Below are 124,542 nucleotides of genomic sequence, written 5' to 3'. Positions count from 1 at the left end.
CTAGCTCTTTCCACAGCCTTACCTTAGATTTGACGATGCTCCTTCTCTCTCCTCTAAGTTGTACCCATATCTGCTGGTGTCCCGTAGATTGCAGGGGTAAGGGATCCTGCATCAGCACTCCGATTACGTTCACGGTGACGCCAAACAGTCTTTCGATGCTCGCTTGCTGCCTTCGCAGTGCTTTCTCCGATTCCTGCGGCACGGCAAACTCGTCCACGCTCTCATCATCTTGCCCAGTCTCATATTCGCCCACTTCCATCAGCATTTTTAGGTAGGATAGCTAGTCCTTGATAGGAAAGACTTTGTAATGGGGGGATATAGAGGTATTGTCCTCTGAAATGTCAGTGGATTGCTAGCTCTTCGGCCCAGGCTGTTTTGCTCGCGGCGTCGCTCAGCTCACCTGTCTCCGCATACTCGCCCACCCCCCCCTTCTTAGATAATAGTTAGAAACGTGCTGCTCCTGTTTGTGTTTTCTGAAGTGAAGCAATATTGCGAGCCTCCTTTCATCTTCTTCCTCATTCTGTAAGAGTTCAGGCCTTACGTTTACCCCCGCCCCATGAGTATGTTTGTGTCTGTGTTACCTTACTAATACCTGAACACGTCTGCGGGGCTGCATGTGACACATAGGATACTCAGGGTCACGAGGCTGCCCTTTAGAGGTGTGCTGGGTGCTCAGTTTCTTTCTTGGCTCTATGTAAATAGCACCAACCTAGCCTGCTCTCCCTTTAACAGGCTGCAGTTAGGACTAGCTCTTCTGTGGCTGCAGCATGTCTGCCTTCGGAACTAGGAATAACCAATTCTTACTAAAGATAGCTTTAAAAAAAAAAAAAAAATGTGTATCTGTAAATAGACCCTCTCTCACCCTTCCTGGTGACTGATGGGAAGTTCCTGTGTGTGTCAGATTGCGGGGAATTCCACATTTTGCTCACACAGGGGGAGGAGTAGTGGAAAGCTCTCTTTTTTTTTTTTGCTCTTGTGTTAACAGAGGTGAAATACATGTTTGCTCCTATGTCTCATAGCAAGTGTGACGCCATCTTTGCTGGGACCAAAACTGATTGCTGTTGCTCAGCGCTTTCAGGATTTTTGCTTTTTTTTTTTTTTTTTAACTGTGTGACTGTCTCAATTGAAAGTAAAAAATAATGCAGCTGCATTCAGATTAGTAAATTTAAAAGCGCTTGTAAATGCACTTTTTTTTTTTTTTTGTGAATGTCTTAATTGAAAATAATACAGATGCATTCAGATAAGTAAAAAAAAAAAAAAACGCTTGTACATGCACTTTTTTATAGATTTATTTTTACTTTTTTTTTATAACTGTGCAAATGTCTCAATTGAAAATAATGCAGCTGCATTCAAATCAGTAAACTAAAAGCGCATGCTTTTTTTTTTTTTTTTTTACTTTTTTTATGACTGTGAATTTCTTAATTGAACATAATGCAGCTGCATTATTTTCAATTGAGGCATTCACACAGTTATTAAAAAAAATGCACTTGTGCAAGCGTTTTTTTTTTTTACCAATCTGAATGCAGCGGAATTATTTTCAATTAAGACATTCACACAGTGGTACAATCGCTTTTTTTATTTATATAAGCTTTTTTTCTGTTTGTTTTTTTTACCAATCTGAACGCAGCTGCATTATGTTCAATTAAGACATTCAACACAGTCATAAAAAAAAGTAAAAAAAATAAAAAATTATTAAAAAAAGAAAAATGCATGTACAAGCGCTTCTATTTTTTTTTACTTTTTTTTTATGACTGTGTGAATGTCTTAATTGAACATAATGCAGCTGCGTTCAGATTGGTAAAAAAATAAATAAAATAAAAAAACGATAAAAAAAAAACTGTATCACTGTGTGAATGTCTTAATTGAAAATAATGCTGCTGCATTCAGATCGGTGCTTTTTTTTAAATAATTTTTTTTTTAAAAACTGTATCACTGTGTGAATGCCGCAGTTGAAAATAATGCAGCTGTATTCAGATCAGTAAATTAAAAGTGCTTGTACATCAGTGTCATAAATGTTACTGCTCTTATTACGCATGTTTTTTTTTCTAGCACAAAAGCTTCCGTGTAATGATCAGTAAATACACAGTTTTTCCTGCAATCTGGCATACTGTACGCAGCTGTGTGAATGTCTCCCTTGAAAATAATGCAGCTGCGTTCAGATTGGTAAATTAAAAGAGTTTGTACATGCGCTTTTTTTTCTTCTTATTTTTAATAACTGTGTGAATGTCTTAATTGAAAATACAGCTGTGTTCAGATCAGTAAAAAAAAATAAAAAAAAAATAAACGCTTGTACATGCGCTTTTTTTTATTTTTTTTATAACTGTACGAATGTCTCAATTGAAAATAATGCAGCTGTGTTCAGATCAGTAAACATAAAAAAAAAATAAGCTCTTGTACAAGGTTTTTTCTTTTTTTTTTACTGATCTGAACGCAGCTACATTATTTTCAATTGAGACATTCACAGTGTTATAAAAAAAATAAAGCTTTTGTGAATGTCTTAATTGAAAATAATGCAGCTGCATTCAGATCAGTAAAAACAAAAACCACTTATATGTTTTTTTTTTCTTTTTTTTACTGATCTGAACGCAGCTGCATTATTTTCAATTGAGATATTCACACAGTCATAAAAATAAAATAAAACAAAGCGCATGTACAAGCGCTTTTAATTTACCGATCTGAATGGAGCTGCATTATCTTCAGTTGAGACATTCACAAAAAAAATAAATAAAAAAAACACACGTACAACTGTGTGAATGTCTCAATTGAAAATAATGCAGCTGCATTCAGATCAGTAAATTAAAAGCGCTTGTACATGCGCTTTTTTTTATTTTTTTATGACTGTGTGAATGTCTTAATTGAAAATAATGCAGCTGCATACAGATCGGTAAAAAAAAAAAAACTGGTTAAAAAAACAAAACAAAAAAAAAGTTGTTTTTTTTACCGATCTGTATGCAGCTGCAATATTTCCAATTAAGACATTCACACAGTCATAAAAACAAAAAAAAAAAATCCTTTTCTTTTGAGGTACATCACAGGACACAGAGACTTAGTAATTACTGATGGGTTATAGGGTATGACTAGGTGATTGGACACTGGCACACCCTAGACAGGAAGTTTAATCCCCCATATAACCCCTCCTCCTAGTGGAGGTACCTCATTTTTGTAGCAAAGCAATATAAGTGTATTAGAAGGGGGGAGGGACCTCTGTGTCCCGTGATGTACCTTAAAAGAAAAGGATTTTACAGGTAAGCTGTTATAAAAATCCAATTTTCTTTCTCGTGCATCACGGGACACAAAGGCTCAGTAATTCCTGGTGGGATGTCCCAGAGCAATGCTATCTGAGAGGAGGGGAAGCACACAACATAGGGTGTACTCAGATCTGAGGACCCTGTACCGCTGCCTGCAGCACACTACGCCCAAAGGCGAAGTCCTCATGCCTTCTCACATCCACCTGATAAAATTTGGTGAATGTATGGACTGATGACCAGGTTGCAGCCTTGCAGATTTGAGCCATGGAGGCCTGGTGATGCACCGCCCACGAAGCACTAATAGCCCTAGTGGAGTGCGCCTTGATCTGAAAATGCGGAATCTTTTGCTTCAAACCATAAGCTTGAGCAATTACTTGTCGAATCCATTTAGCAATGGTAGATTTTGATGCTGCCTCTCTTAGGACCCTCTGGCAACACGAACAAAACATTAGTTTTGCGAACCTGAGCCGTCGCTTCCAGCTAGGCTTTGACATCCAAAGAAAGTAGTGACTTCTCTTCCGTAGAACAGGGATTTGGAAAAAAGGAAGGTAGAACAATATCTTGGTTTAGATGAAAACCTGAGACCACCTTCGGTAGAAAACTACGATGAGGGCGTAACACCACTCTATCCTTGTGCATTATCAGATACGGTTCTTTACAAGAGAGGGCCGCTAATTCTGATACTCTTCTGGCAGAAGAAATGGCCACCAGAAAAATTAATTTCCTTGACAACTGAACTAAGGGAATCTGATGTATCGGTTCAAAAGGCTGCTTCTGTAAAGCTGACAGAACCAAATTCAAATCCCAGGGGTTCAGAGGCACCCTAACTGGAGGATTAAGGCATGTTACCCCTTGTATAAAGCTTCGGACCAAAGAACGTGAAGCAAGTGGACGTTGAAACAGAACCGATAAGGCAGAGACTTGGCCCTTGATGGTACTCGAGGCCAGTTTAAGCTCTAAGCCATTTTGCAGAAATTCGAGGATTCTGCCTATGACATATTTTCTGGGGTGCCAACCCCTGGATTCACACCAGAAGACATATGCTTTCCAGACTCTATGATAAATCATTCTGGAAGCTGGCTTTCTTGCATTAATAAAGGTAGATATCACCGGGCCCGGAAGCCCACGATTCTTCAGAATGTGGGTTTCAATAGCCAAACCGTTAAATTTAGCATTTGTAAGGTAGGATGGAATACTGGTCCCTGAGATAGCAGGTCTGGACGGGACGGTACGGTCCAAGGAGAGCCTACCGCCATTTTCACTATTTATGCATACCAAGCTCTTCTGGGCCACGCTGGGGCCACCAGAAGCACCGACTTCTTTTCCTGCCTGATCCTGCAAAGCAGTCTTGGCAGTAGCAGAATAGGAGGGAACGCATAAATCAGAGAGAACTAATGCCATGGAGTAACCAACGCATCTGTCCCGCATGCAAGAGGATCCCTCATTCTTGACACAAAGTTGTCGACCTTGTTGTTGAACCTGGACGCAAAGAGATCTACATCCAGAACCCCCCCCCCCCCCAATCTCTGGCATATGGCCAAAAAGACGTCAGGGTGGAGAGACCATTCCCCTAGGACTAACTGCTGGCGGCTCAAGTAGTCCGCCTGCCAGTTTATCTGCCCCCGTAATGAAGACTGCCGATATGCATGGCACATGTCTTTCTGCCCAGATTAAGATCTGGTTTACTTCTTCCTGAGCTGCATGACTCTTGGTGCCCCCTTGGTGATTGATATAAGCCACTGCTGTGGCATTGTCGGACTGGATCCTGACAGGGCAACCCTGTAACATGAGTGTCCAGGCTTTTAGGGCTAGATACGCCGCACGGATCTCCACAATGTTGATGGGTAAGGCCCTCTCGGTCCTGGACCATTTCCCTTGGACAGTTGACTGTTCCAGGACTGCCCTCCAACCTGAAAGACTGGCATCTGTTGTTACCACTGCCCAGGTAACCGGTAAAAAGGATTTAGCTTTCTGTCGTTTTTCGAGTATCAACCACCAGCTGAGGCTCCGATGCGTTGTAGGGGACAGATGCATCGGAAAATCTAACGCCTGAACCTTCTTGTTCCAGGCCGATAGGATACTGTTTTGCAGTAGCCTTGAATGAGACTGAGCGTAGGGAACTTCGAATGAAGCCACCATCTTCCCCAACAACCTCATACAAAAACGAATAGAAGGACCCTTCTTTGCCTGACTACCTGAATCAGTTCTCTTACAGCACTGATCTTTGCTTGGGGTAGGAATACCCTCTGCTGGGCTGCATCTATGACCAGACCCAAATACTCTAGTCTTCTTACTGGTTTTAAAGAAGACTTCTCTAATTTGAGGACCAAACCTAGGCGTTCCAGGTAGTCGATTGTGGTGACCAGATTTTGGTCCAGGCAGGCTACAGGTCTATCAAGAGCAAGTTGTCTAGGTATGTTATTATCGTTATACCTTGGGCCCTTAATCTGGCCAGAGGAGGGGCCAAGATCTTTGTAAATACCCGAGGTGCAGTAGCTAGCCCGAAAGGCAGAGCTATGAACTGAAAGTGGAATTTTTCTACTTCGAAACACAGGAACTTTTGATGAGCAGGGAAAATAGGTACATGCAGGTACGCATCCTTGATGTCTATTGACGCCAGAAGTTCTCCTCCTCGTAGGATGGACACTACCGATCGGATCGATTCCATGCGAAAGGACCGTATCTCTAGAAATCGGTTTCAATCTTTGAGATCTAGAATGGGTCTGACATCTCAGTTTGGCTTTGGAACCGTGAAAAGGTTTGAATAAAACCCCATTCTCTGCTCTTGCATGGGAACTACCATGATAACTTCTTGCGACAATAGTCACTCCAACGCTAGGAGGAGAGGATTCTTTTTCTCTAGGTACATTTGATCTGAGGAAACGAGGAGAAGGGAATTCTCGGAATTCTAGTTTGTAACCTAGAGTTATTATGGAGACCATCTATTTGTCCCGAAATTCCTCCTGCCAGAGCCCTGAGAACTTTAGTAGTCTTCCCCCCACTCGAGTGACCAGGGGCGCACCTTCATAAGGAGGTCTTAGCGTTTTGTCTTGAAGAACTTCTGCCCCAGGACTTCTTTTGCCCCTGGGGTTGACTCTGAGTTTTAACCTTAGAGCTTTACAGTCGTGACTGCTTGGAGGCTGATGCCCCTGGCACTGGAGAAAGCGCCCGTTTAAAGGAAGGGCGTTTACTCCTTTTTTTGACTGGTAAAAGGGTGCTTTTCCCACTAGAGATCCTTTGGATATAATTGTCTAAGTCCTCTCCAAACAGCTTTCCCAAGAAAGGGAAATCCCGCCAGGAGTTTCTTACATGGTGATTCGGCTGACCAATTTTTCAGCCACAAGATTCTACGCATGTGTACCAATCCAAGCACAAGGCGAGACGTCTGAAGGATAGAATCTCTGATAGCATCAACAGCAAAACACAGAGCCGCTGGAAGGTTAGCTAATCCCTGGGCTTGCTAAGGCTTTAAGCACCTGTTTAACATGGTCTCTCAAATATTGACAGACTCCAATTGCTGCCACTGCAGGTTGTGCTACTGAACCTGCCAAGGAGAAAACATTTTTTAATAGGAATTCAATTTTCTTATCAGTTGGATCCTTAAGCATCTGAGCGTTGTCAACAGGACAAGTCAGGCTTTTGTTTACGGAGGAAATGGCGGCGTTAACTGCCGGCATACCCCAAATCTTAGTAAATTTTTCCTCCATAGGATAAATTGTAGAAAACTTTTTAGGAGGAAAAATTTTTTATCCGGGTGATTCCACTCCGAATAGATAAGCTTTTCCACCAAACCATGAACAGGAAAAGCATGTGCAGTTTGAGGAAGTTTCAGTGAACCCAGAGAATTGGGTTCTTTAACTGACTCAGGTACAGGTAACTTAAACGTGGAACGGACCAATCTAGCAAGAATTTGCACCAACATTTTCTCATCCTGAGAAGCTGAAGAGGGCCCTTCTCCACTAGATTCCTCAGAAGTGGAATCATCAGTTTCCTCCCGATCCTCTGAGGGGGATTCCTAACTCTGGAGGTAACCATTAGGCCTGGAGAGGCCCAGGACTTGGCTACAAAAGCTGAAAAAAATGCTGGAAAAAACACTGGATAAAAAATTCTGGCAATAGCTTTTTGTAGTAGCGTTAGCGTTTTTGCAGTAAAAGGGGAAAAAAAAGTGAAAAAAACGCTATTAGTAGCGTTTCTGCTGGAAAACCGCTCCTAGAAACTTCAGAACATTTTTTTTTTAGTTCTAGATGCTGAAGCTCAAAAACATCTGTACATCCCACGGCAGACATCAGTCTGAGTTGTACAGATACCACCAATAGAGATTTGTCCAATACTTCATCTGCCTCAGGTACACTAACCACTGCTATTATAGCGACAGAGGACACCACCCCTACCATTTCATCATCCATTGATCCCGTCACCATTATCCATGATGCACCAATTGCATTAGGTATGACTGATAACATTGTTCCTACTTGTGATCTTTCAATTACACCCTTGGCACCAGCCAGAGATAGTGATCCTATACATGATGTGGCTGGAAACATTGGCCACCCACCTGGTTCTCTCAGTGGTCTCAATAAATCATCTTTTTTATGCCTAACCCCCCGATCCAGCCCCAACAAAAGAAAACACGATGACGACGAGGCAGGAGAGGGGGCAGATATAAGCACACCACACCCAGAAAAAATGCGGAGACTGTAAAGATCTTCAATTTGTCTTCCATTAAATTTACTGATGATGAACTGTCATTATTACAACGAGGTCTAAATTTCGCCCCTACTATTCCACTTAATCCATTTACCATTTTCAAAGATTTGAACAAATTCATCCGAAATATTACTCTCAAGAGACATTTTAGTCTACAGGCCAGCAAACACAAAGATACCATAATAGCCAATGTCAACACCATCCCAGTGCCTGACACCATTTTCGATACCTCCATAGAAATACGAGCCATGAGCGATTTGATGGAACTATGGGAGGATTGTGATAATATGGAGCAAATTCTTGAATTCCAACAACTAGCCCATTCTCCACCTATTAAACATACCTCTTTTAAACCAAAGTCTATTTTTAACCCCACACATAACAAAAGCCCCTACATAGAATCATTTTATCAGGTGGTATATTCAGAACTTCTGAAAATATGTAAACAATCCAAATCCATACATAATAAAGCCAATCTCGCCTCTCAATAATGTCTAGCTATAAACAATTTAAGTAAGAACGAACAAATAATTATCAAAATGGCAGACAAAGGCGGTGGTATAGTCATTCAAGACCGAGCCACCTATCTTGATGAATCACACCGCCTACTTTCTGACCGTAGCACATATACAAAACTAAAAACAGACCCTTTACCAGATTTCATCAAGGAATCCAAGAGTTTGATTACCATGGCTTCATCTGAGGGCGTCCTTTCTAAAGCTGAAGCCTCTTTCTTCCATAGAGAATATTAAAATGTACCGTACTTCTACCATCTTCCAAAGGTACACAAGAACCTTGAGAATCCTCCTGGACGTCCCATTGTGGCATCCATGGAGAGTATTACCACCAGTTATTCTCTCTACATCGATCAATTCCTTCAACCTCTGGCCCAGGTTCTCCCCTCGTATATCCGGGATGGTACCCATCTCCTAGAGTTATTACAACCATATACTTGGGAACCAACATATCTGTGGGCATCGTTGGATGTATGTTCATTGTACACCTCGATCCCGCATGAGGTTGGACTACAGGCGGTTTTGCATTTTTTATCCGAGGACAGTGACATCAATTCCAGACAGTCACAGTTTATTCTGAAAGCGACCAGATTCTGCCTGGAACATAATTACTTCAACTTTGAGGATGATTATTACCTTCAGAATACTGGGACTGCTATGGGGACAAATTTTGCCCCCAGTTATGCAAATCTCACGATGGGCCTATGGGAGACAAGGTGCATATGGGAACATAACCCATTCGCAGCGCACCTGGTCTTCTATGGGTGCTACATCGATGACATTATTATCATCTGGGATGGTCCTCTTCATACTGTACAGAAATTTTCTGTCACACTGCAACTCTAACAATTTTGGCCTTTTTACCTCGGAAATAAATGCCACCTCTCTTTGTTTTTTGGACCTGGAACTCAGTCACCAAGAGTCCACAATTATAGCTAAAGGTTACACCAAGCCCACATCAGGGAACTCTTTTTTACATTTCACCAGCTGTCACCATCCGAGATGGGTTAAAAATGTCCCCAAAAGTCAATTCTGCCGGTTACGGCACAATTGCACTAGGTTGGAGGATTATAATGCACAAAGTGTTCACTTCAAACAGAAATTTATAGAGAAAGGCTACCCCCCAGACCTCATTGACCAGGCTCATATGGCTTACAATACCGATGACATTCCAAAATCAAAACAGCGATCACAAGAAAATGTAGGAACAAGATTCATAACTCAATATCACAACAAACACTGGAAAATGGAGAGCGTTTTCAAAAAACACTGGTCTATACTACAGCAAGACCCAGACTTAAAAACCACTATTCCTACAGTGCCACAATTTGCCTATAGGAAGGCCCCAAATATAAAAGGGAAAATCGCTCCTAGCAAAATTAAATCTGCCCAATCTATTTCCAATAACATTCAACTAACACTCATTCCTCTGGTGGGCATGTTTCAGTGTAAAAAATCCCTGTGCCTGACTTGTGCTCATATTGAACATGGTCAAAAATCCTTTGCTCATAAGGGTAAGACATACACATTCAACACCTTCCATAACTGTTCTTCCATGTTTGTGGTTTACGGTCTAGCTTGCCCTTGTGGCATGCTATATGTGGGGCGTACAATCAGAGCCCTTAGAGCCAGATTTGGAGAACATCGCAGATTTGTCGATGCTGGTCTCCCTAAACACAGTGTCCCCCGCCACTTTCTAGAATATCAAACAATCATCCAAGGATCTAAAAGTTTGGGTCCTTGAATCAATTCCAGATAAATTTCCCCCAGCAGAACATTTCAAAAGACTGTGTCGTCAGGAAACGTACTGGATTTTCACTTTGGATACTATGTCGCCTAGAGGAATGAACGAGGAGATCGAAATCAGCACTGTTATTTAATCAGGTGCTGGTGTGATTTTTTCCCCTGGTCATGCCTCAGTGGGTTGCCCGGTTACTGGTGAATGGATACCCAGTCTTATCCACTAAATAGCTCATTTGGGCAACAAACACAAATTTGGCACCACCCCTTTTTTTTACCATCCCCCTTTTTCCCTTTTTTTTTTCTCCCTTCCCCTTTTTTATACAATATTATTTTCCCTCTAGAGAGTATTGGGACAGAAAGATGTTTGTATATACTCATGTATATACATGCGTTTGTTGCACATGTACATGTTTACAACTGCACGTACGTGCAGGTATGTGGGTATGCATGAGCTGCGATTATATTTGTGTGTGTGTGTGTATATGTATGACTATATGTGTGCACACATATATACACAGTGGGTATCACCAGCATTAGCCATTAAGCATTTATTATCTGAAGATTCGATTTTATCCTTTTGAGAAGTATTTTTGGTCATGATATAGCTTAGAACCTTAATATTATACCTAGCATAGAGTCCTCTCTTTCCTCCATTATCACCATTTTATTAATTCATTATAAATTTATAATAATCAATTGATTTCCAAATTGCTAATAATTTTCTTAATTCATTTTTTAGTTAATTTACTTATAAAAATGTATTCATTTTAAATTTGAGGTATATTTATACATTTTATATTTATGTATTTAATCAATTAGTAAATTGATCGATTTCTGCAAACGTTATAAAACGTATCTTCTACTATTAATCAGCAAGCTTCTTACTCATATTTACATTCACTTCGGGCTCCAGCCATCTACCTCTTTGAATCTGTGCATTTGATTGACGGGCTGGCCAGCCCATCAGATCTCTCTGTTTCTATTTCCTCTGTAATATAAGACTGCCAGGTTTGCCAGCCAATCATGGTCTGATGAAGAAGCTGTAGCTTCGAAATGCATTACCATTCCTTGCCACTGAATAATCACATTTCCTGTTCCTGTGAAGTCACGACCAGCTGCTTCTTGTTTCCTGCCTCCTGGTTCCCAGCATTCTTTGGATCCCTGTAAGATCACACCAGTGCCCCAGGCTGCAAAGGGAAGACTTTTATGAGACTCCAGGACTGGCAATTTTCACCACATACTGAACTCATCTAATTTAACCTTCTGGCACCCCTCTGTTCCCATTTAAAAAACACTAGTAGCCTAAAGTAATGTGCATGGAAAAAAAAAATGCTAACAGCTTCTAGAAGCTTAAAAAAAACCCTAGAGTGCATGGAGCCTTTTACTGTGAACCATATAAAAGCCATTTTTATTGTAAAATCAGTTGCACTCACGAGATTAAAATTTTTTTAAAATCAAGGACTTATCACAAAGTACGATACTTAGCCACCACCTCCACTCTGATCTCCATAAAGCAATGTACAGAGCTGAAATCCCGTGAGTATTGCAGGGGTCATTAGTATTGTGATTCTCTCTCCTCTACATGTGTAGCTCTGCCCTACAGGTTTCGTCTTCACAACATCGGAGCCAGCTGTCAATCCGGAAGCTGGGTGGACCCCAACAAATTTGTCGGGATCTTTCCAGAGCCTGGAGTTGTTCCACGTCAGCTGAAAGAGGCTAAAGTCTGCTGTCAGCCAATTCTGGGTCACAGGAGAGCAAAAGTAAGTGCACCTCTGTGACCCACAAGAGAAGAATTGCCAACTTTTTTTTTTAGCTATACTTCTCTTTTAAGGATTTATCAACCACTATACAAACTTGTTTTTATTCCTTTTTTAAAATGTAGTAGTTTGTAAGGTACTTAATTTAAGCAAATAAATTTACCTTTAAAACAGACTGGCATTATTACAGTGGGACACAGCTGCTAAACACCCACGAACAACTCACAGTTGCTTTTATACCTCAGGTTATGGGCCACAAAAACTACAAAATAAAAATACCTTTAAATTAATTTCTATCCCTGCTTGGGTCTGCCAACACATAAAAGAGATCCCACTTTACCAAGCAGGGGTCTGGCTCCCAGCCTACACAAAATAAAAGCAAACATGAACCACTTTCAAATCCACGGCTTGTCAGAATACAGCAGGTTGTCTGTATTTGAACAAATAGCTGCCATCTGCAATGTGCATTAACAGCGTGTTTAAAAATAAACAGCAGTTCGGCATAAATATAATAGTGCTTCCTGCCCTGTCATTATAGCTATGAAGTCCATGTTATAACAAGCAGCAATAATGCAAGACAGACCATAAGCAAATAATATTATCTTAAAGCAGCAATAAAATGACCAGCTTAGGGCATACTAAAACTCACAGTTAAAGCTGAACTGCAGATATAAAAACAAAACACCAATTATTGCAGTTATGTACAGTATTTGTTAAAAGATAAAATGTATTTTGAATGAAAATAACGAAAGGCAGCCCACAGATGATTCATGACCGCGTTGAATGGGGGAAAAAAAAAAAAAAATGACTCAATTTGACAAACTGCACATTTAAGGTGGACGGGATAATCCTCCCACTGTGCCTTTGCATTTTGACAGTGAGGAGACTTCCCTGCTGTCAGAATACACTGATCAGGACTGCTGGGTATAGCTGGCAGCACTGATCAAGGGACAAAAATCTGACAGGGCAGTTGTAAGAAGCCAATCGGTAAATTGACTTCTGTATAACCAACCTGTCCATACATGAATCGAAATTTGGCTGATACCTGCTGAACCGGCGAAACTTTGATCCGTGTATGGCTTACATAGTTGAATTTGATATGCTTTGTATAGCAGAGCTCAGACTAGAAGAGCGAGTTGCAGCTCAAGGATCCAATCTAGTGTGTCAGTTTACATGTATTGACCGTGAGCAAGCTGAAAGGAGGAGAGAGCAGAATGAGCAGTGAAATAGGCTGCTTCTTTCTAACGATTTAACTTTAAGCTGGGGGCAGGAAGGTAACTTAGCTTTGTTGCTTAATGGCAGTAAAGCACAAAAAAAAAAAAAAAAAAAAGTCATCAACCTGACCGTACAGCCTGGCAGGACTATGTAAAGCTTAAAACTGGCTAGACAGTAGATCCTTTGGCAGGTAAAGCAGCTCGTGTGTATTGCAACTCGAGCTTAACCTCAGAACAAAGGACAGAAAACCACAGCAGCAGATGTCTGATGAGTCTCAATTTCAGCTGTGACATTCAGATGGTGGGGGGCACAGTTTGGCGTAAAAAACATGGAAGCATGGATCCATTCTGCCACGCATCAAGGGTTCAGGCTGGTGGTGTAGTGGATATTTTCTTGGTTCACACTTTGGGCATTGTTTAAATGCCACGGCCTACCTGAGTATTGTTGCTGACCATGTCCATCCCTTTATGACTACAGTGTACCCATCTCATCTTCTGATGGCTCCTTCCAGCAGCACCAGGTCACAAAGCTCAAATAATCTCACCACTGATTTCTTGAACAGGACAATGAGATCACTGTACTCCAATCTCAATTCAATAGAGCACCTTTGGGATGTCCATTCGCCTCATGGATGTCCAGCCCAAAATCTGCAGCAACTGCGTAATGCTGTCATGTCAATATGGACCAAAATCTCGGAGGAATGTTTCCAACACCTTGTTGAATCTCTGCCACGAAGAATTACGGCAGTTTTGAAGGTGTACCGTATATACTCGAGTATAAGCCGAGATTTTCAGCCCCTTTTTTTAGGCTAAAAGTGCCCCCTGCGGCTTATACTTGAGTCACCGCCGTCTGCCTACCCGATCAGCGTGTCGTGCAGACAGACGGCGCCATTCCACTATTCAAAAGCCGCGCCTCCCTGTCTGTGATAGGCGGAACACTCAATTTCCCAGCAGTCAGTGGTCCGCCTATCACGGACATCCGCTCATCCTCATACTACGGACGAGTATGAGAGGATGTCCGTGATAGGCGGAACACTGACTGCTGGGAAATTGAGTGTTCCGCCTATCACAGACGGAGGCGCCGGTTTTGAACAGTGGAATGGCCGCCGTCTGTCACAGACGAGGAGGAGAGGTGCGGCGATCCTGGCATGGCCACCGTATGTCTTTTAAACATGCAGATCGGTGCAAAATGGCACACAGAGGCTGCAGAAGGACAAAGAGGCATGCACAGGACACAGGTAGGCTGCTATGGACACAGGGATGGACACAGGGAGGTATACAGCTGCAGATGGGCATTGTTGACCCTCTTTTCCACTCTTAACCACTTCAGCTCCGGACCAATAAACACCTTAAGGACCAGAGGTCTTTTTGCAATTTCGCACTGCGCTGCTTTAACTGGTAATTGCGCGGTCATGCAATATTGCACCCAAACGAAATTTGCGTCCTTTTCTTCCCACAAATAGAGCTTTCTTTTGATGGTATTTGATTGCCTCTGCGATTTTTTTTTTTTGCGATATAAATGGAAAAAGAGCGAAAATTTTGAAAAAAAAAGATATTTTCTTCTTTTTGTTATAAGAAAAATCGAATAAACTAAATTTTAGTCATACATTGAGGGCAAAATTTATTCAGCCACATGTCTTTAGTAAAAAAAATGTCAATAAGCGTATATTTTTTGGTTTGCGCAAAAGTTATAGCGTCTACAAACTAGAGTACATTTTCTGGAATTTACACAGCTTTTAATTTATGACTGCCGATCTCATTTCTTGAGGTGCTAAAATGGCAGGGCAGTACAAATCCCCCCCAAATGACCCCATTTTGGAAAGTAGACACCTCAAGGAAATTGCTGATGGGTATGTTGAGCCCATTGAATATTTATTTTTTTTGTCCTAAGGGATTGAATAATGACAAAAAAAAAAAAAAAATTTTTTTTACAAAAAGTTGTCACTAAATGATATATTGCTCACACATGCCATGGTTATATGTGAAATGACACCCCAAAATACATTCTGCTGCTTCTCCCGAGTACGGGGATACCACATGTGTGGGACTTTTTGGGAGTCTAGTCGCGCACGGCACCCCGAAAACCAATCACCACCTTCAGGATTTCTAAGGGTGCAAATTTTTGATTTAACTCCTCACTACCTATCACAGTTTCGAAGGCCATAAAATGCCAAAATAGCACAAAACCCCCCCAAATGACCCCATTTTGGAAAGTAGACACCCCAAGCTATTTACTGAGAGGCATGTTGAGTCCATGGAATATTTTATATTTTGCCAAAAGTTGCGGGAATATTACAAACTTTTTTTTTTTTGCACAAAGTTGTCACTAAATGATATATTGCTCACACATGCTATGGGCAGAAGTCAAATTACACCCCAAAATAAATTCTGCTGCTTCTCCCGAGTACGGGGATACCACATGTGGGGGACTTTTTGGGAGCCTAGTTAACTAGCTACCTAGCGACACTGATGCAGCGTTCAGAAAAATTATCGCTTAGTGACACTGGCAAAAGGGGGTGAAAGGGTTAACTAGCGGAAATCAGGGGGTTAAAACCATTATTGGGTAGTATATCGGGGTACCTAGCGCTATAAAAACCTGGCGGTGAACCTAAAAAAATAACTAGCTACCTAGCGACTGTAGCGACACTAATGCAGCGATCAGAAAAACGATCGCTTAGTGACACTGGCAAAAGGGGGTGAAAGGGTTAACTAGCGGCAATCAGGGGGTTAAAAACATTATTGGGTAGTATATCGGGGTACCTAGCGATATAAAAACCTGGCGGTGAACCTAAAAAAATAACTAGCTACCTAGCGACACTAGCGACACATGCAGCGATCAGAAAAATGATCGCTTAGTGACACTGGCAAAAGGGGGTGAAAGGGTTAACTCTAGGGGCAATCAGGGGGTTAAATCTTTATTGGGGGGTGATAGGGGGCTACCCTGGACCTAACACTAACTGTCCTGACAGTTTTTACTGTCACAACTGACACTGAATGCATTGATCAGTAAAGAAATGATCAATGCAATCAGTGACACTGTGACTGGGGGGGGAGGGGGGGCGGGGGGGGGGGGATCGGGGGGCGATCGGGGGGGGGGTTTGTGTGCCTGTGTGTACCTACATGTCAGTGTAGTGTTCGTGCAGACTTACTTTTACTCTTCTCCTCGTAGTCCGGTCAAAAAGACCGCCCCGAGGAGAATGACATCACTTCCTCCTTCCTGTGTAAACAATACACAGGGGAGGAAGCTTCTCATTGGCCAGGAGCGATCCAGAGGGGGTGGCCGAAAACGAGCGGCCATCCCCTCATCACGGAGCGCTCCTAGACCGAATCGGACCGCCGTAACCAGCGGGAGGGGGTCCGATGGGACCCCCCACCCGCTGGAAGGCAATCACGTAGATGTACGTGATTATGCCTGCCTGTGCCATTGTGCTGACGTACAATGGCAATACGGCGGTCCTCAAGTGGTTAAGCTGTAACAGTAGCTGCTGCATGTCTCACCCTTGGCTTATACACGAGTCAATAAGTTTTCCCATTTTTTTTGTGGTAAATTAGGGGCCTCGGCTTATATTCGGATCGACCTATACTCGAGTATATATGGTACCTAACAAAGTTGCCAGTGAGTGTATATTATACCTAGTGCTTACTCTGAATACGTGTATGGAAGCAGTTTTACTGCTAAAGGATCTATAGTATAGCCGGGATATGCAATTAGCGGATCTCCAGCTATTGCAGAACTATAAATCCCATGAGGCATCACAAAAGACTAAGAGCCACAAGCATGACTCCCAGGGGCAGAGGCATGATGGGACCTGTAGTTTTGCAAACAGCTGGAGGTCCGCTAATTACATATCCCTGATCTATAGCATTCATTGCGTAGGTCTGGCTGTGGCTCACAATAAAAAAGACACACCAAGTGTACATTGCTGAATATTATTTATACTTCTAATGTATTGGGGTGGATTTACCAAAACTGGAGAGTGCAAAATCTGGCGAAGCTCTGCATAGAAACCAATCAGCTTCCAGGTTTTATTGTCAAAGCTTAACTGAACTAGATAAAGTTAGAAGCTGATTGGCTACTATGCACAGCTGCACCAGATTTTGCACCCTCCAGTTTTATTAAATCAATGCAATACCATTTTTTTCTTAATGGCACCCCAATGCACCTAGTCATCACACGTGTTGCATTGCACCACAATGCATGGTACCATTCTATCGTGCTTTTTAGTGCAGCGTTAATTTTCAAAAAAATTGGCTGCCCTAACGTAACTCACTGCAACCCGCCTGTTATCACATCATCACTTTATACTGATGCGCAAAGAAAAAAGATTTCAGCTAATGGATCAGCTAGAGATGAATTCTGCAATGTTTTTCTAATCTTATATTGTCAAACTTTGGTGAGCCTGTGTGAATTGTAGCCCCAGTTTCCTGTTCTTAGCTGACGGGAGTGGCACGCTGTGTGGTCTTCTGCTGCTGTAGCTCATATGCATTAAAGGGGAGGGCCACCCTGAAAAACAAAATTTTTTTAAAAATTACAAAAAATCTAAAAAAAAAAAAAATGAAAACATTTTTTTTTTTTTACTTACCAGAAATGCCTGTTGCTAGGCACTTTCTCCTAATCTTCCTCTTCCTCCTCCGCGGAGATCTTCTGTCTTCTCTCTTCGTCGCGGCGTCTTCTGGGTAATGAGTCGCGCTGTGTTCTGGGAACTGTGTGTTCCAGAACACAGCGCGTCCCATTCAGAAAGTGCTGCGGGACTCGCGCATGCGCAGTAGCTGCGGGACTCGCGCATGCGCAGTAGGAAACGGGCAGTGAAGCCATAAGGCTCCGCTGCCTGTTTCCCTTACAAGGGATGGCGGCGCCGGGACCCGAGAGCCGAGGGACGGGTCGGCCTAGGGCGGCCGACATCGCGGGCGCCCTGGACAGGTGAGTGTGTTTATTAAGTCAGCAGCTGCAGTGTTTGCAGCTGCTGACTTTTTTTTTTTTTTTTATAACCGGCCCTCCGCTTTAAAGTTCAATGTGTTGTGCGTTCAGAGATGGTATTCTGCCTACCCTGGTTGTAACTAGTTATCTGAGATACTGTTGCCTTTCTATCATCTCAAACCAGTCTGCCTATTCTCCTCTGACCTCAACAAGGCATTTTCGTCCATACAACTCCTGCTCACTGGATATTTTCTCGTTTTCTGACAATTCTCTGAAAACCCTAGAGATAGTTCTGCGTGAAAATCGCAGTAGACCAGCAGTTTTTGAAATACTCAGACCAGCCCCGTCTGGCACCAACAACCATGCCATGGTCAAAGTCACTTAAATCCCCATTCTGATGCTCGATTTGAATTTCAGCAATTTGTCTACACCACGTCTAGATGCCTAAATGCATTGAGTTGCTGCCATGGGATTGGCTGCTTAGCAATATGTGTTACCAATCAATTGAACAGGTGCACCTAATAAAGTGGCCGAGGCGTGTATATCTACACATGGTTTTCCTTTTGTTTGTCCAAGCTGTTAGTGGTGAGCCGATTTCTGGCTTGCACATGTATGTACGGTTGATAATCTATGGTATGTGGCTGCAATGTTCAGCAGTAAGCTATGAGCACCAGTAATACTCCCAGATACTGTATGTAGCCATTGTGATTTCCAGCTTGGCAGCCAATGAAACAAATACACTGTTTAAACATACATTTTTTTCCTAAGGGCATACACATACCACCACTACTTACAAGATATTACTAGGTATGGACCTAGTAAACAAATTATGAGATCTGTACATGTATTAATAATCCAGCTGTAAGAACTGTTGAGTGTGTCCATGTGATATAAAATATCTGCACCACTTTTACAGTATATATTTATAATTATGCCGTTTGTGAAATTCCATACTGCACTTCAACACTACCCAATTAATATTTTTATTTATAAGGCAGGCATGGTGTTGATTTATTCAGAAAGCATCCTTAACCACTACAATACAGGGCACTTTCACCCCCTTCCTTCCCAGCCCAATTTTCAGCTTTCATCGCTCTAGCGCTTTCAGTGACAATTGCGCGGTCATGCTACACTGTACCCAAATGAAATTGTTATCATTTTGTTCGCACAAATAGAGCTTTATTTTGGTGTTATTTATTCACGACTCCGTTTTTTTTTTTTGCGATATAAGCGCAAAAATAGCGGAAATTTGGAAAAAAAACAATATTTTCTTTTTTCTATTTGAAAAGAAATCCAATAAAATCAAATTTTGTCATAAATTTAAGCCAAAATGTATTCTGCTACATGTTTTTGGTAAAAAAAATTCCGTTAAGTGTATAATAATTGGTTTGTGTGATCACGGACATATGTACGCAAATGATCATGTACATATGTGTGCAGGTGATCACGTACATATGTGTGCAGATAATCATTGGGACATGTGATTTTAGTGGGACATATGTGGGGGACATGTTTTTATTATTAGGGACATGTGTTTTTATTATTTGGGGACATGTATGTTTTGGGGACATGTGTGTTTTGGGGACATATGTGGGGACTGTGTTTGTACTGTGTGGTGTGTTGATGATCAGTGAGTAAAAAGCTGTAAAAAGCAGCCCATACTCACTGATCATCAGCCGGCTGCAGCGTTCTGCTCTCCTCTCCTCAGCGGTGACTTCCGTGTGAGGAGAGGAGAGCCGATTGCCTAGCAACCGGCTGTTTGTTTACATCACATGACGGCCGTGATTGGACACGGCCGTCATGTGATCAGGAGGGCCAATCACAGAGCCCTCCTGCCGATCTGAGATGTGCCGTGTCCGGGTGACACGAGCACATCGGGATCGCGCCGCTGCGCGAGCGCGTGCGCGATCCCGCTACTCCTGAAGGACGTTCCTGAACGGCCTAACAGGAGTAGACGGCTCCCACCCGGCCGTATATATGCATTGGCCGGGTGGGAAGTGGTTAACCACCTCAATACTGGGCACTTAGACACCTTCCTGCCCAGACCAATTTTGAGCTTTCAACACTGTTGCACTTTGAATGACAATTGCGCGGTCATGCTACACTGTACCCAAACTAAATTTTTATCATTTTGTTCCCACAAAGAGAGCTTTCTTTTGGTGGTATTTGATCGCCTCTGCGATTTTTATTTTCTGCTAAACAAATAAAAAAAAATTTTTTTTGTTTCAGTTACAAAACATTGTAAATAAGTAAGTTTCCTCCTTCACTGATGGGCACTGACAGGACTGCAGTGACAGGCACTGATAAGGTGGCACTGATATGCGACACAGATAGGCACCGATAGGCGGAATGGATGGGCACTGATAGGTGGCATTGTAGTGTACAGTATTGTACGGATGGATGCCAATCAGTGCCAAACAGTAATGCATGCCAATCAGTGATGCCCATTGTGGGCAGTGATTAGCATCCATTGTGGGCACTGACTGGCATCCCTGGTGGTCTAGGGTGGCATACATGGTGCTGGGCATCCCTGGTGGTCTGGTGGCGTCCCTGGTGGTCCAGTGTGGGCATCACCCTGGGGGGGAGGGGGGGGGGCTGTGTTCATAATCGATCAGCACAGACCCTCCTGTCAGAGGAGCAGCCGACGCGAGTGAGGAAAAGCCAATCAACGGCTCTTCCTATATACACTGTGATCAGCCATGATTGGACACGGCTGATCAAGTGGTAAAGAGTCACCGTCAGAGACTCTTTACTGAGATTGTAGTTGCGGTGTGTCAGACACACAATGATCACCGCGAAGCACGCCCCCGGGGGCGCGCATAGGCTTAATATCCTGAGAACGTCATATGACGCCCAGTCAGGATATTGAAACCACTTTGCCGCCATCATTCTGCTATATGGCGGGCGGCAAGTGGTTAATACATACAGTATATTATATTAGCATGATATTTATTTTTCGGAATATGTAAACTTTGCAAATCCCGGAGACTCACAAGGAATGTACAAAAATGGGAACCAGCCCAAAGTCATCCACTGAGGTATTTTCTATAAGGGCAGAACTATTGCAATATCAGCCTGTAGGATTCAAAGCCCAGGAGCAGAGTAGACTATGTACACAGAAAATATGTTTTAACCAGAAAACATAAAATCAGCCCCACAGATGGAAGAGAGCATCAGACACAATGTCTAGATACAATAGGTATACCTTAAATTCAAGATACATCACTGCACTAGTTTTTCAGGAGAAAACGCTGAAATCACCCACAGTGTAGACAGAAATACAAATTAGGTGAATACAGACTTATCCTCCACCGAACATCAACACACCAGGCCTCTTACCAAAAAGAATGGACCACTTAATCACAGGTAGTCAAACAGGCATGATAAATCCACAGAGCCACAAAACCATGAATTGAGATCACAGATGGCTGGGTCTTTTAGTTCCACCAAATAATTAGAGGTGCATGCATAAAATATAAAAGGAGGAACTCCTCATGGTGTAGTATTATAAAACCAAATCCTTTGTGGTTGGAAACAAATGCTGCTTATACAGACTGCTGTCTTTTACATGCTTGTTTTTATCTGATGAAATGGGAGTACCCTGGATTTTTCTTTGAATAAATACTGTATGACCTTGGTTTTATAAATACTACTGCTGGAGGAGTTCCTTCTTTTATATTTTATGCATGCACCTCTGATTTGGTGGAACTACAAGACCCAGCCATCTATGATCTCCATTAATGGTTATGTGGATTTATCATGCCTGTTTGACCACCTGTGATTAAGTGGTCTATTCTTTTCGATAAGAGGCCTGGTGTGTTGATGTTCGGTGGAGAATAAGTCCGTAGTCACCTAATTGGTATACCTTGACTTCAAAGCTGTGTCAGATGATAATGAAAACATTTATACACAAGGTCCTAACTAAACCATTATGGGTGCTAATGCCAAATAGGATCCTTGGAACTACAATGTGGTTCACACCCCCAGATGAAAAGGAAGCCATCACCAACACAATCCATAGGGTTTTACTTTTCTTAGCTTTCCATTAAAAACTTATATACATCAATATCAGTTTGGTGCCCCCATTTCTTTCCCTGGGTTTTAGAGCTAATTCACAATTATCCATACATTTTTGTGGGCCCTCAACATATGTACATGGGTCAAAGAAAAAAAAAAAAAATCTCAGGTGTGTTTATTTACTCCATGTATGTATGTTGGCGTGCTATTGAAAATGAAGGTAACAGTAGCATTGTTCTTCTGGTAGGGTTGTTCTTTTAAGGGAAGCTATAACCTTTTTATGGTATGCAACATAAATAAGCAAACATGTTTAATAATGTGGTAAATAAGCTATTATGATAATTAAATCAATAAGTGCTAATGTTTTAAAAAAAATCAAACTTTTAATAAAATTTGTAAATACCTATGTACATATGACAGCCATATTTGCTATGGTCTGAGCACTTTTATGTGTCTGGATGTCCCCAACAACATTCAGTGATATACATATCAACATTAAGGATGTATTTACTATACATGAAATTTGCATGAAACGTTATTTTAGAAACAATTAAAGCATACTGTATGTAAACCAAACCCCTAAAACCTGACACATGCTTTAGCATATTAATGTAATTTTAAAAGAAACTTTCAGTATTTTTAAATATACCATTGTTATTAAAAGAATACCTGGTGATTCTGCCATGAAGATGCTTGCTTAGGCATTTCCTGTTATGGGGTGCAGTGGTAGGTACCCATCTCCCAATTGTGCTTCAGGGTGGAAATCCTATTTCATAGAATTCTGATGGAGACTACAAGTGGCTGTTTTACACACATTAGGTAGGCATGGTCCACTGTTGTCACAATCAGAAAACCCCACCAGGAGAAATGCAGCACATGCATGTAAACAGGAATTTCCTGCAAAAAGGCAGCAGGAAACCAGCAGCACTGAGATGCAACAGTGGATAAAAAAAAGAAAGATCAAAATAAGCATTTTTTTTTATAGGATAAAAAGGTGAAGATTGGATTTACTAAAGACAAATAGACTATGTACTCTGCAAGTGAAGTTGCTCCAGAGCTTAGCAAATGAGATGGAGCTCTACTTTGCAAAGAATAATAAAAAAAAAAAAAAAAAAAAAAAGCGTAATTTTTGCTTGCATAGGATTGGATGATGGAAGTCAGGAACATTTACATTTCTTTACGAAGCTTTGGAGCAACTGCACTTGAAAGTGAGTGGTGTATTTACCTTTAGTAAATCCACCCCTAAATGTCATTCATTTAGGATTTACATCTACTCCAAGCTACATAAAAACAAATTTTCCCGTAAATATTTTACAAATAGAGTTAAAATGCCTATTTGCTTGGAAAAAAAAAAACACTACAGATCCCTTTATAATGAGTTTTCCATAGGGGCATTTGCTCAGCTTAGAGGCTGCCAGAGGGCATTCTTGGTGATGCTGAAAACCCTTTTTAAAATGCACATAAGGGGGACCTATAAATATATTGCTGTGGGGCACTGCTAATTACTAGTATCGCCTAGAGGTAGCTAAAGTGCACATATTTCGTACCAGTGTACAATATTACATAAAACATAACTGATTTACTAAGTTTCTCTGACATTTTGACCGGCATCAATCTAGAAACCTTTAATAAACCAGTCATCAAACCTTGCTGTTCTGTTATTTGTAAAGGCTAAGGTCAGGACTGTAATATAAGCACATATAGGAATCGCAAAGTAGCCGGTGGACATATGCTGGCATGATCCTTGGGTCTTCCTGTTGGAGCTCTTCAGGGCTCATTTCCAGGTACTCTGTCACCTTTGGGCAGGGAATCACCCTGGGAATGTTAAATCCATTCTGTCCTCCTATTAAAGTCCACAAGACAGGTAAATTGTTAAATGTGTATAAAACATGCTTTCTTAAAAAAAAAAAAAAAAAAAAAAAAGTACTATTTGCATTCATAAAGGTACTGTATAAGTGTTTGTGTGTATTATATCTGTATGAGAGTCACATACTTTGATAAAGTGTTATATTATTATTACTACAGGTACTTCCATAGCGGGATAAATGTATGCAGCACTTTACTTATTATACATTCATATCAGTCCCTGCCCTCAAGAAGCTGACAGTGTAAGGTCCCCAAGTCACATTCATACACATACTAGGGCCAATTTTAGACAAGAGCCAATTAACCTACCAGCACGTCTTTGGAGTGTAGGAGGAAACCAGAACACACAGAGGAAACCCACACAGCCACAGGGGGAACATGAAAACTCTGTGCAGGTAGTACCGTGGTTGGGACTTGAACCAATAACCCTAGTTATATATTTTTACTTAGTAAATTTACACTGTAAATGTGGTATATTCTTTATATAAGAGGTGAGGTGTATGTACTGAATGAGATGTGTGTGTATATGTGAGTGTATTATTTCTGTACAAATCTGAGATTTACAGATACTTGTATGTTTGTTGTATGTGTGCGTATATATATTATATATATATATATATATATATATATATATATATATATATATATATATATATATATATATATATATATTTCACACACACACACACACACACACACAACATGAGTGATATCAGGGAAGAGAACTTTTACAGGTGCAGAAGAGGAGTAGTCAGAGAAGGAACAAATACTTGATGTGGCAGAGATAAGATTTACCAATTTTTCTTACCAAAATAAAAAGGCAGGCATAAAGACATTTTACCTGCACTGGGGTTGATTTACTAAAACTAGAGGGTAACAAATCTGGTGGAGCTCTGCATAGAAATGAATCGGCTTCCAGGCTTTATTTTTTTTGTCAAAGGTTAATTGAACAATCTGAAGCCAGAAGCGGATTGGCCCATGGAAGTGTTGTATCATGCTTGTTTGGCCCAAACTGCAGTAAAGGCTGTGGGGGAGCACAGAGTCCATGTTCTCTCTGTATAGAACAGGGAGCGGTTTGCAATGAGACCTGGGCACCATTAAGGGCAGACACAGTGGCTGAAATTAAAGTGGTTGTAAACCTCAGACATATATCTCTGTATAGTGTGCAATTCTCTCATTCTAGAGCACTGAGTATTATTTCTGTCTGCTGCTTCATTCCTATGCATCATCAGCATGGATCACTCCTGACAAATTTTTCTGACACCAAGAAAAAAAAAAAAAAAAAAAAAAAGTGACAGGGCGGGACCTGCAACTGATTGGCAGCCTCAGCTCTGTTTGTGTGAAGGGGGTGTGTCCCTTCCCTCCAATCAGCACTCCTCACTGAGCTCTGCAGAGTGTAACTTCAGCTCTCTGTCCACTTTTTCTCTAAACTCTCAGACAAGCTTCATCAATTCAGAACTGTGAGTGGCTGTAGCGAAGAGAAGACTGCAGATAGACAGGTACAACTTATGTATAAAGATGTGTTCCATCTCTGTGTATCACCTGAGGACAATCACTTCACTTGATATATGTAAGGGTTTACAATAACTTTAAAAAGGCACAGTGCCTGAAATTAAAGCTGAAGCTTAGCATTTTTTTTGCTCTACAGCTTTAGTGACATTACTGTCATGGGGTATGTCCTACGTTGGCAGTTGGATCCTGGAGAAATCTTCACTACAGGGATGCTCTGTTCTTTTTCTGGGGCATCCCTGAAAATTTCTCCATGGTCCAGCTGCCTGCATGACAGGAGACATACGGGAGTTATATTACAATACAGGTAGGGCTGCAACGATATCGGTACAGATACCGAGTATTTTCACAAGTACTCATACTTATGAAAATGCGCCGATACCCGAAACAATACTTTGCTTAGCGATTTGAGCCTCTACAATATTAATGGGCTGAAATCACACTGCAAAGAATAGAATACAATCTGAAAAGGAATGCAGTGCGACTCCTGTCCTAATCGCATGCGGTTTCCTCAACCGCTCCTGTGGGAACCCAGGCTTGTCATAGTTATCTAAGGCAGGATTCACAGAGGAGCAGTGCGTGAAACTGCATGTGATTTGGACAGAAATCGCACAGCATTCCTGATCAAATCGCATGTGATTCTTTGCAGTGCGATTTGAGCCTTTTCATTTTGTATAGGCTAAAATCACTTAGCAAAGTATTGATCCAGGTATTGGAGCCTTTTCATGAGTATGAGTACTCGTGAAAATACTCAATATCTGCACTGATACCTGTATTGGTGCATACCTAATTACAAGTATGTAATACTTTCAGATAATGCATCTAAACTGCATGACCTAATAAAAGTCTATGGGAAGGTGCAGGTTACCGGCACAAAAACGGCTGGAATGCCTACACTGCAGCTAATCAGTGTGAAACCGGCCTAAATGTCTATGCTTAACAACTACATCACATAGTTCAGTAAACCAAAAATGTGAGAACAGCGAAAGAGGAAACAAGCAGTTTTCCAAAATACGTCTGAATCTTGCAGGTGTAACCAGTAGGCTACACAAATAGTGGAATAGGTAAGCCAGGGGTCAGGAATGACAAGACTACACCATAATAAGCAGTGGAGATGGCTTATATGCACACAGTCCATGCATGGTGAGCAGGGGGTAGTTGAAGTCATAGCAGATTCTGTAGGGGATTAAAGTAAAGGGTACGTTTCTTTCCCTTCGTCATGGCTACATAATAGTATGTATTAATCTATTTTCTGCAGTAACAGATTTTTCTCCCCAAGGAATCTGACAAGCCTGCTCTTCTAACTGAACTCTTCTATCCTTTACAGTAAAAGTAGTAGTCATGTATGCCTCTGTTTGATCTGTAGTAGCCCTAGTGCTGCACATGTGATCAGTTACGACATCAGCCATTTAATGACTTGGCAGTCCAGTGCCAGCTATAATTTACAGCACATCTTAAATGTAGCTGTTTTAGGAAACCGTTAAATCAGTATATATATCATTACACTTTAATATTATTAGATTTGAAAGTATGTGATAAAACACCTTTTCTTGCATTAAAGGATATGTTACTTCAACATTTAATACTCCTGATATGTACCTGTTGTCCCATGTACTTGTGTTAAAAAGTATCATGTTCTCTTTGGATTTCTTCCTGTGTGAAATACCTGGTCATCTTTCCTATTTCAAACTATCCACGGTAGGTATTACAGCTACAACCTTCCCAGCATAGTTAGTTTTCTGGCTGTGCTGGGAGAACAGCCTGCCAATGCTCTAATGGTCAGACTTCTGACATGCCCCCTGCACTTCACTAGGAAGATCAGTGTACTGCCCTTTCTTCACCCCCAGCTCTCTAAGCATCTTATGCAGCTGAGAATAGAGATTATGTGTTAACTCAGTGGTCATCAACCCTGTCCTCAGGACCCACTAACAGGCCAGGTTTGCAAGATAATGGAAATACATCACAGGTGATATCATTTGCTGCTCAGTGATTGCACTATTCTAGTCTGCATCTCCCCAAGGTAATACTTAAAACCTGGCCTGTTAGTGTGTTCCGAGGACAGGGTTGATGACCACTGTGTTAACTCATAAAGAAAAAAAAAAAAAAAAGGGGTTTCATCTATATATCTATATATATATATATATATATATATATATATATACATATATATACATACACACACACACATACATATATATACACACACATACATACATACACACAATTATTTTTTTGTCTTTCATTTCTATTTTAATCTGAATGAGTTGTTTCACGGGGTTCACATATACTTGTACTTACCTTTTTCAAACAAACAAATACAGGGACTGAAAACACAAATCATGAACAAATATAACCCACCTTCTCTGTCAGCCATGCTGTCAAAGAATGTCCACAGGGGTAGTTTCTGGGAATTCAGTTTAATAAAGGCGACATAATGGCTAGTTTCTATACACAAGACAGCAAAGAGCTGCAAATACTGTCTCTGGAACACAGCCTGTTCATTAAGATTTTTAGGTAAACACAGTTCCCTGGGATGATGGTTGCAGCGCTTTTTGTGAAGATGAACCTGTTCAGAAGAAAATTTCATGTTAGAACACCAAAAAGCCTGAAGGACAAAAACAAAAAACTGTGCCTCTTAGGGTCTGAAATGGAGAACTGTCACACAAAGCAACCAATCAGGTTCAGAATATCATTTTTTGGATCTTAAAAAGAAAGCCTGAAGTGGTCACTATGAACTCCAGACACTTGTAGAAACTTTTCATGACAGGAGATCATGGATGTCATACCTGTCTACTGCAGATAGCACAGTATTGTTTTATGTGACCTGGTGTGATCCCTGCATCCTCATAACAGTCCAGACACTCCACTACTGCCAGGGACTGACAAATACAGCATTGCCTTGGGGCTGTGGATAAGAGAAGGAAACTGATATTAAAATTTGAGATTTTCTAATGTTATTTTGAGCTTTAAAAATATGCAAGACATGTTATTACCAGAATCCGTACGCCAAGCAAACACCAACAAGGCTGGTAAACAAAAGCGTGAGGATTTTGCAACACTGCAACTTTCTTGCCAGTAGCAGCATATGATATGAGCAAGCTGAACGCCAAGCAAAAACAAAAGTCTCTGTTTAACCCTTTTTCACTACTAGAGCGGATTTTGTGGGTTTTTTCCCCCACACATATAAAAAACACACATTTCAGGCTTGAAGATTAGTTAACACCCCAAACATTATACATTTTCTGAAATGTATGCCAACCCCCCCCATCGGTTGGTAGGTAGGTAGCACTTACCCCATCATCGGCGGCATCCCCTGCTCAGCAGCCTCGCGGTCATCACGGCGACAGCGGCTTCCGTTTCCTCCCTCCTCCTCGGTGGCCAATCGGGAGTCTTCTCTTTTCGGCCAATCGGAAAACGATTCTCACACCCGCTTCTGATTGGTCGGCTTGAGAATCGATGTTTCAACAGCAAATATTTTTTCCCTGTTGTAACACACCTGGGTGGGCTAAGGACACATCCTCTGCGACCCGAGCCTATTTTGAAGCCCATTGGAGCCTCTGGCTCTAATCAGGTGCTTCAAAAACAAAAACCCTGTCCGGTGTAATTCATGCACCCGGTGCCCTGAAAGGGGCCAGACGCATAAAAAGGGGGTGGCCATGGGTAGATTCATGCTATGCATGAATCTATCCAATAGGCATATAGGGGGTGGCGAGAAGAGAGGGGATGGCGCCCAGGTGCCCCTAATGGATAGGCCACCACTGGTGGGTGCAGTGTCAGGCTTACAAACTGTCTGTGTAGCTGTCTGCCCGTGCCTCTGATACAGGGAGGCAGTTACTGAATGACAGTGAACTACCTAGAGGGCTCATCAGCACCCTGGTAGTTCATTGAGTACTTGCAGTTCATTATTTTACAGAGCTCTGTAAATAGATGCGGCAGCGCTTTTTGAATTGCGACAGCGGGTGGGTAGAGAAGATTACCCGCTCACTGACAAGGGTGGGGAATCAGGGGGAGGACAGATGCTAGAAAAGTTAAGTTAAATCTTATACCCTAAATATGGGTGTAACATGTTCACATAAGTGAACTTGACCTTTAAATGCAGCAGAGAAAAATCGGATCTCCTGCCCTACCAGGCAGGCTGTGCTCTGTTGGTACAGCTGTGCAAGTCTTAGAACTGGACAGACAGAAATACATTTATTTCATAAAACAGCTGCCTTATATCTGTTTTAGCTCTTTGCCTGGTGTTCAGCTTTATTATAATAAATATGCACCAACATTGTAGCACACAAAACACATTACAATAGAATGTATTGTTTGCAAAGCTCCTATTGAAAACATATTTCCTCTTTTCCTTGCATTTAGCTGCATTTGAATGAAAATGCACGTGCGTTCTTTTTTTTTTTTTTGTACTTCCTCAGATGTTAAATAATGAATATGTAATCATCTCGGTCTCTGCCATGTACAGTAAACTATTTAAATCTCAAATACATTTTTATAACTTTGTCCAAATCAAAAATGTACCAAAAAAAAACAAAAATGTAGATTAAAGACAGAAAAACAAAACAAAAAATAAACATATTGAACAATGAGACAAAAATGGAAAGAAGGTGGTAAAAAGAAATATACATACATCAAAATACAATACAATTTAAACCTTTTAATGAGATTTACTGCACTCCATTAAAACTGTATTCTCTAAGTTTACAGGCTCATCAGTAGCGCTTCAAGGGCCTTCTGAAAGAAGCCTATTTTTTCCACACGGTCTGGGAATAGAGCTCCATCTTTGACTTTTGCTATCTACTTCATTCATTTGCAAATCATTTGTCCTACCTAATATCCTGTCACTGAAAACATGCCTTTTGGGCCTTTTTTGGGGACATCTCCTTTAAGATTGTATTTACGTGCGTGGTATTTTTATGCTGAAATGTATATCCACATAATTGGAAGAACCCCTCACCCTCTTAATTTCTTTGTGAATACGTCAGATTAAAAGGCGAAGTCCATCCTTTACAGAAAAAGAAAATAAATTAGCATAACTTTTTTGCATAGGAGCCTGCAAAGCAATGTGCACAAATTCAATGAATCACATGTGCAACGTCAGCCTCCTGCAGACTCTTCTTTCAGCTCTCCAACTGAAAGCATGTACCTCTGAAGTAGTGTCAACGGGCTACAGTGATGAACGCACTAGTGTTCAAATGAGAACTACAAATCCGTCTGCCTTGCACAACTGAGCCAATTTCAAAAGTGACAGTTGCTGTGGAAGGTGATGAAACCCACTCTTACTGTCACGGGGGATCTGTGGGTTCCACCATTTGCACCATGTTACACCCTAAATACGAGAGTAAAATGGTGCAAAAAGTGGCATTAGACTTTAACTCTGTTCTCCTCCTCTTCAAGTTAACACACGCAGACAGATACCATGTGGCTCTTTTCGATAAAGTTTTTTGACAGTGGACCACTTCTTCTCAAACTACAGCTGACCCCTTTGTAACCTGCTACATTGTGACCTGAGAGTGTGTTGTGCCCTCTTTTCTTTTTATGATAATTGTACCCCCTGATCCTCTCCGAGCCATAAAATTGACACTCTATAAAATGTTGACCCTTTCCTGTTTGTACAGTTCCCATCATGCATTTTTCTGCTTTCCACTTTGTTCTTTGGGAAGTATTGTTAGATTTGTATTTACCGTATGTAAACTCAATAAAAAGTTGCAGAAAAAAAAAAATGGAAGAAAAAAAAGTCACAATAACAGTAGTCATAACTCTTGCCCTCCTGACATCTCTCACACATCTCCACCCATTGAAAATCTCTGCTTTAAGGGGAGGCAGCAACTACTCAATATATTTTGCTTCTATTGATTTTCTCGTTTTTATTCTTTCTTAGCTTTAAATAAAAAAAAAAAAAAAAAAAGAATCAAACTGATCAGTATAGGTAACAGCTCCAATTTTGCTACAATGTTTGAACATTGGCACCCCTCTGTCTCAGTTCATAGCATAATCATTTTTAAATTACCATCTTCAAGGAGATCAGTGATGTCCAATTGCAGAGTTGGAATAATTTTTGGAAACATCTTGTTCTTTCCATCTCTGGGCATCTGAATGATGAGGCAAGATGGAACCTGGCACATAGACAGAAGCAATAATTACACAAACGATTGACACCATCCATCCATCAATCCAGGTGGTAACAGAACCCAAAATCTCAAAGCCAAAAGGCAGTTATACCAACAAGCCAAGTTATAGCTTTTGGTGTGGATATACACTCACTGAGCAATTTATTAGGAGCACTATACTAATATTTTGTCATGCCTGACTTTTCTTTCAGAGCAGGCATGGATTCCACAAACATTCCTTTGAGATTCTGGTCCTTGTTGACATGATTACGTTATGCAATTTCTGCAAATTTGTCAGCTGCACATCCATGCTGCAAATGTCCCTTTCTACCACATCCCAAATGTGTTCTATTCGATTCTTATTTGATGAATGGCCTACCATCGTGTGTGCCTCAGCAAAAAAACAAAACAAGATTTATCACACAAGTCCACAATTTCCAGTCTTTACTTCTAGTTTTGTGAACCATCGAGGGAGATGTACTGCATGGTAGGCAGTCTGCTTCTAACTTCAGCTTGTTCAATTGAACTTTGACAATAAAACCTGGAAGCTGACTGTTTTTTTTTTTTTTTTTTTATGCACAGCTGCACCAGAATCTGTGTTCAACAGTTTTAGTAAATCCCGTTACCCCACAGTGTTCAGTATGGCCTCAGCTTTCTGTTCTTGGCTGACTGGAACCCCAAGTGGTCTTCTGCTGTTGCAGTCCATCTGCCTCAAGATTTAATGTGTTGTGTATTCTGACATGCTTTTCTGCTCACCACAGTTGTATAGAGCATAAAAAGGTATCTTATGCAGGCCATACATGGTCGGATTTCAAACAAATTTTCTTTTCAAAATCAGAAAGTAAATTTTTTTTCTGATCCGATGATGCCACCATTGATTTTCAAAAATTCGGCTGACCAAACCTTCAATTTCACCTCATGTTACTACAGAAAAGAATTTTTGTGGCCGGGAATCTTTTTTTCTCTCCATAAATTTTCTTTTCTTATTACATTTCTCGCACGATTCTCCCATCATTGATTAGAAAATAGTTTGTTTTTCAGAAAGTTTCCAACATGTCCAATTTCTCAAATTTGATTTCCGCACGAAAATTGGCTGTTGCTGCATCCCACTAACGGTGCGAAAATTTGTACGAAAATTCTTAGATGCGATTTTCGAAAGAAAATTCTTTCGAAATTCGAACCGTGTATGGCCGACATTAGTCTCAAAGAATTTTGGTTTAGCAAAAATGACACTCACTGGATGTTCTGTTTTTCGCACAATTGTGAATAAACACTACAGATAACCATGAAAAGCCCAGGAGATCGGCAGTTACAGAAATACTCAATCCAGTACATTGCCGCCAACAATCATAACATGGTCAAAATTGCTAAGATCAAATTGTTTTACCCGTCCTGGTGTTTAAAGTGAAACTCGTGACCTGAATCGGTTTTATTTTATGCAATGTGCTGCTGCCAAATGAGCGTTTGATTAGCTAATTGAAGAAAACTGCTGTTCCCTGGTGAGTCTCACAAACTATAATATTCAGAGCATGCTGCAAAACGTGGGGTGCACACCCTGCCATTGCCAGCAGAAAAATAGTAGAATCAAAAAGACGAATGCCTGCACTCCCTTATGATGCAAAAAGGCTTTATTAATATCCAAAAGTCATTAAAAGCAACAGAGTACAGGCATGGGTACAAAAAGGTTGACGCGTTTTCACTTGCGCTGTCAAAAACTCGTCAAAGTACGAATCCTGTGTGAAGCGCGCCAACCTTTTTGTTCCCTTGCTTATGTTTTGTTGCTTTTTATGATTTTTGGATATTAATAAAGCCTTTTTGCATCGTACAGGAGTGCAGCCATTTGTCTTTTTGGTTCTATTGTTTGATTAGCTAATTAGGCAGGTATTGCTTTTGTGCACATGACTTTTTAAAGCTGTTTTACCTCTGTAAACTTGAGATCACCGTGAACCATGGACCACTCTAGCAACTGCTGCACTGATGGCACATCCACCGACTGCCTCTTCTCCATGAAGATCTGATAAAATATACAACCCTGTGGTTCCTTCTTGGGCGTCCTAAATGGATAAATAGGAGGTGTTTAATTACTAAACCGCATCCTACAAACCTTGACAAATGTAATATTTCCATATTAACACTAATAAAACATCTTTTTTGGTTTCATTACAACTGGTACGGGTGTGGAAAAGACAAGGCAGAGGCATATAGGTTTTCTACAGTAATTTGTCATAAAATGTGACCTCAACCTCATCACAACAATAGACAAACACAATGTGCTCAAAATGGAACCTTACTTTAAAAAAAATGACTGCACCCAGTTTGCGCCATACATGGTGCCCGAGTATTCTCCCCAAACAATTACATTTTCATTAGTCTACAAAAATTTTTCCCAGTAGCATTGCGGTTTGCCAAGGTGCTCTTTGGCAAACGTCAGCAGTGTTTTTTTTGGAGCGCAGCGGCTTTCTCCATGGTGTCCCAGACATGCTCCCTGTTCAAAGGCTTACATATGGTAGACTTCTGCGCAGGCATGTTTACCTGTTTCAGTAATGTTTTCAAGCCTTTGGGTGTTACTTGTGAATTCTGTTTTACCTCATTGAGGATTCTACGTTGGCTGGGCTAGACTGTCTCTATTCATAGGCAATTTATCTAAGGGCCAGTTCACAATACATGCAGTCCAATGCGTTGTTTTCTGCATCAAAAAACACATGTAAAGTAGGTTATTATTTATATGGTTTCCAATAGCATAGTTCACACCAGTGCGGTCAGTTCCAGAGGAGAAAAAAAAAAAAAGTAGAACATGCTGCATTTTTCCTGCACTAAACTGTACTGAAAGGTGTTAAAACGCATCAAACATGCAATGGATCCAGCACAGTGGGGGGGGGGAAGCATCCAGAAACAAATCAAAACACACACTGGAATGCAAGTTCAAGTCAAAAACACGCATGCAGAAACTCATCCGGAGCGGATCTGGAGTGCGTGAGTGATTGTGAACTGGCCCTAACAGTTGACCGATAGATGCCTAAAACATTTTGAGATGTTAGTATTGTGTTCCCCCCCAGCCAGAACACACCAGTGACACTGTAGTCACCATATCTGGTCTCCCGCAGAACACAGAACATGGAGATGCAATTATTTTAGTAAATATAAACTGCTAAATACATTTTCTCAACAGCAGTGTACAGCAGTCTTATGACTTCTATCAGTGTCCAGCAGAGCACTGGTTAAAGCTTGTAGGAGGATGGTTTATTCTCCCATGATTGTCCTATGAGGCTGCAGGACCCCTGACCCTCTGGACAGTGCTGATTGGCCCTGTGCTGATCACATGCACTCTCCCCAAAAAGAAAAAACTCTCTAGCAATACACAGCAAACTGACCATGTGTAGCTTGTCCCCTAGACTCTGTACTATCCAGAGATGGTTTGGGGACTCTGGAAGAGGGGAAGGATCAAAACAGACCTTTTTACACAATGCAGATAGTTTCCACATTTAGTATAACAAGCATGTTTTACTGAACATACAGACTGATTTTTATAGATTCTATAGATAGATAGATAGATAGATAGAGAGAGAATATATATACACATACACACACACACACACACATATTACAGTTTTTTCACATTGTGGGAAAGTGTGGGAAGTGCAAGCAGATGTTTTTAGCTTTTAGTTTTTCACGGTAGTTCACAGATTTGGCAGCTCACAAGGTTTTACCCATTGTTGTCATATCAACCAACAGATATTCGATCCATCAATGGATGGCCAATTTGAGATTTTAGTTCTAAAACTTAAATTTTATATACTCACAGGCAAGGCACAGAGCAGCCCCCTTTTTCCTCTAAGGTCCGATGCTAGCGATTCTGGCTCCTCTTTGGCTATTTCCTATGGGAGCACTCATGTAGGCTTAATCCTAAGCCCCACTGCATGCGCCTATAAACACAGACAGACCAACCGCTCATTCACCATAGGATTTGATTTACAGCAGCAGGAGCCAATGGCTTTTGCTGCCATCAGTCTGCCCTGTGAGGAAGGAGAGAACAGAGAGCTGCTGCTCTTGAACACAGAGGTAGATCAAGATTGGGCTCAGGTAAGTATGGGGAGGATCCAGGACACAGGATTTTACCATAATGCAGAGAATGCATTAAGGTAAAAAAAAAACATAAGGCTTTAGAACCACTTCAAAGTTATACGTGCTGCACACAGAGCTCTTTTCTATACTTTGTTTTCTACTACTGAAACATTTCCAGAGCAATAGAAAAATGTAATTCTTTAGGTTATACTGTCCTTATTAAATAAAAAGTAAAATACATTTTTCAGGACAATGTCTTACTTTACTTACCGAATATAAAAGAGCGGCTCTACCCTGAGAACCTGGAACAACTGATTTAGGAACTCCTCAGGATCTGTAAATGGGGAAAAGTGGGAGATGAGACATGCATATAAGACCTTAATATTAGTCCCACAGTATGATCTGTGATTAGTCAGGACATTTAATGTATTGCCATAGTATCTTAAAGTGATTGTTATTTTGATAGAAAAAAAAAAAAAAGACACTTTACAAACATGTTATACTTACTTGTTTTGTGCAGTGGTTTTGCACAGAACAGCCCACATCCCCCTCTTCTTGGGTCCCTGGCTGGAGCTCATGGCCTACCATCCTGCAGAGTGCCGCCACAACAAGCAGCTTGCTATGGGGGTACCCGAGCCGAGCTGCAGCTCCATCTATCCATTCAGACACGGAGCTGCAGTTCAGCCCCACCCCTCTCTCTCCAGATTGGCTAAATGTGTTTGACAGCAGCGGGAGCCAATGGTGCCGCTGCTGTGTCTAAGCCGATCAGGAGGGAAAGTCCCGGACAGCAGATTCACTAGTGGACATTACTGGATAGAAATGGGGCTCGGGTAAGTTTTGAGGGGGGGGCTGCTACATACTACAGAAAGCTTTTTATCTTAATGAAACGCACTAGGATAAAAAAACAAAAAAAAAACAAATCACTATAATGAGATTCTGTTGCCCACTGTGAAAAGTGATGGTATCTCTTTTAGGTCACCCCTGACCCAGTTATAGTCACCTTCTGAGCATCGCTTTTCATTTTATTGCTGTGACTCAAACAACTGATGTTATATGGGAACAGGACAATGCTCAGGCCTAGTAGCCAATCACTAATTCACTGTCATATGACAAAGTAAGTGATCACCGCCCTTTGTTAGCTCCAACACTGGCCAACAGCAGATATTTTAGTAGAACTTTACATTTCACAATGCCATTAGAAAACAGCTTGGTGTTTGCATTACTATAATGTATTCTAAAATATCAATGTATAATCAATGTATTCTACAATATCACTGTAGTCACCTTTTTCTTCATTGGTGAAGCCTGTGCTCTTCCCTGCAGCCTCCAAAATCTTCCTTAAGGCCATTATTTTAGTGGCACATACATAGCCATTCCTAAATGAAGAGAACACATTACAGAAGGAATAAGTGGAGATAAACAGATACCCTTGTTTTTTTTTTTTTAAATCACGATCTATCATTTATACAAAAGTTAAATCAACTTTTCTGTTACTTACAAAAGTCAAGAAGAAAAACAGTTTAGCACACATCTATTAATAAATTACAGGATTTCCAAGAGGTTAACGGCCATGCAAAGACAATCATTTAAAATACTCAGTTCAGTAGTAAAATAAACAGTCAATATTACCTGTCAGGGGGTACATCCATGTGAGCCAAAGTACGGTAAGTGAAAATACTTTTGCAATTGAACAAGCAAGAATTAACTGACAACTAAGCAGAGATTGTATGAAGATAACTGTCTACTGTGGCCTTGAGAGGAGAGCATGAAATAGAGAAAAAGACGGAAAAAAAGAAGGAAAACAGTCAGTGTTAAAAGGTGAGAAAGCTGCAGACAGTAAGGCATAGGAAAGAATTGGCCAATCCAGATATATGTTTAAATTGTAATAATACACTTTAAGGGCCGGTTTACACCATGGACTTGCTGCGAGTTCCTGTGCAGATCACAAGCAATCTGGGTTCAGGGCAATTTCAGCCCATGGACCACACAAAGTTGCGCATGCACAGAAACCGGACCATATGTTACTACTGTACCATGCAATCTGGCGCAGGCAAACACACTGCGTTTGCGGTGCCATTAAAGTTAACATTGACATTTTCAACATGATACAGAAAACCCGCATTCCATGCCCAGTCTGGTTTGACCTGGCCCTAACACTAATAAGCTGGTATGCTCCTTGAATGTTTATTTATTATCAATTGCCCCTAGAGTTCAAGACCTGTGATTTTAACCCAAATCACACAGAAAAGAATCCTCACCATTACACGGTCTACAAAAAGGAAAATCGTTATTCCATATTTAGAAACAGAATACCACCAACCATGGTTTTTGGACCTTGCGGGGCCCATTTCTCAAGGTAATGTCTTTTCCCTGTGACATCCTAAAATAATGGTTGGTAATAATTTTTTTTCTGATGACGCAATAAGGATTATCCTTCTTTATGCAGATGGTGTGCTGATGAGAATTCTTTTCTGTGTGGATTCTAAAGAGGTCGTCACCCACCTGTTTCAAGTCAGCACTCTTAAATATCACACAGGCAGTTGTGCAGCAAGACGTGCTACGGATATACAGACTGCGTGCCCCAAACCATTTAAAAGACCTTATTATAGTCTGCAAATTTTTTCAATAACACTTGCCTACTAAACAAAAAATGACTACAAGAGCAATAAAGAACATCTGTTAAAAAAAATGCTACATGCATTTAGTGTGGTGACTATGGATACACTCTGTACCCTGTTGTGTTAAATTGGTAGTAAACTTAGTTTTTTGACTTGTACCTACAAGAAAGCCTATAATAAGGCTTACCTGACGGTACAGTGAATATCTCCTAAACTTGCACTGTTTAGAAGGAGATATTCACACTGCATGCAGCCGTTGACATCACTGGTGCATGCACTCTGAAGGCTCAGCATACCATGCCGAACATTCAGCGCTCGTGCCATAGATAAGGGCAACCGTGTGCGCATGCACAGGAGTGACGTCATCGCGGCCCCAGCCACTCATGTAGCTAGAGGACAGAAGGCCGGGTGAAGATAGAAGCCCTGTTAGCGGTGACAGAGTGCCACTGGAGGGCTTCGTTTTATGGCAAGTCTCGCATAACGTGCTAGTACATGCATTGCAAGGCATTTGTCTTACAGTGGACAGTTTTATTTTGCAGCAGCAGTTTACTACAACTTTAAACAAGCATTTAACAATGAAGATGCTTTTTACATTCGTATGTGCTGGCAAAGTAGTCTTGAAATTCTATCCACCTCCATGCTTAACTTACGGAGAATGCATGTAAAATGTACTTGTGTGATATCACCCTATTGCACAACTAAGCATATACCGTACCCAGTGTGCATTTAGAAGATACTACAAAATATGCAGTTTAGCTGTTCTTTTCCAAATTCGCAAGAAGCACAACAGAATATATATATATATATATATATATATATATATATATATATATATATATATATATATATATATATATATATATATATATATATATATATATATATATATATATATATATATATATATATATATATATATATACATACATATACACACACACACACACACACACATATACATATACACACACACACATACATATACATATACATACACACATTTCCCCTTGTTTATATCCCTTTAACGAACCTGGAAGTACAGAAAATACCTGTTGGTTTGCCAAAAATGTTCTCATCTCCTAAGCCCCATAGTGGGCTGATACAGCAATGTGTTGTCAGCCCTATTCAGTGTCTTTTGATAAATTATTCAGTCATTCTCAGATCTGTACAACATAATGGCGAATCATTCTGTAGTTCAAGATAACAAGGGCTTAAAGCTGGCCATAGATGGTTCAAATCTCGACTGGCCGAGATTCAAACCACGTATGGACAGGCTGAAAGTACCCAAGTTCATCAATCGATCAACATGGGTACAACCAGCCTGTTGGATTTTACATGCGATTATTGCTGGTGGCTATTATAGCCGCTGGTGGTAATTACTGTGTTCTCCTGGCGGGGACAGCTTCCCCCACCGGGAGAAAACAATGACTTCCCGGGAAGGGGGGATTCCCCCCATCAATACGGCCTGTGGTTGCCAGAAAGAAAAATCGCTCCATCTATGGCCACATTAACAGATTCTTTGAGATGACATGGAAAATCTGGAGATATGCAGGTTGAAATTTGCTAGAAATTATTCATTATAAGAACATTTGATTCAATTTTCTAATCATTAGAAGTTTCAAATTGACATTTGTTTTTGACCACAGAAACAAGTCAAAGGAGCAGGATGGAAATTTTTTCTCAAATTTTTAAACAGTGATACTTTTTTGTTTAGTAAAGTCCATTCGTTAAAAGCAAACTACATTTTTAATTACTTTCAAACAACTTTCATCAAGTCATCGTATGTACGTTAAAAGAATTGTATGAATGGCCAGTTTAAAAGGTTTTTCCCTCCAAAAACAAATAAAAAATACAAAGCAGCAGCTACAAATCCTGTAGCTGCTGACTTAACATAAGGACACTTATCTGTCCAGGGATTATGCACCATCCTAGTTATTCAATAGTCTCCAGGTTGGAAAGCCAGTTGTGACAGCTTACGGCTTCACAGCCAGCTTCCTACTGGGCATGCGCAAGCCATGTTGTGCTTTGTCCAGCAGCCTTCGGCACATCGGCATGACCTGCGGCATGTCCCAGAAAGCTGGGAGTGAAGGGGGGAGGGGGTTTCTGAAGTAGAAGTGGTACCTGTCAAAAATTACGTTGATTGGCTTGCGCAAAAGTTATAGCGTCTACAAAATAGGGGATAGATTAATAGCATTTTTTTTTACTAGTAATGCGGTGATCTGCGATTTTTATCGGGATGGAGACATTGCGGTAGACAATCGGAAACTTTTGACACTTTTTTGGGACCACTGACATTTATACAGCGACCAGAGCTAAAAACAGCTACTGATTACTGTATAAAATGTCACTGCCAGGGAAGGGGTTAACACCAGGGGGCGATCAAGGGGTTAACTTTGTTCCCTAGATGTGTTCTAACTGAGGGGAAATGTGGCTGACTAGAGGAGGAGACAGATCGTTGTTCCTACTTTGTAGGAACACACGATCTGTCTCCTCTCCCCTGACAGAACCAGGATTTGTTTGTTTACACACACAGATCCTGATTCTCGCTCTGTCACAAGCAAACGTGGGTGCCTGGTGGTCATCGCGCCCACCAGGCACACGCAATGGCTCCAGTGACATGATGCATGCGTGTCTCCAGCGTAAATAGCCGACGTACAGCTGCGACGGCTCGCCCAGGGGAGCCATCCTGCCACATTATAACTGCGGTGGCTGGTCGGAAAGGGCTTGAACACCTTCTGTGTGTAGCAGCACCCCCCGCCCCCCCTAATTACTTACCTGAGCCCCATCTCTCTTTAGTGATGTCCATGAGTGTCTAAGAGACACTCCTCCTGATAGGCCGAGATACAGCAGCGGTGCTATTACCTCCCACAGCTGTCAGTCAGCCAATCAGGAGAGAGGGGGCTCTGACTGGGCTCAGGTGCCCCCATAGAGAGCTACTGGCTGAAGGGGGCACTCGTCAGGAGGGAGGGACCAGGGGCAGCAAAAAGGACCTGAGAAGAGGAGGATTCAGGCTACTCTGTGCATGTTTGTTATTTTTAATTTTTTTAAACAAGCCTTTAGGCTCGGTTTCCACTAGTGTGATTTGGCATGCGACTTGGGACTGCAAAGTCACATGACAAGTTGTACCCCACGATTTCCAATGAGTACCGCTCATATCTGTGCGACTTCTAGTCGCAACGACTTCAACGTAGTCCCTGCACTACTTTTGTCCCACTTTGATGCGACTTGAGGTCCATAGACCGCAAGAACACACAGGCATTGCTTCAAGTCACATCAAAATTCTTTCAGGTCACAATAGTGGAAACCTAGCCTTACAATCACTTTAAGTAAACAGACGACACAGGACAGCTCTCCATTTCCAACAAGATCAACAAGTTTTTTTTTGCACCAATTAAAATAGATATAGCAAAATGCTTCTAGTAATTAAATTTGACAGACCAAAAAGGGAGAAGAATTTCATTGTTGGGGCTTACACACACACACACACACACACACACACACACACACACACACACACACACTTTAATATTATATTCACTCACTTCCGTAAAGGGTTAACTATCTCAGTGCGCAGCAAGTCTCGGGTTTCAACATATGAATCATTATCGTTCTTATCTGGAGGACGATGCAGCATGGTATCCATTACCGAGGAGCATGCAAACATACTGGTAGAAAAAAAAAAAAAAAAGAAGAAATAAGTAGTGTCATAACATATTACAGAAGATATTGAAAAGATATTGAAAAAAATAAAAATAAAATGGAACACACTGTTACACCTTAGCCAAACTTGTTACAATTAGTATGTTTTACAGTGATTTTTTTTTTGTAATAAAAAAAAATATTTTTTTTTAAATTTAAATAAAACAAAACAACTTTCTCCATCTTTTTTAGATGAACATGAATTTGTCATCTAACAAAATAGGCTTACTGTCCTTGCTGTTGACAAGTTGATTCTTCTTTCATTTCATCTTGCTTCTTAAACTTAAAGTACAGTTGTCACAAGAGCAATTTAGGGGTTTGAAAGTGCTAGCTGGCTTGCTGTGTTTGCGCTGCTCCCAACCTGCCACTTTTTAACAGCAATTCATTTTGACAGCTGGGACCTGTTCTCTAACACAGCAGTGGCTGCAACCTCTGCTAAGTAAACACAGAGCCTTTGTAAACACTGTTCAGGAGCAGAACAGGGAAATACAAATGTAACAGTATTGATTGAATATCTTTTCTTTATTCTTATGCAGATCAAACGGGTTACCTTTGATCTTGTCAGTTAAAACAACCTTCAATTAAAAATTTATAAATTATATTCTATAATAAAAAAATTACACAAAAAAATTAAGATTAAAGGTGCAAAGCATTACAAAACTATATACAAATTAAATCAATTCTGTGAATTTTTTTTATTTAAATGTTTAATAGTTTTAAAAACAATATTAATGATAACTACAACAACATCAGCCAAACAAACTGGTAGGAAGAAGAAAAGGTGTAAGGAATAGAGATAAATATTCCGAAACAAAAAATACTTTTTTTTGTATCTACAGTGACGATATTTTTTTAAACACTGATCAGAAACAATAGATTTTTTAGTTTTTCTTATGACCTTTTGTCTAAAGACGGCATTGAAAATAAAATCAATTTTGTAAGACAATCAATATCATCAAAAGAAAGCTGTCAAAAAACAAAACAAAACAACATTGCTATGTTATAACACAATTATTACAAAATATACAGGTCCATATCACAAATGTAAAAATTGGTTTGATGGTGCACAGGTGAGAACTAAAGTGGTTAAAGTAATTCTTTGCTCAGTAGGGGATTAAACACTAGTAAAACTGTATCTGCAGACCCCATCCCCACCACTTCCTTTTTACACAGCTCGTGGGAAGTTTTTTATTCTCTATACACTTTTTTTTTTAAGCGATTGTCTCTGACTTTTGCAGGCTGAATGACCAAAATTAGAGCCATTTATGACCAGCCTTATACCCTCTGTGTTTTCTTTAAGCTCCAACATAGCCCTTAATAGCATCAACTAGCGGAAAAAGTTACTGCTAAACTTCCAACAAACTATATATATAGTATATGTAGCTGGTTTGTTCTTTTAGCACAAACGCTCCAGAGATTAAGTGGATAGAAAGAATTTATGTGAGAAGTTTGGAAAGTCTTCAGATTTGTTAGTGGTCAGCGCACAAGGGCTGAAATGATAGGAAACTGTAAAATCCTTTTCTTGAAGTTCATTAAGGGATACAAGGTAGAAGCAATTGTGAAACACTGGGTTATGCTACTGCCTACAGGAGGATTGGATACCATCAAACAAAGCTGCGAGAGAGACAGGTAAAACCCCTCCCACTTTCATCATGTTCCAGTTTTGTGGAAATGCAATATTAGGGGTAAATCATAAAGCACAGAGGATGGGACTTGTGTCCCTCGACTCCAAAAAAAGGATAACTGCAGCAAGTCAAAAATCTTTTTTACTGAATCCTTCATTAAAGCGTAGATACATTTTCACCAAAAATAATTTCGATTGGACCTGATGAGCTTTTAGCCATGTCAGGGGGTCTCAGGGTAGCATTGAAGCGCTGAATTAGCAGTCCCCAACACTACAACTGGAGGCAGTAAGGGACCTGGATGAGGTTGACATTGCTGGCTTCATAAGGTAAGTTGGCAAACAGACCGTCAGCATAGGTTAGAAGGGGTGGGATTGAGGTATAGTAAAAATTAGGTTTTAGCCCAGAGTGGGGCTTTAAAGCGATTGTAAACCAACCCATTCAGATAAAAAAGCAAAAAACATTTTGCATAATATATATATATATATATATATAATCTAACACACCACACACAATATTACAAATACCTTTTTTTTCCCCTCCTTTTATATAAGTGATCACATTCCCTCTGTTCTCAGCCACATAATGAGAAACAGCAACACACTGATCTTCCAAGTGAAAGGCTGTGCAGGGGGGCATGTCACAACAAGTCTGATCATTGGCAGAGTTCCCAGCACAGCTAGAGAACTGACCACAGTGTGTTCTCCTGCTTAGTGTAGTCAGTAATAGGAAAGCAGAGGGACTGGCAGGAACACTAGGGATATCACACAAAGGAAGCAATACAAAGAGAACAGAATACTTTCTTATACAAGCACATGGTACAGCAGGCACATATCAGGAATATAAAATATTGGGTGTACATATTCTTTAGGCCTCTTGCACACTGGACGTTATAAAAAAAGGCAGTAGTGTTAGCTGTAGAAAGAGTTTTCCAGCGTTTCTGCAGTAGTATTTTTTTTTTTTTTTAACAAACTTAAACTCATACAAAAGCTTATGGCTCAAAGAACGCCGATTCAGAGCTTTTTACAGCTGAAAAACTTCTCAAAACCCACTAGTTCTGGGGGTTTTTCCAACCAGAAAATACCCCTGCCAAAAAACTGCTGATAACAGCCTATGTGTGCATGGACACATAGGGTACCATGCTGGGGAGTTTATTGGCTGCAGAAAAAAAATCCAGTGTGCATTCAGTCTATAGGCTTGATAAAGAGATAGTGGAACTTCTTAAAAAAAAAAAAATAATAAATAAAAGCTGTAGCTGAAAGACAGACAGGAACAGCATGTATCACATCCAGACAAGGGAAGGAAATCTCCTGAAGAGGTTTCCAAACAGGATAGAGAGATATGAGATCAAAGTCTCGATTAAAGTGAAAGGAAGAAACTGCCTTGGGAAGAAAAGAGGCCTGAGGCCTCAGGGCAACCTTGTCTTTGTGTAGCACAAGAAAAGATTCTTTACACGTTAAGGCCACCAACATAAAAACTTGGCTTGCAGAGGTGATGGCAACCTTGTGAGTTGAGGTAGACAGAAGAATGTCCCTATTAGGTTTAAACAGAGTTTTTTTGAAGGATCAACAGAACCAGGTTAAGATCCCATGGCATCACTGGGGGCCATACAGGGGCGAGCATGAGTGACGTTTTTTTACTAGAGGTAAGCAGTCTTTGAATGGGACAAAACTTGACCCTTGATAGTACTCAGAACCAAATGCTGATCCAGGCAAGGCTGGAGAAAAGATATAATTCTTTCCACAGAGTACCATGAAAAATATGCATTCCAGGTACGATGATAAAATTTCTGAGAAGTTGATTTTCTAGTTGGGAAGCATAGGGATAACAGAATCTGGTAAACCCCGTCTTCTAGGTCCTGTGCTTCAACAGCACAGACATTAAAGTCAGCAAAAGACTAGTTCCCCATCAGGTCTGCCTACCTTGTGATTAAATGACAATATGGGTAGACTCCATAGCTACAACGGAGATAGATATATATATATATATATATATATATATATATATATATATTATATATATATTTTTTTTTTTTTCTTTCTTACACACACATACCGTATTTAAAATCGGCGTATAACATGCACTTTTCCCCCTTAAAATCAGGGGAAAATCGTGGGTGCGTGTTATACGCAGATCCCCTGCCGATTGCCAGCTTCTCTGCCGGTCTCGGCAGCTTTCAGCTATTTTAGGCCGCTCTCGGCTATTTTCGGCAGCTTTCGGAAAGCTGCTGAAAATATTCGAGAACGGCCGAGAGCTACCGAGCGCCGCCGAGATGCACAGGACATCCGCTCTGTAGCTCGGCGGCGCCATTTTTAAACGGAAAGCATGCAAAAGAAACTTACAAGGCTGCAAATGACTGACAAGGCTGCATTGATGGGCATTTAAAAATAATAATAATAATAATAATAATAATAATAATAATAATATATATATATATATATATATATATATATATATATATATATATATATATATATATATATATATATATATATATATATATATATATATATATATATATATATATATATATATCTCATTGGTACCACCCACATCAACATTCATACTTTTAAAACTCAAACATCCACCTCTCTCACAATTTGGCTATATTAGCCAGGGACCATAATTTCCAACAAAATTGAAATGCATTGCTCATAAAATTGAAATGGCATAGTGATCCTAAAGGATCCAATGGATATAGGATGTTCTATCTCATAGATTGGATTTGCACATGTATGGGTGATCATACATCATGAGATCCTTAACAGCCTCTGAAGCAATTGGCAGAGGTCCGGTAAAACGGGTCAGGCTATGGTTCTATACCATCATTTCACTTGCTCACTGATGACCAAACTTGGATTAGGATGCTATGAATAATGGACTGCTCATGAATGGATTCAATATAGAGACCGCTTTGAAGAACTGGACCTGATAAGTATATACAAATATTAATCAAGTGACTGCCTTGTTACATCATTTGGGACACAGGTTGAGCACCTATAAATGCATGTTGGAAGGCTTGTTTCACTCTGATCCACAGTACGAGGGGGCGGCCAAGGCATAAAAGAACTATACAAGCATGAACTGTGTTGTCTTAGCTTAGCCCTTTGGTTCATACTATATCAAGCTTTGACAAGGGACCACTGTAACTGTTTGTGTTTTACACCACCAGTGACATAGTCTATGAAGTCTGCTCCAATTAACATTAATTTAACATTTTTCTATATTCTTCATAGTGGTGGACTCATGACGTATGATCACCCATATATGTGCAAATCCAACACATGACCTGGAACATCCTACATCTATTGGATCCTTTAGGACCACTATGCCATTTCAAGTTTGTTGGAAATTATGGTCACTGGCTAATATAGCCAGATTGTGAGGGAGATGGATGCTTGAGCTTTAATAGTATGCGTGTGTCTCGGAAACTATACATTATAAAAAAAATAATTTATATATATATATATACACACATACATATATACACACACATACATATATACACACACATACATACATACATATATTTTATCTCTCATGACCCCCCCCCCCCCCCCCCCAGGGCAGTTCAGTTTTGTCCACTGTCAGGGGTGACTGTTAATCTGCTTTGCCACAAGAGGGAAGTGTGGGGCTCACCTGAGGTGCAAAAAATAAATGCAAGCGTGAAGCCTTCACCTGGAAATCCTGCAAAGAAACTTGCTCTACTGAAGCTTTGCTCCCGTACTGACAGCATTTAGGCAAAAGATGAGCATTGGTCAGGCCAGGCAGAGTCATGACACAAAGGGAGGTGAGGGCAACAAGGGAATCCAAATGACAGTAACATACATAAATAGAACAGCATTGAGAATCTCAAAACTAAATATTCAACAACCATAAAAAAATAAAAAATATGACACACATACTTTGCCTATATGCTAATTAAATTGTTATTTGTGGCTTAGGGGTTGATTTACTAAAAGGGCAAATAGACTGCACTTTGCAAAGTTGCTTGAGAGCTTAGTAATTTAGGTAAAGCTTCACTTTGCAAAGAATACCCAATCACTTGCAGGAAAAAAAAAAAAAAAAAAAAACAGCATTTTTGCTTGCACGTGATTGGATGATGGTAGTCAGAAGAGCTTCTGCTTATTTACTGCACTCTGCAAAGCACACAGTATATTTGCCTTTAGTAAATAAACTCCTTAGTGACATCACTGGCACATACTTGTGTGAAAAATCTGACATCTCTATAGTAATACAGAATGTAAAAGCAGTACACCTAAGAGTTAAACTACAAGTCAGAGCAGAGGGACACTAGCAACAGAGCCAGTGGAAGTCAGCACAAGGCGCCAGCTTCTTCTATAGCTCCATCCTCTAGTAAGTGTTCATTTGGTAACTGCACATCAGAGAAGGGTAAATAATATAAAATAAATAATATTATTATTAATAATAATAATATAATAATAATAATAAAAAAATATTATAAAAGATGCTTCCTTTAAAAGCATTACATTTGCTTTAAAAAATGGGCTGCAAAACTGACCTACAAAAAGCCTGTAGTAATCATTCTTGTGTTAGCAGTGGGCAGTGCTATAGACCATGAACTGTACTACTTTTCAGTGTTGTGAAATCGTTATTTTTATAATCAGATTTCATGGGATATCAGAACAATTTTTTACCAGAATAATGTTGCATCCAAATAACAGGAGTTGCAATGTCCTTGTATCCCCTTTTTCCAGCCAATCATACGTTCTAATCCTTCTTTGTCTGCTGCAGGTGGAGTGTTCTCCTCAACACATTCGCTACTGTACTCTTGGAATGCTGTAATGCAGATAGATGCTAGGGGTTAGAAAAATCTGTAAACTTTGTCATTCAAAATTCTAAATCCTAAAACCAACTAAAGCCTGCAATGCTTACCAATAGAGTTACATCTCAGAATCGGATTGGTTGGACCATGCAAAGAATAAAAACGAGAGTCTGGGCGGCAGTTTCGCAGTTTCACAAACAAGGCTTTGTTGGGTCCACAGTGAAAATATCTTACTCCTCTGTAAATTCCATCAGTGTAGGCAGAGGGGAGTTCTTCCTCCTATCAAAAAAAATCATTAAAAAAAATAAAAAAAATCTGTTTCACATTCTATTATGAAAGGTACTAACTTTTTGTTGTAGTTGGTAGTTGCATAGAAAGAGGCACCATAAGTATATTATATTAATATATGTTACTATAGCAAGAAAAAGGCTTGCCATACATCAAAACATTCTTACATTCAGAGGGCTTCCTGTGTGTTGTTATCAACACATCACTATAGAACCAAAAAAAATAAAAAAATAAAAAGTTTGATTTTAAAACAGAAAAAGATATGATTGACTGGCTGACTATAGCAAATTCATAATATACTTAGTTACACGCCCACAGGTCCCCTAACGGATGAGAGAGTAGGCGACTGATTTTTGTGGTTGGTGGAGACATATATAGAAAGTAACAACTGTAAAGTGTGGAGGGGACTTTCAAGGCACACACAAGAATGAAATTATTTCCATGCAGCAACAAAAATATTTATATGATCTGCAAAGTTTATTAAACACGTAAATACGTTTTTAGGGCCCGTTCACACTAGAATGCAGTACCCCATTCCAATCACACTGCCCTTGCAATCTGCAGTGGGTGTCGGTACTAAGTTAACACCCACCAAATGCAGGTTGCAAATGCAGTGCGTTTTCTCACACCGGATCAAATCGTGCAAAAGTACTATGTGAGCAGGTTGCAGTGCATTTCAAACAGTAGTGCATGTACAACCTTTGGTGCAGTGCAATTTCAGCCCATTAAAAATGAATGGCCTGAAATCACACTGCAGAGAACTGCATTTTAATAGCACAGGAACCGCATAGCATTCCCGTGCGTTCCAATGCAGTTCCTAATGTGAATGGTCACAGAGTGTGGGAGCTTCGTAAGGTTCACCTTTTGATAAAAAGGCAAATTAAAGCTTGGTTTCATTTTAGCCTCTATTTAAATCTGCAGATGCTATGGTGTTGCACTCATGACCAGCTATAGCCTCAGTGATCTTAGGGAATGATGGTTCACCTGAGAGTTGACATAAGCACACTGGCAGTTATCACCAGAGCTTGCCTTGAATGTAGCATACTCTGTGCATGTGCTAGTGGGTAGAATGTAAATGAAAACACTGCAGAAAACAATTTTGGTATGTTTAAAGTGTTACTAAAACCAGGACCCTGCATTTACTATATCTCGTCTCCCATAGTACACAGACCATGCAAATGCAATTATTTTAGTAAATCTAAACTGCTAAATACCTTTTCTCATCAACAGTATATAGCAGTCTTGGGACTTCTAGCAGTTCCTGAGTAAAGGGGTTGTAAACCACTGAAAAAACAAACCAAAAAAAAACCCTGCAAGACAATGACATAACGTGCTAGTAAGCATCGCATACTAGCACATTATGAAATACTCACGTTAGAACGAAGCCCTTCCTGCGGCGCCCGCTCTCCGCTGAGGGGGCTGACATCTTCTCTTGTCCTATCTTCCTGGGATCACGGGCTGAGGTGCTGCGAGTGGCTGGAGCTGCAATGTCGTCACTCCCACGCATGCACACGGAGCCTTCGGTTCCACCAAGCAGCTCTGAAGATCCGGACTGGTATGCTGGACCTTCAGACCGCATGCGCTGCGGACGTCAGTGGTTGTATGCAGTGAATATCTCCTAAATGGTGCATGCTTAGAAGATATTAATTTTACCCACAGGCAAGCCTTATTATAGGCTTACCTGTAGGTTAAAAAAAATATATATATAATAATAATTAAAGCGGGATTCACAAGTTTGTAGGAGGAATTTTCATACTGCACTGAGCTGTTCTATCAGAATACAGAACCCCTGACCCTCTGCCTGGACAGTGCTGATTGACCTTGTGCTGATCACATGCCCGCTTCCAAGAAAAAAAAAAAAAAAAACCCTCTAGCAATACACACCAAACTGAGCATGCGCAGCCTGACTGTAGTGACTATCTTATCCAGACCTGTTCTGGTTTCAGTGGAAGGGTGGAAGAGGAGGAGGATCGGTGCATACACGATCAAACAGCCTTTTATACACAATGCAGAGGATTAAGCCCTTAGGTTCCACAGTAAGTATAACAAGCATGCTTTGCTGCATACACAGACTGATTTTACGGTTGTTGGTTTAGTAACACTTTAAGAATTTAAACATTTTCATTTGGATGAAATTAAATCTGCTTTAAATGTTGGACTTATTTGGCAACCAATCCAAAGTTCTGGACTACGTGCAGATGAATAGAAAGGAGAACATGAACACCACGTGCAGGTGAAAATCTGTCATCCCCTTACTGCATATTCTAGGTCAGCTGTTTGACATTCCAGTGAAGAATATGTCAGTCCACTGTGCATTGACCAATTAGCTGCCTAACGCAAAATCTACCCAACAGTGCCAACATATGTTTTAATCTAGTCATCAATAATCCAATTCAATATTCTATTGGTATCTACAACAAAGCTAAAGTATGTGCGATTCATTTTTTTCAGCTTAAAAATAGTTTTCTGTTGCAGTCTGAAAAAAAAAAAAAAAAAAAAGAAGGACTTTTAAACAAACAGTCTTTCTGAGCCATGAAAAAAAATTGGTCCAAATAAGACTACCGTAGCTTTTTTCATCAACTAGCTTGGCAGTACATGCAAAAAACTTAATTAATTGAACATCTTACGAGCTACTACAAATCCAAAAAGAACATTACACAGGTGTAAGGAGAAATGTAAGGTCTAAATTTCTTTCAGCTGCTGACACCAGACGCACTCCCATAAACTGTGTTGGACTAAAGATTAATATCTAAAATTTGTGCCATGCTGTATATGCCTCTGTAAAAAAAAAGACTAAACAAGTGTGCCAATATATATAAAAAAAAAAAAGTGCAAATGCCAGTGGTGATGAATAAAAAGAAAAATGACGTGACAGTGTGTGTACTGTATATTGCCACTATATAGACGTGTCCCTATTGAAACTCATAAATATAAAACACGTAAATATATTATAAACCTTCAATAAAATATATTTAAAATGAAAATGATAATTATGTAGAAAAATAAATATCTTAAATGATAAATCACTTCAAAAAGTACGTTTAAACTCCGGTTTATTTAACCACTATTCTGGCACTCCTCTCCTACATGTAAAAATCATAACTTTTTTGCTAGAAAATTACTCAGAACCCCCAAACATATATAAATTTTTAGCAGACACCCTAGGGAATAAAAACGGTGGTCATTGCAACTTTTTATCTCGCACGTTATTTGCGCAACAATTTTTCAAACGCGTTTTTGTTTTTGAAAAAAAAAAAAACAAAAAAAAACAAAAAAAAAAAAAACTGTTTCATGATTTAAAAAATAACAAAACAGTAAAAAGTTAGCCCAATTGTTTTGTATAATGTGAAAGATGATGTTACGCCGAGTAAATAGATACCCAAAATGTCATGCTTTAAAACTGCGCACACTCATGGAATGACGCCAAACTTCAGTACTTAAAAATCTCCATAGGCGAAGTTTAAATTTTTTTTACATGTTACATATTTAGCGTTACAGAGGAGGTCTAGAGCTAGAATTGTTGCTTGCGCTCTAATGCACGTGGCGATGCCTCACATGTGTAGTTTGAACGGCATTTACATATGTGGGTGGGACCAACATGTGCGTTCGCTTCTGAGCGACCAGGGACAGAGGCGTTTTAAAAAAAACTAATTTTTTTATTTTATTTTTTAGTTTACTTTATTTTCACAACATTTTTTTTTGATCACTTTTATTCTTATTACAAGGAATGTAAACATCCCTTTGTAACAGGAATCATTCGTGACAGGTCCTCTTTATGGAGAGATGTGGGGTCAATAAGACCCCACATCTCTCTTCCAGGCTAGAAAGCATGAGATTGTGAAAAAAAATTCACCGATCCCATGCTGACAGCCGTAATCTCGGCTTTGTTTACTTCTTGAAACGCGAGCGTGACATCATAACCTTGCACCCGGGCCTCCGACGGTCATAGAGATGACTGGTGACCATCTGGTCACTGGAAATCTCTATCGTCGTCATCCGGCGCCGGACGATTCTTCCCGTTGCCTGTAAGAGCGATCAAGCGGTGGAACTGCCACTATGATTGTTCTTATGGTGCACAGAATCGCTGGCTGAAAACAAGGATATCTGAATGATGCCTGTAGCTGCTGGCATCATTCAGATATTCCCACTGAAAGTCCAGGACTACATATGACGTCCTTGGGCAGGAAGTGGTTAAAAAAAATTGATTGATCACACTCCACATCTTAGCGGTAACACTCTATACATAGCATGGGTAAATCGAGCAATCCCAATCCAACAGGTGTGTTATGCCTCTAGTCACCTCGCTGAGAGATAGTCTCAGCTGGCTTCTCCTCCATCCTAGCCCCTCCCCAACGCATGTTCGAAACAGGATTTGTCACGTTTCTTTATCAGGGGAATCTCTAAGATGTAGATCTATTTTTTTAATAAACTGGAGTTTAAACATTATTACACTATTGAGCCTTTCTTTGCATATACACACACACACCGAGGACATCCACAGTGAAGGGATTGACTTTCCACAGAGTCTACTAACCCTGAGCCCAGTGTTGGTTCTACTGCACATTTTGTTTTCAATTATTTTTTATGAAATTATTATACAAATATAAAACCTTACATATCATTCCAAAAAACATATATACAAATCATTCAAAAACACATGAATGGATCTCTCCTAGAATATATCACTCTCAAAAATTTGGGGGAGAGCACAGGTGTGGAATCACCGAAAGTCACTGAATTTCCATGTGTGAAGTACTGTCACAAGTCACTGTGGATTTCGCTTTGGAGCACTGGATACTATATCAAATTTATTTAGACTGTATTATTGATATTTACACCAGATGTATTCATTTATTTTTGATTTACAATCATGTATTAATACATAGGTATTTTTTGATTAGCGCTTGCTCTTTAGATTGTGGATTTTGCCTTTTGAGCACTGGATATTATATCAGATTTGTTTGAGACATATACAGCGCGGCACAAATTTATATATTCATCTTTAGTACATGCAAAACTATTTTAACACTTTTTAGGAATAATACACAAAATATTACAAAAGGCAAGATTACCATTTCAAGGCCAGCAATGGTTTCAGGTGAGTCAGGGGTGTGTCCTATCCATCGGATCACTCCATATATGGGAGGATCATTCACCTCAACCATGGAATTGAGTTCCAAACCATGCCTTATAGATTCCGTTTCAGACAACAGGCTACCATTTCCAGGAGGATGGTACAGACTGGATGGTGGGTGGTGGTCTTCTGTCGGATGGTTACATACTTGTTGGTCTTCCACTTCAAGAGGATTGTTCAGTGGTTGTGGTTCATCCTCTTCGGCTGTTAAACATCATGCTGTAAACATTATAAAGCTCTTCCATAACCATGAATTCTGCATTGATCATAGACCCGACTGCTTTATTAACCACTTAAGGATCGCCTCACGCCGATATACGTCGGCAGAATGGCATGGCTGGGCACAATCACGTACCGGTACGTGATTCTTTAAGTGCCCAGCCGTGGGTCGGAAGCGCTCTGCCGGCGGTGTGCTCCCGACCCGGTCCTGAACTCCGTGGCCGTGGGACCAACGGACCCGATCGCCGCTGGTGTCCCGCGATCGGGTCACAGAGCTGAAGAACGAGGAGAGGTCTGTGTAAACAAACCTCTCCCCGTGCTTCCCTGTGTGGCCGTCACCGATCGTCTGTTCCCTTTTATAGGGAAGGACGATCAGTGACGTCACATGCCAGGCCACGCTCCCCTACCATAAAAAAAAAAAAAAAAAAAAAAAAAACACACATCACGTCATACATAACCCCTACACTGCCCCCTAGTGGTTAACTCCTTCACTGCCAGTGTCATTTACACAAGAATCAGTGCATTTAAATAGCACTGATTGCTGTATAAATGACTATGATCCCAAAAATGTGTCAAAAATGTCCGATGTGTCCGCCATAATGTCATAGTCACAATAAAAATCGCTGATCGCCACCATTACTAGTAAAATATATATATATATATATATATATATATATATATATATATATATATATATATATATATATATATATATATATATATATATATATATATATATATATATATTAAATAAAAATGCTATAAAACTATCCCCTATTTTGTAAACGCTATAACTTTTGCGCAAACCAATCAATAATCGCTAATTGCGTTTTTTTTTACCAAAAATATGTAGAAGAATACGTATTGGCCTAAACTGAGGAAAAAAAAAAAAAGTTTTTTTACATATTTTTTGGGGGATATTTATTATAGCAAAAAGTAAAAAATATTGCATTTTTTTTCTAAAATTGTCGCTGTATGTTTTTTTATAGCGCAAAAAATAAAAACTGCAGAGGTGATCAAATACCACCAAAAGAAAGCTACATTTGTGGGAAAAAAAAAAAAAAAAAAAAAAAAGGACGCCAATTTTGTTTGGGAGCCACATTGCACGACCGCGCAATTGTCAGTTAAAGCGACGCAGTGCCAAATCGCAAAAAGGGGCCCCGTCCTTTAGCTGCAAATTGGTCCGGGGCTTAAGTGGTTAAATAGGCCTGTCTGCACACATACAGTTTAGTTTAGTGTATCCTGTATGATTTTGGTACTTACTCCCAGAGTGTGTGTTTTTTCTGAAAGGCATATTATTCACATACATCCTTCTTTGTTCTACTTAGCAAGCTAATAATCCAGTTTTAATAAAGTGAAGCGATTGCTCAGGTTTTCAGCTTTTGCAAGTGTTATTAACCAGTTGTGGACACTGGACATGCTGCTGCTTGTGTATACCTGGACCTGTCCTTCAGCCCCGCTGCAGCTCCCCCAACCCCCGCATTTGCCAGCAATTTCCATTCATCCAAATGACAGCTGAGAATTGCTGTGCAAATAAAACAGCTGTCGTTGCTGCTGCTGTCAAAAAACAGACCTTTGGACACAGTGTTTATATACATTGTATACATCTTAATTCCCACTTTTAAACGAAGTACAACGATACTTTTCTATTTATACATTCATTCATTGGCAGATACTCTTGCACACTGGTGCCAAAACCACCAAATTTTTGGGCTTTTCTCCAAGCTTTTTTATTATACTGTTCTGAATGCAGTCCATTGATTTACAAATCAGTAAACTATCACTGTGCTTAGAGCATTAAGCAAAAATCTTTGTTACTATTCAGTATTTATTTTTTATTTTTTACCACGAGTATGCATATTATCTCAAATATAGCATTCTCGGAGATCCTTTTTTTTAGCGAGTATAAATGTGCACTTTATGGCCCATACTCACTTTTTTTGTGCAGGAACTTACTGCAAGGTCTGGCATTCATATATCAGTATCACGAGCAAGGACCGTAAAGGGCATTAATCCGCATATAATGGCAGTTATATGTATGAGCAGAATAAATCTACCAATCCTGCCAGCAGATTTATAGGCACATATAAAAATGTTCAATTTGTCCATTCTCCTTTGTTATAAAGGAGATTTACAGAATAAAATTGGAGTTGCTCAACTTGACATCTATCATATATATTAGAGCTGCACGATTAGTCTTTATCACAATTTTTTCCCCCTTGACAAAGTATTTCCCGATTCTTTCTATGCAGAGAATTCTCTCTGCTCTGCAGAAGCTGGCAGCTGTCAAAAGAAGGGGAGAAAAAAAAAAAGTCTGCCAAGTAACACAACATTCTTTAGCAGTGGAAGTATAAACATTGTAACCATTTGTCCTTTACATCAAAGTAATACACTTTGGTGTGTAAATGAGGAAAGTTTAACCATTTAAAAACACATTTGTTGGTTTCCAAGTTGAAATAAATTTTTTTTTTTTTGCTGGAAAATTACTTAGAACCCCCAAACATACACATATTATATATATTTTTTTATAGAATTTAGTACAGACCCTAGAAAATAAAATGTTGGCTGTTGCAATATTATGTCACACTGTATTTGCACAGCAGTCTTTCAAATGCAATTTTTTTGGAAAAAATTACACTTTAACCACTTCCCGACCAGCGCACGACGATGTACGTCGACAGAATGGCACAGGCAGGCATATTGGCGTACAGGTACGTCCAATATTCAATGCCGCCCTGCCATGGGGAGCGTGCCGCCGGCGACGCACTCCCGCGCTGGTCGGGACCCCCGTGAGTCCGTTCACGGGACCCGATCGCCGCGGGCATCCCCGCAATCGTCTCACGGAGCGGCCGAATGGAGGAAATGCTGTGTAAACAACATTTCTCCATTCTGCCTAGCAACTAGTGACGCTGATCTCTGCTCCATGTGATTGGAGCAGAGATCAGTGTTCACTAAATGAAAGCCCAACCCCCCCACAGTTAGAAACACACCCCTAGGAACACTTAACCCCTACACTGCCACCCACTGGTTAACCCTTTCACTGCCAGTGTCATTTACACAGGAATCACTGCATTTATATAGCAGTGATTACTGTATAAATGACAATGGTCCCAAAAATGTCCGATGGGTCCCCCACAATGTCGCAGTCACAATAAAAAAATAAAAATAAATAAATAAAAAATCGCTGATCGCCGCCATTACTAGTAAAAAAAAAAAATAATAAAAAATTATTAATAAAAATGCTATAAAACTGTCCCTATTTTGTAAACGCTATAACTTTTGCGCAAACTAATCAATAATCGCTTATTGCGATTTTTTTTACCAAAAATATGTAGAAGAATACGTATCGGCCTAAACTGAGGGAAAAAAATGTTTTTTTATATATTTTTGGGGGATATTTATTATAACAAAAAGTAAAAAATAATGCGTTTTTTTCAAAATTGTCACTCTATTTTTGGTTATAGCGCAAAAAATAAAAACCGCAGGGGTGATCAAATACCACCAAAAGAAAGCTCCATTTGTGGGAAAAAAAGAAGGACGTCAATTTTGTTTGGGAGCCATGTCGCACGACCGCGCAATTGTCAGTTAAAGCGACGCAGTGCCGAATCGCAAAAAGGGGTCTGGTCTTTGACCAGCAAATTGGTCCGGTCTGCAAGTGGTTAATGAAAATACAAAAAAAATAAAAAATAAAAAAAACACTAAACCAGTAAAGTTAGCCCAATTTTTTTTGTATAATGTGAAAGATTCGTGATCTTTATTTTAAGCAAAAATAATCGCGATTCTCATTTTGGCCAGAATCGTGCAGCTCTAAAATACATCTCTCTCTATTTGCCTTGGACTTTCAATGATTCCCAGACTTTATGGAACTCCCACCTACTACTACTACTCTGCCCTTATTATATATACTAATGTTAATTACATTTTTAGGAAAGAAAAACGGAGGAGGAAGGCCTAATCAGCAGATTTCATGCATGTGCTGCATATAGTTGTGACCCAAAGCTCACGTTAGGCCTTTGTGACCTCAGCCATTGTATTTACTGTATGTGAGGCTAAAATTAGAGCCATATTGTCTTTACTAAATGACATTACCTTGTAATGTGTTCTCCTCTGGAGCAGATCGCTTCCTTTTTCTTTCTTCATCCGGTGGCATTGCTGAAATAAAGAAAAAAAAAAAAAAAAACACAAACATCAGACAATGTATAACAAATGCCTATATACAATGAACAGAAGTGAAATGAAGCCCACAGGATCAAAACAAAATTAGGCTGCAATCTGCTGCAGCTATGAATGGCAGGCCACGCTGTTTAAAGGGAATTTATTTTCCAATAATTTTTTATATTGCTTGGGTACATACATCTTTATAAAAAGGTAAAACATGCATCCAATTTACTTTTTGAATTGCATAGAAAATACTCCAGATCATATCCTGTCCAAATTGACCTATGTATGTGTATGTATGAATGTGAGCTAGGAGCCTTAGATTGTAAGCTCCTTGAGGGCAGGGACTGGTATGAATGTACAATATACTGTACTATGTATACTATACTATGTAAAGAACTGCATAAAATTGTCGGTGCTTAGAAAATTTAAAATTTACAGAAATGTTGAAGCTGTGGGAAAAAAAAAAAAAAAAAAAAATCTAATTTTTCCCCCAAAAAATATATTTTTTTTTTAAAGAAAAATTGTAAAAAAATAAATAAATAAAAAAATAATAATATGGAGTAGTTTTACAAATTGGAAATCATTTTGTTACACTTCACACTGGGAAGGTGAATGCACTGTATAAATAAGTATTATAATTAAAAATAAAAGTACAGCTTATTCAGTAAATATACTAAACTTGCGTTTTAAAATTTCATTTTTTATTACAAATGAAATAACAAGGGCTGTATATGTTAAGAACACTTCACCTATATGAATGTTCTCCTGATTTTTAGGTGTCATTGTTTCTATAAAATTAAGGTATTGGGTATTCTTGGGAGGCTGTGGTTTGTAACACTTCTTTATCCGAAGATGCTGCTGGTGAAGAAAAACTTTGTGATGACTCAGAATCAGCTGAAAGAGTATTTCTGGAATGAGAAATCTGAAGGGAATAGCCACTTGCACTTTTATTATGGTCTTCATCCTTTCATCCTATAAATTATTTTGTATGTCACTGGGGCACCTCTGACATGCTAGGATGCGTTTTGTCATCCTTGTAGCATTTGGAAAATGTTGGTTGGTCTCACCATTTTACTGAGCGGAAGAAAAGGGAAAAAACAAAAAAACAAAAAAAACAAAAAACAAAAACAAAAACAAAAACAAAAAAATGTATTGACCAGACTATTATGCTGTGATGGTGGAGACCTTTAACCAGTTCCCAACCAGCGCACGGCGATGTACGTCAGCAGAATGGCACGGGCAGGGATATTGGTGTACAGGTACGTCCAATCTTTATTGCCGCCCTGCCATCGCCGCTGTGCTCGCGTGCTGGTTGGAACCCCCGTGAGTCCGGTCGCGGATCCTGCGGACTTGATCGCCGCAGGCATAACCGCGATCGTCTCACGGGGCGACTGAACGGAGAGATGCCGTTGTAAACAGTATCTCCCCGTTCTGCCTAGCAACTAGTGACGCTGATCTCTGCTCCATGTGATTGGAGCAGAGCTCAGTGTTCACTAAATGAAAGCCCAGCCCCCAAAAGTTAGTAACACACCCCTAGGAACACTTAACCCCTACACTGCCACCCATTGGTTAACCCCTTCACTGCCAGTGTCATTTACACAGAAATCACTGCATTTATATAGCAGTGATTGCTGTATAAACGACAATGGTCCCAAAAATGTGTCAAAAATGTCCGAGGTGTCCGCCATAATGTCGCAGTCACAATAAAAAAAAAAAAAATGTATTAATAAAAATGCCATAAAACTATCCACTAACCCATTTTGTAAACGCTATAACTTTTGCGCAAACCAATCGCCCTTATTGCGATTTTTTTACCAAAAATATGTAGAATATGGAGCGGCCTAAACTGGGGATAAATTTTTTTTTTTATATATTTTTGGGGGGATATTTATTAGAAGTAAAAAATAATGCGTTTTTTTCAAAATTGTCGCTCTATTTTTATATATAGCGCAAAAAATAAAAATCGTAGGGCTGATCAAATACCACCAAAAGAAAGATCTATTTGTGGGGGAAAAAAAAAAAAAGAAGGACGTCAAGATTGTTTGGGAGCCACATCGCATGACCGCGTAATTATCAGTTAAAGCGACGCAGTGCCGAATCGCAAAAAGTGGTCTGGTCTTTGGCCAGCAAAATGGTCCGGGGCTGAAGTGGTTAATAGGAATTATTCAAAGGTTAAAAAATGTACACTAAATTTGTCAAATTCCCCCGTTACCTGTCAATTAAGACCGGAGAGGACAAACTATCTACTGTATCCCACCAATAACCCAACTGTAGGAGGTACAAGATGGAGCCCACAAGAAAACTAAACTGGAGCCTTTACCTGAAGTGCCCCCTAGTGGCAGAAATGCATATGTCTCTTGTTTGAGAATTTCATTGAGAAGTACAGTATTGCTTGAACCGTATGCCAGGATTTGCTTGTCTTCAGCTGAGAGAACTTGCAATAATATGACTTTACATAAAGTCTCAAGTCTTTCATTAGGGTCTTCATATTCTATAGTTTGAATACCATGTCATGATATATTATTTATCATTGTAAAAACATATTCCACACTCTCTCCCCCCCAAAAATTGTTTCTCAAGCCTTCCCATCTCTATCAAAGCACCTGTAATAAAATAATAAAAGATCTGAACAATTTTCCCAAAGCCCACATATAGACAATGTAGATCATGAATTAAAATTTTAGAACAAAAATTATGTACGAAACATAAAACATAACATGCACTAGAAGTCCACAGTTAATAAAAGGTAAGGTGTTACACAGTATCACACCGCTTAGGCCCCTTTAACACTTGTGTGACTTGGGACTGCAAAGTCGCATGACAATCGTACCCCATGATTTCCACTGAGTGCCATTCATATCTGTGCAACTTCAAGTTGCACCGACTTCAAAGTAGTCCCAACTTTGGACCGAATGATGAGAGTTGAGGTCCATAGACCTCAAGTTTACAAGGCATTCCCTGAAATTACGTCAAAATTGGGTCAAAATCGCGCCTGCAAAATCGTGTGATTTTCAAGGCAGTGTGAAAGGGGCCTTACTGTACTCCAAACATTTGTAACCACACATTTGTGCAGCTTGCATGCGCGCCTGCTATCCCAACCCTACGAGCCAATGTGTAGCTATGTCGCCTCACACAGGGGAGCCAACCTACTGCAGTATAACTGCAGCAGTTGGTCAGGAAGCCGTTAAAAGCATTTTTGGCTCCATAGACTTCAATAGAAAAACGCCCGACGAGCAGAAAAAGTCTTGTAAAACGCTCAAATAGCAGCTCTCCACCCCTTAATGCTTTCTATTGGCTTAACAAAAATGCCTGAAGCTGTAAAAACGCATTTAGAACACTTCTAAAACGCTTTAAAAAAAAATTAAAAAAAAGCTACAAAGAAGCTTAACCACTTGCCGACTGGCTCACACCGATATACAATCGGCAGAAGGGCATGTACAGGCAGATTAACATACCCGTACGTTGCCCTTTAAATGGAGGCTTGCGGGTGTGCGCCGCGAGCTCCACAAGTGTGATTGCGGGTTCCGCAGAATTTATGTCCGCGGGGATACCCGTGATTGTCTCACGGAGAAATGCTCATGTAAACAAGCATTTCCCCGTTCTGCCTAGTGACACTGATCACAGCTCCCTGTAATCAGGAGCGGTGATCTGTGTCGAGTCACACATTGCGCCCCCTCCCCCTCTTAGAATCACTTCTTACGACACACAACATCTACAATGCCCCCTAGTGGTTAACCCCTTCACTGCCAGTCACATTTACACAGTAATTAATGCAATTTTAATCGCACTGATCGCTGTATAAATGTGAATGGTCCCAAAATAGAGCCAAAAGTGTCCGATCTGTCCGCCATGTCGCTCTCACGATAAAAATAAAAAAAAAAAATTGATAAAAATGCCATAAAAAACTATCCAGTTTTAGATTATTTAGTAGAACTATATATAACTACTATATATTAGTATAGTATAACTTTTGCGCAAAAACCAAATGCTTATTGCGATTTTTTTTACCAAAAATATGTAGAAGAAAACATATCGGCCTAAACTGGAGGGAAAAAAAAAAAAATTTTATATTTTTTTGGGGGAAATTTATTATAGCAAAAAAAAAATTTTTTTTTCAAAATTGTCGCTATATTTTTGTTTATAGCGCAAAAAATAAAAATCGTAGAAGTGATCAAATACCACCAAAAGAACGCTCTATTTGTTGAAAAAAAAAAAAGGACGTCAGTTTTGTATGGGAGCCACGTCGCTTAAGTGGTTAAAAAAAAAACCCCCCCAAAAAAAAAACCCATGTCAGTAAATCAATATGCCCAGGTTTAAATGGAGCCTCATGGAGATGTTTAACCGCTTGAGCCCCAGGAAGATTTTACTCCCTCCCTGATCAGAGCACTTTTTGCGATTCGGCACTGCATCGCTTTGACAATTGCATGATCGTGCGACGTTGCATCCAAACAAAATTGATGTATTTTTTTTCCCTTAAATAGAGCTTTTTGGTGGTATTTGATCACCTCTGCGGTTTTTATTTGAGCCCCCTAGTGTTAACACCTTCCCTACCAGTGACAATTTTACAGCAATCGATGCACTTTTTTATTTTTTGAGCTATAAAAAAAAAAAAGAAGGAAGTGCATTGATTACTGTAAAATTGTCACTTGCAGGGAAGGCGTTAACACTAGGGGGCGATCAAGGGGTTGTGTTCCCTAGTGTGTGTTCTAACTGAAGGGGGGAAGAGGACTGTGCAGAGAAGAAGATGACAGATCGCTGTTCATACTCTTTATGAACGTAAAAACTGATGAGGGAAAAAAAATTATAGGATCCGAAAACAGGATAATTTGTATATAGTATAAAAAAAAAAAAAAAATAAAAAAAAAAAAAAAAAAAGATAGAAAAAAAGTTAAATTGAAACATTAAATACATATAGAAAACATTACATTTACAATGTAAATATTTGTCAATGTTTATTCATATGTATATATTTCTTTGTACTTACATAGATCTATATTTTTTAATAGAACAACATCAAAAGGCTACCTTTATAACCCCTGAGGAAGGACTTGGATATGCCACCATTGTAATCTTGTGGGTGTATTCTCCGAAACATGTCGGGATTTGTTGTGACTATTACTCATATCTGACTTTATGTCGGACATATTTGTGTATTCCAACATTTTTTGGCAGCCGCTATATTTTGTGTCTTATTGTATGGTCTATTATTTTAGACGTGTATGTTATAATGTTTTCTATATGATACTTAATGTTTCAATAAACTTTTTTTCTATATATCTTTTTTATACTATATACAAAATTATCCTGTTTTCAGATCCTATAATTTTTTCTGCCCATAAAATCCCTGGGGCAACCCTCATCAGTTTTTACAGACTTCTTTGTGGGGTGTGGTAGAAGTGATTAGGATCCCTCATGGGTCTCTTTGTCTTTCTAATTTATACTCTGTATGAACAGACGATCTTGTCTCTTCTCCCCTCAGAGAACCGGAAACTGTGTTTACACACACACAGATCCCGGTTCTCAGTGTGTCCGAGTTATCGTGGGAGCCCGGCGGTAATTGCAACCAGCTGGTACTTGCATCGGCTCCCTGGGGGCGCACCCCTAGTGGCCAAAAAAGGAAGCAACGTAACAAAAATGGCGATTCGCTCAGCCAAGCCATGTTGCCGCAGTACAACTGCAGTGCCTGGCTGGCAAACTGTTATAGATGGAAAGGAATGCTCATTTACTCTTAAAAGGATATCAAGCAACACTTTCAATACATTTGAAGAGTTTAATTGTAATATAGATTCTCAAGCCAGTAAAGACGCTTGTATGAAGGGGTATGCACTTGTTGAGCTGTTGCTTTTGATTATAGTAAGGATTTAAGATCTCAATTCCATATATCACTCACTCTATGGATGCAAAGTTTGCCAGGTTTAGGTTCAACCATGCCTTCAATTGACCCAGTAAGCATACCTTATAATAATCCAGTAAAGCAGAAGACCTATGCTGCCTAGAGATTTGTGTTTTGACAGTATGTTATATGGGATCCTTTGCTGCAGAGGTTGAGGGGGGGGGGGGGGGGGCAGCCTGTCAGTGCTCAGACCATACATTGCCCACTGCATCAAATTGGTCTGCATGGCTGTCATCCCAGAAGGAAGCCTCTTCTAAAAGATGATGCACAAGAAAGCCTGCAAACAATTTGCTGAAGATAAGCAGACTAAGGACATGGATTATTGGAACCATGTCCTGTGGTCTGGTGAGACCATGATAAACTTATTTGGTTCAGATGGTGTCAAGGGTGTGTGACAGCAACCAGGCGAGGAGTACAAAGACAAGTGTGTTTTGCCTACAGTTAAGCATGGTGGTGGGAGTGTCATGGTCTGGGGCTGCATGAGTGCTGCCGGCACTGGGGAGCTACAGTTCATTGAGGGAACCATGAATGCCAACATGCACTGTGACATACTGAAGCAGAGCATGATCCCCTCCGTTCAGAGGCTGGGCCGCAGGGCAGTATTCATGATCACGACCCTAAACACACCTCCAAGACAACCACTGCCTTGCTAAAGAAGCTGAGGGTAAAGTCATGAACTGGCCAAGCATGTCTCCAGACCTAAACTCTATTGAGCATCAGAGGGGCATCCTCAAACGGAAGGTGGAGGAGCACAAAGTCTCCAACATCCACCAGCTCTGTGATGTCATCACGGAGGAGTGGAAGAGGACTCCGGTGGCAACCTGTGAAGCTCTGGTGAACTCCATGCCCAAGAGCATTAAGACAGTGCTGTCAAATAATGGTGGCCACACAAAATATTGAAACTTTGGGCCCAATTTGGACATTTTCACTTAGGGGTATACTCACTTTTGTTGCCAGCGGTTTACACATTAATAGCTGTGTGTTGAGTTATTTTGCGGGGGCAGCAAATTGACACTGTTATACAAGCTGTACACTCACTACTTTACATTGTAGTAAAGTGTAATTTCTTCAGTGTTGTCACATGAAAAGTTATAATAAAATATTTACAAAAATGTAAGGGGTGTACTCATTTTTGTGAGATACTGTAAATCTTAGCAAAAGGCAAAGGTTAAATTAATGCCCAAATATGGAATGTACTTGTTGATGTAGAACTGTCCACACCAACAGGTAAGACTGGAGATTACGTAGTGTTCACGTTATAAGACACTTTATAAAACAAATTAATCACCTTCTGCTCTACATGCAAGAAAGTTGCAGGCTTAGTTAACAAAAGAATTACATCATTGGCAAACAATGCAATCTTGTGAGAGCGGTGAGCAATATCAATTTCCGAGACAAATGGGTTAGGTCTGCGTGCTGTCGCCAAGGGCTCCATCATTAAAGAAAAAAAAGAAAAAAGGAGAAAGCAGGCAGCCCGACAAATGATGCTAGTAATTCTAAAAACGTCTGATAATACATAAGATGTGTACAGGGCCGGTGCTACCAATAAGCAAGGTAGGCACTGGCCTAGAGCACACACCAGTAGGGGGCGTCGGAGGTGCTTCTTCATTGGCTGGCTGTGCGGGACAGCCTGAGAAGGAAAGCAAACTGTCTCTTCATGGATAGTCCTGTGTGGCCCCCTCTCTCTGCGTCTCTCCAAAAATAAGGGAAGTTGCACGGATATCTTCACCTCCCCCTCCTCCTGGGATGACAAGCGGCTGCAGTATTCCCCAGTATGGAGGGTCCTGGTGGAGCACCAAGGAGGAAGAGTCTGACCCCCCCAGCACCATTTGAGTCCTACACAGCTCCTGGTACACTGTTCTGCTCTCCCCGAGAACTACAGAATGCGGTCAGACCCGGTCTACTCCTGGCCCTTCTCTTCCTGCTCTGGTCCTCGGTTCACCTGGCTGATGCCTGCAGCTGCTTCCCCGTGCACCCCTAGCAAGCCTTCTGCAATACCGACATAGGTGAGGCCACCTGCCTGTATATTGCCCTAGCCTGCCCGTATACCTACGGACCACGGCTGGCATGAGGAAGCGAGCTGGTGCCACCACCATTCAGACCGGGTCCAGAGGCGCAGGTGCGGACCACGGCCGAAGAAATAGGTGAAGAGGTGCCACAAAAATCTCCACCCCTGCAACCTCCATCATATCCATACATGGGCAGGGCAAAGGAGGTGGAGTCAGGGGTAATGCCCAGGGGGTTTTGCCTACGTTGTCAAAAAAACTTGCACCAGCGCTGGATGTGTACAGTTGAACGGAAGGTTGAGAATATAATTATAGTCGAAAATACTTTATGTACAGTAGTCCACAGGTACCCTGTCAAATGTTTTTTCAGAGGATTGGTTTTCTGATATAAAAGATTTACAAAGTGTGCCACATCCCAAGAGAAATGGAATAGAGAGGAACCCCTGGAGGTGAGATTTTTGAAGGCACTACCAACACACAATATAGAAAAAGTAAGAATTTTATCAAGTAACCATATAACAAAATATTGGATATGGAGGCATCAAAATTGTGAAAATTGATGACACAGAGATCCTATACCCAACGCGTTTTGGATATGAATGTAGTCTCCATCATGGTTTAAAAAGGAAATATGTAAAATTTTGTTGAATTGCACATGCATAAAATCATCCAAATCCATTTTTAAAAGAAAGACCCTGTCACATGGAGTCCATCCGCCATCCCATCCATATTGTCCCTGCTTGGAATGGAACTCTAAGAGGAATATTTCAAACCCAGGTTTGATGTCAAGAAAGTGTGTGTGTGTGTGTGTGTGTGTGTGTGTGTGTGTGTACACAATGCCGGGTGGTACAGGTATCTATGCCCGAAAGTGGGAGCAAAATACCTGTATTAGACAGGTATCTGCTCCCCCCTGAAAAGTGCCAAATGTGACATTGGGAGTGGATTACGAAAAGCGGAAGGAAAGCAGAGTCGTTATATGTTGGACTTTTGCTAATTTTGGTGGCTAATCCACAAAACTTAATTATTTAATACATTATTTTATGCAATACAAAAACAATATCAGAGAGCAAGCTTGTAAAAAGGGATGTCAAAAATTTGTTTAAACTTAAAGAGGAACTTCAGTCTAATCACATAATTTGTAATAAAAACACCTTTTCCATTCTGAAGCTTCACTCAAACCACTTTGCATATTTTATATATACTGTGATTCTGTACTTGCCAAACATGCTGCAGAAATCTCCCTCCACTGAGTCTGGCTGCAATCATTTTAACTGTGGGCAACTGAAGCTGCTGCCTATTTACTTCCTTGATTTACAGACACACAGAGGCACACCTCCAGCTCTCATTGCCCCCCCCCCCCCCATGACTCATCCCCCCTCCCTTCCTGGCAAAGACCTGTGCATTATGTCATAAGCCTAGGCATTTTTACCGACACAAAAACAGGAAGTGGGCTGTATAAGACATTTACTGGCAGAAAAATGTTTTACTATCCAAAGTTAAAACAACAAGGGCAGAGGATTTAACACATGGAAAGTTGAAAAAAAAAAATATGACTGAAGTTTCGATTTAAAGCTTACAAGTAAAAAAAAGCACAGGTAAAAAAGTTTAAAATGCAGTATTTTTCTTTTCCATAAATAATTGTTTTCACTTGCATTGTGCCTCTGAACATGCTAGCAAATTTGACTACTGCAGGATAAGTTGATTCTATAACAGAGCCCCCCTCCTTGCACATCAAAGCGCCCTCGTCTTCTGGGGGTGTCTAATTACCATCTGTGCTGGTTCAACTGCTCCGCCCCTCACCTCCCTGCATAAGCTTATGTATCATCTGGAGGAGAAGCCAAAGGGGAATACTATAGAGCAGTCTCTCAACCTTTTTATACCAAATGAACAATCATTTTGAGGTCTCGGAGAACACCATCTAAGATTAGCCCAGTAGTGGTCATTGGCAAAATGCCCCTTACAATGGTGGTGGTCAGTTGAAAGAACAGTGGTGGTCAGAATGCCCCCCTTATAGTCATGCCTCTGGCACTGCCAAGCGGTGTTGGACCCGGAACTATGCAGGCACGGTCAGGAGCATCTAGTGCATCTATGGCACTCTCCTTGTCTGTCCACCTGCAGGCCTATTGATGTGGTCAGTCTCTGGGTGGAAACCAAGCCTGTTATAAGCCAGCTAAAACCTCATTTGGGTGCTTGTGATAGAGAGTGATACGTGTGTTGTTCCTGATCAAGATCTGCCCTACTAGATTGGATTTCCCTGTGTATGATCTTGGACCGGATTTCGGACTATTCCCTGAACTTAGCCTGCCTTTTAGCCGGAATGTCATAGAACCCTGCTGTCTGCTAACGGCAATTATCTGTTTGCTTTTCTCAGTTCACATGTGCCCTGGTGTGGTGGCCAGGCACTATAGAATTTTGTATGCCCTGGGGGCAAGGGCGTACCAGTAGGACTGCTTGCCTTATGGGAAAGAGGGCTGCTATAGGTGAAGAAACAGTAGCAAGCTATAGTGTCTGACCAGCTGCGTTAGGGTAGATGTGGCAGGCACCATCAGTGTTAGCTACAGCTCATAGAAACCCTTGCCACCTCTGGAGGAGCCCTAAGGTTCCATGAAACCCTGGTTGAGAATGGCTGCTATAGTGCATCAATTGAGTGACAGCTCTGAATCTGCTGTAGCTGCTGACATGAGCTCTAGTAGTCTTATGCAGCAGACACGCGATCGGAATCCTCATCGGAAAAAGCTCAGATGGTTTTCCCGTTGGAATTCCGACATAATTTCGCTCAAACTGTCTTGCATACACAAGGTCACACCAAATTCCGACGGTCAATAAGACCGCGACATACAACACGTTCAACGGCACTAAAAAGGGAAGTTTAATGCTTCCGTGCATGTGTCAAATTTTTTCCGAGCATGCGTCGGAATTTTGAGTGTCGGAATTGCATACACACGATCGAAAAATCCGATAGAAAGGTTTTCCGTCGGAAAAATTAAGAACAGGCTCTCAATCTAAAGACTGTCGGAAATGGCGAAAGAAAAATACCGATCGGCATACACATGGTCGGATAATCCGATGAAAAGCTCCCCATCGGACTGTTTCAATCGGAAATTACGGCCGTGTGTACGCAGCATTAGGGTTTTGGAAAAAAGGTAAATACCATGCACAAAATACATCTATATTCTTCTGGGAAGATTTGTGTTGAAATGAATGGTTTGGTGACAGGGTTCTTATGGTAACCATTGCAATAATAACTCAAATTCTTTTCACAGTGAATACATTAAACTTTTGCATTAAACAATTCTTTGTTTTATCAAACTGCCAAGTTTTTATTACAGTCGGTGATCCCCCCTGGGGAAAAAATAAAATAAATCAGCTTGTTTCCTGTTCTTGTGACACCACATTCTTTCCAAGAATAAAGCTGAACTTGTGCTTTAAATAAAATAAACCCCACTATGTAAATCCCTGGTTATATGTGGCAAAGCATATCCTGTGGCCAGGATATCCTTAAAACAGTGTGGCGGAAAGATTTGGTATTGAGTTCACTCCATCTGTCAGTTCATTTGAATATTTGTCTTGGATGATAAATGGTTCAGCCCTTCTAACAAAATAGCATTACCTTGCCCCTTATATTAGCTCCTATAATGTCAGTGTTACGACAGTATATACTAAAGCTTTAATGCATTTCTCTATTTCAAGTACAGTTTTTGGCTCTTGTAACTATTCAACACAAAAAAGGTGGATAATGAATGCATTTTAAAATTCAGATTACAATCAGGATACAGAGAAGATGATGCTAATCAGGGCATAATTCATGCTATGTGAATCAATGGCTGATTACCACATTGTCACAAGGATTTTTAAGTATGCAAGTATATGAGGGATGATGTTATCCTTGGTCTCGGTAGTACTCAGCCAGCTAGAGAATATTTATGTTAACAGAGGGCTGATGAGCAAGGAACAAGAGCAGCCGTCCCAGGGCACTATTTTTAAATGGGTCTTTTGTAGGCCTGTCTGTGCATCAATACAAGGTTACAATACATTGTACATGCCATGTATAGGCACAGACTAGAGTTGCACCATTAATCGTCAAAAATTGAGATCATGATTCTTCCCCCCTCGTGATCTTAAATAATTTTCCCAAGTCTCTGCTCAAGCGGACAGCTTTCGAAAAAAATAAATAAAAAAAAAGCCAAGCAGTCTGCCAAGCTTCACAACATTCCTCAGCAGCTGAGCCAACTATAAACTGAGCCAACTATAAACATTGTAACTTTTTGTTCTTTAGATCAAAGGAATGAACTTTGATCTGTAAATGAAGGAAATTTAACCACATTTAACCACTTAAAGACTTAGACCCTTGTCACACGGGGGCGTTTAGGTGCTTTAGCGCTAAAAATAGTGCCTAGTGAAGCGCCTGAAAAATGCCTGATCTGCAGTCTCAGTGTGAGAGCCCGAGTGCTTTCACACCGAGGCGGTGGGCTTGCAGGACATTAGAGAAAGTCCTGCAAGCAGCATTTTTGGGCGGGTGGCGAGCGGTGTATACATTGGAATGCATGGGCAGCGCTGCTGAAGCACCTGCAAAGAACTTTGGCAGCAGAATTACATGGACGCTTTTAACCATTTCTAGAGACCGACCGCAACCACCACCAGGGGACAGATGGAAGGCAGACCTTGGGCCTCAATGTCCGTTCTATCATTTGATTAGCTGACATTTACAAATGGACAATCTGAGACCCTTAGGATTACACACTCCCACTTGTGCCACATCTGCCTTCCATCTGTCCCCTGGTGGTTGCGGTCTCTCTCCCCCTCAGTTCTTCAGCCATACATCTGTTGCTGCTGCCTTTTGGGATTCAGCAATTTGGGATTGATAAATCACACTTGCATCCATCCCTAAAGAAGCGAGCTACGTCTCGCAAAACACATTGGATTATTTGATGCCTGTGCATACTGTACAATATCTACGTGTACCAATGTTACTTCTATCATGTGCATTTTTTTTATTGGCTATGCTATTGTCTACACCATTCATGCATGTATATTATTTCTTGATTAAATGGTGTTACTATATTTACTTTTGTTATCCAGTGGGTAACTGTGCTCACGTCACTGAACCGCATCTGTGACAGTTTTCCTAAAGTTCTGCTAAAATTAGCAGCACTTTACTGCTACCACTCCAGTGTGAAAGGGCTCTAAACTTTTTTCTGACACTTGTTGGTTTCAAAGTTAAAATAATAATTTTTTGCTAGAAAATTACTTAGAACCCCAAACATACTATAGAGATCATAGACGATAGACACGACAGACATATATATTTATTTTTTCCAAGCAAAGACCCTAGGGAATAAAATGGTGGATGTTGTAATATTTTATATGACACTATATTTGCGCAACGGTCTTTCAAATGCAATTTTTTGGGGGAATTTTTTTTTTTTTATGAATAAAAAAAAAAAAAACAAAAAAAAAAAAAACAGTAAAGCTAGCCCAATTGTTTTGTATAATGTGAAAGATGTTACGCCATGAGAATCACGATCTTTATTCTAAGCAAAAAAATAAATAGTGATTCCTATTTTTCCCCAGAATCGTGCAGTTCTAGCACATACCATATATAAACTGTTAAATGTGCAAGAATTGCTGCAGTTTTGGTCAACCACTCTCATGAGTTGAACACATTTGCCACACTCTAGAAGCAGAAGATAGAACCACTATTGTCAGTCTTCGCTTTCACTGTAAACACAGGAGATTGCCCACTTGGCACTGGCTCCACATGGCTTTGCATGAAAAGCATTCTCTGATTGCATGAAGTGGATAAGTGGGGTGGTGATGTCATACTCTCCACCTCATCCAATCACAGAAAGCTCTGCATTCACTGAGATGACACAAAGTATCAATAGACGTGGGGGGGGGGGGGTGTAGCTCTCGCTCTGGAATGATGTCATATGACAGTGTCCCAAAACGGACGCTCTCGCAGCGATCGCGCCATGTTGCTAGGACACGGCGGGACCCCGATCTCTGTAAAGAGCTGTGTCCGCTCTTTAACCATGTGATTGGCTGTGTCCAATCACAGCCGGTCACATGTAAAACAAGGAGATGCTGGTAATCGGCACTCCTCGCCTCACACTGACAGAGTGTGAGGAGAGGAGAGCAGATCAGCGGAATCTCCTCACAGGGGGACATCTAGGGAAGTAATCAGGGCACTGATCCACAGTGCCCCGATTACAATAAATACAGTGTTAGAAAACAGTGCCCACCATATATGCCCACCAGTGGCAGCAATCAGTGCCCACTACTGCCCACAGGTGCCACCAATCAGTTCCCATTAGCGATGCCAGTCAGTGCTGGCAATCAGTGCTGCCCATCAATGCTGTCAATGCCCATCAGTGTCACCCATCAATGCCCATCTGTACTGCCTATCAGTGGCACCTGTCAGTGACCATAAGTGTGGCATATTAGTGCCTCCTCAATGCTCGCCAGTTCAGCCTATCAGTGCCGCCTCATCAGCGCACATCAGTGAAGGCGAAAAATTACTTCATTACAAAAATTTACTGACAGAATAAAAAATAAAATAAAAAATTCTCTAAATTTTTGGTCTATTTTTTATTTTTTTGTAAAAAAAAAAAAAAAAAGCAGTGATTGAATACCACCAAAATGTGTTTGGGTACAGTGTAGCATGACCGCGCAATTGTCATTCAAAGTGCAACAACGCTAAAAGCTGAAAAATGGCTTGGGCAGGAAGTGCCTAGTAGGAAAGTGGTTAATATACCCGCCAGCAGTACCAGTTATCAGTACCAGTACCCACCAGCAGAACAAGTCAGCAGTACTAGCCAGCAATACCAGTACCAGCCAGTACCTGTCAGCAGTGCCAGCCAGCTGCAAGAATCCTGAGGAAGAAGTTAAGATTGAGGTCAGTTGAGATGCAGGTAAACAGCCTTAGGCCCCTTTCCCACAATCGGTCCAATCGGGTCCGCCTGTGTGTGTTTTTCTGGTGGATGCAAATGGACTCTCCATTCACCTCTATAGAGCGGCAGATGTAAACAGACTCATGTCCATTTACACCCACCTATCTGCGATCCGATCTCCTAAAAACAGAAGGGGATCTGTCCCCTTCTGTATGGGCGGATCGGAGGGCCCTTGGGGTAGAGCGGGTTACATCCGTGTCTGCTCTACATATGCAAGTGGACACAGACCTGCCATCCCCCCTTTAAGCTGATTGTGGCCCGTGACCAGTTACCAAGTCAATAAAATGGCCCTTGCTCCTCAAAAAGTTGGCCACCCCTGATGTACACCATCCCATCTGTGTTGACTCAAACTGTAGTCCATGCAGACACAGCCAACAAGCAAGTGACAATGCAGCCATGATGTCTGAATAATCAGGCTAGCATTGTCACCCTATTAAAAGGAGGAGACACAAATGGGACACATCTGGTAGGATCAAAAACATGAGTTTGCAGGAAGGCTAAAAAAGGCTAAAAAAAAAGGAAACAGACATGACAGTAAACTTAAGTGTGCGCAACTTTGCTTTTGTTACTTTTTGTCTATTTGTTTGGTTTAACTGCTGCAAGCACACATAGGAAAAAGATGGCAACAGATTACCAAAGCTGTTTTTTCTGGCTGGCATTCAGCAAGATTTGACAAAATTTGGCAATCCTAAATGAGTGTTTTGCTATCGCTTTTTTTTTTGGAGGAGAAATGTTTTGATTTTTCTGAGACGATAGAAGACATTTTTTGTCTGAACTGCAGGATCATCTTCTTCATCTAGTAATCAAACCATTTCTGTGCTAATTAGCATGTTAAAGGGTTGAGTATCTTCAGTCCTCATGGAATAGTTTCATTGCAGAGTTTCAGGCTGTCTTTACTTTGTATTAAGCAAAAACAAGCAGTATTAAAAGGGTCATTAAACACCATCAATTAATGCTATATTACATGCTGTTCAGCCACTGTGGGATTCCTTTTCTGTATTAGGCAAAAAACCTGGTTGATCCTGCTGTACTGTCTCCCCCTTTTGATTGTGTACACAATGCAGTTGGAGATTTTGCAGAGCGGTGTTGGCAGCTCTGCACATGCTCAGTTTTCAGTAAGTTTCTATGCTGAGCATTTCCTCCCTATCACATCTGTGCAGCCCATGTGACTATAGTAACACATGTGGGCCTATACACAGTGGTAAGTGACAGCCCACTTCCTCCCTTCTCCTCCATGCCCACTAACCAGCTAAAACACAATGGAGGTTGGATATTACATCTTGATTGATGGAGGCTTCGCCTCCCAGTTATTCAGACACAGCCTGGAGGGGCATGACACAGCCTGCAGACAGGCTGGAAAAGAGCTTAGTCATGTGACAACTGTATATCGATTTGGAGAATGTATCTAGATTTTTTTTTTTTAAACAAAAATTACAATGCCATCATCCACATACAGAAAGAGAACGTTTAGTTTAATGTCACTTTAAAGTGGTTGCAAAGATGTGACATGAACAAAGCATATCTTTCTATAGTGTGCACTTGCCCCAAACTAAAACACTATGTGTGATTTCTGTTTGCAGCCTTGCTCCTCTGCTATCTGCAGGAGTCATTTATGACAGTTTGTGGACTCCATTGATTTAGGGAGATGGGTAGTAGAGCTCTAGCACACATCAGATGTGTGTGATTGAGTCTAAGCTGTGCATGTTTCACTATGAGATGGTGCTTGTGGGGGATGTCCCTTCCCTCCACTCAGGTCTCAAATTACACTCAGTTCTCTCTGAATTGTGTATGGTGCGATTGGCACTAGATCCCCCACCCCTGGAAGCTCAGAGAAACAGTGTAAATAATGGACTTTAAAGGCATGTAGCGAAAAGATGACTGCAGATAAACAGCTAAATTTATTTAGGAGGATTTGCTTAATCTACGTCTATCTCCCAAGGCTAGTCACTTCGCTGAGTATAAAGTAAGGGTTTACAACAAATTTAAGCAGTTATTTCAAGCCCAAACATGGCCATGCACTGGGGACACAGGCTGGCTTCCCTGATCTTGTATCATGTCCGCAGTCTCTGACCATCTCCTGTACCATGTCCCCAGTCTCTGACCATCTCCTGTATAAAAATATTTTTTCAAAAATACGTTTCGTTATCGGTCATTTTCGGTATAGGTTTCGGTTTTCAGCCTAGTGTATTTTTCGTTTTCGGTATCGGTTTCGGCACCAAAAAAACCCATTCGGTGCACCCCTAACTATCTCCAGTCTATCAGCCTCCATTCTCTGGGTTCGGATGCTGATCTTCCCTTCACAGAGCCCTTAAAGTGCTTGTAATCGCTGGATTTTTTTTTTTTAAACAAACTTGTCATACTTACTGCTATGCAATGGGTTTGCACAGAGCAGCCCTAATTCTCATCTTCTGGGGTCCCCCCACTGGTGCTTCTGGCTCCTCCTGACTTCAGAACACCGCTATAGTAAGCTGCAAAGTATAGTATAGAGTGCCCCTAAAGCAACATAAAAAACTTCTGGCTTTAAAATCACTCACTTTCTTCTCCTGCCCAGGACTACATATGTAGAGGTATTGCTCCTCACACATTCACAAGTTCTCAGGCGGACATGTATGTGTGCTGCACTGTGTGTAATGACATGTATGAACAGTGTACTAAGCTATGTGTGCTGCATTGTATTTTTTGATATGTAAACAAAGAGTTGGCTGACCAACAAATCGATTATGAAAATAGTTGACAACTGAATATAATCGATTATGTCGATCAGTTTTAGCCCTACATTCTTGTTATATGAACACATCTAAGAGATACAAAAGTGTAATTAACCACTTCAGCCCCTGACCATTTTGCTGGTCAAAGATCAGTCCACTTTTTGCAATTCAGCACTGCATTGCTTTAAAGCCCCATACACACTATCAGATTATCTGCTGAGTTTTTCCTTCAGATTTACCAAAACCATGTAGTAGAAGGGCCTGCCTGATTGCATACACATTGAAACTCCTAAGGTTTGACCTCATATTACATGGTTTTGGTAAATCTGAAGGAAAAACTCAGCAGATAATCTGATAGTGTGTATGGGGCTTAACTGACAATTGCACGGTCATGCGACATGGCTCCCAAACAAAATTGACATTCTTTTTTTTTTTACTTTTTGTTATATATATAATATATATATATATATATATATATATATATATATATATATATATATAAAAATAATTTCCCCTCAGTTTCCCTAGGCCGATACGTATTCTACATATTTTTGGTAAAAATAAATTGAAAAAACGCAATAAGCGATTATTGATTGGTTTGCGCAAAAGTTATAGCGTTTACAAAATAGGGGATAGTTTTATGGCATTTTTATACATTTTTTTTTTACTAGTAATGGCGGCGATCAGCGATTTTTATTGTGACTGCGACTTTATGGCCGGACACATCTTTGGGACCAGTCATTTATACAGCAATCACTGCTATACAAATGGGTGGCATTGTAGGGGTTAAGTGTTCCTATGGGTGTGTTACTAACTGTTGGGGGCTGGGCTTTCTTTTAGGGAACACTGACCTCTGCTCCAATCACATGGAGCAGAGATCAGCGTCACTTGTTGCTAGGCAGAACGGGGAGATGCTGTTTACAACGGAATCTCCCAGTTCAGCCGCCCCGTGAGATGATCGCAGGTATGCCCACGGCGATAGAGTCCGCGGGACCCGCGACCGGACTCACGGGGGGTCCCGACCAGCAAGCAAGTGCACCGCTGGCAGGGCGACATTTAAGATTGCCCGTGCCATTCCGCTGACGTACATCAGCGTGCGCTGGTCGGGAAGTGGTTAAAGGAGTTGTAACGGCAGAAGGTTTTTTTTTTATCTTAATGCTTTCTATGCATTAAGATAAAGAAAACCTATGCGTAGCAGCCTCCCCGGCACCCCCTAATACTTACCTGAGCCCCATTTTTCTCCAGCGATGGCCACAAGTTCCTTGGCTGTCAAGCACTCTCCTCCCGATTGGCTGAGACACAGCAGCTGCGCCATTGTAATAAAAAAAAATAAAAAAATAAAAAAAAATTCAAGAAATTCTGAGATGATTTCAGATTGGTTCTTTTGGATACTGCAGTCAGCACTCCCTCGATGCACTTTGCAACTTTTTTTTTTTTTAAATAAACACACAATCTTGCTGCAATTTAATTGGAACTCCTAAATCAGAAAAAAGACACAAAAGAAAATTTGAGACGCATATACAGTACTGTATTTATCGGTGTATAACACGCACTTTTTTCCCCTTAAAAGCAGGGGAAAAATCGCGGGTGCATGTTATACAACGATCCCCCACAATTCTGAGCCTCGGGGAGGCTTTCAGCCGTCTTCGGCTCTTCTCGGCAGCTTCCGGCCGTTCTCGGCAGCCAAAAGCTGCAGAGAACGGCCGAAAGCTGCAGAGAACTACCGCGCGCCGCCGAGATACACAGGACATCTGGCTTTGTATCTCGGCGGTGCCATTTAAAAAAAAAAAAAAAAAAAAAAAAAAAAAAACACTGACAAGGCTGCAATGGTGGACAAGGCTACATATGACACTGACAAGGCTGCAATGGTGGACAAGGCTGCAGATGGACAATGATAAGCCTGCATTGATGGGCATTTAAATGCAAGTTTTTTTTCCTTAAAATCCCCTCCTAAACTTGGGGTGTGTGTTATACGCCAATAAATACGGTATATATAAAATTACATCTCACCACCCTTAGGCATCTCTCTGTCTTTCTGAGCAACTCTTGGAGCCTCATGCTTATTCTCACTGGCTTTTGGTCCTTCTCTGTCTTTCTCATCAGCTCTCTGAACCTCCCGGCTTTTCTCCACAGCTCTCGGTGGGCTTGGGTGCTTAACTCCTCGTGGCATAAATGTCAGTGGCTTCTGGTGGCTTCTGGGTTTGTGTACCAATTCGTCGTGCTCTCCTGAAGGCTTGTCATTCATGTCACTCTGTTTCCGAACATGGTGATTTCCCCTATCCCGCTCCAGCCTACTTCCTGGAACAAAGACTCCGCAATTCTCATTACAGTGGAAAAATCTGTGTCCACAGAATGAGCCATCAGTGAAGCCCTTTCCCTCTGCAGATCCCTGTAAATTGACAACAAAAGAACATGGAACAAACAAATGACTTACACATGAGGTCACATATGTCAGAGGGAAAAAAATAAATAAATAAAAACATTATGTAGGGTTTAGAGAAAGACTGGTATAGCATGAGCGTTACAAAGCTAATGTTTGGAACAGAGGTCTTGTTTGTAAGAATGGGAGGCTGTAACACATAAGGGTGATCCTTCTCATTCACTTGTGCATCTAATAGAACACATTGTAGTACAAGAAGAAAGGAAGACTCCAAGACATATGCATTATTTAACTATGCCTTGGAAGTGAAGGCTACCAGCTAATATGGAATATTTTAAATTGGTTGTAAACCTCAGATATGAATTGTAAACAATGCATATCTGTCTATAGCAGTGGTTTCCAAACTGTGGCCCTTTGCTTGCCTTTATCCGGTGTCCCCTCAGAATATGTGACCCATCAGATTAGGTAACGGAAGCGATGTTCCCTCAGCTGAATACTTACTGCGCATTCCCTTGGGACACTTTTCCCTTTCACTCATAAAAGACACTATTCCTCCCACTGACACCAATAGGGTATAATTCCTACTACGGACATCAACAATGGGTCACGGTTACTCCTGTTGACACCAATGATGGGGCACTATTCCTCAAACTGACACCAATGATGGGGCACTATTTCTCTCACAGACACCAATGATGGGGCACCAATTCTCCCATTGACACCGATGGGGCACCAATCCTGCCCCTGGTACAGGTCAACCTCCACTGAAGCCAGGACAAATTTCTACTCCCAATGGCTACAGTCCAGCCCCCCAAGAGTAAACATGGCTCTTTGTTTAGGAAGTTTGGAGACCCCTGTTTTATAAAATGTATCAAATTGCTTTTGATGAAGGCCTAAGGCTGAAACGAGTCAGCATTTTTGGATGATGTTATTGCTGTAATGTTCAAATAAATATTTTCTATGGAGAAGCTGTCGCGTTGCCGGCCTGTACTTTTTATGGATCTTTTGGGAGCTTAATTAGCCAGAGCACCAACTACTCTAAACACCAACTATACTATATAGCGGTAGAGCTTGGGTGAGTTTCTCTTGCTTATTTGTTATGCGCCCTAGTGTTGTTAACTTAGTAAGCTGTAAGCCTTTTCACAAACTTCCAGTAATCCAGATGGCTGATGATGTGTTGATTGATTTCAAAGGTTAGTAATCTCATTATTTAGAATCACATTCATGTACAAAATATGAATATCTACGCAGATCTTACCAATAGCTGCACTCCAAAAAGAATTTCTTCTTTGTGATTGACAGATCCTTTGTACCGCAAAACACCCCTCTCCTTGCGTCCACTGGATGAAATAACCTGAACGCGTACGTAGTCTCCAGTGTTCAGATTCATAACTTCCCTCAACCTACTGCGTTCCCGAAAAAATAACAGACGCTCTTCTGTATCAGTAACTGCCAATAACATGCTCCAAATCAACTGTTCAACTTCATGTACTGACTCTGAGCTTACACCGACCAACTTTTTGGATTCATGAACCCTAAGCCATAGTGTCTCCGAATGATGAAGGGCACCGTCCTTCCTGTTGGGATTAGAAGGTGGATTTCCGGTCAATGTTAACAGGCTCCCTCTCTCTACTCTCTCAGATGTGCCATCAGAAGACAGGAGAAGTGATGAAAAGTCCCGAGCTGCGATAAAAAATCTTGGAGAGGACATTCTAGTGTTGATTACATTCAATGTGAAGGTTCACAAAATACCTGGCGAGAGAAAAGAGGGGAAAGAAATGAGTCCAAATCTGCTGTATTAGCACTAATAGCAGCAATTGTCTGGCTGTTATACTGATGTAAAAGCTTCAAATAACACTTATCTGGAATAAGTATCTTTACTCTGAATTTAAGCCAAAGACAGTCAGGAGGCAATTAGTATTGTCCAAATAAAGTCAACAACGTCACGTTTTGGTACTGATCTCAGTATGGGCTTTATAGAATGGCAAAATTGGGTCCGTTACCCTGAGCACTTGGCAGTAACAGAGACCAGACTAATAACGTAATAGTAATGATGCTCTTAAAAAAAAAAAAAAAAAAAAAAAAAAAAGACAGCACCATGGGGTAGTTTGGGGGATAATTTCAATATGCAATCAAAAGGGTTACAGCAGAGGTAGCCAACCTTAACCTCTTCAGCCCCGGAAGATTTTATCCCCTTTCTGACCAGAGCACTGTTTGCGATTCGCTTTAAACTGACAATTGTGGTCGTGCGACATTGCACCCAAACAAAATTTACGTCATTTTTTTCCCCACAAATAGAGCTTTCTTTTGGTGCCATGTGATCACCTCTGCCGTTTTTATTTTTTGCACTATAAACAAAAGTCGCAATAATATTGATTGGTTTGCGCAAAAGTTATAGGGGATAGTTTTATAGCATTTTTATTATGAATTTTTTTTTTTTTTTTTTACTAGTAATGGCGGGGACTGCAACATTATGGCTGTATCACGGGAGTGCACCCGCAAGTACTCCACACCATGCGAGGGAGCTCGCATGAAGGTGAGAATTACTTGCGGGGGGGGGGGGGGGGGGGAGCCGAGACAGCCGCCGAGGGACCCCAGAAGACCAGGTTCAGGGGAGCCACTCTGTGCAAAACGAGCTGCACAGTGGAGGCAAGTATAACATGTTTGTTATCTAAAAGAAAAAAAAAAATTCCTTTACAACCCCTTTAATACAGCGATCAGTGCTATGAAAATGCATTGATTACTGTAAAAATGTCACTGGCAGTGAAGGGTTTAACACTAGGGGGCGATCAAGGGGTTAATGTGTTCCCTGGTGTGTGTCCTAACTGAATGGGGGAAGGGACTGTACAGGGGAGATGACAGATCGTCTGTTCATACTCAGTATGAACAGACGATCTGTCCGTTCTCCCCTCAGAGAACCGGAAACTTGTCACACACACAGATCCCGGAGTGCCCCGAGCGATTGCCGGAGACCACGACCACACCCCCTAGTGGCTGAATATGTTAGCGATGTAACATGATGGCGATTCGTGCAGCCGAGCCATGTTGTCGCAGTACAAGTGCGCCGGCCAGTCGGCAAGCGGTTAAAATGGATGTAAACCTGATTAATTAAAGTTTGAGCTGGGCACATACCGTATACCTGCAGTGCTTTCTTATCGCTCTATAAAGCACCAAGTCCAGTGGTTTTCTCCTGCTCCGTTTTTCTGTTATCTGCATGATAACTGCTGACAAAGTTCTCCGACACGTGATAAAACCAGCCTGAATTTCGTGTCAGGGAGGGTGCTATAAATATATTAGCAGAAAGCTGGTCTACTAAAAGCACAGCTCTGAAAGTCTCTCCCCGATCTGGAGGGGGTGTGTGTGCGTGCCTTTCCTCCAATCAGCTGTCTCCCTGTTTAAAGTGGTTGTAAACCCCCTTCCTGACTTTAAAAACTATAGGTAGGCCTACCTATAGGTAGTGGAAATATCTCCTAAACATGCGCAATGTGCTGTGAAGAAATGGACATCCGTGCCCTTTCTTTCCCAGCGTGTGCCGTGACGGACGGCTCCCTCGCGCATGCCACAGAGCCAGAGTCTGTGGCCCCGGAAAGGAAGAGGGGTGAAAATGGATGTGGCCTGCACAGGGGGATGGATTCCTTTGCAAGCGAGTGTCACATAATGGGCTAGTATGTGATGCATACTAGCTCATTATGCTTTTAAATTGCAGGAAGCAAAAGAGGGTTTACTTCCTCTTTAATCCAACACTGCCCTACTACTGCTGAATGAGGAAGTGAAAATTCGAACACCATAGCAAATCCACTTTGCACTACAGTTGTTGTAGATCTGAGGGGAAGATCGAAATGAGGGACAACGCTGTTGATGTGCAAGTAAAAATTCTGCCTTTTATTTTCCTTGCATGCCCCCCTCAGATCTACAGCGAGTGCACTTGTAGTGCAAAGTGGATTTGCCTTTAGTAAATAAACCCCATGCACTTTGCATATAAAGCTGAAGACAGCAGATATACATGTAAAACTTATGTAGGGAGATTTGTTTAATCTCGGAGTATCATCTGAGGCTGTTCACTTCACTAGGTACAGTGGGGATCAAAAGTTTGGGCACCCCAGGTAAAAATGTGTATTAATGTGCATAACGAAGCCAAGGAAAGATGGAAAAATCTCCAAATGGCATCAAATTACAGATTAGACATTCTTATAATATGTCAAAAAAGTTAGATTTTATTTCCATCATTTACACTTTCAAAAATTACAGAAAACAAAAAAATGGCGTCTGCAAAAGTTTGGGCACCCTGCAGAATTTATAGCATGCACTGCCCCCTTTGCAAAGCTGAGACCTGCCAGTGTCATGGATTGTTCTCAATCATCGTCTGGGAAGACCAGGTGATGTCAATCTCAAAGGTTGTAATGGCCAGACTCATCTGACCTTGCTCCAACAATCAGCACCATTGGTTCTTCTAAGCAGTGGTCTAGAAAACTGAAACTGAAAATAGTTGACGCTCACAAAGCTGGAGAAGTCTATAAGAAGATAGCAAATAGTTTTCAGATGTCAATATCCTCTGTTCGGAATGTAATTAAGAAATGGCAGTCATCAGGAACAGTGGAAGTTAAAGCAAGATCTGGAAGACCAAGAAAAATATCAGACAGAACAGCTCGCAGGATTGTGAGACCGATGAGGTTAAAATAGAACTTTTTGGCCAGAATGAGCAAAGGTATGTTTGGAGAAGAAAGGGCACAGAATTTAATGAAAAGAACCTCTGTCCAACTGTTAAGAATGGGGGTGGATCAATCATGCTTTGGGGTTGTATTGCAGCCAGTGGCACAGGGAACATTTCACGAGAAGAAGGAAAAATGGATTCAATAAAATTTCAGCAAGTTTTGGATGGTAACTTCTACAAATGGATAATGATCCTAAACACACCTCAAAATCCACGGGGGATTACATCAAGAGGCGTAAACTGAAGGTTTTGCCATGGCCTTCACAATCTCCTGACCTAAACATTATTGAAAATCTATGGATAGACCTTAAAAAAGAGCAGTGCGTGACAGACAGCCCAGAAATCTCAAAGAACTGGAACACTTTTGTTCTGTAAGGAAGAATGGGCAAAGATACCTCAAACAAGAATTGAAAGACTCTTGGCTGGCTACAAAAAGCGTTTACAAGCTGTGATACTTTCCAAAGGGGGCAGTACAAGATATTAACTCTGCAGGGTGCCCAAACTTTTGCAGACGCCATTTTTTTTGTTTTCTGTAATTTTGAAAGTGTAAATGATGGAAATAAAATCCAACTTTTTTTGACATATTATAAGAATGTCTAATCTGTAATTTGATGCCATTTGGAGATTTTTCCATCTTTCCTTGGCTTCGTTATGCACATTAATACACATTTTTACCTGGGTTGCCCAAACTTTCGATCCCCACTGTATATGTGGGGGTTTACATCCACTTTAATAAGGTTGAAATCTACCTGAACAACATGGGAGGAGATGTCAAAGATCACCGGGCAGCGTCACCTTCTCACACCCGATTTAAACCCCTAAATGCCGTACTACCGTGTTACAATCACATGCATTGCACAGCAACCATAAGTTTAAATCAGGTGGTGGGGAGGCAACATATTGCCTCCTAACTACTTGTCCAACACACTTGGATCGCTTTTCAGAGGAACAGCAGTGCCTGCTGCACTTGTGAATGAGCCCTTACTTGCATTCAGTAGCGGCACCCTTAGGGCTTGTTCACATGTAAAATTGAAGGGCAGTAAAACTGAGTTAGTTGCTGAGGCAGCAGTCAAAAGGTGTACACATGCCGCAGCAGGAATTAAATACCCTGTTGCTTTTGGTGGGTGCTACCTTACAAATCGCAACCCATTCAAGTAAATGGGGCCACTCTACAAGTGCCCCACAACTGCAAGCATCTACCCGGTCCAGGGAGTGGTAAAAACATCTCAACTCTGGTGTTTTACCACACCCCAAACTGCAAATGAACCCTTACTGTTCTGAGCCCCCTATAAAGCCACTTTCACACTGATGTACTGCTGTTTACTTGCACCGAAGATGCAGCACAGTGCATCTGTGACTTTCCTCAGCTAGCTGCACTTTGCCATAGACTTTTATATCCTGCAGGTGTAGTGCACATTCTGAAAGTGCACGAAAACTTCTGCATTCAGGAGTTTTGGTGCACTTTTAGGAAGTGCACCACACCCACAAGATATAATAGAAGTCTAGGGCGAAGCACAGGAAACTCGCAGGAAAGCTGCAGGTGCACAGCCCTGCACCCACGGTAAGGGTTAAGATCTCTTCTTTCCTGCTGCTGGCACCACTCTGGAGACCACTAGACAGGAAAAGAGGTGGCGTGCAGTCGGCACAGGAGCCAGCACTATAGAGGAGGCATTGGGTTATGCGGCTTTCGTTCCCTACTAGAGCTCCAACTTACAAGTAGACCCTCTGCATTGCTTGATGCTCTGGGATTAGTGGGGGGGGGGGGGGGCAGAGGGCCCAGCAGATCTACCAGTTACCTGATCACGATCTACTGGTAGATTGTGATCTATGGGTTGCTGACCCCTGGGTTAGAGACTAGGTTCTCGCCTTTGCTACTCTCCAGTCTAAATTGCTAAAAGCAACAGTAAATTCCTGGTATTAAAAATGGGCCTTACTAATCAATGTGTACCAAAAATCAACTGTCCATGTTGACCAACAGAAACTCAGACACAAGCCTTCAATGAAAGGAGTAGTCCTAAAAACTCAGGGCCCCCTTGGCCACTCCATCTACAGTAATAAGTTGCAGACTGCCAGTGTTAATGCACTTCCTCCTTTTCTGCTCTTCCTTTTTCTTGCTTCCCATTTCTATTTCCTCTTCCCCAGTACCTTGAGTATTGCTTGGCCCAAGAGAGAAGGAGAAGTCTCTCTGTCTACTGGTTTATAGTATCTAGTAGGAGTTTCTAATACAGTCCGTTACTAGCACTAGTGTGACTGTTACACAGAATGACAGGATCTGCCTTTACAACTAAGCATCCCATCATAATGGAAGTTAGCACTCTGAGCTAGTGTTGCAGTATCGGTATCAGAGCCGATACTGAGCATTTGCACATGCTCCAATGCTTGACCCGATACCTGGCAAGAGCCCAGTACACCTGGCGTCCTCAATGTAGTGGGGGGTTCAGCCTCACAGATGATCGGTGCGGCAGTGGGGGCAGTTACAAGCACCGATCTCCCTGTATCGCTTTTCTGATAGCCGCTTCTCCTCTCCCTGCCAGAGCTGTCTGGGAGATTGGTGCTTGTAACTGCCCTCACCGCCACATCGATCACCCCATGTCCTGTTCCGGTCCCCCCTCCTGTCCTGGATCGGTCAGGATGGAGATTGGAGGAAGGAGCTGTTAAATGTGTCATTTACTGGCTCATTCCTTTTCCGAATGCAGAGAGTCAGTGATCACTGACTCTGTCCATTCATGACTGAGCATCATAAACTACGTTTACGATGCTCCGGTTTATGAATGAACAGGAGCCTCTGTCTCCGGTCCATTCATCTTCACTGCAGAAAGGGACTGGAGGAATCTGTGTCTTTAGTCCTTTTACCCTGTCTCAAAGGAGAGATGTCAGGGGTCTGTTTAGCCATTGATCTCTCACCAAATATAGATTGTAAAAAAAATAGTTAAATAAAAAAAAAAAAATTGTAAAACAATAAAAACTACTGACACAGTCCACGCCATCAGTGCTGCATATTAGCGCCACTGTCACCCCACATACTAGCTCATTATGAACTACTTACCTTAGAACGAGGTCCCCGTATAGCAGCCCGATCCTCGCCGAGGGAGCCGACATCACGGCTCCAGTATGCAAGTGGCCGGAGCCATAATGACGTCACTCCCACGCATGCGCGCGAGAGTCTTCTTCCCGCCAGGCATTCACAGCGCATACATCGCTGTCAGTGGCTGCATGCAAAGTGAATATCTCCTAAGCCGTACAGGTTTAGGAAATATAAAATTTTACCTACAGGTAAGCCTTATAGGCTTACCCAGATGCTACTATAGAGAGTCTAGCACCACTTAAGTACCCTAACCAGGGATGGCTGTACAGGCCAATTGGTCTCTACCTGTCCCGAAGGGTGAAGACAGGCAGAAACACTGTTGTTTTCTACGTGGGAAGGAAAAGTATTCTAGCAGCAACATGTCGAAGCAACACCCCACGCTGCCATAAAACAAGTAATAGTACAGAATAAGGAAGAAGACTCACCACTTTTAAAGGTGGATAAGTCATATAGAGCCCTTATTGCATTTAAAGAAATATAAACAGTAGGTAAAGACATCCTAGCCATATTGCATAACTTTTTGGATTCACAAGAGGAGTATCCTGGTAGGGGAGCATCCATAGATCAGTAGCTCGCTCGTCCCCACCACCTTTCCTGACCGGCCGAGCTGCGTGCTCGGATAAGGGTCTGCTATGGACTTTGGGGGGACCCCCCCCCACGCCATTTTTTCATCGTAGGGGGTTCTCCTTTAAATCCATACCAGGTGACGTGGCTAGCGAGGTGTTAATATCGCCGATGGAGCCGGCGACATTCACTTCCTTCGCTAGTTCCGGCTACCTGGAGTCACGTTTAAAATGAACGGACTTTTCTCCGTTTGTGGGCAAGTCCGTTCATTTCAAAAGTCCGGCGGACTAGCACACAGACTGGCGGATTGTCCGCCGGACTACCGAGTACAGCGGACAATTTTTAGTTAAAACTTCTAAGTCCGCCGGACATTTGGGACTCTGGTCCACCGGATAATCCGATCGCGTGTACGCGATATAAAGGGCTTTACCCATCAAGAAGTTTAATCGAACAGTACCATTGTAATAGGGCAAGCACCAGCCTCCATATTTGGAGGCAGAGTGGGAAAATTTGGAGGTCTCCCCCAGGGGTCCTCTTGGAATCCAGACCAAAGAAAATACATTTCTGGAGTTGTCAGAGCCTGCAACATGTCATACAGTATACCCTATACTCATATGAAAGAACACAAAGTATATACAGAGGTGTTAAACAATACCCAAGACTAAGGTTCTGAACGTTAAATCAGTAGTAAAGTGAATAAAACTATAAAAGTGAAGGGAGAACCAGAATAGGTTGCAATAGTGGTATCCAAGGTTTTTGGATTGGCAACGGGAGTAAAGCGATCCTAGACGATAGTCATTCCCGATAACACGGTATCAGCTGCTGAGTGTAATCTGACAAGGCACCTCTGATCGCAGATACGGTCAGCTTGAGACCTTGAAGGTTTACTGAAGGAAGGTAAAGCTCTGCGATAGTATCTGCATTTGTATGCAGCTATGAGTCTGCTCAATGGCATAGCATGTAAAATTGAAAGAGATCATAAAGTTAGCACAAACTTTTCACCCAGATGGGCAAGCTGTTGTAGTATCTTGCGTGTCAATTTACTGCTGAGCCAACAGTAGAGGTACGCCTTATTCCCCAAAAAGAACAGTATAGCAAGGCCGTAAGGCCCTCTATTGAAGAATTGAGATGTCATCCATATATTGTCGATGAAAGCAGCAAGGTAGCATGACAGGAGCAGGCTCGTTGCGGCATTTTAGGTCAATTCATAACTCTCTAGAATGTGGGCCAGTAGGTTGTGAGCTGGAGTTATTTCTGGCAGAAGACCTGTTACTTCCGAGTTATGGGAACAGTATCCAGTGCTAACCAGTCAGGTAGGTCAATGGGTTCGGTGTCAAGGAAGCGGAACACATCTGGCAATGGCCCGTGGTCATTCACACCGATACTGTCATTGGGTAGGCGAATAGTGAGGCCAAAAGGGATGGTTCCACACATATGTGCCACCACAGTCCCTTACCTTATCCAGTAGAGGCTTCATTTGAAGTCTCATGTACAGAGTTCTGTGAGACAGATCTGGAAGAAGGTGAATGGTAGCACCAAATTAAATTGGGCCCCTATTCCAGGCATGACACATGACCTCCTCTTTCATGAGGAAGAAATGCACCCTGCATAAAACATTTTTAGGTTGGGCGCGCTCTCCACCGTCAGGGACATTCACTTTGTGCACCCTATCCAACTCGTGGGTGCAGAGGTAGGCCTGCCCAAAATGTCATTAAAATATGCCTAACAGTGTCACGTAACTCCGCCGCTCTAGTAGTCTCCAGGATGCCACGCAGCTTAATATTTCACCTGTGGCGATTTTCTAAATAATCATGTTGTAAGCAGAGATGGGTCATAGCAGCCTGTTTGTGCAGACATTCCAGACAGTCTAGCCTTTGCAGTATTGCATCTCTATCAGTAGAGAGGACATGAGTGTTTTCAAGTTTCTGTTTTGAGAGACTTTAGTAATGTCTCGATGCAGGGATGATATCATCCTGGTCGCAATAGCTTCCATGTCCTGTCTCGTGTGTAGAGACAAGAGTAGGGTTGTACCGATAATAGCATCGGTGCCGATATCGAGTATTTGCCCAAGTACTTGTAGCCTTTAGGTTGTTTGCATCTCCTTCTCAACCTCTGCCTTCTACCAGCGGGGAACATGCTTCTGTGCACAACTCTTTAACGCAGATACATGCAGTGTTAAATACACTCTCTACCTCCATGCTGCAGTTGCAGGATAGGATGGAGGTGATTGAAGTCCGCTCAGTGCTGTAGTGTCAGCCAGTGCTGGGGTGTCAGCTGCGCCCCCAGCTCCTGCTCTTCCAAACCTGGCTACAGGCAATGTCTTATCTTTACCTTCGGCAGCGCCTTCACCATTGGCAGTATTGCCTTGTGTCCCCGGCCCATTTTTATTAGGAAGGATATTCTGGAAGGGAAGGATGTCAATTTGGCCTCGCTACTAATAGCGGCCCAAGATGTTACTGAGAACAAGTGATTTGCTTGTGGGGAGGTGTCGGTGGTACGCAAAACCAAGGATCCCAGGCTTAGTTGTAAACTCAGTGTGCCGGAATTTGTACTGGCGGTCCTCAGACATTGTTTGTTCAGTCAGTCCAGGTAGGAGGGAAGAGTTTGACCTATACTTTCATAAGGTGGTGGATTTGGCACACAAGTACGGTGGTTTCCCTTTAGGATCATCATCGTTCCTTTGCCGCAAAAGTGGCAGCTACTTGGGCTCAGTTCTAGTTGGTGACGTGTTGGGGCAATATCGATATTGCACAGTACACAGCAGACACTATCCGACAGGGGACACTATCCGACAGGACACCGGAAACAGTTCAGGAGGCGGGGCTTTGTTTGGGAGAAAGTGCTGTGGTCAGATGAGACCAAAATTTAGCTCTTTGGCATGAACTCGACTCGTGTTTAGAGGAAGAAAAATGCTGACTATGACCCTAAAAACACCATCCTTACAGTCAAGCACAGAGGTGGAAACATGCTTTAGGGCCGTTTCTCTGCTAAAAAGGTATAGCCCATCTTTGCCACATTGAGGGGCCAATGAACGGGGCCATGTATTGTAAAATCTTGCATGAGAACCTTCTTACCTCAGCCAGAACACTGAAGATGGGTCACCCAGCATGGCAATGACCCAAAACATACCTTCAAGACAACAAAGGAATGGCTCAGAAAGAAACACATTGAGGTCATAGAGTGGCCTAGCCAGGTCTCCAGACCTTAATCCTATAGAAATATTTTTGGAGGGAGCTGAAACTTCGAGTTGCCAAGTTACAGCCAAGAAACCTTAAAGGAGTTAGTGAAGATATGTCAAGAAGAGTGGACCAAAATACCTCTTGAGATGTGTGCAAACCTGGTCACCAACCACTAAGGGCCGGTTCATACAGCAGGCGAGGCGAGGCGACTCCGACTTGCCTCGCCGCGACCTGCCGCGGCCTCAGCGGCGACTTGCAAATGACTTCTGTATAGAAGTCAATGCAAGTCGCCCCGAGGTCGCCCAAAAGTAGTACAGGAACCTTTTTTCTGAGTCTGAGCGACTCGAGTCGCTCCTCTCAGAACGGTTCCATTGTACAGAACGGGGGCGACTTGCGAGAGCGAGGCGAGTCGTGTCTCCTCGCATCGCCCGCTGTGTGAACCGGCTCTAAGTACTAAGTCATGTTTTGCTTGAGGATCAAATACTTTTTTTACTCACTGAACGGTAACTTAGTTTATATCATTTGTTTTATGTGTTTTTCAAACGTACATTTGCAGGGAATCAAATAAATATTTTCCCCACCATAACAATTATGCTACCAAAATGAGTGTGTGCTGTAAATTTCCTCCAGCGTTGCTTCCGTTTCTTGTTGCCAGAGGCTGCCATTTTGCTGAAGCCCAAAGCCCCTGAACAGCACTAAATCTTTAGGCTGTCAGCATATCGGTCTGTATGAATTTAGCACAGTGCCTAATAATAGAGAGCAACTGAGCATGTGCAAAGCAGGGTGAGACAGTGTATTACTGGTTTTAAACAGTATAAGCCTTTATTTTTAAAGTTTCCAAACAGCTATACCTGCAAATGGGGCCAGCATGAAGTGATCTAGCAGGACTTGATTTTCTGAATCAAATTAAACATTAAGACCCCTTTCACACTGGGGCGTTTTTCAGGCACTTTAGCGTTAAAAAAGCGCTTGAAAGAAGCCTCATCTGCAATCCCAATGTGAAAGCCCAAGTGCTTTAAGAGCCCTCTCACACTGCCAGCGCCCGAAAAACGCTCGTAAAGCGCCGATTAAACTAGCGGCGCTTTACCAGCGTTTTTTGAGCGCTAGTGGAGCGCTTTTAACCCCTGCCATTGGCCAAATAAAGGGTTAAAAGCACCCACAAAGCGCCGCTGCCAGAAGCGCTTTGCAGGCACTTTTCAGGTGCTTCCCATTGATTTCAAATGGGAAGGTGCGCTTTAGGAGCAGTGTAGGAGCGTTGCAAAGAAGCTGCTTGCAGGACTTTTTTTGACGCCCTACCAACGCAGCGCCTCAGTGTGAAAGCACTTGGGCTTTCACATTGGGATTGCAGTTGCGGCTTCTTTCAGGTGCTTTACAGGCGTTTTTTTTAAGCTAAAGTGCCTGAAAAACACCCCAGTGTGAAAGGGATCTCAGTGTGAAAGCCCTCGGGCTTTCACATTGGGATTGCAGATGAGGCTTTTTTCAAGCGCTTTTTTTTTTTTTAACGCTAAAGCGCCTGAAAAACGCCCGTGTGAAAGGGGTTCTGGAATATTGTGTCTGAATGAAGGAGACTGGGGTTTACGTTTTCTCCAGGATTGGTAATCCCAGATCAGGGTCTTGAGTTTGGATACTTCGAAGAATGGTGGGAAGAAGTTTCCAATCCTGCGTCTAGGTCTTATTGGAGACCTGCAGGCTGTGTGAAAGTGCACACTCGTTATAAGCAAGGATAGTGCAGGGCTCCTGTTTGGAGACAGGCGTGTGCTATTTCCAGGACACTTGTATACTACCATAAGGAGAGGTGCTTGACTGAGGAGACAGTACACCACGTTGGAGAGATTCCTTACCCACAGGCTTGGAGAGTCGGGACAGCTGAGGCAACTAGGTGAATTCCGGGGACTGAGGGAGTCTGAGTCTTGGTGGAGTGAGAGAGCCGGGGGTGTCAGGAGATCCCATATTGAGAGGCCAGGGACTGGGCCTGGGCAGCTGGATGCTGTAACTGAAGGCCAGGAGAGCCCAGAGAAAGCCAGGTGGCTTGACATTTTCATTACCTGTTTTGATAGAGAAAATCCCCTGCAACTATTTGACAATTTTATGTTTTGTTTAATAAATGTGGGCCAGCAAGCCCTTAACTTCCATTCAGACTGCAGTGGACTCTTATCACTGAGCTAAGTTAACCAACCCCCATATCACATAGTGCTCCTCTTGTTTTGGGGCGCTAAGCATTCATTGCTGTGCTTTATGAATGTGCATCTTTTTTTCTAAGGCAATACTGCTTCTTTATAGATGTTTTCATGTCTAATTGAACTATAACCCAGCTTGGTTACATCTAATCCTTCATACCACTCAGAGGGCCAGTAGGGATGCAGAAATTCCTGTAGTCATCCATGCTACATACAGTCTGCATTTTTTTGGGGGGGGGGGGATGGGGAGGTACAATTAGCCTTCCCATACATGGTTCAAATCTCAGCTGGTCCCTGCTGAACCTGCCAAGATTCGAACTGTCAACGACCGGCTTTACTCTACCCAAAATTAAACAGGTTTGCCTTTTAGTTCTACTTAACCTCCACCTTTCAAAAGCAGAACTTAACTCACCTTCACCTCTGAGCAATGTGACTACATCCCTAGCCAGTCGCTGGCTCTTCAGCCTCTTTATTGCTCGGGGGGGGGGGGGGGGGGGGGGGTGTAACCTCGTCCCATACATGTACATGGGAGTTTGTCATTCCATTGGAAAGTGGTGGGAATGCATGCCGAGCTGATCATGTAGTGTGCATTCCATAGAAACCTGAGCAGGGAGGTGCGCATTATTGCAGAACCGCTATAGCACGTCTCTTCTGCAATAACCAGCTGCCCGCTTAGTTTTCTACAAATTTGGTTCAATTCTGCTTTAACTGGGTCTTAGGGCAGGGGGACAGGATGGACCTTCTGATCACGGGATCACTCTGATTGGCTGTCATAACCAGAGAGCAGGAGCTGTGCGTTCTCAGCACAGAAACCTTGAACACATACACTATATTGCCAAAAGTATTAGGACACCTGCCTTTACACATGCATAAACTTTATTGGCGTCTTAGTCCGTAGGGTTCAATACTGAGTTGGCCCACTCTTTGCAACTATAACAGCTTCAACTCTTCTAGGAAGACTGTCCACAAGGTTTAGGTGTCTATGGGAATGTTTGACCATTCTTCCAGAAGTGCATTTGGGAGATCAAGCACTGATGTTGTATGAGAAGGCCTGGCTCACAGTCTCCACTCTAAGACCCCTTTCACACTGTGGCAGTTTTCAGGCATTTTAGCGCTAGAAATAGCACCCTAAAACTGCCTCCCATGCTGCCTGAGTGCTTTCACACTGGGGCAGTGAGCTTGTGGGACGGTAGAAAAAGTCCTGCAAGCAACATCTTTGGGAGCACTGTATACAGCGCTCCCAAAACGCCCCTGCCCATTGCAATGAATGGGCAGTGCTGCCAAAGTGCCTAAAAAGTGCTTCAGAAGTGCTGCAACACGGGCGTTTTTAACCCCTTCTTCGTCCGCTAGCGGAAGTTAAAAGCGATCAGCTAGCGGCCAAAAAGCATTGCTTAAACAATGGTAAAGCGCCAATAAAAGGATCGGAGCTTTACCGCTAATGCATGGATGAAAGGGGTCTAATGCCACATACACACGATCGAATTGTCCAGCGTACTTAGTCCGGCAAACAATCCGCGGATAGTCCGGCGGACTTTCTACCGAACGGACTTGGCCACACATGGACACACGGAAAGTCCTGCGATTGCTAACGCGATGACGTACAGCACGTACGACGGGACTAGAAAAAGGAAGTTCAATAGCCAGTAGCTTCCTTTTCGTACTTGCTTTTGAGCATGCGTCATTCTTAGTCCGCCGGACTAGCATACTCCCTTTGGGCTTGGATTGGGCTGCAAAACTACTTTCTAAGTCCGCCGGACTTTACGCTGAAAAAGTCCGCTGAAGCCCACACACGATCGGATTGTCCAGTGAAATGCGGTCTGGCGGACTAAGTATGCCGGACAATTTGATCGTATGTACGCGGCATAAGTCATCCCAAAGGTGTTCTATCAGGTTGAGGTCAGTACAGCTACAATCCGTGAAATGTCTCACTGCCTGCGCAGTGTCGGCTTCCTAGCAGGACCGGGCAGGTGGGATTTCAAACAACCCCTAGGGGTGCAGTGGGGAACACCCCGATTACAGTGGACCTTCAGCCTCCTAATATTGAGATATACCCCTTGTTGGTAAAAAATAAAAATTTATATAATATTACACATACACACACACACACACACACGTTTTTTTAATAATTATTAACTTACTTTTTTCAATTATTGTTTTGATTCCATTTAGTAAATGTTATCCTGAACAGACCTGGGAGCGCAGCAATGAAGCAATCATAAATAGTGGGAGTTGATCAGTACTGGGCAGTGGCGGTGCATCCATAAGTGCACTCCGCCCCGTCTCTCTAGTCACTCCTCTAGCACCAATAGATAGATTCATGCATTCCATGAATCTATGGCCACCGTTGCCATCCCTTATTCTGGAGTGCGTTTTTGATATGGCCCAGTGGCTTCGTTTTATGGGGCACAGTGAGTCTGCGTTTGATATGGCACAGTGATGGCAAAGTAGCAGCGTTTGATATGGCACGGTGACAGCAGTTGATAAGGCACGGTGACAGCATTTGATATGGCACAGTGATGGCACAGTGGCAGCGTTTGATATGGCACAGTGATGGCAAAGTAGCAGTGTTTGATATGGCACAGTGACAGCAGTTGATATGGCACAGTGGCAGCGTTTGATATGGCACAGTGGCAGCGTTTGATATGGCACAGTGGCAGCGTTTGATATGGCACAGTGGCAGCGTTTGATGGGGGGGTTTTTTTCACAATTTTTCAGTTTGTTTGCACACCCCTCCCCCCAAAAAAATTGAGCACCAGCCATCACTGGTACTGGGAGAGTGCCTATTACAAGGGACTAGATGACTTGTCACATAGTACTAGGGCTAGGCTCTGTCCCTGGAAACCAGCAGCTTTCAGGTTACTTTCCTGCATCCCTATTGGTTGATGAGACTGAACATGCCCCCAGTGTAGTGTACCCCTCAGACCCCGGTGATGAGTACTCACGTGTCGCTGCCTCTGCTCCTGTGGAGTCCAGCAGTACAAGTACTAGCAGAGGTAAGTCACACAACTAAGCAGCTACTTCGCTCTGGACTTTCCCCATACCTATAGGGGTTTCCTGGGAAATAGGTCTTCTCTACGCTGCCATGAAGTCACTATCACTTGTATCAAGTTAGGGAAATTACAAGGAGGAAGTGTACGAGGATAAGAGTAGGCTGCAACATCAGCCAATCAGCGGAAAGAAAGAGCTGTACGAGCCAATAAAAAAGCAGCGAGAGCGGTGGTGGGCGGGGAGCGGAAAATCCCATTCAGTGAGCCGAGATGAAAGAAGCGACGTAGCTGTGGGCGGGGCAGTGCAGAGTTCCTGATGTGGGGAAGGCGGGGTTATGTAGAGTACCTGTTCAGCACTTCTGAGGGGAGCTGTGTTCATACTGTCTGTACCTCACCTCATTACCTGCAACAATCAATACAAATCACTTCATTCCATTCAATGTATCAGCTTATCTTGAAAAGCCATATTTTAGCTGAAATCATCTGTAAAAATTTTTTACTGTGGTGCATTGTTTGTTTTTTCCCAAATAATCTGCAGGAGGCACCCACCAGGCGCTAATCACAGTTGTCATACATTGCAGGCTCAAATGCAATTTTTTTTATACATTTAAATCAGTATTTTTTTGCTAGAAAATTGCGTACAGCTTCCCTTTCTTTTTTTATTAGCAGAGACCATAGGGGGAAAAAAAAGTAGATTATTGCAAGTTTTATGTGACAGTATTTGCGCAGCGGTTTTTCAAACTCAATTTTTGTGGAAAAAAAAATAATTTTAGTAAATAAAAAAATAAAAAAAAACACAATTTGTTTGTAAAATGTAAAAGATGATGTTAGGCCGAGTGAATAGATGCCTAACATGTCATGCTTTTAAAATTGCGCACAAGCTCGTGGAATTGCGACAAACTACGGTACTTAAAAATCTCCAAGGCGACCATTTAAACGCCTTTACAGGTTACCTGTTTAGAGTTACAGAGATGGCGTAGCACTAGAATTATTGCTCTCGCTCTAACGTTTGTGAGGATACCTCACATGTGTGGTGTGAACACCATTTATATATGTGTGCACGACTTGCATATGCATTCAATTCTGCGCGTGAGCACGGAGGGATGGGTTTATTTAACCACTTAACAACCGGCCCATAGCCGATTAACGGCTACAGGGCGGTTGTTTAACTCTGAGAGGGCATTAATTAACATCCTCCCAGAATTCCACTCTCGCGCGCCCACTTGCGAGCATCCGTGACCAGACCCGGCGCATCACGGATCACGGCCGTTTACCACGTGATCGCTCTGTCTGCAATACCCTGCCAATACTCTGCAATACCCAATACCCTGCCAATACTCTGCAATACCCTGCCAATACTCTGCAATATCCAATGCCCTGCCAATACTCTGCCATACCCTGCCAATACTCTGCCATACCCTGCCAATACTCTGCAATACCCTGCCAATACTCTGCCATTTTTTTAAATTTAATTTAATTTTTTATCTCAGGCTTCCCAGCTTAGAGATGAGATGCGGGGTCTTATTGACCCCCATATCTCACTGTAAAGAGGACCTGTCATGCCATATTCCTATTACAAGGGATGTTTACAGTCCTTGTAATAGGAATACAAGTAATCAAAAAATTTATATTTGGGGAAAAAAATGTCAAACTAAAATAAATAAAGTAAAATGAACAATAAAAAAGAAAACCTTTTTTTAAAGCGCCCCTGTCCCCATGTGCTCGCATGCAGAAACGAACACATACGTAAGTCCCGCCCACATATGAAAACGGTGTTCAAACCACACATGTGAGGTATCGCCGTGAACGTTAGAGCGAGAGCAATAATTCTAGCCCTAGACCTCCTCTGTCACTCAAAACATGTAACCAGTAAAAAAATGTAAAGCGTCGCCTATGGGGATTTTTAAGTAGCGACGTTTGGCGCCATTCCACGAGTGTGTGCAATTTTGAAGAGTGACATGTTAGGTATCTATTTACTCGGTGTAACTTCATCTTTCACATTATGCAAAAACATTGGGCTAACTTTACTGTTTTGTTTGTTTGAAGCACAAAACTGTTTTTTGTTTTTTTAAAAAGCGTTCGAAAAATTGCTGCGCAAATACCGTGTGTGATAAAAAAATGCAGTGACCACCATTGTATTCTCTAGGGTCTTTGCTAAAAAAACATATATAATGTTTTGGGGTTCTATGTAATTTTCTAGCAAATAAATGATGATTTTTACATGTAGGAGAGAAATATCAGAATTGTCCTGGGTGCTCCAGAACGCCTGATGGCGCTCCCTGCATGTTGGGCCTCTGTATGTGGCCACACTGTGTAAAAGTCTCACACATGTGGTATCGCCGTACTCGGAAGTAATAGCAGAATGTGTTTTGGGGTGTAATTTGTGGTATGCATATGCTGTGTGAGAAATAACCTGATAATATGACAATTTTGTGGAAAAAAAAAAAGGAAAAAAAATCTTGATTTTGCAAAGAATTGTAGGAAAAAATGACAACTTCAAAAACCTCATCATGCCTCTTACTAAATACCTTGGAATGTCTTCTTTCCAAAAAGGGGTCATTTGGGGGGTATTTGTACTTTTCTGGCATGTTAGGGTCTCAAGAATTGAAATAGGCCGCCAGTACTTCAGGTGTGATCAATTTTCAGATATTGGCACCATAGCTTGTGGACTCTATAACTTTCACAAAGACCAAATAATATCCACCAATTTGTACTTATTTTTACCAAAGATATGTAGTAGTATAAATTTTGTCTAAAATTTATGAAGAAAAATTACTAATCTGCTAAATTTTATAACAGAAACAAAGAAAAATTCTTTTTTTTTTACAGAATTTTTGGTATTTTTTCTTTTATAGCACAAAAAATAAAAAACCGAGCGGTGATTAAATACCACCAAAAGAAAGCTCCATTTGTGCGAAAAAAAGGACAAAAATTTAATATAGGTCCAGTGTTGCATGACTGAGTAATTGTCATTCAAAATGTGAGAGCACCGAAAGCTGAAAATTGGTCTGGTTATTAAGGGTGTTTAAGTGCCCAGTGGTCAAGTGGTTAAAGGGGAGGGCCAACTTTTTTTTTTTTTAAAGTCACCAGCTACAAACACTGTATCTGCTGACTTTTAATAAGCACACTTACCTATCCAGGGTGGCCGCGATGTCGGTCCCTCCAAGGCCGACCCGCCCCTCAGCTTTTGGGTCCCGGGGCCGCCATTCTATCTAAGGGAAACCTTGCAGCTTCACTGCCCGTTTCCTACTGCGCATGTGAGAGTCGCGCAGCGCTTTGTGAATGGGGCGCGCTGTGTTCTGGGACACACACAGTTACCAGAACACACCGCGCCCCATTCCCCAGAAGACAACACGCGGAAGAGAAGACCACCGAACATAAACCATGGAGTGGGAAGAGGCAGATTAGGATGATCTGCCTAGCAACAGGCATTTCTGGTAAGTTTAAAAAAAAAAATTTTTTCATTTTTTTTTTTTATATTTTTTGGAACATTTTAATGTAGTTTTGTTTTTTTAGGGTGGCCCTCTACTTTAATTTTCTTATTTGTTTTTACTTTTTTATTTTTACACTGCCCCTTTTTAATTTTTATATATATTTTTTAATGACTTGTATTCTTTTTACAAAGAATGCATACATCCCTTGTAATAGAAAATGGGATGACAGGTCCTCTTTGGAGAGATCTGGGATCAAAAAGACCCCAAATACATTTATTTTTTATTTTTTTTTCAAGCAAAGAAAATATATTTCCAATCTGGACTGCAAGTGACTTTACAACGTCACTCTGGTCCTCCAATGCCAAAGAATATATACTCTTTGATCGCCTATGGGAGCAGCTGGCAGCACCGTCAGATTGTTTTTCGGGCCATTTGGCAGAAACGGTAAGCCTGGGAAACACAGGCGAGCAGCAGGAGGGGGAGGAGACATCCACTTCCGCTTCTGCGGAAAGCATTCCACCAGCTCGTGAGCCGCTCAGAATGCTTTTATGAGAAAGCCAGCCACCAGTTGCAAAAAAAAGTTACTGGGGATTATGGCTGATATCTTCAGCCATCATCCCCGTAAACCACTTGCAAACTGCAATGTATATATATTGCAGTCGGCAAGTGGTTAAAGAAATTGTGGTGGCCCAAGTAAATCATGCATAGAGCTCCAGGTCCTGTACCGTGTTGTGCTTTTACATCACAGGGAGCTGGCTGTCTCTTCCTGGTTCCTGCAAACTTCCCTGCCATGAGAATACACTAATCAGTGTTGTCAGCTATAGCCGGCAGTGCTGATCGAGCGGGGAAAATCCCACAGGGTGGTTGTACAGAGGTCAGTCATTACATTGACTTCTGTAGAACCAAAGTGCCCCTATATGGATTGAAATTTGGCCAGTCTCTGCTAAACCAGCCACATTTTGATTCACAGTGCCTTGAAAAAGTATTCATACCACTTGAAATTTTCCACATTTTGTCTTGTTACAACCAAAAACATAAATGTATTTTATTGGGGTTTTATGTGATAGACCAACACAAAGTGGCACATAATTGTGAGGTGGAAGGAAAATGATAAATCCTAATCCTGCTTTAAACTTCTGCACAACTTTATCCCTGAACTGCCTAGTGTTTTTCTTGACCTTCATGATGCTGTTTGCTCACTACGGTTCTCTAACAAAACCTCGGAGGGCTTCACAGAACAGCTGTATTTATACTGAGATTAAACTACATACAGGAGGACTCTATTTACTAATTAGGTGAGTTCTAAAGGCAATTGGTTCCATTCGATTTTGGTTAGAGGTATCGACATAAAGGGGTTGAATACAAATGCACACCACACTTTTCACATACTTATTTGTAAGAAAAATTGAAAAAACATTTATCATTTTCCTTTTCCACTTCACAATTATGTGCCAGTTTGTGTTGGTCTATCACATAAAATACATTTACGTTTTTGGTTGGAAAATTTTAAAGGGTATGCCCTTGTACACACAGTCGGAGAATCTGTCCGAATTAGTCTTATCGGACCGTGTCGTCAGATAATCCGACTGTGTGTGGTATACATCAGACTGATTCCGTCCGAATCTCCGTCCGACCCAATTTTCCAACATGTTGGAAAGATTTCCCGACCAACTGGGCCGGACGGACCTAATCCGATCATGTGTAGAGCATTTTCATCGGACCAAGTGCCACGCATGCTCAGATCAAATTCCTACATCAAAGCTATTGGCTACTAGTCTGAATGTAGTCCCATCGTAACGAAATTACGTCATCATGTTCTGAAAGATCGGATTTTTCGCCAACTTGGCCTGACCGTGTGTATGCAACAGTTTCGTACACAATCCGTCGGACTAAATCCGACGGGCAAAATCCGACGGATTTGGTTGGCAAAATCTCCGACCGTGTGTACAGGGGCTATGAATACGTTTCAAGACACTGCATGTATGGCCAGCTTTGGTCCGTTCCACTGATTATAGAAAGCAGGCAGCTTTCCCCCCTTTTTCTGAAGCTGAATAAATTGAAACACAAATGAGGTTGTAGGTGGGGTGCAGCATGGTGCGGTGTCAATAATTGTATTAAAATAGTACAGCAACAATTCTCAAGAATCCTGGCGGGAAGGCTGGCCCACCGGGTGTTAAGAAAGTGGGTCTGTTAAGAGAGTAGACCGCGGTTTTGGCCATCTCATGCCCAAGAGGGCTGATGACCGAAGGAGTTGCGACCCTAAGCTTCCCCTACTCGTCAGGAACCTCTCCCTACTGCTAGCACTGTCTCTAACAGGCAGGGTACCTGTCCCTACTCTACCAACTTGCACAAGTGCACCAAACTCGAGAGCCAGGGCCTTAAATAGGCTCTGCCTGACCCAAGATGGCTGCCAGGGTCACATGGCATGGCAGCATCCAACCGGATTGCTTCCCCAGTGAGCCAAGGAACTATAGGAGGAACTGCGTTCCTCTTGACTTCCCCTCTAGCTACAGGGTTGCTGTGAATGAGCGCCACCTGCAGTGGTGAAAGTAGACTGCACCTGCCCACAAGGTGGATGAAGGAATCTCCACTGTATCCGGCACCTGCAGATGTCAGGATACACTAATCAGCAACTGCAGCTAATTGGCTCCTGCTGCAGATCGAGGAGCTTCTTCCAACATGACTTCTGTTGAGCGGGGGCAGCCACACACTGATCAAAATTTGTCATGTCCCTGCTGAACCAATTGCATTTCAATCAGTGCATGGCCAGCTAAGAGTTAGCTTCTTGGGATGTTATTGTCCTACATGCTGAATTAATACCTACTTACTCCCTTCCCTTGTTTCTGTATATCAGATTGTACCAATTTTTTGGATATATCTGATGATAAAAAATGTGTTTATTTTGATACACTACATAATGTTTTTTGATCAAGAATCTTTCTATAATACTTTACCAACTCTGTATATGTAGGGTCCTGTGTCCCCAATCCTATTTATGGCTTTAACCAAGCTGGCTGTTTGTCTTTTTCACATTCAGGGTCCAGCTACAGCCCCTGTGTATATTGGAGGCAGGTGTAGTGACGTGGCCGGTGGTGTTATATGCCCATCTGTTACCCCCCTGGCTTTATGTGATGAAATACATGGGAATTTTAGCCAGGTGGCGTTGTTCTTGTGTATGGTTCACTTACTATTATTGTTTTGTGGCTCTTTGTATCCCCCATCAAGCGGTGCATGCGCAGTTTCCTGGCGCATGCGTGATGACCCTGCTGTCCGAACGTATGACGTCACCGCAAACGCCGCTCGTGGGGCTTTTTCACCTCCTGATATATATATATTTAAATGGGAACAATGGTGCCGTTTGTTACACCCTCACCATGCTTACTGATCCCCTGGGTGGCAGCTGTTGTATTGCAGCCATACACTGATGGTATGTGTTTGCTATCTTTTCTTTGGCTTCTATGCTAATGTTTTGAGGTTATGCTACAAATGTTTTTGACTCTAGGATTGTTTTTTTCATAAATCAGGATACATCACTACCCCTTTGCTGCAGTTACTGAAAAACTATTTTTCTCAGAAGCTTTGAAGTGCTCATTGTTGTATAGGGCTCATAGGCTTTCTATGACTCTCCTCTATATATTGTATCATATTATGATACTTTTGTAACTACTGCCAAGCTGGGGTTTCTTTCACATTATCCATTGATCTGGGTAAGTTAGAAAATCTTGAGCCGTATTCTTGATAGATGCTCATAAGTTTTCAACCTTTTTACCAATTAACCCTATACATCTCCATCACTGATTATATAGACCAGACATACATGTGTAGCACTGACCCCCCCAGGAGCGGCTGGTTTTATTGGGCTTACCGTTGCCTTCTTGACCTCGTGTACGTCTAGGGGTTTCCCAAGGTTGATGGCCCAAAGAGCTGCAGAGACTGACACTGGATCCACTTTGAGTGTATTTATTTGACAACAGGTAGACAGGACAGTCTCTCAATGAAGGATAAAGGGTTAGGTAGGAAGTTCAGGTACTCTTGGAACTGCAAAAAATAGGAAGTCTCTCACTATAGAAATCCAGAGAATAGCCACTAACAACTGGATTCTCACAGGTACCGGATAGACCTCCTCTCACTAGACCTAGCAACCGATAGAGTGTTTGAATAAAGCGAAGCCTCTGCCACAGACTTGCATATAGAACACTTGAACAAAGTCTCTGCCACAGACTTGATGTAGAACACTTGTGGATAAAGTCTATGCCACAGAGACTTTAACTGAAGGATGTAGATGAGTTTAGAAAGCCATCATATGGTACCAGTATCTCTCAGCTGGTCCGGCGATACTACATGAGTGTAGATTCGCTTGGTGTCTTTCAACTGAGCCTCCAGGCTCTTTCTGAGAAACCAGCCTTCAGTGTGGCCTTCTCCTGATGGGTCCTTCCCTGGTTGCTTCTCCAGTTGCTGGGCCTCTCCACAACTGAGACGGCACCGAACCACCTTTGAATCCTCCTTCCAGTTACTTTACCTTGGGCTAGCCAGCACGAGACTCGGGATTGGATGGATCCGTACCCCAGGCCATGAGGGCCATGGGGGCTGGTCAGGAGGACCAGGACCAAACAGACAGAAAGATCTTCGGGGCCGGAACCCAGAAGCACGTGATGTCAGTACCTTAAGTAACCTCTCCCAGAATGCACAGCAAGATGACACTCCCACTGGGCTGGTTCCGAGAAAGAATGGCACTCAATGCACCTAGCTAGACTGCAGTCTCACACTTGCCAGTGATGGCAGCGCCACCTGTGGCCAAGCAGAGCACAGTGCAATCCAGCTAGACTGGTACTGAAATCATAATTTGGTATAATTGATCCTAAAACCCAACTGTGGTTTTAAGAATTTTAAATAGGAAAAAACACTTTGCTAGTGCTCTTCAGGAGACGGCGCTACACATGTGATGACCCATGTTTACAACAGGCGCCGCACTTTGGACATGTTTCTACTTTGATCTTTACCCCTGGTTGTTTGTGTATACTGTAAGTTTGAATACGATTTCCTTTTATGGTTTTATATTTTATGAAGGATTTTTTGTCCTGTTACACATTGTTTCATGGCTACAATGTTTCTGTGATGGTATACATACACGATCCCTATCATATTTATAGATGCATTCTGTCTTCTTTGCACTGGGTTTCTTGGGCCCCTATTTCATGTGTTTTGCCAAGCAGCCAGCATGTGTTATTTCAATACCTGTTATATATTGATTATTGATGTACATCAGTCATCTGTTTTAAAGATTTTTTTTGTTTATTACTGTTGTCTCTTCATTTTAATAGAATACATGCCTAAAGCTCCTGAAGAAGCGCTCACACGCGTAACATGTAAAGCCAAACCACTGCACATTTCTTGACCTACCCGTACCAAGTCTGCAAGTACAATTACCATTGTCTCAACAAGGATCTTTTCAGGATCAATCCTTGCTTTATGGGTTATGTGCTGATATAGTTTATAGGCAATTTTTACTTTGCAAAGTCTTTTTTAAAAATACTGCTTGATTGTTCTTTCTAATCTACTTGTAATAAAATGTATATTTTTTAAAATATTTTTGTATCCCAGTGCCTATAAAGTCCAGTACCAATTTTCCCAATATGTCATAATTAATATATACCCAATACAGTCCCCTCCATCCCTTTCCAGCATATCTGCTTGTAATTTAGAATAATTAAAGTGCATGGAAACCCAAGAAAAACATTTTATATATTGCTTATCAGTCCTAAAGCTCCATTCTCCCCAAAGCAGGTGCAACAGTGCATGCACGTTTTTGTGTATTGTGTTTAGGGCTGCCCATTAATTTCAGTGGGCTGCCCCTACATGCGAAAATTCCACCAAAGAAGTGCAAGCACCCTTGTTATAAACACCCGTGTGAAGAAGGTAATTTTGTTACTTAAAAAGGAAAGAAAGAGATACATTTTGTCATATTACTATAGATATTCAACCAAGGGTGGCCCGTCCATTAACCACTACAGCCCCGGACCAATAAACACCTTAAGGACCAGAGGTCTTTTTCCAATTTCGCACTGCGCTGCTTTAACTGGTAATTGCGCGGTCATGCAATATTGCACCCAAACGAAATTTGCGTCCTTTTCTTCCCACAAATAGAGCTTTCTTTTGATGGTATTTGTAATGACGTACATTGGCAATACGGCGGTCCTTAAGTGGTTAAGGGCACACAGGGGCCATCTCCCCTATCCATCGCCACTACCACCCTCTATCCATGCGCCTGGCCCCTTTCAGGACACTGGAATATAGATTCCAATGTGGGGTGGGTGTTTTTTGAAGCACCGAATAGAGCCATAGGCTCTAATAGGCTTCAAAATAGGGTGGGCTACGAGCCCACCCAGGTGTGTGAAAATAGCGAATGAATATTCCCTATTCTTACACTAAATTACCTCTCTGCCAATCAGGAAGCATGGGTCTGAGACACGTTTCCAGGAGAGCAGGGGAAGCTGCACAAGATTGCCTGCCATGGATGGGGTAAGTGGTCAGACAGCTGCCACTGTATTCAACTAAATAAAGGTTGTGGACTTACATAAGCTCCTTTCAATGATACACTCCTCTTCATCAGCTAAATGATGTTCTTCCAAAAGCAGCTTTGAGGGTCCTAGAACACATAAATGTTTTCATCTGTTTAACTCATGATGACTGTCAATGGGTCTGTAAGCCAACCCTTATGCCCCGTACACATGATCGGATTTTCCAACTGTGGATTTTTTTCCGAAGGATGTTGGCTCAAACTTCTCTTGCATACACACGGTCACAAAAATGGTGGCCAAAAATTCCGAACGTGAGAACGCGGTGACGTACAACATGTACTACAAGCCAAGAAAAAATAAGTTCAATAGTCAGTGTGGCTCCTTCCATTCAGAGCATGCATGAACTTTTGTGCAATGGACTTGTGTACACACGATCGGACTTTCCGACAACAAGTTGTTGGAAAATTTGAGAACCTGTTCTCTCACATTTGTGTGCGGAAATTCCGACAGAAAATGTTCGATGGAGCATACACACGGTCGGACATTCCAACAGCTAGCTCACATCGATCATTTCAATCAATCCGACCATGTATATGTGGCTTTAGAAGTAGAACAACCCTTAGGTCGGCCATCGCTCGATTTCCCCCATCAACACAGTGGGGTTGATTTACTAAACCTTAAGAGTGCAAAATCTGGTGTAGTTATGCATGTTTCAAAGTTTTTTTTATTCAACAATCTGAAGTTAGAAGGTGATTGGCTACCATACACAGTTTTACCAGATTTTGCACTCTCCAGTTTTAGTAAATCAACCCCAGTCAGTGTTGATGCGGCAATCCCTCCCATGGATCCATTGTGTTCTCCCAGCAGGAAGGCAGGGGAAGCTGTCCCCACCGTGAAAAGTGAAGATGACTATTGCTAGCGGCTCTAACAGCTGCTGGCAATAATCGCATTTCAAATCCGGCATGCCCTTACATGGTTCAAATCTCGGTCGGTCGGTACAGCAGGAGCCAGGATTCAAACTGTCTATAGACGGCTTTAGAAGAACAGCTTGAAGCACTGCATTACCTTGGGAGTTATATGTGTAACAATTAGATCATGCATGCTTAGTCCTTAATAAATTACATCAGAATACATTTCTTTAGTGTTGATGAAAAATTGTGAACTATATTAAATATTTTTCTAAAGATTTTAAAAATATGAAATGATCCCTGTGTTTTATTATTAATATTTTAATTAACACACATTCATAACTTCCGTAAATGGGTGCCAATATTTGGAGGTGGTTTGTAGATTGCACTAGCATTCTACAAACACTTGTAGAGCTGGTTCCTATGATACCAGCTGCCGTTCTTGTAAGAAAACAGCAGCGGTATGAAAAGCTCAAAGTGATAAAATGAACATTGGAACTGCTCATTATCTTGGAGCAGACGGGAAAAGATTAATTATTTAATTACAGAGAAATTACAACCCCAAGTAAGTTTGGCAGATAACGTCTAAATCTAAAGCCTTTGTGTGATGCTCTTGGGGCAGGATCCCAAATGGGGTTCCACAATCATATTTTTTGTTTCCAAGATTTTTAAAAATGATTTTTTTTTTTGTTTAGGAGCAATACTGCTCTATTCCAAGAGGATGGCAAATTGTCATTCGGTCTTTTGGACACAGCAATGTACAGGATCATTACAGGATCATTCTAATTTGTCATCCATGATGAAATCTTTTGGAAAACCTGAATGTTGTTAATAATAGATTTAATACCAAGTAAAGTAGATATTTAGCTAAAAAAAAAAAAATCCCTACAGCTTTAGCCATGTCACCTGTGATGAAGCATGTCCCACATGCTGCAGGCAGCTGGATCCTGGGAAAATCTTCACTGCAGGGATGCCTGTCACCTTCCTACTGGTAAACATCCAGTGCCACAATAGTTGATAGCTTTGGGTATTCAGGCAGAACAGCAATAAATATGGTCTGTTGTGGAAATGATGAGCTTCGTCTATTAGCAAATAATTCCACTGCGCTAATAAGCACAATTACAGCTCTTTCATATAATCCGGGAAAGCGCGCTTGCATAAAACCAAGTAACACAAAGGCTGGTATCACGTTGGGAGGTCGGCATATATCGTACTAGTGGCCTAAGGGGGTCCTGTTTATAGTATAGGGCTGAACAGGGATAACAAAGGGAGGTGGTGGCTTCACAATCAGCCAATCAGACACTTGTGTACCTTCAAAAAGGACCAATCAGACAATTGTATACATTCAAATAGATATCAGGTAGGGACGTATGCAATCGTACGTATGCAGAGCAACGTGTGCAGTTTCCCCCAAGACAATGCGTCTCGCATTGACCTGGGTGCAAACACTACGAACATTACTCTGATCAGGACTTTGTGAATATTCCCGTTTACTGTTGGCGCGAACCATACTCCATGTGGCTCAGCCCGAAAATGGCAAACAGATTTCTGCACCCACGGGAAGGTTTCCACAACGAACGGTCTTTCACCAGTGTCTGTATGTGCGGACATGCTCGCATTAGCGTATTGCAGCAAAACTGACACTGGGAGACATCTGACATTACACATTAATAAAGATTTCCAGAACAGGTCAAGACAGGGACCTGCCCCCTCCTCTCCAGTTGAGAAAAGTTCTTTAAGTGATTATATTACTTGTAACATGATCTGTGAATGGAGGAGAGTTTGAACAGTAACATGATTCTCTCCCCCAATTCACATATGTTGTAGGGAGTGTAATCCATGAAATAACTTTTCTTAATAGAGGAGGGGGCAGGACCTTTTTCACACAGCTTCACAGATTTAGGCTGGGTTCACATTGCAGCACGCCCTGGCTCACAGCAGGAGTCCATTGCGTCCTCATTCACCATTTCAGGTCCGATTTCAACCCGAATTTTTGTCTGAATTCAGCCCTAAAATGGACCAAAAGGCGCACAGGACTCCTGTGCAATTCATACCGGAGCCGCTGCGGAGAGATGTGTACCGGCTCCATAGAAAGCCTTTTTATATATATATATATATATATATATATATATATATATATATATATATATATATATATATATATATATAAATATAATTTTTATATGTGTAATATACAAAGTACAGTAAAACCTTAGATTGCGAGTAACAAGCTTTTTTTTTTTTTTAATCCTGACTTGCTGTCATGGTTATGCAGTGATCTTCCTGTGTTTGCTTACCTCCCCTCATGTGTTCAGACTAAGAGGTCAGCCACTTCCACCTGGTGGTTTTTATAACCTCTCCTCTAAGCATGGCTCCACCCCAGGCCCTATTAGGGAGCCCTATATTAACCTGAGCACTGCAGGCCATCAGTGCTGATCAACCGTTGTGTATATCTTTGTGTGTTAGCTTCCTGTTTCCTGCCGTGTGCTCTTCTACTGTTTTCCTTTACCGACTTTGGCGTGTTTTTGACTATCCCTGTTTGCCTGTGATCCTGACCTTTTGGCGTGTCCCTGACTATTCTTGTCTGCTTGTGGCCCTGACCTTGGCTTTGGCCCTCACCATCCCTATCCTCCTGTTGCCTACTGTGGGTGTGAGCTATGGGACCCTGGGGGTCGCGGCCTGGAGCCAGTTGCAGCCAAGTCCATCCTCACCACTAGAGGCGCTGGTGAACACCTGCTGGCTCTTAGACTCTGCGCCCCAGGGAATCTTACGCTCTAACCCCAGTGGGATCTGTCCCCCGTCTGCAGCAGTCAGCCGTAGGGTCCACAACCTTGCGGTGCACTCCTGATCCCTACGGTGTGCATCTGTCACCTCGCCTCAAGGTGACCTGACAGTTTGATCAGCCATGGACCCGGCTGACGTGTCGCTTCCTGCAGTCGATCCGTTGCAGGGCTTAGTTCGCAGACTTGAGACCCAAGAATCGCATCAGACCCAGGTGATGCAATTCCTTCAGGATTTGGCATCCCCTTTTGAACAGGCTCAGGCCTCATTAGGACCCCCAGTTCAACAACCTCAACCGCTATCTGGTGCTGCACCTATCGCATCAGTCGCAGCCTTACATTCATTACAACTACCAGCTCCGGTCCGTTTCTCTGGGGACTCCAAGGCTTGCAGGGGCACAATTCATTTTGAACTTCAGCCCCAAAACTTCCTGTCCGATCAGGCAAAAGTCGCATATATCATATACCTCCTGTCCAGCGAGGCGTTAGCTTGGGCCGCCCCTCTGTGGGAACTGAATGATCCAGTGATTTCTAGCCTGTCTGATTTCTTGAAACTTTTTCGGAATATCTTTGAGGAACCGAGTCGTGTCTCCTCAGCGGCTAGCGCTCTTTTACGTCTCCATCAAGAGTCTGCGTCTGTGGGACAGTATGCTCTTCAGTTCTGTATCCTCACAGCTGAATTGAGCTGGAATAATGAGGCCCTAGTTGCAACCTTTTTACATGGCCTCTCTGATAGAGTGAAGGATGAATTAGCAGGAAGATCCCTTCCTGCTGATCTGGACAGTGTCATCACCTTGTGTAACCAGATCGATATTCGCTTTCAGGAGAGGGCCCTGGAAAAAAGACGCCAGCATTCCCCGTTCTTTAGGCAGCCTGAGCCCCCAGTCCCTTCTCTTCGATCCGAGGAACACCCCCTGCTTACTGAGGAACCTATACAGTTGGGCTGGACTAAATTATCTCCCGAAGAACGTGCTAGGCGCAGTACTCTGGGCCTATGCCTCTATTGTGGGGCCAAAGGTCATTTCCTTGACACTTGTTCTCTTCGTCCGGAAAAATGCTCAGGGCTAATACATCTGGAAGGTGGAGTATTAGACCCTGTAATACCGTATCACCTTCACCTTCTCGTCTTCTCCTTTCTGTGTTGCTTCATGTCGGTGCTTCCTCTCGTTCGGGCTCAGCACATCTGGATTCCGGAGCCGCTGCCAATTTCATGGATTGGGAAACTGCATCCTCCATGAGACTTACCCTTTTGCCCCTTACAACGCCATTGGTGGTCTTGGCGATTGAAGGTACGGTTCTCCCAGGGGGCCCTATCCGCTTTCAGACTCTTCCTGTTAAGATGTCAGTAGGGAAACTCCACCAGAAGTGGATATCCTTCCTTGTCTTACCTAAGGCTTCATCTCCTATCATATTAGGTCTTCCTTGGTTACAGCTCCATTCTCCACACGTTGACTGGTCTGCTGGACAGATCCTGGCTTGGGGTTCCTCCTGTTCCTCTTCCTGCCTACTCAAGGGTACCCCAAAGGAGAAACTTCCTGTTACCACCATCCCAGTATCTTCTGCTCTTCCCGCTGTATATAGCAATCTCTGGGATGCGTCCTGCAATAGTCGGACTGATGCACTCTCTAGGTCATGTGGTACTCTGAATGAGGGGCCCACCTATGAACCTGAGTCAATCATTCACTCCAGTTCGCATAACCATTTACCTTTGTCTGTCCCTAATCTCCCTTGGATGCACAGCCAGGCTAACTTGTCTGCAAGTTCCACAGTTGCTATGCCCTGTGATGCGATTGAGATGGTCGCTACACCCGACAATACTATTCAATCGACCTCTGCACCAGTTATGCCAGTTCAGCCCGTGCCCAATGAGCTTCCTGCTTCTTGTTCAGCACCTTCGGTGACCTGGCCTCACCCTACTGCTACTATGTCCTTCAAACCCGTTTAAGAGGCTCAATCCATCCTTTGGATAGAATACCTCATTCGGCCAGGAGGGGTTTTCAATCTTTTTCTCAGGGTTCTCTGCATTCTGTTTGTGTTGCAGCTACCCAGCTTGACTCTTGTGACATGTCACTTTCTAACCAACATGACCTCAGGGATCCACTGACCTCTGCCCAGTCTGGTGGTCCTGTTTTGGATGCCCAGCTCATCTTTAAGGATGTGAGGGACCCTACTCAGACTCCTGATCTTCTCATGCCCTTACCCATTCCTAAAAAGCCTTTAGTCCTCAAGTCCTCTCGTCCTCTCCCTACCTCTGTTTTGGTCTCTGAGGATAATCTAAAATACGAGGTTAGTCAAGTTTTGGATTCCCGGCTTCGTAAAGGCATTCTTCAGTACCTCGTACTTTGGAACGGGTTGGGCCCTGAGGAGAGGTCTTGGATCACTGCATCTGAGGTCTTTGCTCCCTGTCTGTTAAGGAGGTTCCATCTGGAGTTTCCCTTTAAGCCTGGACCCAGGCAGGGGAGGGGGAGGCCTCGTAAGAGGGAGGGTACTGTCATGGTTATGCAGTGATCTTCCTGTGTTTGCTTACCTCCCCTCATGTGTTCAGACTAGAGGCCAGCCACTTCCACCTGGTGGTTTTTATAACCTCTCCTCTAAGCATGGCTCCACCCCAGGCCCTATTAGGGAGCCCTATATTAACCTGAGCACTGCAGGCCATCAGTGCTGATAACCATTGTGTATACCTTTGTGTGTTAGCTTCCTGTTTCCTGCCGTGTGCTCTTCTACTGTTTTCCGTTACCGACTTTGGCGTGTTTTTGACTATCCCTGTTTGCCTGTGATCCTGACCTTTTGGCGTGTTTCCGACTATTCTTGTCTGCTTGTGGTCCCGACCTTGGCTTTGTCCCTCACCATCCCTATCCTCCTGTTGCCTACTGTGGGTGTGAGCTGGGGGACCCTGGGGGTCGCGACCTGGAGCCAGTTGCAGCCAAGTCCATCCTCACCACTAGAGGCGCTGGTGAACACCTGCTGGCTCTTAGACTCCGCGCCTCAGGGAATCTTACGCTCTAACCCCAGTGGGATCTGTCCCCCGTCTGCAGCAGTCAGCCGTAGGGTCCACAACCTTGCGGTGCACTCCTGATCCCTACGGTGTGCATCTGTCACCTCGCCTCAAGGTGACCTGACACTCGTTCTGTGAGCGTTGTCTCGCAAGACGAGCAGAATTCAAGCCTCTGGGGTGTGCAGTACCACATTTGGCCAGAGGCTCTATCAGAGGCTCCTTACCACGATTGGAGTTGTGGTGTGTCAGACTGACACACAGCACCACCAATCGCCGCAATGCATGCCGGCTTGTTATCCTGACCACGTCATATGACGTCAGATCAGGATAACTAAACCACTTTGCCGCCGTCATATTGCTATATGGCGGGCGGCAAGTGATTTATGAAAGAAGAAATTTTATAGGATTTGTCAGTGGAATAGGAATGTACAGAATCGCCCTTCAGTATGTATGGACAATAAGTACAACTTCTTATACCACATCTGAAAGTGCCCTTAAACTGCAACCAGTGTGTAATAGAACAATTAGACCCCTTTCACACCGAGGGCATCAGCGGTAAAGCGGCACTATTTCACACTGGAGTGAATGGAGCGCTATTTTTAGCACTGAAAAATGCCTGCAGTGTGAAAGGGGTCTCCCTGGTATATAGAGTAGGAGATAATGACCTACCAATGGTGAGGGGACTTTCTAGACACAGTTCGTATACCATTAGAAAGGAGTTTAACATAAACCGGATCATTTAACAAAACATTAACATTTATTAACAATTCTCCTGATCTTATCAAACTCAAAACTGTATGGGGTGGAGAACACAGGGGGGATAGATGTGGAAGGTTTACTATAGAGTATAGTGCTGACTGGAAGTTTCTCCATTAGAAGCTTAGCCTGTGGAGTATTCTCTACAATATTAAAAGCTTGATCGATGACTGATCTGTGATATCCTCTATCATCAAATCTGGTGGTCGTCTCAATGGCTTCTCTATGAAAATCTGAATCCCTACTGCAAATACGCCTCAATCCTAAACTGTCCCACTGCTATACTTTTAATTGTATGTTTGGTGTGATTGGAATCAGCTCTTAGAAGGGTATGGCTTTCTATATAGGCTAGAACTAACATTCTCTTCATCATTAGAAAACAATATGTCCAAAACCTCAATAGAATTTGGGTCAGAATTCCCAGTGAAATGCAAGTTAGGATCGTTATCATTCATGTATTCCAACCAACTCTCCAGACAGATGTGCCGCAACGAAGAGCAGATCATCTACGTAGCGACAGTAGAATATGGTGTCTTGTCTGCGGGGACTACCACATCCAAAAAATGCGGGACCTCTCCCAGCATCCCATATAGAGATTAGCAAGGGAAGGGGAGAACTTAGCTCCCATAGAGGCCCTGCACTTCTCTTAAGTTTGAATTGGCTCTTGCACCCCCAGCATGTGTATTGTATCTTTATCGGGTGCCTCTTTCACTAGAAACTATGTATCCCATTTTACCATATTGCCTTTTTTATAATGTACAAACTTATTGTTGTATGTTCTACAAATAAAATCACTACTTTTTAAACATATATACATGTTCCTTCTTTGAACCTTTAAAGTCCTATATTGAGTGAGGGACATTCCCTAGTGTTCTATTTACTAACTAGGTGACTTCTGAAGACAATTGGTTCTACTACGTTTTAGTTAGAGGTATCAGAGTAAAAGGGGTTGAATACAAATGCATGCCACACTTTTCAGATATTGATTTGTAAAAAAAAATTGAAAACCATTTATCATTTCCCTTTCACTTCACAATTATGTGCCACTTTGTGTTGGTCCTTTAGATAAAATACAAATAAAATACATTTACGTTTTTGGTTGTAACATGACAAAATGTGGAAAATTTCAAGAGATATGAATACTTTTTCATAGCACTGTATGGTTTTGTGTGATCCAGAACAAAAAGTGGGTAACACAAATACCTTGCATCCAAACACCAACATTTCTTCTGGCTAGTGTTGAAGAATGTCAAACCTTTTTAACTTCCAAAACGAACATCAACTTCATCAGACAAGGCATATAGAGCAGTGGTCATCAACCCTGTCCTCAGGGCCCACTAACAGGCCAGGTTTTATGTATTACCTTGGGGAGTTGAAGACTAGACTACTGCAATCACTGAGCAGCAAATTATATCACCTGTTATATATTTCAGTTATCTTGCAAACCTGGCCTATTAGTGGGCCCTGAGGACAGGGTTGATGACCACTGATATAGAGCACGCAGGATGGGATCTCTCAGGACACAGTTCAGTGAAAAGGATACTGAGGTACATATCTTACCCCCACACCTGGCTACAGCAAAATACAGACAGGATTGCTCATCCAGTAATTTCTCATATTCTCACTTTCTAGGCCCTCCTAAAAAAGTCAAAAGGTCCTACACCAGAGGTATCAGGACCTGGGTCACCTACTGGTGGCACTTTAATTCCCTGGGCATAGGGTTGTAGTTCCACTGTCCATCAATGGGTGTCTCCCAACAATCAGTCTCCAGCTGGTGCTGGCTCCTGGGAGAGCATTTACCTCCTTCTCTACTAGTGCCTCTGGCTTTAGCCCGGGTTCATACTATAACCCGCTGTGGAACGCACAGTGCTGTGCTTCCCTGTTCCCTGTTTCAGGGACGAATCAGGGCCGATTCTATGCCTGAATTCGGCCCTGAAACTGAGCCAAAGACGCATGGGTTTTTTCTGCAGTGCGCTCAGCAGCCGCCCGGAGATATGTGAACCGGCTCCATAGGGAGCCAGTCACATTCTCCTACTGTCCGAATTAGATGCGGAGAAACACACATCTAATTCGCATAGGTGTGAATGGGGGCTCAGTGTTTTGTCTGTGAGCCAGATGCATGCTTTCTGTTAAATCCTGAGCCTGATTCCTGCCTTGCACCTATATCTTGCTCCTGTCTTGTACCTTGCTGCCTTAGTACCTACTCCCCCTTGTTCCTGATTCCAGTCCTGGTTCCCCCTTCCTTGGATCCCCAGTAGGTATTTTGTCACTTGATTTATGGTTCACCTGTATTTTCACTGTGTATTTTGGTTTATGGCATTTGGATGTGTTTAGTTTCATTGTTAATGATCTTACTTAAAGCATATATATTCTGTACCAGTTTTCTTAGTGTATCCTGACAAGAGGCCTCACTTTGAAGTCTACGTTTTAATAAATCCTCATTGATAACCTTTAATTAACTTTCATTGGGCCTACACATTTGTTATGTGCGTTCTTTTTAGATGTCAGACTAGGCAGATTAAGGTCTCTACCTTTTAAACAAACATCAGAGAATGCAATGACAGATTATAGGTCAGCTCTTACATATTGCTCCTAAAAAAAATCAGAAATATACCATCTGCATCAACTTTAATTACCTACCTACCTTTTAAAATAAGAAATTGGTTTCTAGCAGGATTTTAGCGCATTTTGCAGTTTGCAGAAATGCCCTACAGTCCATTTAATATTATTTTTCTATAGTACTAGTTCACATCTATGCGTTTTGTGGCCAGTTCATTTTTGGAGAGGGGTTCGGTGACTTTTTTTTCCACGATTTGCAGCCAATAGATTTCAATGGAGCTGCACCAGAAATGCAAATGATGTGTTTGTGATGCGATTTTTGATATGTTTTGTGGTTCTTATTTTACCACTATATGTAGCTGGTTGCTAAGCAGGGGGCCCGGGAAGCCGGCCGCCACGTTCTTAGCAACCGATGAGTCATCAGCTGTCAGTGGGGTTCCCCACTGAAAGCTGAATTGAAAAAAAATTGGCAGCAAAAAAATGTGTGACAAAAACTGCGTGGGGTTTCCCCCCAGTTCCATACCAGGCCCTTCGGGTTTGGTATGGATTTGGAGGGGACACCCACGCCAAAATAAAAAAACGGCGTGGGCCCCCCCCCCCCCCCCCAGAATCCATACCAGACCCTCATCCAAGCATGCTGCCTGACGAGTGAGTCCCCCCCCCATTGAACCATACCTTATCGCAATCTGGAAGCCCCCTTTAACAAGAGGACCCCCAGATCCCAGCCCCCCCCACCCTATGTGAATGGGTGTCTGGTATATCGTACCCCTACCCATTAACCAAAAAAGAAGTGAAAAGTAAAAAAAAAAAAACCAAGCCAGGTTTTTGACAATTCCTTTATTAGAAAAATAGCTCTGAGCCACTATCTCTCCCGGTGCCCTCACCTTCTTCTGCATCTGTAATCTCCTGGTGTTGTCTTCTACCTCCTCCTTGCGTCATTGCCGGCGTCTTCTTCTTCTTCCTTGCCGTCGCTGGTTACCCCCTTTAAAAACAAAAAAAAGCTGGCCTTGTCACAAACCTGTGGTCCTCTGTTATGTTCCCTGCTGTCCGGCGCCTCCTATGTAGTCATGGGGCGTGGCTATCCAATGACGTCGCTCGGAGAGCCTGCCCCTTCTGATGACGCCAGGAGGAAGAAGATAACACGAGAGATGACAGCATGGGAAGAAAATGGCGGCGGAAGAAGGCGAGGGCACTGGGAGAGAAGGCGGCTCAGAGCTATTTTACTAATAAAGGAATTGTCAAAAACTGGTACCCGATACCCATTCGTATAGGGATGGGGGCCGGGATATGAGAGTCCCCTTGTCAAAGGGGGCTTCCAGATTCCGATAAGCCCCCCGCCCACAGACTGTTGAAAGGGTTGTTGGGAAGAGGCCCTTGTCCTCATCAACATGGGGGTAAGGTGCTTTGGGGGTGGGGGGCGCAGAGCCTCCCCTGCCCCAAAGCACCCACCCCCCTCAGCTTTCAACGGGAGCCTCGCTGACAGCCGACTCCTAATCTGTTGTTAGGGACGTGATGGCCGGCTTCCTGGCCCCCTCCTTAGCAACCAGCTGTATACAGTGTGTTTTACAGTGCATTTAAAGAGGGGAAAAAAAAAAGTAAAACACAGAATGCATGAAAACTGCATGCAAAAACACATAAAAAAATGCTGCTTTAAAAACACAAAATGCACTGAAAAACGTGCCTAAAAAAATGCATCAAACGCAGCTGCATAGGTGTGAACCTAGACTTAAGGCTGGGTTCACACCTATGCTAATTTGATGCGAGTTTGTCCACACCCAATTCACTTGTCAGAGATTGTAACTGGCTCTCTATGGAGCCTGTTCACACATCTCTGCTGTGGCTCTGGTGCGAATTTGCACAGGGGTCCTCTGTGTCTTTTGGTCCGTTTCAGGTCTGAATTCAGCCAATAAATTTGGGCCAAAATCAGACTGAAATAGTGGACGGGGACGGACTGGACCTCTGCTGTGAGCCGCATATGGCAATAGTGTGAACCCAGCCTAAAGCTGAACTTCAGCCTTACTTTTTTTTATTTAAGGGGGGGGGGAGCTTGCGGCAAATAAAGGGAGCACTCCCTTTCCTGCTCATGTCATATAACCAATGCAAGCATCAAAAGCTGTGATAGCTACCTTGTACCCACCTAACTTGCAGCTTGAGCCGATTACATGCATCATCAAGTCCTCTCCTTCACATCTATCCTGTCTCTTGCCTGTCTCCTACTGCCGTTAGATTCTGTTAATCATCTATTACTTAATACAAATGTGTACAAAGTTACAATTAAAACTGAATCAGGTGGCATTGGTTTTTATTGAGGCTAAAACCCTTTATACTCATAAATGCAATGGCAAATAAATTGTGTAAATGCGTAGCAACAATCTACCATAACTTCTGATTTCATACTAAACAAAGGTTATATGAACAGAGGATGATGTGGCCCAGGGGCGGACTGACAACTCATGGGGCCCCCGGGCAATAGGAGATTATGGGGCCCCCAGGCAATCAGAGATTATGGGGCCACATAGTATACACAAACACACACACAGTATAATATCACACACACAGTACACACAGACATGTTTCTATTGGCTGAGAAGGTACTGGAGAGATGGGGCAACTATAATCTTGGGTTTTACTGAGGCTGGCAACCCTGATGGGGCCCCCTAGTGGCATGGGGCCCTCGGGCAGTGCCCGAGTAGCCCAATGGTCAGTCCGCCCCTGATGTGGCCATATTTTAGGATAACTATTGAAGAATAGTGATTTCCACTATTTTATTTCCACTAGTACAATCTCATTTGATTTTCTTATAAAGGGACCTATAGCCAATAATTTCCATTTTAGGAAAAAATACACCAATATATACTACCATCATATATGAAAAAAAAAAAAAAAACCCTGAAGAATATGCAAAAAATCTATAGTTCCTTGCCAATGTACATTTCCTAGCACAAAGGGTACTGCTGAATGCAGCACTAACTACGGTAGATTGGAAATAGAGTCTACCATAACCACTTAGGCACAGACTGTCAATGCTGAATGTTAAAATTAAAACACCACCCATCTGGTTTAATGTTCCTAATCCTTACCTATAGAAATGTAGGACACAACGTCTAGCTTTTATACAAGAAGGTCTCATTATAATCCTCTTAAAACCCAGCAGTGACTTGGTGGCATATGCATTTTACTGATCTTTTGCACATCTGAAAACCAATTTAAAAATCCTTTGAGTTATAGGCCCTGAGGTTAATAAGCATGTCCTTAAACGTATAATTAAGCCCATGCTCAGACAGTAACCAGGAGTACTATTATATGTATTGGCAACATTGACAAAATATGTACCCCTACTGTCTAAACAATCTCTTATGGTTTTAAACTACTTAATCTTTTTTTAATGGGCAGAAGCTTCCCTTCACCTGCCCCAAGTACCCTCTGGGGTTCATGTACCACTGGCAGCTAAACTATGATGTGATACACACAGAACCTTGTGTTGGACAGATCTAGGCTTAATTTTCACATTGGCCTTGAACATGAGATGTGGGTATGAAAATATCAATTTTTAGATAATCGATCTATTCTAAAAATAAGTCCTTCCTGACACACATTGGGGATGTGATTTACTAAAGAAGTCACGCCTGGAGGAGACAAATACATAGAATTTCCTTTGATGGTAATTTTAACCACCTCAATACAGTGCATTTACACCCCCTTCCTGACCAGACCAATTTTCAGCGCTCTCACAGTTTGAATGACAATTACTCAGTCATGCAACACTGTACCCATATGAAACTTGCGTCCTTTTTTCCACACAAATAGAGCTTTCTTTTAGTGGTATTTCATCACTAGTGGGTTTTTTATTTTCTGTGCTATAAATAAAATAAAACGTAAATTTTGTGAAAAAAAAAATGCCTTTTTCTTTGTTTCGGTCATACATTTTTGCTAATTAGTAATTTTTCTTCAGAAATTTTGGCCAAAATTTATAGTGCTACATATCTTTGGTAAAAAATAACCCACATTAGTGTATATTATTTGGTCTTTGTGAAAGTTATAGAGTCTACAAACTATGGTGCCAATCACTGAAAATTGATCACATCTGATCAGGCTTGCAGTACATCAGGTGTATCTCATTTATTGAGACATTAACAAGTCAGGAAAGTACAAATACCCCCCAAATGACCCCTTTTTACAAAGTAGACATTCCAAGGTATTAAGTAAGTAGCATGGTGAGTTTTTTTAAGTTGTCATTTTTTTCCCCAAATTCTTTGCAAAATGAAGATTTTTTTCAAAATTGTCATATTATCAGGTTATTTCTCACATACAGCATATGCATACAACAAATTACACCCCAAATACATTCTGCTACTCTTCCCGAGTATGGCGATACCACATGTGTGAGCCTGGCCACATACAGAACACCAACATTGAAGTAGTACCTTCAGACGTTCTACGAGCAAAAATGACGCATCTCATTTCACAGCCACCTATTACACTTTTGAAGGCCCTGGAGTACCAGGACAATGGAATTTCCCATAAACTGACCCCATTTTGGAAAGCAAACATTCCAATTTATAATTTGTGAGGCATAATGAGTCTTTTGAAAGATTAATTTTTTTCCAGAAGTTTTTGGAATATGTGGAAAAAAATGAAAACGCATTTTTTTTTTTTTTTTTACACAAAGTTGTCAATTTATAAGATATTTCTAACACATAGCATGTATATAGCAAAACTTACATCCCAAAACACATTCTGCTACTCCTCCCAAGTATGGCAATACCACATGTGTAGGACTTTTACACAGCCTGGTCACATAGAGAGGCCGAACATTGAAGTAGTACTTTCAGGCGTTCTAGGAGCATAAATGACACATCTCATTTCATTCCTACCTATCACACTTTTGAAGGTACTGGAGCACCAGGACAATGGAATTACCCACAAAATGTCCCAATTTTGGAAAGCAAACACCCCAACGTATATTCTATGAGGCATGGGCTGCAAATAGGTACTCTGGTACTCCGATGGGCTGGTGAAAGGTACTTGAGTACTCCGATGGCCTTGTGACAGGTACTCGGGTACTCTGATGGCCTGGTGACTGGTATTTGAGTACTCTGAAGGGCGGTGACAGGTACTCAGGTACTCATATGGACTGTGACAGGTACTCGGGTACTCCGATGAACTGTAACAGGTGCTCGGGTACTCAGATGGACTGGGACAGGTACTCGGGTACTCTGATGGGCCGTGAAAGGTACTCAGGTACTCAGATGGGCCGGGACAGGTATTCGGGTACTACTCGGGTACTCAGATGGACCATGACAGGTACTCGGGTGGACCGTGACAGGTACTCTGGTACTCGGATGGACCGTGACAGGTACTCAGGTACTCGGATGGGCTTTGACAGGTACTCGGGTACTCTGATGGGCTGTAACAGGTACTCGGATGGACTGTGAAAGGTACTCGGGTACTCTGATGGACTGCACCAGGTACTCTGATGGACTGTGAGTGACATGTACTATGAGGGGTGGTGACAGGCCCTCTTTATTGGGGTGGGGGTGCAATCAGTGTGTGTTGGTGTACACTGTAAGCGGTAACGAGATGTTACCGCAATCTCCTCCTCACACACGATCGGTGTGTGAGGAGGAGAGCCCGGTAACATCTCGTTACCGCGGTTTGTTTACATTTTAGTGATGGGCTGTGAAACAATAGGTCCGCCGCCTGCCCGTCATTTGACAGCCGGCGGTCGGAAAGTAGTTAATGATGGAAGAGGCTATGGCAGGATAATTGCCTCACAAAGCAAAGTGAAACATTTGGGGTTATTTGCTAAAGGAAAGTGCACTTGGAAGTAAAGTCGCTGTAGATCCGAGGGGGACAAGCAAGGAAAATAAAAAACAGCATTTTAGCTTTCACACAATTGGATGATAAAACTAGCAGAGCTTCCACTCATTTCAGATCTATCCCTTAGATTTAGAGTGACCGCACTTCCAAGTGCACTTGCAGTGCAAAGTGGATTTACCTTTCGTAAATAACCCCCATTGACGCTTCCTGTCTATTACTCTCTGAATCCATTCTTTCAGGCCTGTTCATCATTTGGTTGGAGGAAAAAGTGTCTCTCTACACAGATGAAATGATAATCTATTTAGCTGCTCTGTAAACCTCCCTTACAAAATTACTATTATACAGGATTCTGGTCATTTCTCAGGCTCCCAGGATAACTGGGAATAATCTATTTTTCGGATTGATGCAGAGACAACATCTTTACAACTCCGCTTTCGTGTCCATCGCAGATATCTGACACATTTAGATATTTAGGTATTGTTGTGCAGCAACCCATCTAGCAATATCTTAGATAAAATATTGACCCAATATACACTTTAAAAAAAAAAAGAGAAGTGTGAATGGGGAGCAGGTGTGTTAAATTTGGTGTCATCGCTCTCACTCTCTCATAGTGGTCACTGTGACTTTAACATGGCACCTCATGGCAAAGAACTCTCTGGGGCTCTGAAAAAAGAATTGTTGCTCTACACAAAGATGGCCTAGGCTTTAAGAAAATTGCTAAGATCAAGAAACTGAGCTGAAGCATGGTGGCTAATGGCTAAGACCATACAGTGGTTTAACAGGACAGGTTACACTCAGAACAGGCCTTGTCATGGTCAACCAAAGAAGTTGAGTGCACATGCTCAGCATCATATCCAGAGGTTATCTTTGGGAATTAGATGTATGAGTGCTGCCAGCATTGCTGCAGAGGTTGAAGGGGTGGGGGGTCAGCCTGTCAGTGCCCAGACCATGCGCCACGCACTGCATCAAATTGGTCTGCATTGCTGTCGTCCCAGAAGGAAGCCTCTTCTAAAGATGATACACAAGGAAACCCGCAAACAGTTTGCTGAAGACAAGCAGACTAAAGACATGGATTACTGGAACCATGTCCTGTGGTCTGAAGAGACCAAGATAAACTTATTTGGTTCAGATGGTGTCATGTGTGTGTGTGGTGGCAACCAGGTGAGGAGTACAAAGTACAAGTGTGTCTTGCCTAAAGTCAAGCATGGTGGTGAAAGTGTCATGGTCTGGGGCTGCATGAGTGCTGCCAGCACTGGGGAGCTACAGTTCATTGAGGGAACCATAAATTCCAACATGTACTGTGACAGACTGAAGCAGAGTATGATCCCCCTCCCTTTGGAGACTGGGCCGCAGGGCAGTATTCCAACATGATAACCCCCCCCCCCCCCCAACACACCTCCAAGATGACCCCTGCCTTGGTAAAGAAGCTGAGGGTAAAGGTGATGGACTGGCCAAGTCTCTAACATCCACCAGCTCTGTGATGTCATCATGGAGGAGCGGAAGAGGATTCCAGTGGCAGCCTGTGAAGCTCTGGTGAACTCCATGCCCAAGAGAGTTAAGGCAGTGCTGGAAAATAATGGTGGCCACACAAAATTTTAAGGGGACAGAAAACTGACACTGTTATACAAGCTGTACACTCACTACTTTACATTATAGCAAAGTGTAATTTCTTCAGTGTTGTCAGTGAAAAGATAAAATAAAATCTTTACAAAAATGTGAGGGGTGTACTCACTTTTGTGAGATACTGTATGTGGAGGGAGCTGAAGGTTCGAATTACCATTTGTCAGCCTAGAAACCTTAATGACTTGGAGAGGCTCTGCAAAGAGGAGTGGGACAAAATCCCTCCTGAGACGTGTGAAAACCTGGTGACCATCTACAAGAAACGTCTGACCTCTGATTGCCAACAAGTACCAAGTCATGTTTTGGGAAGGGGTCAAATACTTACTTCACTCATTAAAATGAAAATCAGTTTAGAACTTTTTGGAAAAAAAAAATTCTGTATTTTTTATTTTTTTTGTCATTCTGTCTCTCACTGTTAAAATAAACCTACCATTAAAATTATAGACTGATCATTTCTTTGTCAGTGGACAAACGTACAAAATCATCAGGGGATCAAATACTTTTTCCCCTCACTGTATTAAGCAGACTCAAGTTCATTTAGTTTTCTGGTCTTTTGTGTTTGTTTTAGTTTGGTACATTATTTGCTTTTGTACCTTTTTGTATTTTTGTTTACGCAAAAATGGAGTAGCAGCATTTCCCCCCTCGGCTACTCTCCTGATTTAGAATACAGAACACCTCCCAGGCTCATCTTCATAATATATAGGAGAGGAGTACTTCACAGAAGATAGCTAGGAAGGCTGATAATACTGAGAATTCAGTTCAATGTATAGGAAATTACAAAGACATGGACTTTCTGGTTGCATCAACAAGCATTTTACTTGCAGAAAATGTACTGGGCCTGAAAAAAAACAGTCACCACATTTAAAAGGTAATATGACATTTTTGTTCTTGGGTTTAGATATCCATTAATGCTGAATACGCAACCTTAAAAACAATAAAAGTATAGAGAATGGTTAAACCCCTAAAGTATCTTTTGCACAATGAAGTGTTGTCATCACACAAATTAACAAATAGTTTTACACAACAGCTAACCTGCAAGTGTGTGAATTGGAGATCCCTGATATTTAGCATCAGGACACCAATGGAGAAAGTGCCCACTATTTTTGAAAGCAGGATACTCTGATACGTTTTTACTTCCAGAGATTTAACTACTTGCCGACCACCCGCCACAGTTGTACTGCAGCAGGTTGGCACGGCTGCACGAATCATCGTCATTGTACATCAGCTCTTTAAAAAAAAAAAAAAGGCTGTAGCAGGGCCACCCGTGTCCCCGGAGCCCATGCGTGTGGCCACAATCTCCGCCAGCCACCAGATCGTTCCTCACAGACAGAATGGGGATTTGTCAATGTAAACAGACAGATCCCTGTTCTGTTGGGGAAGTAGAGAGATTTGCGGTTCCTAGTAATCAGGAACAGCTTTCTCTCTCTACTCCCTGTCAGTCCCACCCCCCCCCCCCCATACACAGTTAGAAACACCTCCCTAGGACACATTTAACCCCTTGATCGCCCCCTAGTGTTAACCCCTTCCCTGCCAATGACATTTATACAGCAATCAGTGGCCATTTTTATCTCTGATCGCTGTATAAATGTCAATGGTCCCAAAAAGTGTCAAGTGTCCAATCTGTCCACCGCAATGTCACAGTCCCACTAAAAATCCCATATCACCACCATTAGTAGTAAAAAAATAAATAATAGAAATGTCATAATCTAACCCCCATTTTGTAGATGCTATAACTTTTGCACAAACCAATCAATATACGCAATTTTTATTTATTTTTTACCAAAAGTATGTAGAAGCATGTATAGTCAGGTCCATAAATATTGGGACATCGACAATTCAAATTTTTTGGGCTCTATACAACACCACAATGGATTTGAAATGAAACGAACAGGATGTACTTTAACCGCAGACTTTCATCTTTAATTTTTGGGTATTTACATCCAAATCAGGTGAACGGTGTAGGAATTACAGTAGTTTGTATATGTGCCTCCCACTTTTTAAAGGGAGCAAAAGTAATGGCACAATTGGCTGCTCAGCTGTTCCATGGCCAGGTGTGTGTTATTCCCTCATTATCCCATTTACAAGGAGCAGATAAAAGGTCCAGAGTTCATTTCAAGTGTGCTATTTGCATTTGGAATTTGTTGCTGTCAACTCTCAATAGGAGATCCAAAGAGCTGTCACTATTAGTGAAGTAAGCCATCATTAGGCTGAAAAAAACAAAACAAACCCATCAGAGAGATCGCAAAAACATTAGGTGTAGCCAAATCAACTGTTTGGAACATCCTTTAAAAGAAAAAAAATACACCAGTGAGCTCAGCAACA

At 41.9% G+C, this 124,542-nt stretch overlaps 1 protein-coding gene across 2 annotated transcripts; it reads right to left on the bottom strand.

Moving 5' to 3' along the window:
• Positions 1-22,482: 22,482 nt before the first annotated feature.
• LOC143981415 (ubiquitin carboxyl-terminal hydrolase CYLD-like) lies at positions 22,483-94,992 on the bottom strand. 2 transcript variants are annotated; one of them, XM_077479243.1, is made up of 15 exons: positions 94,885-94,992; positions 79,386-79,879; positions 77,758-78,136; positions 58,119-58,181; positions 53,749-54,014; positions 48,499-48,667; positions 48,261-48,402; positions 41,824-41,946; positions 36,948-37,039; positions 35,934-35,997; positions 33,523-33,655; positions 31,502-31,607; positions 28,281-28,399; positions 27,853-28,060; positions 22,483-23,962 (listed from the first exon to the last, which is right to left on the bottom strand). In XM_077479243.1, the coding sequence occupies exons 2-15, from the start codon at positions 79,836-79,838 to the stop codon at positions 23,778-23,780; spliced, it is 2,502 nt and encodes an 833-aa protein (XP_077335369.1). In that variant the 5' UTR covers positions 79,839-79,879; positions 94,885-94,992; the 3' UTR covers positions 22,483-23,777. The 2 variants fall into 2 exon arrangements, with proteins under 2 accessions (XP_077335369.1, XP_077335368.1); XM_077479242.1 differs by having other exon boundaries at positions 94,786-94,985.
• Positions 94,993-124,542: the final 29,550 nt, after the last annotated feature.

Source organism: Lithobates pipiens, unplaced genomic scaffold (assembly GCF_037356315.1).
Source record: "Lithobates pipiens isolate NorthernLeopardFrog02 unplaced genomic scaffold, aLitPip1_a1.2 Scaffold_156, whole genome shotgun sequence".
NCBI lineage: Eukaryota > Metazoa > Chordata > Amphibia > Anura > Ranidae > Lithobates > Lithobates pipiens.
This window is presented reverse-complemented; position numbering and strand designations above follow the sequence as displayed.

What these genes read in the sequence shown, in the direction of transcription:
- LOC143981415 (XM_077479243.1), bottom strand. Translation starts at nt 79,838, where the DNA reads ATGTCCTCTCCAAGATTTTTTATCGCAGCTCGGGACTTTTCATCACTT. An exon ending in CCATTGCTGGCCTTGAAATG is followed by an intron (nt 48,668 to 53,748) that starts GTAATCTTGCCT and finishes TTTTTTTGATAG; the next exon opens with GAGGAAGAACTCCCCTCTGC. An exon ending in GTGCTATCTGCAGTAGACAG is followed by an intron (nt 28,061 to 28,280) that starts GTATGACATCCA and finishes TCTTCTGAACAG; the next exon opens with GTTCATCTTCACAAAAAGCG.